Source organism: Trachypithecus francoisi, unplaced genomic scaffold (genome assembly GCF_009764315.1).
Source record: "Trachypithecus francoisi isolate TF-2019V2 unplaced genomic scaffold, Tfra_2.0 Lachesis_group0, whole genome shotgun sequence".
NCBI lineage: Eukaryota > Metazoa > Chordata > Mammalia > Primates > Cercopithecidae > Trachypithecus > Trachypithecus francoisi.
The window spans coordinates 167281878-167426056 of NW_022681453.1; the positions used below are offsets into that span (position 1 = coordinate 167281878).

The 144179-nt window shown below is 36.7% G+C and overlaps 1 long non-coding RNA gene across 1 annotated transcript; it reads left to right on the forward strand.

Annotated features, from left to right (window-relative positions):
- The first annotated feature begins 21432 nt into the window (after positions 1-21432).
- Positions 21433-121320, forward strand: LOC117084225. Its single transcript, XR_004437362.1, has 3 exons — positions 21433-21684; positions 115791-115895; positions 120446-121320. It is a non-coding gene; the product is annotated as an uncharacterized LOC117084225 (long non-coding RNA).
- Positions 121321-144179: the final 22859 nt, after the last annotated feature.

The window sequence follows — 144179 nt, forward strand, 5'->3', positions numbered from 1 at the left end:
CTCAGAACACCCAGACTGTGCTGCAAGCAGAGTGGAGCAGTTTGTGCTTCTGATTTCAGTGATTTCCTACCGTTGTGTGTGTATATGCCTGTGTGCACGCACACACACACACACACACTCACACATTGAGTTAGTCCACGATGTTACAGGAGCTCTGAGTTTTCTTATTTTAGCAGATTTTTGTGGGGTTGTGAGGGGGCTGTAGTTGTTGAGGAGAGGGAAGCAACAGCTGTCGGGGACCAGTGAGTACCGTGCTAGACATTTTATAAAAGGAGATGTATTACTCACATTCATTCATGAGAAAATTAAAGTTCTGAAATGTCAACCAAGGCTACAGTAAGTCTCTATGACTCCAAAGCTCATACTTTTTACTACCTGTGATTTCTTCTTATATAGAGAGATGCAGTTAGATTGTTGTGGAAGGAGAGTGATTAATATACGCAATCATTCTGAAAAACTCCTGTCAAACATAAATAAAATGTTACGCTTTTTACTCATTGAGGGCTTGAAGGAATAGGATACCTGAATCAGGGTTATTTCCATTAGAGTGTCCTAATATATGTAAAATAGTGTTTCTGGACAGAGGTTGATTTTATCCCCTTTCCCAAAGGTACATTTGGAAATGTGTGGAGACATCTCTGATTGTCACAGTTCTGGGGTGGGAGGTGTCTATTACTGGCATCTACTGGGTAGAGGCCAAGAATGCTGTTAAACATCCCACAATCTAGCCCCACAACAAAGAAGTATATGACCCAAAGTTAATAGTACCAACATTAAGAAACCCTGATCTAGAGGCACTGATAGCATTAAAGGAGGTGTTACAAAATAAGATGATGAATGGCAAATATGGGAATCCAGATATAATTTCTAAATTATTTGATTCATTTAGAATTTTCTTGAAAGTCCTCTGTAAAGATTCTTAGTGAGACAATGATACCCTGATTAGTAAGTCTCCTGAGAATGATGATTAAGCCCTATATAAAACACTTACATATACAAGACACATTTTCATAAATCATGTGGAGCAGAAGTTACTATTATTAGGGTTCCAGAAACACTGACCTCCAAACTTATATTTTATCTGTGCCATTCATAAGGTCTTCCTCACCTCATATGCCGAGGTGATACTTTTTGGTCATCAGATGCCAAGGTTCTTTCATTCCCTTGAAGATAACCTTCTTTAAGACTTCAAAAATACATACATTTATTTTAGGTTGATTAAATAACGCTTTTTATATATGGTAGGCAGAATAACGTCCTTTCTGTCCCCCAAAGATGTCTATACTCTAATCCTGAGAACTCTTAGTAAAAGGGACCTTGCAGCTGTGATTTAAGTTAAAGATTTTGAGAAGGGGAGATTATCCTGCATTAAACATGTGGGTCCAATGTAATCACAAGGGCCCTCAAAAGATGAAGAGGTCAGGCAGCAGCAGAAGTTAGAGTGACATGATGTGAGAAGGACTCAATGTCTTGTTGCTGGCTTTAAAGATGGAAGAAGGGATTGTAAGCCAAAGAATGCAGGTTGCCTTTCGAAGTTGAAAGAGACAAAGAAATGAATCTTACCCAGAGCCTACAGAAAGAAACACAGCTTCGATTTCAGTCTGGTGAGACCTGTGTCAGCCTTCTGACCTCAGAACTGTAAGACAGTAACTTCTTTTTGTTCGAGCTACTAAGTTAGTGGTCATTTATTAGAGCAGCTACAGAAAACTAATATAGTATTGCACTTCCACCAGGTCCGACAGGATGCTCTGCTTAAGCTTTAATGAGTTCTGAAGGTATTAAGAGGTTGGCAAGGGACCCACTCCCAGACATGTGTTTTAATTCCTTGATAAACATGGAGAAATAGATTCCTGCATGAAGTTGGAGCAGGAGGATGCTAGAACACCAGTATTTGGGACAGTGACAAAAGGAAGAGAAAAAAACTGAAAACATACATATTCAACCAGCCACCCCTAGGGTCTAGATCTGATATTCTAAAGTAAGAATGTCCAACGGAATGTTAATGCAAGCCACATGTGTAATTAAAAAGTGTTTAGTAGCCAACAAGAAACAGGTGAAATTAATTTTAATAATTTGTTTACCCCAATGTATCTAACATTATCATTTCAATAGATAATCAATATAAAAGTTATGGATGGGATATTTTACATAATTTTTCATGCTAAGCCTTTGAAATCTTGTGTGTATTTTACACTTACAATACATCTCAAAGTGGACTAGCCACATTTCAAGTGCTCAGTTGCCACATGTGGCAGCTACCATATTTGACAGTGTGTCTCTACAGGGATAAGAGATGCAGGCTACACTTGAAAAGATTATTTTGATGGAAAAACTTGGGAAATTCAAGGCATTTGGAATCCTACCTTAGCAGCCAGGTGACAAAGGTTCCATAAGTGGGGCAGAGAGTACCAGTCCCCATTTTTGTATAAATCATGGCGGCAGAATCTGGAAGGAATTATGAAGAGAATGATCTTGAGAAGATCACTACAGCAGCCACATGATCCAAAGCCCCCCTCTCCAACATGAACAAAAGACAATCTATTTCACTGGGCCTTCAGAGCAGAATAACCATTCCAGAGCTTTGTTTGGATGCATGCATTTCTTGTCTGTCATTTTAGCTCATAAGTTTTAACTGGAGAAGGTCCCTGAATGAGCTTCTAGAACATTTTTCTCATGGTAGGTGGTCTACAAGTGTTTCTTCAATGAATGAATCATTAAACAAATGATTTATTTAAGCCAACTAGGAGGATTTAATCATTTTCTTATCATAAAAACTAACAAACAGCCAGTCGAAGGAATGCTTTTGGAATTTTGTATTATATAACCTTATATCACCAATGCCTGGCACGTAGTAGGTGATATTGTTTTTAGAATGAAATACCTGGCTTCTATTTAGAGATCATCCTAGTGCTAAAACTAGCTAAGCAACTTATTCCATGTTTGGCTAATAGGATATCAGCACGGCATATTTTTTTGTTGTTAATGAGAAAGGCAGTGATTCTGTTATGCCCATGGAAAAACACACCAAAACAAAAATATCTAATACAACATAACTTTTTAGATTTTGTTCTATTAATAGCCCCAGTGAGTGCCGACAAATGCTTGTAGTTTACCACAATGCCCAAATCAAAACCCTCAAATGGTATGACCACAAAGGCTGTGAACTCTCAAGCCAGTAAGCTAATGGACAAGATGCTAAATATCAACTGACCATCAAGATATATTTTTAATTACAGTTGGCATTTTGCTTCTGCTTAATCCATTACATAGGAGCCAAGATCATGCCTTTTCTTCCAATTTCTGACTTCATCCATTGCTGGGGCTCAGCTTTGGTCAGTAACATTAGGTAGGAGGCCAACCACTAAGGAGGGGTGAGTGATTGACCTGATGACACATCTGTACCACAGAAACAACCAAATGAACCCAAAGAAGCATACAGACAATGTCCTTAGATAATCACTGCTAATGTTTTGCAGCATTTTATGGTTCTTAGGCAAGACGCTGTATTGAATTCCAGGTCAGGATAAGGCCTTTATTTTTGCTTTCATTTTTTTTCGTGATAAAGTGAGATAAAAAGCATTGTTATGGCAAGGTCCAGGCCTAGAAGACAAAAAACTTAGAGTTAAATCTTTGCGTTAGATGATAATAGATGAGGCACTTCACCTTTCAGAGTTTTAGTTGACTGATTTATAACATGAAGATAATAAATATCGTTTCTGTTTTCTTCAATTGTATTTTGTGAGAGTCAAATGACAAAAATTACTATACTTGAAAAGTATTATTTTTAGTAAAAGGAATATGATCAATATCATTTTCAGTTGATAACATCAGTTATCATGAGTTAGAATGGCACTTTGTTTATTTGATGATTTTCCTTTGTTTTGTTTTTCTGTACCCTCTTGTCAATCTCCCAACACTGGTCCCAGTCAGATTTTTTTTTTCCGTCAGATGTTTAAATTAATTCCTCCCGATATTTTCTTTCTATTTAGTGTTTGCTTAATTAAAACTAGAAACCAAAAGTGTAAATACAAAGTATTCAACTTATGCTCTTGAAAAATCCACTTGTCCCTTTTTCCTAACATCTTTTAAGAAGTAGTATCAGTTAGACCTTACTGTGTAACAGATGTTCACATAATCACAGCAGCATACACCAGAAGTGCACATTTCTCACATGTTTGTGGGTAAGCTGGGATTGATACACCCAGGCTGGGCTCTGGTAGGCGGGTCCTGCAATAGGTCTCGCTAGTTTGGTGCTTTGCTACGAGCTAGTCTTAGACCTTCTCTACATTGTATTTAGTCTACAACTGGAGCTAAAGAGGTGACACCTACCCTGTTGAATTTGTTTCATGAATATAAAATAAGCATAAGACGGCAAACACAATCAAACAAGGCACCACAGTAGATTTGGCCTCAAAGGATGTTCGGCAAAATACTCTGAAACTAAATCTAACCTATTAATTCTCTCCCCAAGTAAAATGTTTATTTCATCAAAATTTAATCTTGCATTGCCAGATGGAAGTTATGTTTGCTTTCAAAAGTCAATGCTTGTAGTGACCACAATTGCAACTTTTTACATGGTTGAAGACACCATGCTATTAAAACTTTTGTGTTTGTGCACACGTGAACATTAATTCTTTTGATTACTTGTTGTATCAGGTACATTTTCATCAAATGCTTTATTCTTAACTTTCAAAAGTTAGAACATTAAAATAATGTTTTAAAACACTTAAAATACTGATGCAATAGTATCTGTATATAGGAATAATTTTTCTCTGTATGTGTGCCAATGAGAATGAAAGTTTTGTGAAGGGAGAGTTGTACCTTCTTGAGTCATATTCAGATCGAAGTTTGCAGTGCAGTACTAATGGAATACTATCATCAGTTTGTTTTGATGATTAGCATTGTAATGAAATTAGCTTATTCTACTGAGAAGCTGTTTTAGCCATTTCATTTTAAAATACTCATTAGTTGAATTGCATGTTTTACTATTGTGGTACTATGTTTTGTACATGGGCCTAACAAAGATCCTAGGATAAAAACATGTTCAATTTTCATGACAGGGGAGTTCAAAATGATTTCTGATAAGATCCACTTAAAAGCTATCTTTTTTCTTTGATGAAATGTTCAGTTAGCATGACAAAACTTACTTAAAAAGTCAGTCAGTGAAGATAACACACACACACATGCGTGCATGCCCCTTATAAATGCCTACTTTGTAAATGCGACTTTTTGTTTTGACTATCTCCACATTAAATAAATAGCTGTGAACAGTTGATAAGTTTTAGGTGATTTATGTGAATCTTCACTAAAAAATGAAAACATTGCTTATAAGATAAAAGTAAGATTTTTGAGCATAGATGTTCAGTTTAAACATGTATCTAAGTGAATAGGGTTACTCTTCTTGGCTCTAGGGGGCTTCTCATGTCTGAAGAGTCAAAGGGCCCATCACTGGGCCGTATTTGAGATCGAATGCTTTCTCATGGTCACATTTCCATTGGCGAGTCTATTTGAAGTCTGCCTTGGAGCTGCCATCCAGGCTGCTCAAAATATAATCCCTGGAAGCATTTCCAAAACCAAACATTCTCACCCTCTCCCTCCCCTTCCCTTCTTTTCTCCCTCTCTCTCCTTGAGTAAGTATGATCACATGGTATAAAATCTTTTAAGAGGTACATAGTAACAAGTATCTCTCTCATCTGAATTTCCTATCCACCTTGTGCCATTTCCCAATATACCCATGTTTATTGGTTTTTAAAATAAAAATGCAGTGCAATGTTTTATTAAATTTTTATTTTGCATCACTTATCTTAAAATTACAAACATATGTGTGCATTACATATACATATGCATATACATCCAGATAATCTGTGTAGATTATTTGTTGCACAGTACAAACCACTTAAAGACACAGTAGCTTAAGCAAAAACAATATATTATTTTAACTATCCAGTAGGTTAGAAATTTGGCAGGATTGCTCTGGGCAGCACTTCTGCTACATGGTGCAGCTAGGGGCATTCATTTAGCTGCATTCAGCTATTGACAGGACTGAGCCAAAATTTCTTAGGTCTCATCCTTAAGCCTTAGGCTGAGACCTAAGAAACTTTCACTTATACATTGGGCACCACAGCATTTTCCCAGGTAGCTTCTCTTTTCCTAAGTGACTTGGGCTTCCTTGCAACATGGTGGATGGTCTAAGGGGCAGCTGGACTTCATATGTGGTGGCTAGCTTCCAAGGGGGAGTGTTCCAAGAGGTAAAGGTGAAAGCCTTAGGGTTCTAAATTCTTTTGAGACAGAGTTTTGCTCTTGTTGCCCAGGCTGGAGTGCAATGGTGCGATCTCGGCTCACTGCAACCTCTACCTCCCGGGTTCAAGCGATTCGTCTGCCTCAGCCTCCTGAGTAGCTGGGATTACAGGCATGTGTCACTACGCCCGGCTAAGTTTGTATTTTTTTAGCAGAGATGGGGTTTCTGTATGTTGGTCAGGCTAGTCTTGAACTCCTGACCACAGGTAATCCACCCGCCTTGGCCTCCCAAAGTGTTGGGATTACAGGCCCAGCCTCTAAATTCTTATGTGATAGTAATCAAATGACCCAGCAAATATCAAATGGCCATATTTGAGTTTTAATAATTTCTCATGATTCTCTTTTCATTGATGAGTCTATTTTAAGACTCTTAGAACTAACATCTTTTTTTTTTTTTCTTTTTTTTTGAGATGGAGTCTCGCTCTGTCCCCCAGGCTGGAGTGAAGTTGCAAGATCTCAGCTCACTGCAAGCTCCGCCTCCCAGGTTCACTCCGTTCTCCTGCCTCAGCCTCCTGAGTAGCTGGGACTACAGGCGCCCGCCACAGCGCCCGGCTTATTTTTTGTGTTTTTAGTAGAGACGGGGTTTCACCGTGTTAGCCAGGATGGTCTCGATCTCCTGACCTTGTGATCTGCCCACCTCAGCCTCCCAAAGTGCTGGGATTACAGGCATGAGCCACCGCACCCAGCCCAGGACTAACATCTTAAGGTTCAACCAGGAAAATTAATCAGAATCACTCCTAGTACATTTCCTTGGACAGAACAAGTCACAAAGCCATCCAAGAGTCAGAGAGAAGGAAGAAATTCTCCCTCTCAATGGAATGAGTGGCAAATAATTTTCAGCCATATTTAATTCCCGACAATATCTGTTTCATTTTATATGTTTTAAAACCCACAGACACCAGCCAATCACTGACTGAAAGATGTTTGCTAATATGCTATGGAAAATTTGATTCTGGTTCTGAAAAAATAATCAAGTTGCGCAAGAAATATTGAAGTAAGAAGTGGTGCTTTTAGAAATAAAAATAATTTTCTTTTTAAAAAACAATAAACTCTTTTTCAGGAACTCAGAGATTTGCTTTAAAGCCCAAATTTTTGTAACACAATGTGTTGTTTATAAAAAAAATGCAAAATAATAACTCCCCAAAGTATTTTTGATCACTTGGACAACCTAGATTGCCAATTTGTGGACAGGCTAGTTCTTGATGCATGCTTTGACATATACATTAAACCTTCTCTTACTATTCTCTTGATGAATCTAATTCCCATTAAACCTGCGACATAACCTATAACTATCACCAGCTTCTTTGTGGGAGTTTACGATCTTCATGATATACGCCTTCTGAAATATATGTCTGTAGGCTTATGGTAAAATTAATAAAACCGAAATTAAAACTGACAGCTCTGAAATGATATGCTACTCTTAGCATATGGAATAACTACCGTGAACACTTATGGGGTTTGTTGCAAGAGTATAGACAGTTACCCAATGGGGGATAACTTCTGAACTGTGTTGCTAAATCTCATTTGACAGGTTTTGGATTTGGTATAATTTTTCTATAGCATTTTAGTGTTGGGTGAGCAATATGTTAGCTATGATTCAGATGACATTTTATTTCTAAGCCCTTTAGTCTTTCCCCTCCAAGTCCTCCCTCACTTCCCTGTCACACCCTCCTTTTTCTCTCCTTTCCTTCCCTCTATATATACTCTATCTTATCTAAATATTTTAGCAGCTAGTTCATGACTAGAAGATTATGACATACAATAATAAAAATTTCTTTTGTCTGGCTGCAAATCTGAATGTGCACATCTGCAAATCTGAGAGTACATGTCAGAGTTTTACCTGTCTATGGATTTATTGTTTTTATTTCTTATATCCAAACATTTATACCGTTATTTCGTCTGATGGTAAAAATGTAAATCGCAAGGATTTAGTACCGTACATTGTGTTGCATGATCCAGGCTTTTATAAAATCTGTCTTGGCCCCACTTCATGCATGCACATGTGTGCGTGCACACAGATTGCTTTTTTTTTTTTTTAAATCTTTTTTTTCTGAGGAGTGAAGGGCTGCTAGCCAGAAGTTGACTTTGTAAAGAACAGCAGTATCCCTATAAAACAAAGACTTTTTCAGTTTGGAGGGAAAATACGTTAAGATTTGATTGTTATAATAACAAAGCAATACTCATATATTGTAATTATGCTGAAACTTCAGGATTCCATATACTGGAAACTATGTAGGATTATTCAAAAGATGAAAATAGTCAGAAAATAGGGCCAGAAGGAATTTGAGGTGCTTTTAGACATATCCTTTTCCTTCCCTTACCCTAGTTTTACCTTGAAAGCATAGAAATTCTACAAACATGCTCCAAACATGATACATAAAAATAAACATATATTAACAAGGGTATAGTGCTTTTGCGTAGGAATACGAGTCCCCAAATCATGGATGTGGGCCTTTCCAAAATTTGTTCTAAACAAGATAGACTTTTATTTCTGAGACAAGTTCACTTGTGGCTGCCTTTATCAACTTTTTAATAATTGCCCCTAAATGATTTTTATCCCTGCAGTCAGGATCATTCTTTGCTATGAAACTATTTTATAAATAAGAAGATGCTATACCAGTGCTAGAGACAGTCTTGGTTATCTACTCATAATTCAATTCACTGTTCTTTCTTTGTAACAAAGATGCAATGAGCCCTATTAAATGTTCATATTCTAAGCCTTTCTTTTAGCCAAGAGTGAATTTGGTTTTAAGCAATGAGTTTTGTGAGCAGAAATTCACAGGTAGTTTCTTGGGAAAAATGTTCTTCTTTACAAATGGGATGACACCACTCTTCTACCAGCTTTCCCTTCTTTCTTTCTTGAATAAGGATGTAATGGTCAGATTTGTAGCAGCCATATTGTGACCACATGGAGGAAGTTAATATATTTCAGAGTTCTTGACCCTGACAATGTACAGCTGCTGAATCTATGCTAGTAACTGTCTTCCTCTGTGACTTATTGTAAACTAAAAAAAAATTTCCTCCCCGTGTCAACTATCAAGTATTTTGCTACTGTTAGCTGATTCTAACTACCTTACATTGTAAATAGATATAAAAAGCTCATTTGTTTACATTAAATTTATAATTTTAGTGTTGTTTTCTATTGTTGCTATTGTTGTTGCTATTATTTTGCCCGTATTTTCTTCCTATTACATTCTTTTTGTTTGTTTGTTTGTTTTTTGAGACGGAGTGTCACTCTGTCATCAGACTGCAGTGCAGTGGCACAACCTTGGCTCATGGCAACCTCCACCTCCTAGGTTCAAGCGATTCTCCTACCTCAGCCTCCCGAGTAGCTGGGACTACAGGCGCGCATCACCATGCCCAGCTAAATTTTGTATTTTTAGTAGAGACGAGGTTTCACCATGTTGGCCAGGATGGTCTCAATCTCTTGACCTTGTGATCTGCCCACCTCGACCTCCCAAAGTGCTGGGATTACAGACATGAGCCACCGCACCTGGTCTTTTTTATTATTCTTAAAACAGGTCCTGTGCTCTTTGCTTTGATGCCTGTTTGCAATATACTTCTTGGGTTTTTCATCACAAGCTTATGTTAATTGAGGAGTTTGGAGTTGAAGGAGGTAGTCTCCCTCAGTTAAAAATAAATTCTCTGGATTGAGGGAGTCAAGAGAGGTCTGTGGGTCTAATGAACACTGAGGATCAATTGCTGTGAGGATGTGGCTTTGTAGAATATCAGAAGGCTACATTTAGCCCAGACACTCTGAATTTCACTAAGGTTTTCTGTCTCCGAAGCATAGTGCAGCAGCAGCAGCAGAGACAGGGCCTGTGCTAAGTTGAATCCCTCTAAATCAAGGTTTCAATCATCCTCCTTCCACTGAGCTAAAGTCCCCCATCTGACCTCACCCTGAGGCTTTTCTCCTTGTCCTTACATGTTTTCTTGATGTTCACTGTCTCTTGGAATGACATCGTGCCTCCATCTGGCTCTCCCCAATGACCAGAGGTGTCACAAGAGGCCTCTTCAAAGGGCTGCTCAGGCCTCTCCACCTAGGCAAATGATGCAAATGCCCTTTTTTATGCTTCTGATCTATGAAAGGAAGAAGACATTCTGATGAGATTTGATTTCACTTGGATGGTTAAAGCAGAAGTAAGACCCAAGGTCTTTCTACTCTCAGATCTACAAAATTATGATTCTATTGTCCCTCCTCTTTACAGATAACTCTGCAGTGGAGGAAGGGTTCATAAGTTAAGAGTCTTTGCTAGAAATATTGGCTCATTTTATATTATAAACCATAATCTTCATCAGTAACATATGGGAATTTGGACAATAAGATCTATAATATTCACCTCATATCAAATGCAGAATTATTCTATCAAAAGTTTCTTACAACTTACAGTGTATACTCGGCTTTTCAGAAGATGCAGTGGGGATTCTGGTGGAAATTTATTCTAAAAAATATTGTAAAACCAAAATATTTCAGAACTCCTCTACTTCTTAGCAAATGGTGCATTCTCCATTAGAATATTTGTTGGAGCATAGCAGGCAGTCAATAAATATTTGCCAAATGAAAGAATGAATGAATGACTATCAACTTGGGATGTTTTATACCCCAAGATCTAAAACATTAAGCACATGTTTTAATGATAGCAGTTCTCATTTGACCCTTACCATAAATCCCTGGTCTTTGCAAAAGACAAATGCAATCTTTCAAACATGTGAGCTTCTGCATCTGGGTGATTCAGAGTGGAAGGGGTTAATAAAGAATTGGATGCATCCATAGGATTTCTGTGAAGCACAAAAAGTACAGTGCCAGCAAAATCCCCTGAAGAGTAAACAAAACTTGGAACTGTTGCAAACAATAAATTGTCAATACCTTATAGAAGAAATGGATAATGAAAACTTATCATGCCTATAGTTAGTATCCTCTTTAAAAGAATTTACAGAGCCTGTGAAATTAAATTCTGTGCACAGTTCTCTTAATTTGTCCTTAATTAAACAATACTCCATAAATGGTGCATTCAGTGACCAAATGTTCAGAGACAGCAAAATGGTGGGTCCCAAGCCATTAGGAATGAAATAAAGGCAGTCCCTGGAGAGTCTGCAAGAATCTGGTCTCTCTAAGTGACAACTGATGGTTTAGGAAAGATAATTAACTTTGCAATTACAAACTGCAGCTTTCACGAGTGCTGTTTTTCCCCCAGCATAATCTTTTAAATGTTGGATTATTTCCTATAATATGAAATAGTTTGCTTAGAAAGGGGTAAAGCAAACAAATGCCCCACCTTAGGCTGCTGAGTTCATCAGGAATTAAGTCCTTATTGATTAATTTAATGGGTATTGTTTTTTATTTCTAATGTTAGATCAATATCCATTTAATGTGCGATGGCTATGCTGATTTTCAACACACTAATTTCATCAGGAAATTTATACAAATATCAAAACAATATATTGATTCTATACAAAATCAGAAAAATAGAACTTTTATTTTTTGTCAGAAAATAAATGTAAAATTCCTATTTAGTAAGTTAAGAGATAAAACTTTTAAAGAATCCTTATGCTGCTATAGATTTAGTAACCGTATGCCATTTTTTCCTGCTTAAGTGATTCTCTGAAAATCTCATTACTTTATTTATTATGGATTTTTAAATGACCTTAGTACCAGAATAATCCAGTTTTCTTTCTCCTCCCTCAAAGAATTCAGTCTACCCTAACTCTACCTGAACAACTTTTCTTAATGTCAACTGACACTATGCATTAGGCAAATGTTAATGACAAAGAATTGCTTTTTTTTTTTTTGAAAATCTGATCGCAGGAAGGCCACTTCATTGGGTCTATGCAGACAGAAATTGTAAACCGTATAAATATCCTGAACTAATTTTAGAACCAAAATACCCATCTTCTCCTCAATATTATCCAGTTCATCTGATGGCCATGTCTTTCTCTTCTTTGTCTGATTTTTCTGATTATTTCTATTTCTACCTAGATGTTCCTGTCTGTACTTGTTCAGAGTGGTCCTATCACTCACAGCAAATACACCAGAAAATAGACTTTGAAAGTTGACTCACTCATGCAAATGCACAAATTGCCTTTTGTTTACACTATATAATAAAGCTGAAGAATTAGGAAGCATCTGAAAGATAAACTGGTTTTTATTTGGTACCTCAAAAAGAGAAAATTTGTAAGATCATCCCTTTGCCACTAGGCTTTTACATAATGTACTTAGGTTTTATTAGAAACCCTCATGTTGTTAAGTAATCTTTATACGTTCTCTGAACTTGGGCAGGATCACCCTTTCTCTCTCTCTTCCTTCTTTTCTTTCTTCCTTCTTTTATTCGAGCATCAAATACTTACTGAACTCTTATTACATACTGGTACTAAGCCTGAAACTATGTCTACAGAGATCTACACAACACACTCAAGGAAGTGGCCATTAACTGAAAGTTGAAGTTCTTTTGCTAGCAGATCTCATACAGATACAGCCACTGGGGACTTAGATAAATATAGAGAAGTGGACTGCTTCTCTTCCTGGAGGCTAGCTTCTACACTGGGACAGAAAATCCAGGCAATTTTCCATGTCTAAGTCCATTTCCATGTCTGCTCAGCAAAATTCCCATCTCTTTCTAAGGAGAAGAGCAATGAATACAAATTATCTACCAGGCTCCTTGACAAAAGCCCATTTTCCTAAAAGATTGTGTTTGTTTCCACCTTAGTCAGCCTCCAAATTATAAGGATGCTCCTCCTTAATGCCTTTAATCTCTGATTCCTGCCATTTGTCCCTTCAAATTAACCTGGCTTTGGTCACTATGTTAAATTGTATCCTAAAAGCATCTGTGTATCTCCTGGGCTCCCCAAGACTATCTCCATTTGTCTAATCATTGACTTCTCATTTCTCTTCTCCTTATTTTCTTCACCACTTTTTTGTTTAGCATCACACCTCATCCTCCACTTGAGTCTTCCCTTTTAGCCCTCTTATGTTGTCACCTGGTTTAAATTCGCTCTCCCAGCTCTGACCTTCTGACACATGCCCTCATGTCTCAAGAACTGTTTAGAACTACTCGGGAGGCTGAGGTGGGAGGGTGGCTGGAGCTGGGAAGTCAAGGCTGCAGTGAGATGAAATCGCACCACTATACTCCAGCCTGGGTGACAGTGCAGGACCCTCTCTAAAAAAAAAAGAAAAGAAAAAGAAAAAATGTTTGGAAACGATAGCATCACCCTGCCTCCAGGTTCCATGGAGTTTCTCAGCTGGCCTGGGCCACATAATGAGTGTGGAAAGGGGATGAAGGAATGCATTATACATGCAACTGTGAACCCATAATCCAAAGCTTCACTGTCTTATTTTCAGACAAATATAGAAATTTCATAACTGTTTTCTCTGTATTTATTCTTCCCACACTCACATTTATTATCTGCCATTTCAAGATGAATATATCTATGGACTTATTTTGGAATACATTGTTTTCCAACTCTAAATCATGCTATAAACCTTGTGCTTTATTCACTATATAAAGTAAGAGGGCTACATCCCAGGTGATCAGGAATGTATCATATTGCTATATTTCCTTGACAGCTATTATAGGATGTTGGTAGAGTGCTTCTCAAACTTTATCCAACAGATGCTAATTCTGCTTGATATCACTGTGCATTTTGCATGGAAAATTTTCCAGCAGCAAATATGGGAATCATGGGCTAAACAAAACTAAATAGGTCCCTTTACTTCAGGACTCCCTGAATCTTAAATATGGTAATGTATTTACAGTACTCCAAGAGGAAGATAAAGGATATGGTACTTGACCATGAATGCTTTTTTTTTTCTAAAGTGTCTTGAACAGCTAGTGTTAGTCCTCTGTGGAGCATGCATTTAGTGAAATACCGTTCCACAAAATGAAATTTTAAGTATTTAGAGAGTAAATAAAAGTCTTTCATAATTTAGTCCTCATTTTCCTTTCTATCTTATCTCATTTAACTTCCATAAATTTCTTGTTAAGAACTTTATATTCTTATTTTTAAAAAGGCCATTTATTATTTCAACACAACCTATGCTTTGCTAAACACCTGCTTTGCTCCTCTTTTTTCCTACTCTTCCATCTAGTCTTCTCCAGTTAAAATTGTTGCCCCTACAAAATGTCTCCTTATCCACAAAGCCTTGGTTTATTACTTAACTACATGTGACTTTCCTGTATTCTCAAATTCTATAGTACCATTTTTTTTTATGGAATATATCACAATCTGTTGGATATTGTTGCTAATGGTGACCTCATTTCCATTATCAGTTTCCAATTTTTTTAAAAAAGAATGCTATTGTATGTTGAGTTATCACCATGAACTAGCCATTCTTTGAAGAATTTTATTCATTTATTAATTTAGTCATTAATTCATGTTAGGATGCGTTCAATCGGCCAAGCTAGATGGCTTCAATTTCAGCCAGCCATCATATTTGATGAGTATCAAGGCATGTTCTAGAGGTAAGAACATGTGTTTTCTGATACTGCTGTAAACAAGGTAGATAAAACACCTTCCCCCCATGAATTTTACATTTTAGTGCATGCAGATTATAAACATGTACACAAAGGAATAAATAAATGTTTTGGAGAGTGATGATATGTAGAAAATAAAACAGAATAAGAGTATAGAGAGCAACAACAGAGATGGGATGATTACGTTAAGTTAGAGTGGTCAGGACATTTTATCTATGTTAGCAAATTGAAGTTCCATATGAGGCAAGTTCCATAGATTGACCAAGATCATTTAGATCTTAAGTATTAGAGCAGGGCTAATGTATATGATTGCATAGGTCGTGCACTGTAAACTCTAAAGAACAACATTCTTATCATTGTCTATGTGAGTGATGGCTCTACCAGTCATTTTTTTTTTTTTTTTTTTTGAGTTGGAGTCTCACTCTGTCACCCAGGCTGGAGTGCAGTGGCGAGATCTCAGCTCACTGCAACCTCCACCTCCCGGGTTCAAGCAATTCTCTTATCTCAGCCTCCCCAGTAGGTGGGATTACAGGAGGACACCAGCACGTACAGCTAATTTTTGTATTTTTAGTAGAGATGGGGTTTTACCATGTTAGCCAGGCTGATCTCGAATTCCTGACCTCAAGTGATCTGCCCGCCTCAGCCTCCCAAAGTGCTGGGATTACAGGCATGAGCCAACATGTCTGGCCTCAGTCATGTTTTTATAGAGAAGCAGAACCACTAAGAGTGATGTGGAATAAGGAATTTATGATAGAGATTATGCCTTAAGTACGGAAGAGAGCTTATTAAGAGTTCTATGGAAAGTCGTTGCTTCTTTGGGTGTGGAATGGAAATCACTGTAGGTAATAAAGGACAATGGTGCCTAAGAAAAGATTACATAAAATGGGAGAAAATTAGGACAGATAGGAAGCCAAGAACAAAATGGATCCCATAAAGACAAATTAGAACTCATGTCTGTGTCTCACTGCCTCCAACCTGAATGGAGTGAATAGTGTGCTACAAAAAGACCTGGAGCTTTTCACCAGGTGTGTGTACAAGCACCTGGGCCAGGTCTTGGAGAAGTTGAAGGAAGAGATTCCATGGGAATCAGAAGAGCTGCAAACTGGCTGTTGAGTTTTCCTGTGAAGTGAGCCACAAGATGAGTGACACGTGAACAAGCTGCAACAGTTGCCCTACAGCAAAATTTGAGCATAATGGCTGCTGCTTCCACATCTTGCATGAATTTCTTCTGTGACTAACTCTAACCAGAATCAATGTCTTAGAGCAGAGATGGGCTTTAACTTCAACTTTGAGGCTTACAGAGTTACATGCTTTTGACAACACAGTATTGCCTCTTTCATGGAGGATATGTCTCATATTAATACATCTCATAAAACCTACTGCAGAAAGTAAGTGCTTACTAAATATTTATCGAATAAATAATTCCCTGACCTGAAAGTGACTCTAGAGAATAAAATTCTTAAATTTTCAGAGTGACTAGACTGTATTAAAGCACACAGGCTGGAAAAAATAGTCATTACCAGAGAAAAATAGAGTGATCTCTTTGTCACTGAAATACTTTGCTTCTAGGAGAGCAGGACTAAAGATCTCATTTCCAAACTTAAGCATTTGTTTGGTGACATTAATAGACCAGCATTACCTGGGGAAAGAAACTTCTGGGAATTTGTTAGAAATGAAAAATTTCCGGGTCTACTAAATCAGAAATTCTGGAGATAGGACCCAGAGATCTGCATTTGAATAACCCTTCAGGTAATTAGACATGCTCAAATTTGAGAATCACTAATCTAGAGATGCTACATTCCTGGGCAAGTGAATAAAAGGAGAAGTTGAAGTAGGCCCTGTCTGGTGAATCTGCAAGTTTAGTGGGTAAGAGGAATGATAAGAGGAACCACCAAGTTGCAACTTTAGACAATTCAGGAGAGTCAGGCAAAAGTGGATATGGTAGCAAGCAGCCATTTGGAGCAAGTGCATCATGAAGTTTCAAATAAGAAACAGTCATTCACTGGCAATGCTGGGGATTTCTCCAGTTGTATATGGCAGCTTCTTTTCTACACATGCTCATGGCAGGTGGGTTGCTAATTGCTTGTTACTTGGGCAATTTCTGGGTAAACCAATGAATCACATCATGGATTTCTACCCTTTTAATCACACAATTTATTATAAATGGTGACACAACCACACTGCCCTCTCCAGCTATGTGTGTTCATGTCTCTCCTTAGGAACTTCTCCCCAGATCAATGTATGATGGTAGGATAATATTTTGAAATGCTAATCACCATAAAGGTTATTTTTTAGCCTTTATTTCCTGCTTGCTCCTGTGTCGCTATGCTCAAAGTTGAAGACCTAATTCTCTGTGGCTTTTCTGTTCCATTATACTAAGACTTTAGGGCACCTTAGCAGATATGTTAAACAGTAGATAAAGATGACTGAGACATAGACAAGATATCTTAGTAAAAAACGCAAAAAGGAAAGAGATATTCCTGTGACTGAAGGTTGGAGATTTAAAAGGGAAGAAAGAGGGAAGACTGGGATAGAACTTTCATGTGGCTTCGATGGTGAAGAATAATCCAGAAAGAAATGGTTTGAGGCTATGGTTAGTTCTATAAGTGCAGGGAAAGCCTTGCAGAAGTATTCCAGGCCCCAAACCTGAAATAGAAAGAGCAGAGAGGTCAGGCCAGGTAGCTCATGTCTGTAATCCCAGTACTTTGGGAGGCTAATGTGGGGAATTGCTTCAGCTCAGGAATTCAAGACCAGCCTGGGCAACATAGTGAGACCCTTCTCTACAAAAAACGTAAAAATTAGCTGAGTGTGCTGGTGCATGCTTATAGTTCCAGTTACTTGGAAGGCTGAGTGGGAGGATGACTTGGGCCTAGGAATGCGAGGCAATAGTGAATTATGATCACACCACTGCACCCTGGCCAGGATGACAGAGCTAGACTATGTCTCAAAAGAGAGAGAGAGAGAAAAGAAAGAACAGAGAGCTTCTAGGACAGCAGAAGTGTGAACAGTAACTCTGTAGACAAGTGGCCCATAACTAGTTCCACAACACCCCCTTCAAATACCTTGCCACTGTGCAAAACTCTACAAGTAGAACTCAGAAAATGACTAAGTTTAATTTTTCCTCTAAGCCTATGAAATGCGTTGATTTATGGCAAAGGCAGTACAATTTCTTTCAGATATAAGTATGTGAACTGAAGCTAATACTTTCTAAGACTGGGACTCTTGTCACTAAGATTATGTCTTCTCCATTACTTTATTTTGATAAACAATGTGCTGTGTAGGGAAGACCCATTATCCCGAAATGAACTTAAAAATTGCTAGATCAGCTGCTCTTAGAGGTGAATTGCCAGAAACAGGGGAAAGAAGAAAGAGGGGAGGCAAATGTAATCAGATTTCAGACTTAGTGATGATAACTGGTATATAAATTCTTATTTGGAAGGGCTAGATATCACTGTTACTCGGTGGTGCTCCGGCAGTGGTTTCACTTGATATTTGTCTCCCCTTAACCTAGTAGGAGAGTCAGGCTGTGAATACCATTACTTGTACATAGTGCAATACAGTATGTTTGTTTAGATATTAAGTTTAATCCACTGGTAGGATAGAGAAGAAAGTGATTAAATTTGGGGACTGGAGGATGTATGAGTCAGGGTCCCAGTACAAAACAGATGGGTCATTTAAAAGAGTAGCTCTGAAACAAACAAAAAGATGGTTGTAAAGAAATACAGGGCAAAGAACCCACATCCATGGCTCAGTAGAACCTGAGCTATTACACCCAAGATCCAAACAGGAAAGAAAGGGACCAGAGAAAGGAAAGGGTCCAGGGCCTGAAGGGAAAAAGATGTAGAATCAGAGAACTCGAGAGGAACAGTATGCTTCATTTGAGAGACACAGCCAGAGATGAGTTCACAGGAAGGATACTGGGTATACATCCTTAGGCCTTACCCTCCTACCTATTTCAGTCTTCGCTTAGGAGTCCCCATATGCTGAACCCAGCCTGAAGTTAAAGGACTTAGGAGCCCAGTTGATGTAGCCCATGAAGTCAACCTTTTCAGGCTGAGGCCAGGCAGGGTTGAAAAAGTGGATCTGGAGGAACAAACAGAGGTTACATGAGTGAGAAATGGTGTCTCAGAGAAGGTGATGCCTGAACAATTTGAAGGAGCCATAGAAGTCTGCCAGGTATAGAACGGAAGGAATTACTTAGGTTTGCTTCCCAAGTTGGTTTTCTCTTACTACAATTCTGACATTTTCTAAACACATTTTCACTTATTAGAATAGGATGTAAGCAGTATGCTGGATTTTACCCAGCAACATTTAATTTCTTAAGTTAGTTCTTATATCAATATCTTGTCACCTGTTGTTATGGGTTGAATTGTGTCCTCCAAAATGATAGTGAAGTTCTAACCCCTAGTACCTGTCAATTTAACTCTACTTAGACATAGGATCTCTGTAGATGATCAAGTTAAGATGAGGTCAGTAGGGTGGATCCTAATCCAGTATGACCAGTATCCTTACAAAAAGGGGAAATTTGGGCAGAGACAGAAATGCACACAGGGAACACTAGATGAAGTTGAAGGCCTAGATTGGGGTGATATGTCTACAAGCAAAGCCAGAGATTGCTAGTAAACTACCAGAAGCTAAAGCAGGAGGCATGGAACAGATTCACCCTCACGGTCCCTCACAGCCTCAGAAGGAACCATCCCTGCTGACCCTTTGATCTTGCCTCCAGGCATCCAGAACTATGAGACAGTACATTTCTTTTGTTTAAACCACCTAGTTTGTGGTACTTTTTTATAACAGCACTAGCAAATTAACTCACCTGTCAGTAACATATCCTCTTATCCTCTATAATTCTTCTTCTCTGCTACAAAACACATATGTCAATGATGGAAAAACCGCTCCTCTTTATACAAAACAATATAAAGTATCAGAAGATATATTATATTTCACAAGGTTATATTTCCAACAGAGGTCAATTTATGATGAAACCAATAAAACTTAAGCCTTGAGACTCTCAATTATCTCAACCCATTCTGAGGCCCAGGATCTAATTTTTATATTCTTAATTTAAACTCTTTTTCTAAAAGAGGGTACCCTGGTTATTTGGACTCCACAGAACCCGTGTCTGCCCTTTATCTTAACCTCTGTTGTTGTGACCCCCAATCCCAGCTAGTAATGCAACATAGTTGTGTATGTGTTTGTATCCTAATTCAGTTCTATCATGCTTTCAAATTCATTGTTCTTGTAATCAACAACCATTAAAAATAAACTCAAAGGAAGGAGTAACAAACAAAAAAAACAAACAACTTTGAAAGTCCTTGAACACAGAGTGTCCTAGGCCCAGTGGGATTCCAAAATGAGGACAAGAATCCTTCTCTAGTCTGCACCAAATGGTGATTTATAGTTTTAATTTTTTTTTCTTTTCTTTTTTTTCTTTACCTGAGGGTTCTTGTTTCAGGTGAATTACCTCAGGGAGAAAGCCCATTTTTGATACTCCTAATCTCCCAGTATTTTTTCTAGGTTGTGAAACCTCAATTGCTTTGGAGAGAAGATGGATTAAAATTACAATTACATTCATTAGCATATCTAAATGGAAGCATCCTGCCTTACTGTATGTACTCATTAAGAGTAAGCATCAACAGCATTTCAGAATTTGCTGCATTAATTAGATGATGGAATCGTGCACATCCTTAGTACTTCTGCACAGGATGGAAGGAGCCTGAGGGTTATGACCTGACTTGGCCATGGCTCTAGGGGATTTTCTGTCTCTGTAATTTATATACCCCTTCACAATATAGGCCCTGCTCTGATCTGTCTTTAAAATAACCATCTTCAGGTTTCATAAGTATGTACTCAAACTTAAATCCTATTTTAGAAGAAGAAGAACAGATATCTCTCAAATAACTCCACATGGAGTTGAGCACATCGGCTGAGGTATTGGTGAGATCATCGCAGAAAAAGAAACCTCATTTATTTTTTTTCCTTTTGCTCTGGACAGCAACATCCTGGCACTTTTCCAAGCCGTGCTGACTAATGGGAAGTTGTAGAGTTCATGTACACCTTCTAATATTTGGCTTTGCAAATGTTCTGTGTGACTTCTGCTCAGCATTGTGGTGAACCACTTATTCCTCAGTCCTCATGCTTCCATATGAACAGCACGCTACTTGAGAAACCCTATAGTCCCCTTTCCACTCCCTTACTCCTTCCAAGTCTGGGGAGGAGAACTCATTTGATTGGTGTACTTGGGAGAAGGAACTGAGAAGTCTTGGAGCAGTGCCTTCCTTCCTCTCTGTTTGGAACCCACTCGTCTATAGAGGGTAATTGCTCTGTCTGTTCTCTGCTATGCAATCAGTATCCACAGGTTATAAAGACATGATGTTTTCAGCCATATCTATGACTACATGTATAAGTCTGTTTGGGATCATCCCCCAAAATAGGCTGCCAACAATTTCCTCCTCTTCCTGCACATGCTTGCCTATTTTTCCATCAAGAATTAAAATCTATTTCCCCACTTATTAAATTAAATCCGGGCTAGAATTCTGATTTATTTACACTAACAAAGTACCATGCTACTGATGCTTTATGAGTTCTAGGTCTAGACCTTAAAAGGCCTGACAGCTTCCATTTTTTCCCCTCAGGGAAAAAATGCCATGCTGTGCGGAAAAATTGCCATGTTGTGTGGAAATCCAGCCTGTCTTGCCAAAGACACAAGGAGTGTGAGAGGAAGTTCCACATGAAGGGACCATGTAGAGGACAACCAAAGCATCATGGCCAAATCCAGCCCTAAGGCTCCAGACATGTAAGGCAGCCCTCTTGGGCCACCCAGCCCAGCCTGTCTGCTACCTGAATGCAGACAATATGAATATCTCCATCAACACCACATGGAGTAGAACAGCCCAGTCAACCTATGGAGTCATCAGAAGTAACGAAACATTAACACTCTAAGCTTTCTAATTTGTTACATAGCAGTAGATAACTCATTGTTTTTGCAAATTCATGAAATTTTAGAGATGATAACTCAGCAAGCCCACTTGGGTACAAACTTAAATCATATTCTCCAAATAGCTTTATTAGTAATTAAGATGGTAGTTTAATGTCCATCTTCTACTCCTGGGTCTGCTCATCTATTGAGTCAGAACTCTGGAGAGGAGAACTGACTAAGACTCCTTAACTAGAAAATACTTATTTTTTTAAAATCTACCTAAAAACCTGTGTGTCCTCTAAGAGTCAGCCCAAATGTCACTTTGAAAATAACTTACTTGATGCAGATCCGTCCTCTCTGTATTTTCCCAGAGTGTGACTTCATCACAGCACATGTTTGCACTTTGTGTTTGACATTACTCAACACTCATTGAAGTCAGGGGATAGGTTTTATCTGAATTTACCTCACCACCCTCACAAACATGCCTAATCCAACGTTACATTTGATAAACACTTATTTTGTGTAATACCTGAGAACATTTGTCTGCTTTGCTTCAGTTAAGAGTATGAAGCTGCTGCACTCTCCCAATTCTTGTTTTTCTAAAAGGTTTTTTTTTCGATGTTTTGGTCTTTATACAAAACAATATAAATTACCAGAGTACATATTATACATATTTGTTGTACAGTTTGGTGATGTGGAAAGAGCACTAGCTTTTGGATGAAGTTAAGTTTCAAACTTATTTCTGGTAGTTTTTGCTTATGTGGAATTGAGTGACCACTTTCCATTTCTGAGCTCTAATCTCCTCATTGTAAGACAGGAATAATTATTGATAGACTTCCAGTAATAGAGTTTTTAAACAGTTTTATTGAGATATAGCTCACATACCATACAATTTACCCATTTAACATGTACAATCACCACAATCTCACAATCTGATTTTGAAATATTCCTGTGACCCCATACCCATTAGCAGCCACTCCCCATTTCCCCATTTCTCTTAACACTGAGCAACCACTAATCTACTTGTCTCTATACAATTGTCTATTCTGATAATTTATAAACATTCAATCCTACAATATATGATCTTTTGTGACCATATATATATATATATATATATTTTTTTTTTTGACACAGAGTGTCACTCTCTCTCCAGGCTGGAGTGCAGTGGCACAATCTCAGTTACTGCAACCTCTGACTCCTGGGTTCAAGTGATTCTCCTGCCTTAGCCTCCCAAGTAGCTGGGACTACAGGCATGTGCCACCATGCCCAGCTAATTTTAGTATTTTTAGTAGAGATGGAGTTTAACCATGTTGGTCAGGATGGTCTCGATCTCTTGACCTCGTGATTCGCCTGCCTCAGCCTCCCAAAGTGCTGGGATTACAGGCATGAGCCACCGCGCCCAACCCTGTGACCATGTTTTTTCACTTAACAGAATGCTTTCAAGTTTCGTCATGTTGTAGCATGTGTTAGTATTTCATTCAATTTTACTGCTGAATAATACATTGTTGTGTGGTTACAGGACATTCTTGTCGTCCATTTATCAGTTGATGGACATTTGGGTGGTTTCCACTATTTGACTGTTATAAGCTGTGCTTCCATGAACATTTGTGTATAACATTTTACGTGTACATATGTTTCATTTCTTGTAGATATATACGTAGGATTACATACATAGGAGTGGAATTGTAGTATATGAGTGTTCCTGTTTCTCCTCATCAACACTTATTATTGTCTGCATTTTGGCTCTAGTCATTCCAGTGGATGTGAAGTGGTAGGGGCATACCATCAAGATAGTATGGGTTCAGTCCCAGACCACCATGATAAAGTGAATATTGCAATAAACTAAGTCACACAATTTTCTTGGTTTCCTGGTGCATATAACATATATGTTTACACTATTCTGTAGTCCATGAAGTGTATAATAGCATTATAGCTACCCCTTTCACTTGAACACTAAGAGGCCATTGTAGGATTACTAATTGGCCTTATTTCAATATTGTGTCCCAGAGAAAGAGAGAAACGGAGAACAGCTTGTCAGTAGAGCAGTTGGCACACATACAACATTGTCAATAAAGTTTCCTGTCCTGTATGGGTGGTTCCTGGTGTCCCCAAACCATTACAATAGTAACATCAAACATGACTGATTACAGATCACCACAACAGATAGAATAATAATTTAAAAGTTCATAATATTGCAAGAAATACAAAAATATGATACAGAGATATAAAGTGAGCTTTTGGAAAAATAGTGTCAATAAACTTGCTGGATGAAGGCTTGCCACAAATCTTTGAAGAAACATAAAGCAAAACACAGTAAAATGAGTGAGGTATGCCCTTTATTTTATTGTGGTTTTGATTTGTGTTTCCATAATGAATAATTCTGTTGATTATCTTTTCATGTGCTTATTATCATTCACAGATTTTTTTCTGGAGAAACATCTATTTGTATCTGTTGCCTATTTTAAAAATTGGGTTATTTGCTTTTTTATTGTTGAGTTGTAAGATTTCTTAATTTATTCTAGATATAATTCTCCTATTAGATAAACAATTTGCAAACATTTCTTCACACTCCATAAGGTATCTTTGCACTTTCTTGATGGTATCCTTTGAGGCACAAAAGTTTTTAATTATGGCAAATTCTAATTTGTCTATTTTTTCTTTTGCCACTATTGTTTTGGTGTTGCATTTTGCCTAACTCATGTTCATAAAAATTTATTTCTCTGTTTTATTCTAAGAGTTGTATGGTTTTAGCTCTTAGAACCCATTCTGAGGTAATTTTTTGAGGAAAAGGTCCAACTTCATTCTTTTGCGTGTGACTATCCAGTTATCCAACACCATTTGTTGTAAAGATTATCATTTCCTCATTGAATTATCTTAGCACCCTTGCAAAAAAATCAATTGACAGTAAATATGAGGGTTTATTTCTGGACTTTCAATTATGTTCCATTACATGACTCTATTTTAGATTTATACTGACATTGTTCCAGTGAAATTCTTTTTTCTTTTTTGTGCTATGATTGTTATACATATTATGTCCATATATCTTTTAAGTACAATACATTGTTATGATAGTGTTTTCTAAATAAATTCCAAAGAGACATGAGAACAAGTATATATATTTTAGGAGATTGTTACATTCATCTTCTTATTTATCTTTTTCATCCCTTCATTTATTCCTGTGGATATTAGTTAAAACCTGGTATTCTTTTCTTACTCCAACATAACTATGTTCCTTCTCCTTACTCCAATATAACTGTGCTGGTATCATCAAGTATACTATATATGCTATAAGCCCAACAATACAATTATATACATATTGTTTTATGCTACATCATTTTCTTTACTACCATGCTTTCTCTTTTCATGTCTGAAGAACTTTCTTTAGACTTTCTTGTAAGACAGATTTGCTAGCAACAGATTCTCTCAGTTTTTGTTTATCTTGGAATGTATTGGTTTCACTTTCATTTTTTAAAGATAATTTTGTTAGAGATTCTTGGGGTTGAACATTGTTTAATTGTTAGTGATTCTTTTCTTTGCTGTGGAAGTTTTATTTGAGGTTCGGGGTGCATGTGCAGATTTGTTACATAGGTCAACTAATGTCATGGGGGTTTGCTGTACAGATTATTTCATCACCCATGTACTATGACTAGTATCCGATAATTAATTTTTCTGATCCTCTCCCTCCTCCTACCCTTCACCCTTACATAAAACTCAGTGTCTGTTGTTGCCCTCTTTCTGTCCATGAGTTCTCATCATTTAGCTTCTACTTACAAGTAAGAACATGTGGTATCTTGTTTTATGTTCCTATGTTAGTTTCCTATGGATAATGGCCTCCAGCTCCATCCATGTTCCCATGAAAGACATGATTTCACTCTTTTTTATGGCTGCATGGTATTCCATAGTGTAGACGTGCCACATTTTATTTATTCGATCTGCCATTGGTGGGCATTTGGGTTGATTTCATATCTTTGAACTTTTAGCATTTTAAATTGCCTTTTGACATCCATTGTTTCTAATGAAAAGTCAACTATTAATCTTTAGGTATCACTTTTACATGATGATCACTTTCATCTCTTCCTCTTTTCAAAATTTGCTCCATGTTTTTAATCTTTCAACATTTTAACTATGATGCATAGATATAGTTGTGGGTATATAGGTGTGTATTTCTTTACATTTGTCCTACTTAGAGTTTCTTGAACTTCGGGGTATGTGCAGATTAATGTTTTCCATCAAATTTAGGAAGATTTCAGCCTTTCTTACTTCAAATATTTTTATTTGTACTTTCCCTCTCCGCCCTCCTAGTGGTATTCCCATTAAACTTATGTTAGTGCACTTGAAAATGTCTCATATTTCTCTGGGACTCTGCTCATTTTTATTTATTCTTTTGTTCCTCTGTGTTCTTCAGATTGCATAATCTCTATTGATCTATCTTTAGGCTCTCTAGTTCTCTTTTCTGCCAGCTCCAATCTACTGTCAAGCCCCTCTAGTGATTTACAATTTTGCTTATTTACTCTCCAACTACACAATTACCATTTGACTCATTTAAAAAATATAATAATTTTATCTTTTTTTCTATTCTCTTTTTGAGAAGACATTATTACCTCATCAAGATATGAAGAGATATACCTTTCTTTTATGCTTTAAGCATAGTTTCCTTTAGTTCTTTAAACATGTTATAATGGCTACTTTTATGTCTTTTTAAAATCTGACATCTTGTTCCTTTCACAGGCAGCTTCCGTTCCCTGCTTTTTTTCTGTGTATGAGTCACGCTTTCCTATTTATTTGTATGTCTCATAATTTTTTACTGAAAACTAGACATTTTAGTTAATGTATTGTAGATACTTTGGTTATTGACTTTCCTGTTGCAGGAGTTGTTACTGTGTTTGCTTGACCGCTTGTTTATTTGTTTAGCAACTTAGATGAACTAAATCTGTGAAGTCTATTTCCATAGTGTGCCATCTTATTTACACGTTTCTCCTCAGAGGGTGCAGCCTTGGGGATGTGTACAATCATGATCCTGCCTGCCACACCCCCACACCTTCAGTGGTGATAGTGATTTTATCCTGGCTTTCGGATTGTCTTTTTGCCTGATTTTCCTGTTAAGCTTCTGGCTGGTCTGCCTGTATTGGTATCACACCCAGCTCTTAGTGTCAGTGAATTACTAGCTTATTGCTCTATTGTTTTCAACAATGCCTGGGGCATGAGTTGCTCCATTGTCCAATCCAATTAAACATGGGTTTGCACAGGTATTCTTTGTGGCCGGTCTTTGAGACTTTCTCAGATCACTAGAGTGTTCCTCTTAGTTTTAACTCTTTTCTTTTAATAAGACCAGCTTCTGGCTGGTCTCCATTTCACTTGTTGCTATCATGCAGCTACTAGACTTCTTTTAATTTCTCATCACTAAAATCTCCAATATTGACCGGGCGCGGTGGCTCAAGCCTGTAATCCCAGCACTTTGGGAGGCCGAGACGGGTGGATCACGAGGTCAGGAGATCGAGACCATCCTGGCTAACACAGTGAAACCCCGTCTCTACTAAAAAATACAAAAAACTAGCCGGGCGAGGTGGCGGGCGCCTGTAGTCCCAGCTACTCCGGAGGCTGAGGCAGGAGAATGGCGTCAACCCGGGAGGCGGAGCTTGCAGTGAGCTGAGATCCGGCCACTGCACTCCAGTCCGGGCGACAAAGCGAGCCTCCCTCTCAAAAAAAAAAAAAAAAAACAACTCCACTGTTTTCAACAATTACCTAAGGTTTGAACTTCCCTATGCTCTACTCCAAATAAAGCTGGTTACTTTATGGAGAGCTATGGACCTCTCTGCTCTTACAGCCTGCCCTCCCCGTGGACAGAACATCAGGATTATTGCTCTGGAGTTAAAAAAATGGAAAGTGGCCAGCTTCTTTAGGGGTGACATCCTTACTCTATTAGGGGGTCATTGGTTCTAGGAGGTGTCTCTATTGGTGAACTGACACAAGAGCAAATAGGTCTCAATACTCTTAAGTTGCACACATACTGGACAAAGCTCCACCACACAAGTGGGGACTGGTCAGAAGAAGGGAGCCCTAGACCTCCAGGCCACACTTGCCTTGAACACAGCTTCTGCCAGCTAAAGCTTGGAGAGAGGAAAAATGCTGGTGTCCTGATGCTCCAGGGAAGAAGTCATGGCCCTAGACCGAAAGCTAAGAGGAGGCATAGCCCTGTGATTTTATTTAAAGTCACCAGGAGTAGAGCTGCCACCACACTCAACTGGAGTCAGGTGGGGCTGGGGCAGGGAAGAGATCTGGTCATGGTTCAGTGTCACAGACTTCCTATTTTTACCAAGATTTGGTAATTTTTTCTTGAATAAAATGTTTCTCCATTTTCTGCATGCTCTTAGCATAACATTTCTAGAGACTTTAATTTTTTTCTTAAAAAAAACTTCGACCAGGTAGGTTGTTCCACTGAGGAGGGCATCTACACAGCTCCTCACATCGCCACTTCAATTCTGTAGTAAATTTATGTTTAGCTTAGTATAAGTTCAATATTTTTCCAAAGTCTTGCTGAGAATGGAAATTTTGTATTCATTTAAATCTTAATGCAAATGTGATGCATTCTTTTTGTTTCTATCTATACATTGTTAGAGTCAAGAATATGAAATCTTCAAAGATCATAAACAGATTGACCAATTAAAAATTGGGGGAATTTAGCCAGGTATGGTGGTACATGCATGTAGTCCCAACTACTCAGGGGGCTGAAGCAGGAGGATCACTTAAGCCAAAGAGTTTGAGGCTGTAGTGAGCTATGATGGTGCCACTGCATTCCAGTCTGAGCAAGAGAATGAGACCACATCTCTGAAAAAAAAAAAAAAAAAAAACTGGAAGGAAATATCCAGAGATATATAGAGGAAGAATATCATTATCCTCACAGAAATGATGTAATTATAATGCTAAAGTAAACTACATAAAACTGAATTAATCTAAGTTCCAGTCTAAAGCTGAGATACACTTTAAAAATTAATCCAACATTTAATTTGAAATGCAACTTAAATTGGAAATGTGGAAAGAGGATATCATTTGATATAATCATGTTTTTAAGTTCTTGTACCTTCATATCTATTTCTTTTATGTAAGTTAGGTTCTCAGGCTCTCTGGGACATTCTCTGAATGTCCTCCTTCTTACCTTTATTCCCTGCCCCCCCCCCCCCCCCCCCCACACACAACCCAGTCTGCATTGGCTTTTGTCTTCTCCTCTCTAGTTTTTTCCTATTTGTATCTGTTAATCTCCCTTCTGCCACTAACCCTCTGTTTTCAATTTTCAGTGACTTACTGTTCTCTCTCTCAATTCCTTTCATGATTCTCCACAGGAAACACTCAGAATCCAAGTTAGCAGGCACAGATTTCTTGTTAACAGTGTTGTGGGAAAAAGATATTTTGAATACTTAGATGTTAAGTTTTTGTTCTCTATTCACTAGAAGAAAAGATTGCCAATACTAAAATCCTTCTGTATTAGTAAAAATGGCAATCATAGAATAAAGAGCTGGTACCCTCACATGGAATACTGCCAACAAACATCTTTGTTTTAACTTTTCTTACTTATTCTGTTCTTAGCCATTTTCAAAAACTAAGATGTCTTACCAGACACTTCAATAGTATATGTTTCATAAAAATTAAATTAAATAACTAGCATATAAGTCACTTCTTTAGTAGCTGCTCAATAAATGTTAATTTTCTTTCTATTTTCTGCTTACTACTGGGCAATTGAGCCTGTGCATACAGAATAGGAAAGTGCCACACTCCCTTCTGTAGGCTTCTACTGGTTCCTTTTGATTTTCCTGAACATATGAAAATATGCCTAGAATGCTGGCAATGATTTTCTAGGATTAGCAGTTGAGAAAACAATCTTCTGACAGTGGCTTAGGGTTATTCACTAACATATTTACTGTACAGATGTACATTGGTAGATTTCAAGCAAGAACTGATGCAGTGTTCCACATTTGCATTAATTAACACAACACTGGCAAGTGGCACTGTTCATAATTTTAAAAATATTTTAACTCACTATTGTTTATATCGACCTCTTAAAAATATAAAATGGAAATATTTTCCTTACCAAGATGGTTTTTCCTCTGCATTATGAGCATTCTGTTTTTTTTCATTGGTGGTTTTCTTCTGTTTTGTCTCATAAAGTTAAAAATCAAATATAGAGAATGATAGATAATAGATAGTTAGCTTATAGGTAGATAGACAGATAGACAGACAAACTTATTTTGAAGTTCTGAAACACTATTTCTATATAAAATACTGGTATCTAAAGTCTAGTCTGGGCTGTAGAATTTCTGTTCCCCAAATGTACACAGAGTAGTATCTATGAAGAAAGTTGGCCTAGACTCCACAGAGGTATGAAAGCAACCTATTATATGTAGACCATCACCACTACCATTATCAATGCTACTGCCACTGCCATCACCACCACCACTAACTCGAACCCCTATCTCACACCAAGTAAGTCGCTGCATAAAGATGACTCAAGGGAAACTCTCTTGTCAAATGCATAGTCTGTATCTGTCTAGCTCAGCTAAAATGGAGAAACGCCAGTTATCTGGTTCAACTTGATCAGTGGAGGCAATCAAATATGTATTATATACATGTCTGAAGGATCGTGCTTGGCTTTGATAGCTGACATATCTCTACTTCAATACAATATAATGTGCCATGAAATTTTCCCCTACATTTCTTCCAAAATATTTTGAGAGAATATTGGAGAATTTATGAAAAAAATTTGGATTCAAATGGTATATTCTATCTATATGTAGCTGGAAGGTGAAGGAGCTATCAGGGAAGAAAATTAGAATCTAGGATAGAAGCAATAAAAAAGGAAGGTGCTGTGAAAATCTTAAAAGACTGAGAAAAGAAAGGATCATAACAGAGTGGAAATTCACAGACGAAAAGGATCTGGCAGGTCATAGAAATAATCTCATCCACTGAGTCAAGCAACACCTTCAAATTTGCATTTTACCTTAGAGTAGCAAAGAGGACCTGAAAGTGTGCAAGTGATCATGGAACAAAAATTCTTATTTTGTGATAACTTTGTGGGTTTGCACTGTCCTGTTTCATGTCGACATGCATAGATATCCTATGTTGTAAGGGAACTTTGAAAGAACTGTTTGGCCAAATACTAATTCTGCTGGACATATATATAGTTGTTTTACTAAAAGAGTGAAATCATCATAAAATTAGTGAAACCCTTAAACAAGTGTAATTTTACGCAGAAAGTCTCAGGGCCTTGTGATTAGTGAATTTTCAAAAAAAAAATTGGGAAGTAAGTATGTCAGGTATCTTTGACCAGGAACATTTTTTTCCTGAAACTTCTCATAGGATAAAAGAACATTGTCTAAGTGGCAAAGCCTGAACTGGGAGTGTTTATTGAGGTACAGTATTCTGATGTTTTAAATGAGCGAGAGGAGGATAGTACAGTAGGTTGCTCATCAGTAAGCAGGAGAAGTAAAAAGTGTACATCCTAAATATATACATATGTGTGTGTGTGTATATAGGTACATATATATATGTATATATATATAAAAGTGGATGATCTAAAACAAAGATACTGTATTACTCAGGGTTCTCTAGAGGGACAGAGCTAATAGGATAGATTTATATGTAAAGGGGAGTTTATTAAGGATATTAACTCACAGGATCACAAGGTGCCACAATAGGCTGTCTGGATGCTGAGGAACAAGGACGCCAGTTCGAGTCCAAAAGCTGAAAAGCTTGGAGTCTGATGTTCGAGGGCAGGAAGCATTCAGCACAGGAGAGAGATGTAGGCTGGGAGGCTAAGTCAGTCTAGTCTTTTCATATTCTTCTGCCTGCTTTTATTCTGGCCCTGCTGGCAGCTGATTAGATTGTGCCCACCCAGATTGAGGATGGGTCTGCCTTTCCCAGTCCACTGATTTAAATGTTAATCTTCTTTGCAATACCCTCACAGATACACTCAGGAACAAGATTTTGCATCCTTCAATCCAATCAAGTTGATTCTCAGTATTAAGCATCACAGATGCCTTAAACAGTTTCGCAGTGATACATCATTGCTAAAGGCAATATACATGTGGGACCTTTTCTTTCAGACTTCGTCCTTTGAAGAAATAGCCTCGTCTCACAGCAGGGGTAACTTTAAGAAATGATGGAATGCCTAAGGTATATTCTTTAGTGGACATTTTCCTCAGCCATTGTCACTCAGTCATTCATTCCTGCATTCAAAAATCTGTTAGGCATTTCCTTTGTGCCTGACAGTTAGTATATATATTTTCACAAAGTCAATCTACGAATTTAGGAATGACAGATACTTGTGATGCATGAAGCCACATCTATCTAGACACTTGATTTCAGAGTGGTTTGGACAATTACCAGCATCCCATTTACAACCTGAGTTCTAGTGATAGAACCCTGGTTGCTTATAGTGGGAACCATCCTATCAATGTACTTTGTTTTGTTTTGTTTTACTTTCTCCCTTTCCAGTCTCACTTTCTCAACTCCCTCACAGTGCTTCCTAAGATCACCTCTCAAATTAACTACTAGCAAGATGCACTTTTGAGTGAACAGAATTAAGGCACCATGCCATGACTGAAGACTTTTTCAATGACCCTGTTTCTAAATAAGGTCACATTCTGAGGTACTGGGGATTAGGACTTCAACATATATATTTTAGGGGATACACATCAACTCATAACAGTCCACCTTGTGGCCCCTCCAAATTCCTGTTCTTCTCACATGCAAAATACATCCACTCCATCCCATCATCCCACAGATTATTTTCCCATTCTAGGATCAACTCTAAGTCTAAAATCTCATCTAAATAACATCTACATCAGTTATAGAGGAGACTTGGGGTATGATTTATCCTGGGGCAAAATTCCCCCCCCATCTATGAACCTGTAAAACCAGGCAATATCTACTTCCAAAATTCAGTGTTGAGATAGACACAGAATTGCCATTTCTATTCTAAAAGGAAAAATCAGAAGGGAAGAAGAGGTCTTGGATCCCAAGACCAATGAAGCTTAGTAAGGTTCATTCCATTCAATTTTAAGATTTGAGAACAATCCTCTTTGGCTCAATGCTTTGTGATACAGGCCTATCAGAGTGGTGGCCCTGCCCCACTCAGTTCTAGGTGGTGGTCCTGCTTCTCATATTGACCCTGCCCTCTACAACTGAGAGTGACTCAGTCCTCTGAAACAGGAGGATCCAGCCCTTCAGCCACCTTTGGCATCATTATTTCTTCATTTTGTCCCATCTCTGTTTCCATTCCATCCAGGTTTCTGCTGGTAGGAAATTCTCAAAAACTTTGTTGGCCTCCTGTGCAATTCATGGGGGTCCAAGCCATCAGAAAAAAAAAAGAATCTTCCACAGATTATTCCTGGATAACTGCACCTTTATTTCTGGCTTCTGCTGAGATGGTTGATTGGATTCATGAGTCACACGCCTAATTTCTTTAGCAAACGGTTGTCTAGCCACATCTTTGGCATTCTCTCCAAAGCAAGCTTTCTCATTTCTGCAATATGGATAGTCTGAGAATTTTCCAAATCTTCAAGTACTGGTTTCTGTTTTCTTAACAATACCCTCTTCAATTTATCTCTGTCCTCTCCCATTTTACTATAAGCAACAAGAAGAAACCAGGCCAAACCTTGAACAGTTAGCATAGAAATTTCATCAGTTAATATCCAAGTTTATTATGTATAAGTTCTGCTTTCCACAAACATCAGAACACAATTCAGCCAAGTTCTCTGCAGCTTTGTAACAAGGATCTCTTTTCATCTGGTCCCCAATAGCAGGTCATTCATTTCCATCTGAGACCTTACAAGAAGTACCTTTAAGGTTCATATTTGTACCGACAGTCTAGAGCAGTCTAGGCTTAGTCTATCATGCATTTTTCTTCCAGCTTCTACTCTTTACTAAATCCCAAAGCCATTTCCACATCTGTAAGTACTTGTTACAGAAACTCCCATTTCTTAGTACAGAAATCTGTACTAGTTTGTTAGGGCTGCTGTATCAAAGTGCCACAAACTGGGTAGCTTAAACACCAGAAGTGTATTGTCTTATAGTGCTGGAGGCTAGATGTCCAAAAGCAAGTTGTTGGCAGGATTGGTTACTTCTGAGGGTTGTGAGAGATGAATCTGTTCCAGGCCTCTCTGCTTGGCCTCTAGATAGCTACCTTCATGTTCACTTGGCATTCTCCCAGTATATGTGCTTGTGTCCAAATTTTTCTCTTTTATAAGGATGGTGACACTACTCATATTGGATTAGAAGTCCATATATTCCTGTGTGACTCCATATTAACTAACTACATGTGCAATGATGTTATTTTCAAATAAGATCACATTCTGAGGTACTGGTGGTGAGAGCACCAGTATATGAATTTTTCATAAGACACAATTCCACTCATAATAATGTTGATGACTGAAACTGTTGTGAAAATCACCAAATAATTCTAGCTGTCCTTGTTCCTAGATACATGTCAGATTTATAATTCTAGCCCCCTTTTGAATGGATAGGACTGCAGGACTTGCTCCAGCCTGTGACTTTTGAGCAGAAGTGATTTTTGTCACTCTTGGGCTGAGCATATAATTGTCAGTACAAAATACTCAAGAACTCTCTTTTCCTTTGGGTAGAGCAGCCTACACGTTGCAGAGGATGGTTGCTTGGCTGCTTGGGTTCCTGGGTAACTATTATGACCAGAGCCTTTCTGTTCACATATGATTGATGTAGAGGGGGATTGGAAAATAGACCTTGTTAGTTGTAAACCGCTGATATTTCTCAGTTATGTGTTACTGCAACGTAACTTGGTCAATCCTGATTAATGCAAACTCTCTACATTCTATTAAGCTCTAGTAGAGTGTAGAGTAAGTGCTTACTTAAATCAACAAACTTTTAGTTTGGAGTGTGTATTAGTCAGCGTTCTCTAGAGGGACAGAAATAATAGGATATATATGTCCTATCATATATAGGATTATATATTACAATTTATGTATTATCATTATATTATAATTATATAATATAATTATGTATATATTAGAATTATATTATGTATTATAATATATAATACATAATAAATGATATGTTACATAATATGCATTATATATAATATGTTATATAATATACTTTATATATAATTTTATATAAAACATATAATTATATATTATAATATGAAATATATAATATAAAATATAAATTTTTATATAATATATAATATTTAATATAAATATATTTATATAATATATAATTCTATATAATACACATATAATATATTTTATATTTTATAGCTCTTTTTAAATTATATAAATACATAAATATATAAATATATTATATATTTTATATATAATATATCACATAAATATGTAAATATATATAAATATATTATATATAGGATTCATATATATAGATATATATATGAATTTATTAAGTATTAACTTACAGGATCACAAGGTCCTACAATAGGCTGTCTGCAAGCTGAAAAGCAAAGAGAGCCAGTTCAAGTTCCAAAACTGAAGTACTTGGAGTCCGATGTTTGAGGGCAGGAAACATACAGCACAGGAGAAAGATGTAGGCTGGAAGGTGAGGCCAGTCTCAGTTTTCACATTTTTCTGCCTGTTTAGATTCTAGCCATGCTGGCAGCTGATTAGATTGTGCTCACCCAGATTAAGGGTGGGTCTGCCTTCCCCAGCCCACTGACTCAAATGTTAATCTCCTTTGGCAACACCCTCACAGACACACCCAAGATCAATTATTTGTACCCTTCAATACAATCAAGTTGACACTCAGTATTAACCATCACAGAGTGCCTTCTATGGGTAAGGAGCTATTAAGCATTGATGATATAAAGACAAATAAGTACCGTGTTGACCCTCAGAGAACTCACAGAAAAATGAGAAACAGAGCAAAAGTGAGAGCAGGAGAGAAAGAGGACAGGCAAATAGAATATAGAGTAGCTGCTGTTCTGATAAAGGAACGCATAGAGTGTAGCAAGCAGAATGACGTAAGTCAGAAAATGTCATATATTGGTGGGTAGTGAAAACACTTCCAATACATCTAATGATAGGTTAGCTAGAAAGGAGGAGGAGGAACACTATGCAAAGTCAAAATAGTGTCAGGGGAGGTAAGTATCTGATATGGAACAGAGGATAGGGTTCCAGAAGGAGAGAGGTGGGAGATAAGGCTAAAGCCAGAGCATGAAGGGCCATGTGCTTGAACTTCATGTTAAAGACAATGGGAAATCACTTAAAGGTTTTAAATTGAAGAGGAATAGAATAAACTTCCAGTTTAGATAGATCACACTGGTCATGTAGCAGTTGTTTTGTGCCTTGTACCATATTCACTCCATCCACATGATTTTAGCGCAGCCAGGATACTAGTTCTGTGCATTTCTCTCAGCATAATACTTCAACTCCACACAAAAGTTTTTCTTCACTTTTCTGCTTCACAACGTTTTCTAAAGCCAAGGAATGCACAGATAGGCAGTACAAAGGAGTTAATACCCTAGGGTAATCTTCCACCTATAGAAGAGGGCAGTTGGCAGGGAAATGTCCCAGCCTCTCATCCTTTGGAGGGATAATTCTGAGGCATGTGTTCTACATGGTTCCTGAAAGGGTATCCCACCGGCATTGAGTCCCAGCGTCCACACTGGTAACCAGCTCAGTAACACACCCTTTATTGATTTTCCCTTCTTGCCTGTATTGTTTTCTCCACATCATTATTATGGGTTTCTGGGGTCACTTTCCAATAAATACTTGTGATCAAATTTGTGCTTCAGTCTTGAATTTCTGGGGAATATAAATTAAGATAAACTACAATGTCAAAGATAGATATGTTTAGGGTTTTATCTAAAGGTGAAACTATGACTCTCATATAAATATAAGATGAACACATGCCAACTATTTTATTTAACTTATTAATTAATGAGGAAACCACTAAGATGTTAAAATTTGTTGAAAGGATAATTCAAAAATAGATCGGTCAACAGTACTGAAATAAATTTACAAATATACTTGTCCCTCAGATGACTACTCCCCCATGAGAGACTGATGCCAGTACTCCCATGCGTACCAAAATCTATAAATGCTCAAGTATCTTGTATAAAATGGTTCGGTATTTGCATATAACCTATGTACATCTTCCTGGACACTTTAAATAATCTCTAAATTACTTATCATACATAATAATCTCTCTATATGTATATATATAGCAAATGGTTGTTATACTGTATTGTTTAGGGAATAAGAGCATGAAATAAATCTGTACATGTTCACTACAGATGCAACCATCCATTTTCATTCTGAATATTTTCTATCTGTAGTTGGTTGAATCTGGTTGGTTACAGGAACCCACAGATTGGGAAAGTTGACTTGTTTTTTTGTGGAGAAAGGAGAGGTCAATTGTTCCTTCACCAAGCAGAATTCATTTACATGTGTGTAGACTGTATCCATTTGTATTGCTACCAGCTAGCTACAATTTAGAGTTATAAATAGGTCAAAAACAACTGAAGGTGGAAATAATCTGGGTGGTACCAGATAGGACACACAGCAACTTATTTGTTTATTTGTTTGTATGGTGTACTTCAAAGTCCTTCACAACTTTTTCTTATAGATAAAAGTGGAAAAGATCATCAGAGAAACCTCATTAGGAACTAGTACAACACCCACATGACAAATTAGTACCTCAACTAATGGACAGAAGGAATAAACTAAAGTACTTCTGAAAGATAGAAAGAAAAGCACTTGTCAATTGACTGAATGTGGGAAATGTGAAATGAAGGATTGAAAGATTCAGTTCAATCTGACTCTTATAAACAACCTCATAAACCTGAGGATTATCAGGCTGGGTGTGATAGCTCACACCTGTAATCCTAGCACTTTGAGAAGCTGAAGCAGAAGAATCACTAGAGGTCAGGAGTTCAAGACTAGCCTGGGCAATACAGCAGGACCCTGTCTTAACAAAAAAATTAAAAAATTAACTGAGCATGGTGGCACATGCCTGTAGTCCCAGCTACATGGGAGCCTGAGACAGGAGATTGTGTGAGTCCAGGAGTTCAAGGCTGTAGTTAGCTATGATCACACTACTCCAGCCTAGGTGACAGAGCAAGATCCTGTCTCTAAAAGGAAAAACAAAAAGCAACATGAGATTTATGAGGGCAATTGATTGTTCCCATTTATTAAACTAAATTGAATAAATGGAAAATCATGGCAGTTAGAAAAATGTTGAAAGCATTGTAGGGGACACTGGTTGTCAGTTACCAAATTTGGTATTACAAACATCCTACTGCTTTCAAGCAGGTGAAGAGGTTATGAAGTGGGAGGCAGTGTAGCTTGATAGTTCAGAACATGGGCCTTGGAGTCAATCAAACAAGGGTTGAATCATGGTTTACCACTTCCTGGCTATGCAGTGTGAAATAGTTTTATTGCCATTTCAAGGTGCAGGGGCATTTTTTGTCAAAGACGATATGAGGATTAACTGACCTAGTGTTTGTAAAGATTTTACATTGCTGCCAAGCACATTTTATCTTTTAGTATATAATAGCCATTACTATTTAATCAGAATTGGAGGAGTATTTTGGGCTCTGCCTTTACACATCAAAGGTCTGGAAATGTACTACTGCAGGATTAATAATATTAAGCCCTTTACATGAATTTTCTATCTATCTAACTTAGCCACAGTTATAAACTGAACTACATTTGTCTTTGAATGTGTTTACCTTTCATTAGTTAAAGGGGATTTATATGAAGTTAACATTTACTTGAAAATAGGGAAAGGGCCCATCAACAAGATCCCTAGTTTAATGTGGATTATTCACTGTCACTAGCTCACAAGAAGTCACTAACACTTAAAAATCTAAGCTGAAACTTCAGTGGCCAGCTGACTCATACAGTCTTCCTGATATTTTCCTTCCCTCCATGTATCATGCTAGTTTACTGTTTTGTGTTGGAAGAAGATTAGATTTGGTGAAATCATGTGAAGTATTGCATAAAGGGAAGGGATTTATTGGTATCTAGATATGCATTGGACAAAAATGGATGCCTTTGAGGTTTAGAGTTTTGCATTGTTGGTCTGTGTGTCTCTTTATCTTCAAAAAGTGATACTGTTTGACTGTGTCTCCACCAAATTTCATCTTGAATTGTAGCTTCCATAATTCCCATGTGTCCTGGGAAGGACCCAGTAGGAGGTAACTGAATGATAGGGGCAGATCTTGCCCATGCTGTTCTTGTGGTGGTGAATAAGTCTCAAAAGAACTGGTGGTTTTAAAAAGGAGAGTTCCCCTGCAGAGGCCCTCCATGCCTGCTGCCATATAATACATGTTTTTGTTCTTCCTTCGCCTTCCACCATGATTGTGAGGCCACCCCAGCCATGTGGAACTGTGAGTCCATTAAACCTCTTTCCTTTATAAAGTACCCAGTCTCGGGTATGTCTTTATTAGGAGTGTGAGAACAGACTAATACATAAGGATAACAAAATCTTCCAAACTATTACAAGTCTGACTCATCTTTGTCTTCTTTTAACATTTGCCAAGTGTTGAGACTCTAGAAAAGAAGTTCTTGGTATTGGTAGCATAGGCAGTGATGATGATGATGATGGTGATGCTGCTGTGGATGGTGGTGTTATTTATGGCAGAAGATTATTATAACTTGTATATATGTATTACACTTTTCACTCACTCATTTCTAGGTGCTATTCTCTTTTTTATCAAGGTATGTGTGCATTCCTTTAGCATTTCATAAGGTCCTGAGTATTCTGAAGTGGATGGTAGGAGAAGCGTGGAGTTGAGGGCAAAAGTGAAGAGCAGAAAAAGAGAGAAAATTTCCCCAACCTGGCAAAAAGCTACAGAACGACAGGCTTCAACAGAAGGTGTGCCAGTTCATTACTCTGAATGGATACTCTGGTCTCAGGCTAAGTTGCATAGGTTCCAAGCATGGGAGCTCTCATTATCACCTAATGTCTATGACCTGAGTAAGACCCAGAAACAGGAGAGCCTTTGGACCATAAAGTATCCAAGAAGCTGAGACAACCATTAACAATTGGCCAGTAAAGACCTGGCATGGTGGCTCACGCCTGTAATCCCAGCACTTTGGGAGGCCGAGGTGGGTGGATCACCTGAGGTCAGGAGTTCGAGACCATTCTGGCCAATATGATGCAACCCCGTCTCTACTAAAAATATATATTTTAAAAAACTAGCCAGGAGTGCTGGTGGGCGCCTGTAATCCCAGCTACTCGGGAGGCTGAGGCAGGAGAATTGCTTGAACCCAGGAGACGGAGGTTGCAGTGAGTCGACACGATGCCACTGAACTCCAGCCTCGGTGACAGAGTGAGATTCCATCTCAAAGAAAAACAAAAACAAACAAACAAACAAACAAAAATTGGCCAGTAATGATAGAAGGATTTTTCCAAAGCTTTAGTGCTGGGAAGATTCAAAGTCCTTTAGGTACAGCTTTGGAAGTGTAGGGGGTGTGTGTGTGTGTGAGAATGTATGTGTGTGTACAGTGGAACCCTATTGTTTATTTAAATTGAGTTTATTTATCTTATCTTTTTGTTATTATTTTTATTTTTTTCTTTAGAGGCAGAATCTTGCTCTGTGGCTCAGACTGGAGTGCAGTGGTGTGATCCTAGCTCACTGCAGCCTTGAACTCCTGGGCTCAAGCAATCCTCCCCCCTCAGCCTTCCAAAGTATTGGGATTACAGGTATGAGCCACTGCACCTGACCAAATTGAGTTTATTTATATCAAGTGAACAAGTGTGACACTTCCTCCAGAATATATAACTGCCCAATGGGTTCACCTTGCCCACTAGCAAGACAGGGGAATTGCAACAGAGAAAGAGTAATTCACACAGAGCTAGCTATATGGGAGACCTGAGTTTTATTACTACTCAAATTAGACTCCCTAAAAATTTGAGGATCAGAGTTTTTAAGAATAATTTGGTGGGTAAGGGATCAGTGAGTCAGGAGTTCTGATTGGTCAGATGGGAGATGAAGTCATAGGAAGTTAAGGCTGCCATCTTGTGCTGAGTCAGTTCCTGGATGGGGGCCAGAAGACCAGATGAGCCAGTTTATTGATCTGGGTGATGCCAGCTGATCCACCGAGTGCAGGGTCTGCAAAATATCTCAAGCCCTGATATTAGATTTTGCAATAGTGATGTTATCCCCAGGAGCAATTTGGGGAGGTTTAGAATCTTGCAGCCTTCAGCTGCATGACTCCTAAACCATAGTGGCTAATTTGTTAGTCCTGCAAAGGCAGTACAGTCCCCAGGTAGGAAGGGGGCTTAGTTGAGGAAAGGGCTGTTATCATCTTTGTTTCAAAGCTAAACTATAAACTAAGTTCCTCCCAAAGTTAGTTCAGCCTACATCCAGGAATGAACAAGGGCAGCTTGGAGGTTAGAAGCAAGATGGAGTTGGTTAGGTCAGATCTCTTTCACTGTAATAATTTTCTCATTTTTTAAATGAGATTTTTTGCAAAGATGATTTTACCTTCAGGTTTGGACTAAGAAACAAATGGCTATACAATGATAATGATGGTGGTAACAAAAAATAAGAGGTGTGACTGGTTTCAGTGGCTGTTTATCCCAGGAAAAGGTCACATTCTTCCAGCAATCCCAAGATAGATATTACATAAGAATACCAGAAACTGGAGAAATTAAGTAAGTTGTGCAAGGAAAAGAAGCAAAGAAGTTACGCAGCCAGAACTAAAGCATGAGCCTATTTGACCCATAAGCTTATCTTCTAATGACTGTAGTAGAGACTTTCACATCTGATATCAAAGTTGGCTTTCTGGGGAAGACAAACCAGACAGCTGGCATTACAGTGGGCATTTGAGAGCTGAGAAAAGATATTCTTGAAGGAAAGTATTTCCCTCTGAAGCTTATAATTTTGGGTAACAAAGATATTTCTGAGGAAGGAGGGTGTTGCTTTCTTCTAATTAGCCACAATTCAACGGAGATGGACACCATTAGGGATAAAGACTAAGTTTCTACATCTAAACAGAAAGGTGGGCTGTGAGGATAAAGAGAACTAGGGTGGAGTGAGGGGGGAGTCCAAAACAGGGAGTTGTTCTGAGAAACTTTAGAGGCTGGATAGGTTACTGGAGTGAGGAATCCGAGGAAAAGCAGCACCCTGCCTACATAGAAAATGGAAATCAAGAATTGTATGTTTGCTTCATAGTTTTCAAAAAGCTGACTCTGTCCTATAACTGCCTTGAAATTTCCTGATGCCTCAGACAGCCTGACAGTCTACCAAACTAAAGTCTGGAAAAGGTGACAACATCCTGACAGAATATGATAGCTGGAAGGAATCTTAGGATCATTGTGTCTAGTGGTTTGCCAAGTTGTTATAGATGAGAAGCCTTTTCAGCTAACCAAATCCTATCTGGAAGTCAGGTGTGTAAAAGAGAGAAAAACAGCTCTTTTGGTTGAAGCTGGTTTGGGAAACTAGTCTCATGCTCATTCATTTTCCTCCCTTTCTCTTCTCTTTCTAAAGTGTGGGTCTCTTTTTGTTTACCTATATACTAGGTAGATTTTCTGTACATGTGTCTATCTCATGAATCTCTCAGAAATGACAAGTGGTCATGTAATGTCTCTCAGGTGCCAAGATATGGGGAGCAATATACCAACATTATTATAACCCCATAACCAAATTAAGGACTAAGTTTTATTCCTACATTATTGACAGGGAATCTGGAGCATGGATAAATTTACTAGCTGAAGATTACAAAAGAAGTCAGTTCAGGAGCCAGAATTTGAACACAATCTGTCTGACTCCAAAAATTGTTATTCTTCCCACTGTGCCTCACATAGATTTTCATGGAGAGTATTTCCTTTTGTGTTCCTAGTTTACCTTCCCCAAAGTGTGTCTGAATAAAGAGTACCCTATACCTCTGAAATTCAATTCATGTTTAAAAAAAAAAAATACAGGTGCACACACACACCCCTTCACCCCCAGTGATCATACAGTTCTATACAGTATATATTTAAAAAATCAATTGAACCATTTCAATTTCCTTAATTAAATTCACTAGACAAGCCTGTCAACGTAGTTCTACAGCCCCTTGAAACCACAGCTTCTGTACGTGACTGGATGGTGATCAAAATTCTAGTGGGAGGCAAAGGACAAGACAGAGGTAACAGTAGGGAAGACACCGCCTTGGAAAACATTGCAGTTCTGAGCTCAGAGCTTACTCCACAGGGGTGCCAAGCAAGATGAGAAACTGACCCTATATGTTCAGTGGGAAAATCAAAAAGTAGGCCAACTGCACATTAGTTAATATTAAAGTGAGAGTCTCTGGAATTGTTTCTGCAAATCCCTCACTCACTGGTCTAATTAGGGAAAATGGAGGATCCCAATATATCAGTAATTTCACACCAGTGGAAAGCACTGGAGTTACATAAATGTTTACCTCAATAATCCAGGCATGGGGCTATGGCTGCCTCTGAACAGTTTGTGAAGAGGAGGGCATATAAGCAACTGCCGGAGGCTAGTGGAGTTGACCCCAAAATAAGAAAATAAAATCTAGCCACTGGTCCTTGGTCACTCTCAGCATGGTATAAAAATGTGACTCCTACAAATTCCATTTTCCAGTTGCCACTTAGCAGGCTGCTTCTCTCCCACACAAAACCCACCCTCATATTGGGCAGAGGCATGGATGTAGAGCAGCCATCATCTATCATTTCTGGCTAGGCAGCTCCAAGATGGAAGAAATGAATGGTCCCCTCTGTCTCTTTTTCCTCTTGTTTATACTTAATTGTCTTAACATACTACTGGAAACACATGTGATCAATGAGGACAGGAAACAGCATCACTCATCATCCAAATGTTTTTCATTCTCAGCTTTGTGCAATAATAATACATATTTGCATAGCTCTTTACACAACTCATTCACCAGCATCAATTTTTTACATTCTCATATGAATACTGCTAGAAAAACCATGGTTTTTTAGCTGGAGATACAGAAACCAGCTCTCAGCTAAGTTCGGCAGCTTTCCTGAGATCACACAGCTAATGAGGTGAGAAGCCAGAGTTAGAACCTCAGGTCTTTTGACTTTGAATTCCGCCGTGTTTGCCTCCTCATTCTCTCTATTTTCTTTTGTCATGATAACATCAGCGTTGTCTGTCTTCCTATTAAATCGCATCTCTCCTCATTTATCTTTATCTCTTAGCCAATGAGAGTGTAGTGCATTTATTTTCAAATCTTACTGAGAGATTCCCCAATAATTTAAACATACTCATCAGCAAAACATTTCTACAAAGTTATTAAGTCCTTCACAAGCACGTTAGAGGGCCACTTTACCAGCAGCCAAAAAATGCATTAATACATTCTTGTGCGTGAAGTAGGCTAAAAATAATATGCACACCAGAGATAATGGAAACATGTTGACATTATTAAGGTTATAACACATTTGAAGCTACCTTAATTGTAATATTGAGCAAATTAAAGATTATCAAGTACAGTGTCCCTGAACATCCTGGAGCAGCGTCTTTCCCCATTTGACTAATTGCTGTGACACTTGAGATCTCAGTGTGATGTTTTCCTCCACACAAGTGCACAAGTGGAGGCCACCACAACTCTTTAAATAAACAGGCAGATGTGTTAAATAATAAATTAATTTATTGAGTAATGTCAGAGTCACAGCCTTGATTCTTTGGCTCTGCCACAAACATCCTCTACCAGCTGAACAAAAGGGAGGTAGCTGCAATTTTTGCTCCACTGAGCTCATGTGAAAGATGGAGGGTTTTCTTAATGCTTTATCCATAAGTGAGCTCTGGAGAGTGTGAGACCCCCAGTACTATGATGACAGAGTACAGGGGTCAGCAAATTTGCCCCCAGAGGCTTTGTGAAATTGGTGATCTCCACTGTGCTGAGCAGATGAGAAAGCAGCCAAAGACAACAGGTAAACAAGTGGGCGTGGCTATGTTCCCATTAAACTTTATTTTCAAACACCCGCAGTTGCTGGATTTGGCAGATGGAGGTGCTGTGGATTGTCTACTGTGAGGCAGGGGCTGGAACACCAGACGGGGTCAGGGGAAAGAGGTTCATTCATCTTTGAAGCAATCATGCTGTGTGGCCTCAGGCAATTCACTTGCAGTCTCTAGGCCTCTTTCTTCCCTAAAGTGATTTCTATTTCTCACAGTCTGAGGCTATGAAATTTACTCTTGAAGAGCAGTTAGCACGCAGAAGGTGGTCTGAATCAGGGATGACAGATTTAATTGGTTGCAAGTCCTGTCATAGTTTGAGTTCCCCTCAAACAGACCCTCAAGACAAGGATTTGGATGCAAGTAGCTTATTTTGGAGAGGATCCCAGGAAGCCTGAGAAGGAACAGGGAAGTGAGTCAGCAAAGTAGAGACAGTTAATAAAGTGGGTTAATGAAGGGGTTACCACAGTAGGCAACTGGGGCTCAATCCTGCTGAGAAATCTCTGAAAGACTACCTGGAAATACCTCAGAATTGTCTCGCTGAGATGTCAAGGAAGTAGGAGTCTTTATCCAACAACTCTCATTACTCATTGGTTGATGGTTACTAGGGAGGAGAAGGGTGACTCTCTGGCACCTCCAGCCTGGTCCACAGCTATGCCAAGTGCATTCCCGCAGGAAGAGGACAACCTCAGCAGAGCACACAGGAAGCCATCAGAACTGTCTGAGGATTAAGGGTAGGACTTTGAAAGCATCTGCTGTATGTAGGTCCCATTCAGGAAGCACGAATGAGTGGAAAAGGCCTGTCAAGGAGGCAACAGGGAGTGGTAAGATTTGTACCAAATTAGAGAGCACAAGTCCTATGCAAAGAGATTGTGGATTTGGAAGATATTGGCAGATGTTTCGAGAGCAGTTAGAAATCCAGATTTTTATGTAATACACTTGTCTTTTTAAATGTTAGCAACTAATTTAAAATTTTAAGCACACAGTGCTGGCTAAAGAAAAAAAAAAAACTATGTCAGGACTAGCAGGACTATCACGATGAGAAGATCCGTCTTACATCAATAGAAAAACAAAACACCAAACTTCCAAAGTGAATAAATGAATGAATATCGGTTTGGCTTTTTCACAAATTTACTTTCTCTGTGCTTTGTCTGCAAACCTTCTGGCCCTTACTTATTTGGATTATTAGCACAGACCCTCACCCACCCACTTACTAAAGCCAGAAGAGAGAGATTCTAGATTTTTTCCTAATCCTGGTCTCATTGCCAATGACTTTTTTGTTTACAAAACAAAACTTCTGGGTGCCCTTGAATTCTTTTCTAACATTTCTATTTCCAGTGCCTCAGTGACCTTAATTCAAGATCTACTCACTTTTTTTTTTCTATTTTATGACCTTATCACTTTTATTACTGGCATAGACTGTGAGCACATCACCCTGCAGCTAGTATTGTTGTCTCTAACCTATGTTTCAAACTGCAAGTAAATTACTTTCTGTAAAAGACTGATCCAATCATATGACTTCCCGATTTAAAACCCATGGGGAAAATCTCCATTTTCTAATTATTAAGGAAAGTGTAAATTCTTGGCATGGTTTATAATGTGCATGATTATATCTGGTTCTATTTGCTATTCCTCTGCCATGACAAAAGACCACACTAAGCTGTTTGCTGTTCTCCAAGACCTTTCGCCCACTGGTCTGCAATCTTTCCATAGAACCAGGATTCCCTCATCCTCACGCCACCCAAATTCACATACACGCACTGTCTCCATCTCTTCAGGTAGTCCCGAACTACCTAGGGTTTTCTTGATGCTAGAGAAGAGAAAGACTAGTTTTCCATGTAGAATTTGAAGAAATATGATGTCTACCTTTCCCATAGTTTAGGGAATAGAATTTTCCAAGCCAATTTCAAAGGAGTAGTTTCCTAGATGCTTATGTATGCCAGGCATATTTTCCACATTCCACTGTCTCTGTCTCTGTGTTCCTCCTAACTTAACCCATTCTCATCACTATGACAATCTACTTTTCATCATAAACAAGTAGGACAGAGACACCCTGAATCTTTTTCTTTAGGATTCCCTGGAAGTGGTTATTTCTTGAAGCTTGGAAGGTCTTTGTACTTGCAATGTACAACACCTGACAATTAGCTCTGTAACAGTCCCCAGATGCACCCAGGTGCTCAGACACTAAGGCACCAAGAGTATCACTTTAATCTATGCATGTCCTCCCCCATGTCCAGCATCCACACATCAAATTAAGAGGAGCATTACAGTTACATAAATCGGATATAATAAATGTAGACAGAGAGAAAGATCTCTCTATCTACTATATTCTAATCACAAAGGAGACTGACTATTTAAACAAACCAAGGCAAAGGAAATGCAGAATGCTATCAGATATTCAGCTACCAAACTTAAGTCCTCTTCAGCTTATAAGACAACTGTAATCCATTATAAAGGTCCTAACTAGGTGGGGGAGGCAAAGGTTCAAAATGCAATCTAAACAGGCTAGGCAGCTTTACAGCATCTATCACCCCTAAAGAAATATATATATATAGCATGTGAGAGAGAATGTAAGTAAATAAACCTGAAAATAGAGAAACAAGGAGGAAGTCAAAGTGGGCCTGAAGTCCTTTGCTCCTGAAGTTGGGACCCACTAGAGTTCCCCTAGTTCCATTTGAGTGTTCCATTTATTTAGAGACTGCAATGCTGTATCGTATACCTAGAATGCCCCTTTCCATTCTCCACGTGAGTTGTTATTAAAGACTTATCTCTGGAATTTTAATAATCTACCTGAGATGACATAGGGGAGTTCTCTCTGATGTTTCCACAGTTTGTTTCTTTCCTCTTTGGTCTTTTTGAGTCTTGCTGGGAACTTTATAATCCTCACCACACTACTGTTATGCTTACATTTGTCTCTCCACTAGATTTTTGAACCCTTCCAGAGGAAGGACTTGACTTTTATCTATTTATGAGTTTCTAGTCTTATAAATAACTGACCAACAATAAAAGTCTGTGGAGTAAATGAGAAAACGAGTCAATAGGTGAAAGGCTAGTGTCCCCTCAGGGCTAAATTACCTGGGAAGAAAATAATTGCGTGCTTAGGATACCAGCAAAGCGGAAGCACCAAAAAAATTGGAAAAATATTTTGAAAGATTTTATTGTATGATCTTATTAAAAAGTACCATGAGAGAAATCTCATGTTATTAGGTTTTCTTACTCTTGTTTTACGGTTCAGAATTGCTTTTATATTATTTTGAATTATATAGGGAGGCCCATCATCTTTTCAAAGCCTAGGGTCTTAAAATCTAAATTCATCCCTGAGTCTCTCTCTTTTTGTTTTAATCTTTCCACAGTTTAACCCATCCACAAGGTATCAAGCAACTACTGTGTGCCAGGCCTTATGCTAAGTGCTGGAAATTTAAAGAAGAAAAAAATGCTCACCACTTTCATTTACATCTGCTTCAATATTGTACTTCAGGTTATATTTTTTTCCTCTCCAATATTTCTAAGAAGACCCCCAAACTGTTTCATTTGGAGTACCAATCTTTCAAGGGTAGGTTCCAACTCTGAAATTTTGCCTTGTAAAGCAGCCAGCCCCTAACCAAACAGGCATTGCAAGTTTTTTTAATGTATATGATGGTGATCACAACCTTTCCCAAGATATGGGAAACAACTGTCATAAGAAAAGCACTTAGAAACTCAGTTTGGCTCTCTGAAATATTTATAGCAACAAACCTAAACTTGTCCAATTTTTTTTCTGCTTCTAATTTTGCTTCTCAAGAAGCATAACCATTTGCTATTATTGCTGAGGAGAAAGACTATGATGCAGAGATACCAACAGAAGGGATTTGTTTCCTTAGGTGCCTGCAGCAATGAAAGGAAGATCTGAGATAGTAATCTATGACCACAATGCTCTTCAGCAAGCATGTGAAGAATGTTAACATTTTTGTTAACTTCAGTTGATTAATGGACCTACCTCTTTTGGTTGATACAATTTCTTAAAAATGTGCAGGTGTTTCTGTATGGGAAAGTGTTGTGTTTTGGTGCACAAGAGAGTTCCTTCAGAGGAGGTTTCTTTGATCCCTAACAACGTGCCCAAAGGCACATGCAAGAAAAGAGTACCCAGCCCTATTCTTTCTTCACAATAAAGGGACCTGGAGTGTGAAGCTGAAGTATCAGTCATAGTTCCCAAGTTGTTGACCGCAGTCTGAAAGTCTGAGTTTCCTTTGTAGATGTGTCCCTTACTAGCTCAGTTCAATTTCAGTTGGTTCATTTCTAAGTCTTGATTATCAGGGCAGAAAGTATACATGCCCAAGCTATCCACAGTTGAGGACAATGAGACCTAAATCATAGTTTAATGCCTTTTTAAAATAAAACCCTATTACCAACACTGGATTAATGAAACATGTCCTACTAATATGGAAAAAAAAATGTAGAACAGAATTTTAATTCATTGTACTTACGGTAAAAGCTGGTAGTTCCTTTAGAATGGCCATCATTCAGCTCATATATTCATTAGATTTATTTATCTCAAGATATAGATAAAGACAATAAGACAATAGTCTTATTATCCTATGTGGTCCACTCCTCTAACATCCAGAGGAAGCTGTAACTGGGGATAATGCTAATAGTAGTCATGGATAAAAAGAGAAGAAAAGAAACATTTTAAAATGCTTACTATGCGTCAACCCCTGTCCTTTCCATAGTTTCTAAACAACCATACAGTAAAATTAACCCTATTTTATTGATGGGGAATTGATATTGACAGAGATTAAATAACTTGACCAAAGGCTGAGAGTAAACTGCCAAGTAAGAATTCAGATCCAAGGATAGTGTTTTCCCTGAGTCTACACCTCTTCTGAGCCACAAGGCTGATAGTCATGTTTATGATATTTAACTGAAACAAAACAAACAGAAAACTAGCATTCAACTGAGCTCTTATAGCTTGAGTTTTTTTTCCTGTCTCTCTTTCCTCTTGACTTTTTATATTTAAAGTATATCATTCCTGTTATAAATGTCAATAATACACCAAAAATCTTGACTCCATTCTCTCATAAAAGACAAAATAACTTTTTCCAGATGCATTAAGTTAGAGGCTTGGCAGTCAGGAAAAGTGACATAAGATTACATAAGCTAAGAAGAATTGCAGTGTATCATTGGTATCTATATTATATTATATTTTTGGGGGGAATGGGGCTACCTACCAGCAACTCATTTTTAGAATGATGTTGGCATCCTATCATATCTTCTCCAAAAACTTAAGGTTTCTATTCTGACATGCTTGGCAGGAAGGGCAATTTTACATGCCAGTAGTAACAATGAGTTATTCAAGGTCACATAGCTTGCATGTGGCAGAGCCAAAGACTGAAATTGAGGTCTGCCTTATTCCAAAGACATGCTCCTAATGTATTTCGCCATGTTGATGATGAATCTGGCATTAACCGCTTATAACACATACCACACATACTTATACATATGCACATGCACATGTATTTTTCCCTTTGAAAAACGTCAAGCAGTACACTTTTCTTTCTTCTTTCTTTCCCCTGGGAGTATCTCTAGATCTATGCTGTCCAATACAGTAGTTACGAACTGCATGTTACTATTTAAATTACTAAAATTTAAAAAATTAAGATATACTTCTTCAGTCACATTAGCTGTATTCCAAGTTTTTAGTAGTCCGAAGTGGCTAGTGGCCACTATAATGGACAGCACAGAAATAGAACTTTCTCATTATTGCAGAAACTTATATTGGACAGTGCTGCTCTAATTCTTTAGCCTGATAGTCTATGTAAATAAAACTGGTAGTAAAAGTTTACATAATATATTTGCATTTGATGCCACTATGTAAATACAGCACCTTTCTCTATCAGCATGCAGCTGCTTCAGCTGAAAAAACATTTTAATTCATTCACATACATATGTATTCAAGTAACATTTTTCTTGAGTATCTATTATTTGCTTGGTACTGTGCAGAATCAAGAGAATACAAATGTAATACCTCTTCTATGAGTAACTCACAGGCAAATGCTGAAAACAGATATAGAAAAAATGTAATTTCTGTATAATCTGGAGAGTTTTGGAACAGAAGTGAATGCTGTGGGAGCAGGACTATGGTTAATACCACTGTCACTGAGATTGTTGTCAGTAGGGCTACCCTCCTGTTCTTTGAACAATCCAGCAGGACTCTCCTTCAACAAATAACCCCATGAGAACTGCATAAATCTACCCTGCCAGTCAGTGATTTAGCTGCTGTCCTCTGACTTGACTCTCTTTCTTTTCGTTGTGGCTGAAAATGGTACCAGGAAGCTGCATAAAACACCAGTGAGCTCTATCCCAACAGCAGGTGGGTTTTTCTCTATTTCCTATCCCTGCTTTACAACATAAGATATCTTCTCAAAATCACCCCTGAGACACGGGGAAGCCAAATACAAACAGACTTAGATCAGATGGGCCTCCTGCTTGTCCTCAATAAATCATTTGAAATTAAGAGCACTTCCATTTGGAGCCAAGCAACACAGGAATGCTACAGGGCAAATGCCAGGCTACATGGGAGGATGTAAGAGCTGGCCAACAGGCAAGGTTGAGGCTCCACACAGCTCTGCATTAAGATGCCACTTTTATTATAAGGGAAAGTAAGCAATCTTTATCCAGAATCTGTGTGTGTTGGTTTGTGGCTTTAAATAAATAATTCCTAGCTCAATGTTTCAGTCTCCCTTGTCTAGTTAGAGTTGCAAAGGGGAAAATTAAATGGCAAAGTTGTATCACTGGATTACTCCAAGGAATGATCTTAATATTTGACTTGCAAACTGTGATTAATACTGCATAGGTAATGCTTTTTATGGAAGGATGGGATAGTGATCCACATGTTGTTTGGTGAAAGTCAAAAGCCAATTACACTTAAAAGGAATCTGAAGAGTTCATCCTTTGGATCAAAGGGTCAGGGGATATCTGAGCATTCTAGAATTCTTCCCCTGAGAAAAAGTAGCCAAGGGCAGCAAGGAGAAGAGAATGATCCCATTGTTTAGGGAGGGTGCTCAGGTGGGAGTATTTCCTCCGACAGATCATGGCGTCTGCTTCATATTTTAGTTGCCACCAATTCTGAGGTTCATTTGCATATAAAGCATCTGGAATAAGCAAAACTAATTTGAATCTTCTTTGATAAAATGTTAGCTGGATTAAAGGATCAGGTAGCTGGTTCCTTTACAAGATTCACTGGAGGGAAGTCAGACAGAGAATGAGATAAAATCATTAGGCCAGTACCACACTGGCAACTGTTCCTCTGAAAACTCAGTCTCTGAAAATGGTATATTGATCTGGCAGCTCCCTTTCCTCCCCTCCCGACTTCATAGTGATCTACAGCACAGAATTGTTTCACCATAGATACACCTGTGGCATTCTTATCTGCCCCCAATTTTTTAGTTCCTTTGATAGTCAGCTTTACCACAGGGCTGGGAGGACACCCAATAAAGTGTCCTACTTTGAACACCTGGGTAGGTCATTGCTACAGTTTCTATCAGAACCTTTTTAGGTGGCTTCATCCCCATCCCCCACCCTTTTGGCTAAGATAACATCTGGCGAAAACAGCAATGACACCATTCCTGTATCTAAATGAGAAGTCATTTTTAAGTGTATCTTTTAGAATTCATAACAAAACGCAGACTTGTAGCTGGAAGCGATCTTAAGACCTCACAATTAATTCCAATTACTTAATTTAATAGAAAAGGAAGCTGAAACCCAATGAAACAGAAGTTTACAAGATCATATAACTAGTTAATGACTGAGTCAGGCTTAAAATTCCAGACTTCTTATTTCTAGTTTGTGGTCTCTTCCGTCTAATGCCAGTTTATTCAATTTTATTCAACAAGTAGTTATCAAGAAATACCTAGGAGAAAACATCTCTCTTGTCTAGGCTCTGGGGAGAAACAAAGATGGTGAATATGCAATTATGTTCTCAAGGAGCTTACAGTTGAATAGAAGGACAAAGTTATTGATATAAATAAAGAAAAGTGGCCTAAGAAAGAGAAATAAAAATACTATTCAAAAGAAGGGGGAGATGGAGTTCTGGAGCTACAGGGAATTTTCTAAATGAGGGTAGGCAATCGATTATGATATTGGGTAACTTTCGTTATTGTTTCAACCCGTAAGACCAGGCCTTTCACATTTTGAATTAATCTATTGGCCCACTGTGGTGTGAGAGTGAGGATGTGCCTTAGGACAAGGCTGTGGCCTATATGTCTACATGCTGATAAGGAGTGATGCAGGCCAGCTTAGTGATGCCTGCCTTTCCTGCATGCCTCTTTTTTTTTTTTTTTTTTTTTGGTCATGCTTCATGCATCTGGATTTTCATTATCATCTCTCTGGGACCATTCAAGAAAGAAAGTACCTTGAGGAAGATCTCTTCTATTTTGTTTGCTGAGCATTTTTTATCATGAATAGGTGTTGGAGTTTGTTAATTAACTTTTTTTCTGCATCTATTGAGATGATCTGATTAAATGCTTTTTCTTTTTTTAGTTTGTTAATGTGGTGAGTTACATTGATCAATTTTAGTTCACAGTTCATTTACAGAAAATGAATGTTTTTCTTCTTCTCTCCCTTTTTTTCTCCCTCCCTCCCTCCTTCGTTCCCCCTTCTTTCCTTCCTCTCTTTCTTCTTCCCCTTCCTTCTTCTTCTTCTTCCACTTTCCTTCTCTCCTTTCATTTTTCCTTCCCTCCTCTCTTCTTTCCTTCCTCCTTTTCTTTATATTATTTTTGTATATGGAAAGCCAAAACATGCATTTTAAAATAAGTCCCTATTGTTGGTGCTCAGAAACAGACACTGCAAAATATGGCACTTTGACATGATGGACTGAAGAGGCACTCAGGGTCTCTCTGACCTTCCCAGCCCTCACTCCTGTCTCTCAGTCCTCTTTCTCTCCTGATGCACAGGATGAAGTTGTCCTGTGAAGTTTTCTTATCTACCTGAAGTCCAGATTCACCCAAGAAAAAGACAAATCATCTCTGTTCCCTTCCTGAGTTTTCATTAACTCACATCACAGGAAGAGTGAAATCGGTCAGCATATGTGGACAGACTTTTGTTACAAACTAGTATCTGCTCTTTGGGCCCAGTAGACTTTGTCCCAGGCCATTGTATGTTCTCCAAGTCCATTTACTGTCTTCTGAAAATCATTTGCTGTCACCCAAATTGCCACCCATTTTCCCATCTCTGTTCCTTTTGTAGGAACAGGGCTCCTACTGGGTTATTGGGGAATCATTCCCCTGCACTTCCCCCAAGCCATGCATGTTAAAATAAAATATTGTATGCATTTTCTCCTATTAACCTCCCTTTCATAAGTTGATTTTTAGCAAACCTTCAGAAGGCAAAGAGAAAGTTTTCCCTTCTCCGCTATACTATCCTTAAACAATTTAAAACAATATGTGAACATTGCTAAGTAGAACAGAAGGCCTTGTGTTGAAAAGGTAGGTTTTTCTACTTTACACTCTAAGAGGTGAAGTTTTTTTTTTTTTTTTTTTGCATTTTCTGAGTTTGTTGATTTCCCTTATAATATTTAATAATAGCATTCTACTGTTCTTTTTGATTTGTTAAACTTACATGACTATTGACTCTTCTTTCCAAGTGAGCCCCTGAAAACAGAGTGTTTCTAATATCAAAGTTTAATGGCATCTTTCCTTAGACTGGGCTCTCTAGAAGAAAATTCTGAGAAAAAAATTTGTATTCAAGAAGTTTACTGGGGAGTGCTCTCAGACTCCGAACTATGAAGAAAAAGGATTGAACAGATAGGTTTACTTTTGTCCTTTCCTTTCTTTTTCTTTCTTTCTTTCCTTCCTTCCTTCCCTTTCTTTCCTTCTTCCCTGCCCTTCCTTCCTTCCTTCCACTTTCCTTCCTTCCCTCCTTCCCTCCTTCCTTCCTTCCTCCCTCCCTCCCTCCCTTCCTTCTCTCTCTCTCTCTTTCTTTCTTTCTTTTCTTGACAGACTCTCACTCTGTTCCCAGACTGGAGTGCAGTGGCACGATCTCGGCTCACTGCAACCTCCACCTCCTGGGTTCAAGCCATTCTCCTGCCTCAGCCTCCAGAGTGCTTGGGACTACAGGCGCCCACCACCGTGTGCAGCTAATTTTTGCATTTTTAGTAGAGACAGGGTTTCACCGTGTTGGCCAGGATGGTCTCCATCTCCTGACCTTGTGATCTGCCTGTCTCGGCCTCCCAAAGTGTTGGGATCAGAGGTGTGAGCCACCGCACCCGGCCACTTCTGTACTTTTCTAAACAAGTGCAAGAGACAAGTGTAAGGTGACTTTTTTTTCCATTATTAAATGAAATACAAAAGCATTTTTGCCAACTCACAGTGGGCATTCAAAAATATTTTTTGGTCATGTGACCATCACATTCACATTTTCTATAAATTTTTCCTTTTTTTTTTTTGTATTACTCGTTTCTCTGTATTTTTCTTTTAAGTAATGATAAAATATGTCAAATAGATTAGGAAAATCACTTTGTAGCTATAGATTATTCTCCCTCTTGGCTTTGGCTACTTTTTCCTAATTTCTAAGAAAATTTGGAGCTTGAACTATAGTGTTTCCACTTGTATCTAAGGGTATGGTCATCAGTAGATTTTAGAGAGAAAACAAATATACTGGATGCCTAAACCAGACCTGGGCATTACCTTCTGGATACGATGGCCTTTCACACTAGTTTATATTTGACATTTCTCTAACTACCACAAGGTGGCAAAACATGTAATTGACTTGGATCATTAAGGTCTCACGAGATTTGGCTATTGATAAACAAGGGCAAGTATTCTAAAGAAAATGAAACTTGACCTGTTTTTTACTTCAAGGTATATCTTACATGCTTGGATCTCTTCTCTTTTATGGAAAAACAATAGTATGTATAATTAAAATTTATCATTCTTAACTAACCATTGGAGCCATGAAAAATAGCTAGTTGTTCACTGTGAGCAATACTGCAGAAATCAGATCTGCTGATTAACAAGTAAACTTACAAACTATTCCTAAAAGATTTTCTCATAAACCTTCTAAGAATTCATTTAGCCTCAGAAATCCCTCCAGATCTGGAAGTTACTCTGAGGCCTCTAATATAATCCCCTTGAACACACTCTTAAGATCCTTCAGCTTGCATCGGTACTTATCAAATATATTTAAATATTTGGCAATAAAATTAAAATATGAAAACTAATATAGCAATTTCCCCCAAACACACAGTTTTCCAAGGAGATTTTGATGATTTAGAAAGAAATCTGTGGAGGATTTTTGGTATTTAAATAAAAGGGCTGCATTCTCACAGTGCTTTTTATAAAAATAAATTGGTCCAAGAATATGATAAAAAATAATCTGTATAAACTAGCTAAACTTTCGAAAGACAGGGAATAGGGAGAGCAGAGTTACCTGCAGGGCTGTCTTCTATTAAGTAAAGCTGATGTATAAAATTCATATTTATAAGTCAAGCATTTTATGGAGCATAATTGTACTTTGTAAGCACATTTAAAATATGATTCAATTATTTCAACTTTTTAGGAATGTAGATATTGTATGCAACTAAATATGCATCATTATTTTGAACAGTAATTTTTAATCAAACAAGCTACATTCACATATATCTAGGTATGCATGTATAGAAATGTGACAATGACAATATTTGTGTCGTCATTTCACCAAATAACCTTTGAGATCTTTAACTACTTTCTGTGAATATAACTAACATGGTTAGTTATGGTTGCAGAACAAATAACCTCTTTTACTTTTTAAAAATTGAAGAAAGTACTTTCAATTGTAAAAGTGCCACTCAACTACATGTTAAATAATTAAATAATACAGATAGAATCATGTCACTCGTAGTCATCACTTCTATCCCTGTATTTTTTGTAACAACAGTAAGAATCTTTTCTTCACTAAATCAGTTCAGTGTCAGCATTTCCTCTATGCATTTACACACAGTACCTTCAGTTGCATGCAATTTTACCTTGTGTGAGGTTTTTTTTAAATGGTATAATATCATATATATTCTTCTTTAGCTTGTTTTTGCAATTCAACAAGCTAAAGAAGAATATATATGGTATTATGCCATTTTAAAAATCCTGGCAGTCTATTTATATCATTTACATAAATTGACCACACTCAGTCCAAATTACACACAGGATGCCATTGTATGAGTGTATCTATTTTCCTTCTCATTTGGATGAACACTTTAACTCTTAAGTTATTTCCTAACACAACAATGCTGCAGTAGACATCATTGCATGTGACTTTTTGTGTATTTGGATATGTGTGTTTCGTTTTTATTACTTTTAATAGCTTGAAGATATATTCTGATTTCCAGTTCTTTTCAGTTGCAAACAATGAAAAAAATTATCCCAATAAGCACTTATAAATTTTTTAGATTTTGGTGTTTTGTATCATTTGTCTTACTGACATTTTCTTCAAATATAAAATATATGGCATTTTCAATGTATATCTTGCTTAAGAATACCTATCTATTTCAAACATTTTGCCCAAATTCTTTTAAAGTAAATTTAGAGTTTAAATCCACTTGGCATTTTGTTTTATTTAGGAAATAGTAAATAGATATCTAAGGTTATTGTTGTTTTCCTAAAATAGCAGCCAATTGTCATAACACTATCCTTTTTTCATCACATGTGTAATATACAACATTTCCATGTATATTTAGATTTGCGTCTGAGAGCCCTACAATCTTCTACTACTGATGAATACTTTTTATGTATCAGCATTATTCTCCTTAAATTACAACTTCATAATATAGTATAGTATTGCAACACTCAATATTCCCTATTTTCTAAGAGATTTTGGTTATATTTATATACATTCTCTTGCATTTAAATTTTTATTCTTAAGAGACATGAAAGATTATAATGACATTTTGGTGGAAATGAGATTACATTTATCATTATGTTGAGGATAATTGGCATTTTTCATTGTTGAATCTTCCCACTAACTTGATACATCTCCTCCTTATTGGGGGCAGTGCTTTATTAACTTTTAGATTTATTTTTGTTATGTTTGTGGTTTAGTGATTCAGATTTTCTTCATCTTCTTGAGCAAGTTTACATTTTCCCACTATATTTTCTGTTTTATCTAGGTTTTCAAATTTATTACCATAACATTTACCTCTGGAGGTACACTGGCGCCCCTAACGTTGTTGTCCTGTGCAACCACATTTCCTTTTGAAGCAGACATGGCAAATATGTGTTTATCAGTCTCTTCAGAGAATAAGTTTTTGTTTTATTGGTTAATAATTATGGGTTTTTAATTTTTTTTCTGTTTTGGTCGTTGTTGTTTTTTCTATTTCTCTAATTGCTGCATTTATATTTTATTCTTACTCCTACTTTTTGGAACTTGTTTGTACTTTTCTAGTTTATTTCATTGTTATTTAGCTCATTTATGTGAATATTTTTTATATGCCCCTGAAGTTATAAATTTCTCTTAGGCACTTCTTCAATAACATACCCATTGTCATTTATCATTTTCTTTTGTCTATAACTTTGTTTTTATGTAATTTGAAACTTTCACAAAAATAACAAAATAGTGCAAATAACTCATTATGCTTTTTATCCAGATTTGCCAATTGTTAACATTTTGCCTCATTTTCTTTTTATTCACTATCTAGATGTATCCATATGCAAACATGTATATGTCTTTGTGTACACATACATATATATGTGTGTGTATATATACATATATATTAAATACACACATTTTTCTGAAAAATTTGAGAGTAAATTACAGACATTTTTGTTTCTGTACTCCCTAAGTATTTCTTACATAATCACAACTGAATTTTCAAATCTCTAAATATAACATTGATACAATGATATTGGCTAATCTAATATCCATAATAAGTTACACTAATTGTTCAAATAGTTTTCTTTTTCATGATACAAAACAAATACCACCTATTTCAGTCAGTTGTTACATCTCTTAAAAATCCTTTAATCTGGAAATTTTTTCTCAGTTTTTCTTTTTCTTTCATGATCTTGATTTTTTGAAAGGTAAGGATCGTGAACAAATCATGAACTTTAGTAGATTTGTTTCTCATAGAAACATAGATTAGAAGTTCTGAAATCAGTTTTAAGCTTGAGGACCTGAGTAAATACATTGAGGATAAACAGAATTAGATTTCTCACTGATAGAGAAGGGAGTTACACATGTGAAAAAGCAGACTAGAATGAATTCTGTCCTGTGGAATGTGCCTAGAAGCAATGGTACTCCTAGAGTAAGGAGCCTAGCTAAGCTTGCGATGTAAATAGTGTTTCTCGTTAAAAGGAACCAGAACTCCTGAAGAAATAGCTGGCTCCAGAGCTAGAACAGGAGAAGTATAAAATAAGCCAGTAATACCTTAGCTCAGAGAGTAATATTCAAAAAGTGATGGAGTCATGTAAAAAAGACAAAAGAGCCTTTTTGAAAGGGCTCTCATTAGCCAAATTTGAAACAATTTTGAGATCAAAATACACAATGATTATAATAGATTATATTCTATTGAATAAAAGAGTTCATGAGTCCACAGAGCTATAGATAAATTCGATCAATCGATAGATAGATAAGGGGATGGAAAATTCTTCTACTAGAATGTCACTCATAATTATTTATAATTTGGATCTTATTTTTTCTTTACTTCAGGATTACTTAGAAGTTGTGATTTTTAAATTGAATAAATTTGGATGGTAAGGTGTGTTCATGGTGGTAATGGTGGGGGATTCTTGCTTGTTGTGGTTAGTCTCTGTATTCAATTACAATCAATAAATGTGGCCCAATGAATTTTTGCTTTTTTGATTATGTTGAGATAGCCTCTGTAGAAAAATGCATAATCAATTTTTGGGAACATTCTGTCCATGTTAAATATAATTAGCTCATTTAAGTTGCTATGCTCTCATTTAATGTATAAAATTATATGCAACTATACATATAATACTCTCTGTACATACAATTATACTTAAAACCAAGAAAGAGAATTACTTTTCTCACAGTATAGGAGATCTAGGGCAAGCAGACACAACTCATGCAGTAGTTTCACAATTTCCTAAAAGTCCCAGGCTCCATCTATCAGTCTGCTATTCCATTTTCAGCAGGTAGTTTTCTTCCTAATGGCTACCTCTTGTTCACAATCTAGTCTTTTTACCCCCACTTATCATCTTCTATACAAGAAGAAAAAAGCATGGTGCTTTGACACTTATATCAGAAAGGCTGGGTACACTAAGAAATCCCTAGTAGCCACCTGCATGTATCTCATTAGTCAGCAGCATGGTGAGTGGCCACCCCCTACATATTGGTGTGAAGCTTAGGAGTGAGATTGCACATAGAGAACTGTTTGGGCAGTCATCAACATATGGATGTTACTTGCAGCTTTGTGGTGGATGAAATAAGATTTCCCAAGGACAGTGTGCAGAGATCAAATGACTTAGGGCCTAGGATCAACATCAATTAAGAAAAGAGCAGAGGAAAAGCCTGCAAAGGCAGAGGAGAAGAGCCAGTCAAGGAGACTGGAAATAAACCAGGCGACTTTGAATCATAACAAAGCAATTTATTTCAAGAAGGTCCAGGAATCAAATGTCAAGAATCAAACATCAAGAGTTACAGAAGGCTGGGCGCGGTGACTCACGCCTGTAATGCCAGTACTTTGGGAGGCTGAGGCGGGCGGATCACGAGGTCAAGAGATTGAGACCATCCTAGCTAACACAATGAAACCCCATCTATACTAAAAATACAAAAAAATTAGCCGGGTGGGGTAGCAGGCACCTATAGTCCCAGCTACTCTGGAGGCTGAGGCAGGAGAATTGCTTGAACCAGGGAGGCGGAGATTGCAGTGAGCCGAGATCGCACCACTGCACTCCATCCTGGGCAAAAGAGCAAGACTCTGTCTCAAAAAAAAAAAAAAAAAAAAAAATCGCAGAAAGATAAGGACAGAAAAATTATATATTTTGTCTACAATTGCCTGATTTTTCCCTTCTCTTATTTTTCTTCCTGCTGCAACAAGGCATAGACAAGAAATCACCTTTCCAAACCCCTGCTTACATGCTCCCTAACACACGATAGGTCCTCACTCAGTTGTCATTAGCCCTCATTCTTTTCATTTACATAATTTCCTCAAGAAACTTAATGAAGACGTCATAATAGAATTTTTAAAAGAAGATATCTAAACAGTGGCTCCTCAGGGCCAGGCAGAGGGCACCATCCCTTTGCTATTTTCTGTTCTCTTCCTATCACACTCAGTTCAACAAAAACAACAGCAAAAAAAAAAAAAGAAGAAGAAGGAAAAAAAAGAGGGGGAAAAAGGGAAAAAAAAAAAAAAAAGCCCTTATCTGCACAGTTGTGATGAATAGACTTGATTGGGCTCTCACACAGCAGGCAGGTGATGGCCATTGCCTGTCTATTTCAGGACTAAACTTTAGACTGGCCACAGGTGTTTTTCCTTTTTTGGCTCTGCGGCCCTGCCATCATTAAGTTTGCCTGAGGCAGCAGACAGCTTCTGGGAGACCAAAAGATGGGGGGAGGCAGGGTGCAGAGACAATCCAGCTGACATTTTAAGCAGGAAATGCAACCATCTGAATGTAAAGAAGATAAACCCTGTCTCTACACAGACTGTTCACTCAGGGGAATTGAGGTAAAATATAACAGGATTTAGAGAAGGGAAATTCTAGAGAATGTGCCTTTGAGATAACCCTTGCTCTTGCTATCTGATTACTAGTAGTCCCTTCCCATTAGCTAGAAAAAAAAAATGAAAAAAAGGAAAATGAAATTCAGAGTTATGACTGGAAATCTATAATTTGGTGGGAATGCTCTTCCTGTATCAAATTTAATAATTAGTTTAAATTATGTACTCAATCTAACAACACAAATATAAAACAAATGTATGTATAAAATGAACTTCGTCGGGTTTCTTCTTAGCTCAGATAGATTGTTACTTTTTATGAAGTATGATTTCTAGGATACTGAAGAAGTCTTCTTGCCCCTGCTTCTCAACTCTTACCCCTAGGAATTTTTTATCTACCGACTGGTGGTGCTCTAAATTTCTTTAACAGGGTGCAAATGTTTCAAATTTGAGTTTAGGTTTGACATCTAAGGTCCGTAGAGGAAAACGAATGCTATCTTAAATTTACCTTAGACTATAAATGAATGATATCGTAGCCTGGCATTAGGTTTTCATAAGGAGGCTGTCACTAGAGGTAGAAAGGACAAGATGAAATGCGGAAGTGACAATTGTGAAGGCAGTATCCCTAAGACTTTTACATCAGACTGGATTTTTTTTTTTTTTTTTTTACCCTGATGAGTTTATAAACTTTACCTTGGAGTGTATATGAGTAAATATATGCAAAATGCAGATTGCATTTCTGCATATGAAGACTTTTACACCAGAAAAGGAAAAATTATGTGAAGTAAAATGAACACCATTGCTTACATAATTTCTAAACATAGCTTAAAAGTACAGATTCATAGATTTTTAAAATATAGGGATCATGGGGAAAGTTAAGAGTTTTGTTTGCTTGTTTTTCTTTCTGCCTTTTAAACAGAGTAGATGGATTCTTTCCCAGTTGTTAAAAATCTGATTTCTGGGGAACATGGAAACACATTTCTAAAAGATTATAAAACCTTTTATTTAAGATGATCTTAAAATTTCATGAAAGCCCAAATCACTTATTTTGTAATTGAAATGTATTATTAAGAAAATTATAAAAACATTATCCAGACATTTTCCACTGTGACATTCTTGTACTTTTAGGAAGGAAAATGATGCCCTATAACAGAAAACATACTTTTCAAAGATCAGCCCAGCAAATCGGCAGCATTGCCAAAGTTAGAGCTGTGAGATTTGTCTTCCAGGTCCCGGTTCTGATCTGCTGGATGGTCTTCTCTTTTAGTTATCACGTAAAACCATCCATGTAGCTCCAGAGAAAGGATAATTTTTCCATCAAGTGAGCCAGAGACATTCTGGCAACCATTTTCTAAATTACTACCAAGACTCTGTTATTGCTAGGTTTCCCACCTCCATCCCATCCCCAGTAGTTAATTGATTTAAAAAACACATTTATTGCTGTTATAAAAGGAGTAGGTGATATTTACATGACTTTGTGTATTTGCATGTTGTGTTTCTTTTACAGAGGTAATGCTCACAGGGGACGTCATAAATGTAGACTATTTAGTCTACTCACATGCTGCTCAAGGACCTTCACATTTGGAATCTGGGATGTTTCCTCAAGCTGGAATAACTTAAGGGTGCTCTTGGGGAAATCTGGCTGCTGATGGGCTGGAGAAGCTGTAGTGAACAATATCTGGACTTACATGTACATCATTGCTTGGAGGAACTAATGATGATAAACAGTCACTGACTTTGAGCCTCATCCCAGAATATGTGTGCTGGGCTAATGGATAATGGGAAAGCATTAGACAGTTCAAGTATGCATTCCAATGGGCACACAGATAGGCTTAGTCTATTGGGAGACAACGCTGTGTACTTTGTGTTTGTCACTATATTTCCAAGGATACACAAGACAGTCATATTTCTTGGTGTTTTAAATACCCATACGTATTTGTAAACCATAGAGTTGTAAAATCCAGTCCCTTTGGATGAATTGAGTAAAACTGAAGTGAAAGAAGTAATGGTTGTAAGTCAATGTTTTTCTTTGTTGTTGTTAGCATAATAAAAGGGCTACAGAAGAAATATCTCTTGCAGGTGGGGCCTTGGGAGGTAATTAGGCCATGAGAGTTCTTCAGTAATACTTTTGCAAAATTATAATCTTCATTATGGTGAGGTTCTGTAGCATTAATAGAAGAAAGCCTCAAAATGATGGAAAAATAATCATGTTTATTAAACAAGCCTGGTTGCCGCTTATGCCACTCAAGGTACAGCACTAAATTCTAAGGAAGACACAGAGTGAGAGAAGTAATGGCTCTGCCTGCCCTTGAGGAGCTTAGAGTTTATCAGGGAAGATAAGGAACACAGATATAAACAATGATAGTATAGGATAAAGATCAGAAAGTTTTATAGAAAAAGTTCAGGAGAAAACTGTGGGAGTGGTGAGGAAATAGGCTCTACTCAAAGCTACTGGCAATCAGAGAAGGTGTCCTTGTGGCAGTGAGATAAGATTAGAGCTTTAAAAGATAGGTGGAATTTGAGTATTTAGAGATGAGAGAGGAAGGAATTCTAGGAAGAAAAACCAATGCAATCAAAAACTTGAGGAGCTATATAGAAAGACAGACGGTCAAGTTCTGAAAACAAGAAAGTTAAGATTGACTGGATTTTTATTAATTAGTTCACTTTTGGATTTGCTTAGAGTGCCTAGAAAGATGAACCTAGTTTTAAGAATATTTTTCACCTATTTGACATACCTTGGTGAGAGAAAGCTAGTGGTTACAGAAAAGACCATATGGAAAGAATGAATTTAGTTAGCTACAGAGACTCATTAAGAAACAGGAGAGTTAGCATTTGCTTGAGTGGAGCATCTCAAGGAAACCCTACTTGGAAGAGAGCAAGTTTGTTAAGTAGGTGGAATATTCCATTGCCTAGCATTTGTTGGATACAATTTTTTGGTCCTCAATTTTACTGTTAACATTAATTTCAGGAAGACATGTCGAGTTTTAGTTGGCTTTCTGTCATATCCCATGGGTCATTTTCAGACTAATTTGTGTTTTTCAAGATTCAGCAACCAAAGCTATCTTCGCCTGTCTGCTCCATTTTACATCCATCCTCCACCCAAGAAAGTGTTCTCAAATAACAGTATTGATTGGAAGAGAGAAAATGAGAAAAAAGAATAAAGGAATATATTTTAAAATTGATGTAGAGTTTGCTATCTTACTCTGAGCCATTTGTGAATGTATTAGTTCTATTTCCCTTCTTATGAATAAGTGTTGGTGTGACTGGCTAATTCTTCTGAAGGAAATAGATACCTGCAGAGTCCATGTCATCTGCAATCTCACCTACCACTTGGAGCTTTCATATCAGTGTACTGAGTGTATGACCCGACCCTAATTCTTCACACAGCAAGGGCCAAACAAAAGTAACTATCTACTTACAAGACTTGGAATTTTGGTGTGTGTGGAGGGGGAGGGGCGTACTCAGTGCCCCAGAAATCCTGATTTCAACAGTAGCGTGTTCATTATTTTAGAAACGTTTCTGAGATTACTAAAGATAATTTTGATTTACTCTCTTTCTAATTCACTTCCTCCTCCTTTCTTTCTTCCCATTTGGTTTTTGTGATTCTTGGTCTGTTCTTGACTTCAATAATGCTGACAATCTACAATTTCCTCCTCTATTTTTTGAGTATCTTTTTTTTATAGTAGCCTATAAACTACCTCGTTAATCAGATAGTGTAAAATCCAATTAGAGACATTAGAATCCAGAAATACAAGTGTTAAGGAATGTATTTCTTGATTGACAAGGAAGCCAAATAGACCCATCTATTTAGAATCTTAGCAACAATTAGCTGCCTTAGTTTCATTTATTGTGACATAAAAAATCTGGTTTATTGAGAGCTCTATTGAAGAAGATTTCTATGATATGCACCATGAGAAAATATCTTCAAACTAAAATGATTGTTTTGCTGTAATAAATTGAACCATATGTACACTATGTTATTCAATCTTTTTTCTTCAAGGCATAAATTGATATTAAAGAACATTTAAGTCATAACACATGGTTATCCAGGCATGAACGAGGCAATAACCCATATAAGTTGTCAAGGTGAAGCCAAAGCATTTATTAAAGGTTTGTGTTGTTTTTGAAAAGTGCATGGTTGGATAAACATGGATTAGTGCTATTATGCTGCTACGATGACTCAAGTGTGTTTTTACAGTGTCAGTAATTTTTATGTTTAAAAATCACTGGTGCAGTATATTAGCTATAATTTATGTTTATCATCTTGTGTACTCTAATAGGTTTCAACAAACCATTTAACACTTCAGCTTGTGCATATACATTACTTAATAGGTATTTATCTTAAAAAAGAGATACTTAACGGGACTTTCAAAGCTTGCAACTGCATGCTAAGAGAGAATACTGCAGTGTGTCACATTACCTTTCTTTTTCCTGTTTGCAGTTAACTTTGAACATTCTGGCCACTTACTTCTTTGTTCAATGTGCCTCAGAATGGCACAAGAAGAATATAGTCTGTTAACGTCCTTGTCAGCAGGAATGACATCAAGTTCTCCCTGCATCGAGTGTCCGTCACACTTGCTAAGTAGGGTGGCTGCAAGATACATCCAGCACAGCTGAAAATATGACAAAGGCCCAGAAATCAGTTTGCCTTATTGGGGTGCCCTTTCAGAAAGTACTGGTTTGCTTCTGACTGTAGTTGTATCTGTGAAGCAATTTTTGATTTATGTGACCTAGCCACTTATTTTAGAAGAGTCTCAGAGAGAACCCTAGGGGCTGACTGTATGGGAGTGGGGGTTGGTGGGGAGTCAGTTGCAACTTCCCAGTCACAGGAGGTTTGTTGCAGCAATACAAGAGGGGCACTTCATTTATCATGACACTATTGATTCTTCCAAATAGTGCTATGCTTATTGTTTTTGCTGCAATGATGACCTATTTCTCTTTTGGTTATTCTCGGCAGATGAATTACCAGAGTTTAGTTTTTTCATAAAGGAGATTGATTCACTTTTAAACTATATCCAGAGTTGGTGATGTGGAATGAGGTGTTTGTCTTAAAAAAAAAATTAGTTTAGTTTAACTACATTTTGACTTACTGAAAGACATGACAGAGATGGATTTGGAGGGGAAATACTCATGAAACTCTAGTTACCACTCAAATAAATAATGACACTTTATTTCTGAGATGGCTGGATAAGATTTTGTTAGGGATCCTGAAATTATAAATATACTGATCCACTCAGTAATAAATGTTTAGAAAGAGACGATAAATTCTCTAGGGCCAACGAACCACATCAGTTGGCTGAGTTAGCAAACAGGGAGGATTTATTACTCATCAGAGACAAGTTGACCAAGATGAACTGTTTGGTATTGTGAACAACCTTTTCTCTTGTAAAACTTGTGATGTCACTTTGACACCATATCAGAGATAGCCATTATATCTTGATCTTTTCAGAATCAGCAATCTCTGGTAACTGTACCAAAATAGTTTCTTAAACATTTCATACTTTACTATTTTCATAATACCATTAAAGTTATATGCAAAACATCATGGACAGTTTACATAAAAATGCATGTAGATTGTGTTTTCCATGAAAATAATTAGAGGGAAAAACTCATTAGCATCTAGCATGAATAGTTATAGTTTCAAAAGGAACAATAAGGATAATGATTTAGCCCAAAACTTCCAATAGAACTTTCTAGAATGATGTAGAACTTTTGGAAATGATGCACCTTCCAGAATGCATCACGTCTGAGCTATCTAATACAGTAGCCAAGAGCCATGTATGGCTATTGAGTACTTGCAATGTGGCTAGTGCAACTGAAGAACTGAATTTTTCATATATTGAATTTTAATTGTAGTATAAATAACTACATGTAGTTAGTGGTTACCATGTTGTATAGTGCAAAGAGATCAGTCTATGTAAGAGAAAGCTTGCAGAACTAGTTACCTGTGAGAGTAGCACTGGGTTACAGAAATAGAACTGATGATGGCGACAGGGAGATATTTCAAGTGCCCTCTTTTAAAAGTCAGTTTAGGGCAAATCAGAAAATACAGGAAAGATGATAGGAGCCATAAGATATCAAAACCTGAACAGCAAGAGAGCTTACTCTAAGAGTGCAACTGTCCACACACGAAGCTTAATATCAGTACAAGTAGACAAATATGGAACTAAATTTTATGAAACATGAAACAGATAAAATATTTTAAAGAGTTTATATTTAGAAAACAAAGCATACTTAGTAATGGAAAATACTTAGGTATCATTATTAATATTCTTATTTCCTTAACAAAGTACTTGAGGGAATATGAACTGGAATACCTATACTAATTTAATAGTTCTCATCTCAGCAAATGACAATGCCATTCCTGAGTAGTTAAGTGAGAATCCTAGGACTTACTCCCAATTGCTGTCTTTCATCTCATCCTCAATTAATAATCTATCACCGATTCTGTCCTTATTACCTTTTACAGAGAATGTGTCTTGATTCTCTCCTCTTCATCCTCTCAAGTGCCATTTTTGCTCAGGCCATTTCTCATTCAGGCTTTTAGATATATATCATAGTTGTCTTCTGGCTTACAGTTTCCTCTGTCCCTCTAGCCACCCCTTCCCACAAGTACCAAGGTCATGTTGGTCACCTACTTAAAACCCTTCAAGGGTTCTGTGGACTGAATTCTGGACTAAATGTTTATATCCACGCAAATGTATATGTCAAAATGCTAGTCCTCAGTCTACTTGCAGGTGGGGCCTTGGGAGGTAATTATGCCATGAGAGTAGAGCCCTCATGAATGGGATTAGTGCCCTTATAAGAAGAGCTATGAGAAAGCTTGCATCTCCTCTCTTTTTGCTCTCCTTTAGATGAGGGTAGAATGAGAAGATGGCCATCTGCAAACCAGGAAATGAGAAAAAGGGCCCTCACCAGGCACCGCATCTACCAGTACCTTGATCTTGAACTTCCCGACCTCTACAACTGTGCCAAATAGATGTCTGTTGTTTAAGTCTCTCCGTCTATGGTATTCTGTTTTGGCAGAGCGAACTGACTAATACAAAGGGTTTCTCATCACCTGCAAGTTATTGCTCAAGACCTTTAGCACACCATACATGTCACTTCTTCATCTTTCCCTTCCTGTCTTTCAAGCCCTGACCCCTGACACTGACTGACTTACACCTTCTATTCTAACCCTTACTGAGTCATAGCTTCCCCTTTTGCTGGCTCTTAATCTTTGTACATATTGTCCCTATATTTCCTCCCCCTTTTACTCATCCTTCAAGACTCACCTCAAATACCTCCTCTGTGAATCTTTCTCCTGCACGTCTCCCCCAAAAAGGAATTAGTAATGTGGTATTCTTATTCTACATCCCTATTAAGTGTAGTTATGGCATTGAATTCTGATTCTCTATTTGCCTGTCTTCCTCCATTGACTGGGGGACCTCGGGGCAAGAAAACATACTTTATTCATCATTACATTTCCAATACCTGGTGCCATGACTGACTCCCAGTAGAAACTTCATGAATGTCTGGTGAATGAATGGACACTTACACGGTCACGTCTCTTACCCAGCAATGTCTGAGGTATGCCTGGCTGCTGAGGCTCTGTTATGACTTGGATATGCCTGGCTGAAACTACCAGAGGTGAAGTCTTTACAACTTGGAAAAATTAAATACTTATCTCGATAGATAGATAGATAGATAGATATACAACTTTCTTTTTAAATACATTTTAACATGTTATATTATCAAAGGGGACTCTATTAAGACCACTAATAATCCCAAATAACTAACTTAATGAACAGAGTTGTCAGACAGTTAATCTATACAAATATTGTCACTTTTTCACATTTTGTGATATTTGTAGTATTTTTGGCATTTAAAAATATTGTATCATTTGTGATGATTTTCTTACTCCAAAAAATATTCATGTATATACCAAATATTGTGTGCATACTTTTGGGTTCTTTTTCTTAAAAAGAACCTGCAAAATTGTATAAGCTTCATGTCTTTAAAAGGGAGGCCAAAGTATTAACCTTCTCTAAGTATAAAATGTAGAATCAGAATTGAATTTTTTTGAAAAAAGACCAAAAAATTTAAGCATTGGTATGAATTTGAACAAGTCAGTTAACCTCATTGTATCTCCATATCCTTGCTATAAAATGAAAGAGTGGGAAGAAAGAGGAAAGCCCCTCCAGCTCTAAATTTTATTATTTCCTTAAGTCTAACAATAATTTAAAATTGTGTGATAAAGTAGTTTGTTCATACCCGTGGCATACCTGCTGCTTCTCTGAGAGTCCTATGGTTGTAACATTCAGCAAATATCTAATTTCCACCTTCAGATTACCTAATCATAGTCATAGGAAGGTAAGCAGGCAGGACATTAGATGACTGGTGGTTGGGGATATTGGCAAATTTGGTTGAAAAAAATTAACTTTGGTCAGCATAACAGGTATGTTAGCGAAGCTTAAGTAAACAGTTTATTTTTTTCCTTCATTCACCAACTACTTATTTATCCCTTTATAACTCAGGAACTGTGTTAGTAAATGAGAATACAAAAATTAATAAAACGCAATGCCCTCCCCCAACAACTATACAGGGTAAATGGCTAAGACAGATAAAGGAGCCCAGAATGGCCCATTTGGAAATATTAAGAGAAGGCAATGAATATTAACGAATGTGACTAATGTAGCCAGGCAGAAAAAATTATGTAGAGGCAGGTAGTGGGATTGGGATTGGATAAGATATGAGGCAAATTTCAGGTGGAGTCTTCAGTATGTACAGAGGTATGAACATGGGAAATAATTTATTGCATATTACGATCTAAGAAGAAATACGACTTCAGAGTTGTAATTTGCAATAGCTACAATCTTCCAGGGAGCAGAGTAAGTGAGAGTAACACAATAGAGATTGATAGGGGGCTGTTCTCAGCTGGAGGGCACAGACTCTCTCTAAGGGAGAACATCAGTACTCAGCCCCAGTGGACTCCTATCTTGGAGAAGACAGAGCTGCTGTTACTATAAGACTTTTACCACATCTGTTGAAAAAGTGATCACTTGGTCATGTGAGAAAGGCTGTAATACATGACAGACATGTTTAAATCATTGCTTAAAGGAAGCAAAACATGGTTTCAAGGCTGTATGTGTTAAAGGCCTTGTGGAATATATTGTTTTACATTAATTACAATCAATATTATTACTGCATTAAATGTAAGAAGTTTTCCTTTCTTATAATATCAAAATCTCTCAATAGGAATCAACAGTATTTTTAAAACTTTTCAATTGTAAAAAATTTTAAACATACGCAAAATTAGAGAGAATAACATAATCTAGGTACCTGTTACCCAGCTCCAACAATTATCAACATTTTACCATTCTTGTTTAATCAATGTATTCACTCTTTAAATCCCAAACATTTCATTCCTTCATCCATAAAAACTACTATTTCTCCAAAAGATAAGAATTTTCAAAACATTATCACACTGAAAAATATTGCAATGATTTGTTATTATTACCTAATACCCAGTTTATGTTCAACCTGTCCTGATTATTTCATTAAATGTCTCTTTTTCTTTCAGTTTGTTTAAATCAGGATCCAGACAAGATTTTAAGTCCATTTGCACAGCACTTCTCAAAAATGATTTTGCAACAGACAAAGCTATTTACTTTAAAGAAACTGTGTTGCCCTTAACAATAAACATATAAAAAGTGGGCCATGATTAATGCTCTTGGTAACACTTTTACTCTTCTGGGCTCTGTTAATTATTGCTGTGTGACCTTGATTTTAATCTTTTGCTTAAATTCCTTCATCTGTAGAATAGGGATTTTAAAAAATCTATCTCATTGAGTCCTTAGTAGGATTAAATTAAATAAACCAGTATTGGGGGATTTAGAGTAGTGCCTAGTACAAGGCAAGCCTTATGTAAGGGTTTGTTAAATAAATTTTTTAAAAGTAATTCCCTTCCCTCCCCTCCCCTCCCCTCCTTTTTCCACCCTTTCCCTCCCCTCCTCTTCCCTTCACCATATTGGCCAGGATGGTCTCAAACTCCTGGCTTCAAGAGATCTGCTCACCTTGGCCTCCCAAAGTGCTGGGATTACAGGCCTGAGCCACCATGTCCAGTTATTACGACCCCTCTTATCAGATATTAAAAAATAATAATAATAAAACTATATATATATATATATTTCTTTTAGACTGGAAGATCCCTGCCCTCATTTTCAAGTGACTTGTGTGATGTTCTCTATTTTGTGCAGTGAGGTAGTCTGTCATTTTAAAATAAAGCTCTTAATGTTTAAAAAGAAAAATACAAAATAAGATAGTCCTTTTTTCATTGTCAGAAAGGCAAGTGTCAACAACATCACAGGGAAAGTTGTGGAATCTCCCCTGTTTGTGCATTGAATGAATTATAATAACATTGATAACATCTTAAATACCAGAAGGCTTACAATTCTTTTATTTATATATGTGGAAAAACTTGGGAAATTTGGCTACAGTTTTCTTGTTGTTCTATTATAAGAAGAAAGGGGTTTCTTGTGGCATTACTGCATTTAATATGCAGATAAACTTCTGCCTTGGATGACACATAAAGTGATACTCAAATTCTAAGATCCTTTTTTATCATCCCAGAGAGAATCAGTTTGTACAAACTTGATAAATAGCCATAGTCTCTATTTTTTGTTTTTAAAGTCAAAGGAAACCAGTAAGCTGAAGAAATCATGGGAAGAGTTGAGTCAAGCAATTCCAGACAAAGCATTCTAGACTGCTTCCAACTTCAGAAAAGTTTTCTGACCGTCTTCTTAGACTTTCCTTATCTATGATGTCATACTAAAAGAACACTTTGACTATGTAACAACAGATTGTAAATACGTAACCTACAATTTGTATTTTTGCCTCTCAATCCAAGATACCAAAAATTATATTTTAAAAAATTAGATGAGTCCTAAACTTCATATTTATAGGATTCAAACAAGTTTAGTAACTATATCCTCACATTCTTCTTTAGTGTGTGTGTTTTTTTTTGTATAAAGTTTAGAAACACTGCTTAATAAATACAAAAAATGCTACTAGTGTTTTACTATTTTAATTTGAACTTGATATATCTCTTAAACTATAAGTATCCTTAGCAAATTGTTGGCAGTCATAGAAATTATCATCTTTACATTTAATCCCTCCCTCCCTCCCTCCCTTTCTTTCTCTTTCTTTCTTTCTTTCTTTCTTTCCTTCTTTCTTTCTTCTTTCTTTCTTTCTTTCTTTCTTTCTTTCTTTCTTTCTTTCTTTTCTTTCTTTCTTTCTTTCTCCTTCCTTCCTCCCTCCCTCCCTTCCTTCCTTCCTTCCCTCTTTCTTTCTGTTTCTTTCTGTCTGTCTTTCTTTCTCTCCTCTCCTTCTTTCTCTTTTTCCTTCATGCCTTCCTGCCTGCCTGCCATTATCAATCACTTGAAACTCAGCATATATAACACTTGTAAAGTCCTGAGAATGTAAAAGCAGATAAGACATGCTAGCTGCCCTCACGATGCTCGCAGTCTTGTGGGGAAGACAGATTGTGTAAACAGTCAGCATTGTCATGACTTAGAGGTGCCATGATTGAAACTTCATGGTGAGAACATGCAGAGCCATGGAGATATAAATATAAATTTTCCCCTCTTGGCAAAGGTAAGGCCTACATAACAGCTAAGTTACAGAGTGGATCTGAGGTAGGGAATGCTGAGAGGGAACAGGTTTGGATGAGGAAATTTTAAGTGCCTGTAATATATCTAGATGGCAATGCCAGGTAGGTTGTTAAAAATGCAGGTTTGGAGTTTAGAAGAAAACACCAACCTGAACACTGGTGAGCCAACAGCATTCAGGCAGCAGTTAAAGCCAATGATGTGGGATAGCGTTCTACAGGAGCACAAAAGACAATCGCCTCAACATCCCCAAGGGAAACTTCATTCTATTAGAGACAGAATGAAAAGGAATCTATGTTTTCTAAATGTATTTTAAATCCTTGCCTGAGAGCCAGTTTTGAAAAAACATCTTGGCTATAAGGAAGCAAGAGAAAGTATAATGGAGGGGAGAGAAGAGGAGAGGGGGACTAAAACTGGTTTGAATTGTTCATGTTCTCTAAGTAAGAAAGACAGCAGATATTCAAACCTAGAATTCAAAGCCCGTTCTGTTTCCTTATGAAAGCCATGGGTCAAGGACTCAGGGACAATTTCTGGATACAGCATATTCTCAGCTGCGAGAGGCAGAATAAGGGGTTTTGTGAATTTAAAGATGGGTTTGAGACTCATCTTGGAGAGTGATTTGTAAATATATAGATTAAGTTTCTCTGTAAAGTTAGGTTGGGAACCAAGGATGAAAGCGTTTACTAAGAATGCTGATGCAAAATGTCTTGGAAAGGAAAAGAGTGTTATTTAAGCACATAACTTAATGCCTCCAGGTTTATCTCCTCGCGTTATTATAGGTAGTTGTTAAAGAAGGTGTGTAACAGGTAATCAAGCATCTTGAGAACAGTAGCTTTGATGAGTCGTCTCTGAGCATGAATCCCCTGATCTCATCTCCTGTGGGTCTCTGCTGTTGGCCACTCTAAAACCTTGCAGCAAGGCCCAGTGGACAGGGAGTGTGGGCTAGGATGTAAGCTTCATGAGGAAACCTGTGTGAGTCTCCACATATCTTTCCATGTTGACATACCACCTCTGTTACCTTGGGCCAGTTCTGTAGCATGTCTGAGCTTCAATTCTCAGATCTGTAAAATAAAGACAAAAGTTCTTACCTCCTGAAGACTCAACATGAGAATCTAAGCATCATCAAAATGGGGGGTTATTCTTGTTCTAGATCAATTCCTACCTCGTAGAATAATAATCATTTCATAAATATTGGTTGAATGAGTAAATGTACGTAAAGAATGTAAGTGTGTCTGGCATAAAATAGGTGCTTAAGAATTATTTACTTCTTCCGGAAGTTAGTATGGGCACTCACTCTTCCCATCTCCCAAGTTTAGGTAAATACACGTCTATCTCATCTGCCTATACATATTACAGATGTGCTCAATTTCTTAAGGAAACACCATTGATGTACTTCCTTAGCCTTAGACTTCACCTGAAAATCAGCAGTGAAAGTATCACAGGATGAAATATAGTTGCAAAGCAATATTTCACAATGTTCCAAGTGATTTCCAAAGACTGTTAATGGGAGCTATGTGGGAGTAAAAACATATCAAATGTCAAGTCCAAAAATGTTGAGGAATCACTGCCTTAAACAGGTTTCTTCGTTCTTGGACTTTTCAGAGCCTTTATTATTTGAATGTAAATTGTGATTCTCCAAGAGGTGACTAAAATATACAACTTCCCAACCCTATTTGATCAGAGAACCCTTTTGTCATAGAGAATATTTCATTTTCCTGAGATAACTCTTTGGGAAATGTGGATCTAATCATTAGCTAGAAGAGTAGACACAAGGCAAAAGAATTTATTTTTATGGGGTAGTAAAACACTTTTTTAGGTCAGGGAAGGCTTGTTTAGGATTGAGGTGTGGAGTACTCACAACCCAAGACAGTCATCGAGGAAATTTCCTTCCAATGAAGCAGTTAGGTGAGTGAAAACAAATGAACATAAAATAAGTATATAATAACACCTTGGGAAAATTAAACATCTCTCCATTTAACATCTGTCACATAGATAATTGTAGTAACTAGATTGATTATGAGAGAGGAATCTGGAAGTTCAAAAGGGAAGCAGCTGAGTTTGCTTATATCACCTGCAAAGGGACTACTTTCTTTGGCAGATTGATATTGCACAAAGGTTTGAAGTTTCATTAAAGACACATGGCTGTACAGTATGTTACAGAATGTGTGTGTAATCAGACAATATGTTGCATTAGACTATCAGAAAATATAATAGTATTATACATGCATCCTGGACTGTGCTATGCTGTACATGACATCTTTATACAAGGAAACTATATAACATCATGTCATATCTGTATAACAATAAAAATATAATCAACATATTAATTATAAAATGGCAGGTCAGTTCCTCTGAATCATGATTTAGTGTCAAATGGGAATTTTTTCCCTTGTGCAATTTTATAATACTTCAGTGTCTATTATAATTTTGAAAAGCATAGATGTTTGCATTTTCTGAAAGTCCTGGTTATGTAAAATGGAAGAATTCAAAAACAAAAACAAAACATGAACAAGGACAAATAGCACAACAGAATTCTTAGGTTAACCATGTCAAGGGGGACATTCACACCTGCAGATAATACTCTCTTCTTTACATGTAAACTTCCTGCTGAAAGCAGGTCAGAGTTAACAGCTGAATCAACTTGGAGAGTTTTTTCTAAAAAAATTAGTTTTATGTTCCTTTAAATAATTGCTTCATTATATTTTGTACATCTGTGCAGGGGTCTGATGATGACATTTGGTAAATTTCCAAATAGCTATAAAACCAGGGGAATACCAGTTAAGCAATAGTATAATCCACCTGTAGGTTAGAAAGAGGCCTTATATAATAGCTAAAACAAAAAAATTCCTTAAACAAAAGAATTGATTCTGCTCTGTGATGAAATAATTCTGTTTCAGGTGATGATATCAGATATCATATTTTTTAAATAAAATTGTCAGTAGTTCAGAAGAGAGCAACAAAAATGATAAAAGGTTTGGAAAACAAGACCTGTGAGAAACAGTTAAGAGAATAGGAATATTCATTCAAGTCAAAGGAGGCTGAGGGGAGATATAACTGTCTACCTAAAAGTTAAATGATGTTACAAGCAAAAGAGGCATTTTTAGTGATAGTAGAAGAGGGTAGTTAGAAGAAAAGAGCTGCACCCATTTTATTTAATATTAGGAACAATTTTTGTAGCCAAAAATCATTCATAGGATGGAGTTAATGACCATTACTATTGCTACAGTAATTTGTTATGATGAGAAAGGAAATGTACATCAAAGCATTCATGGATCCATAAATCAACCTATAATAAGTGAATGAGCATCACAATTCACAAGAAAAATATTCTTAAATATTTAAATCACAAATGGCTGATGCTTTTAGTAAAGAAGCACAATTAGCAAATACAAAAATTTTACATTTGTTCTTTGAACTACCTGATAATACATTTTTTATAAAATTATAATTATCAAAGAATGGAACTATCATATGAACTGACAGAAAGTTGAATAAACAGAATATGAAACCTAGAAATGCAATCATAGAGTAATATACATTCTTACATTATTATATAGAGAATTAATATATGACAAGAAAGTAGGAAAATAAATTACATTTTTAAATTTGTCAAGAAGAAAGGGGAAAAGAAAATTTTATTTCATAGATTAGGCAAAACAGTTGATTAATGATGTAGAAAAAATTAAGGTAATAGTCACATGTTACACCAAAAGGAAGTCTTGCTGGATTAAAACAATGATTTTCAACAGCTGGTAATGGGGGATGATGGGGGGTATATATGACAATCTTTTCAAGGTTTTGTGAACTACAAATGTTTTCACCACTCAGAGAGTCTGCTATACTTTCTGGCAGTTACAACCCTGTCCTTGGTGAGAAAATTGAAATTAAAGGGATATAGTGATTTGCCTAGGAATTAATTGAACAAATATTTATTTAGGATCTGCTATTCACCAGGTATTATGCTAGGCACTAGAAATAGATAGATGAAAGGGTAAGATCCCTGTTCTAGTGAACTTCGGTGTACACCTGCTGTTTTAGTCCGTTGAGACTGTCTATAGGCTGAATGCTTAAACAAGAAACATTTATTTCTCACAATTCTAGAGACTGAGAAGTCCAAGATCAAGGTGTCACCAGATCCTGTGAGAGCCTGATTCCTGGTTTGCAGATGTCATCTTCTCATTGTATCCTCACACAGTGTAGAGAAAGAGAGCAAGCTCCTCTGTGTCTCTTCTAATCCTGGTCATGGGGGCTTCACCCTCATGACCCTACTACCTCCCAAAGCATTCCTCACACCATAGTATTGGGGATTGGGGGAATTTGGGGGTAGATACAAACATTCACTCCATAGTACCTGCTGTTCTCATCTGCCAAACATCCACACACTCATCTTCTGATAGCAGCACCCTGATTTTCCTTTGGGAAACCACAGTACTTCCAACCTCAAATGATGGGGTTTAGATAGAGTTTCTTCCACCCCCAACCCCAGATAGGAATATGGAATTTTGCTTGGCTAATGAGTGTGCATTACACCCCTGGCCACAGTGATTGGTTCAGGAATAAACATTGAAAACTTGTCTTGGCTCTAATGTTGGGACTATTGGTTACATGAGAGCTTCCTTGCTTTGGTATTTCTAGGCTAGTAGAAAGTAGCCCAGAGTTACTATAGGTCATTTTGCCACTAAGTAGAAAAAATTTGCCTTAGGATGAACTGAAGAAGTAAAGCAGAAAAGCAAAGAAAGAATCATATTCTTATTGTATTATTTGAATTGCTGGATACAGCCTTGCCTGCAGGTGACTATTCCTGAACTTTTAAATTGTGTAAACTAATAATTTCCTTTTTGCGGTTGTTTTAGCATTCGGTTTTTTTTTGGGGGGGAAGGAGGGGGAAGAGACAGGCAAGCATATTTAAACAGTTAATCATATCAAATGGTGGAAGGTGATAAGGTTATGGAGAGAAGACTGAAATAGAGCAGGGCATGATGTGTATGTATGTGTAGAGGGGAGCACAATTTGAAAAAATGAGTGGCCAAACTAGGACCTTCTGAGAAGGTGACATCTGCACAAAGACTTGAAAAGTTGGAGGGATATCTGGAGGAAGAGTATTCAGAAAGTCTATATCCTAAGACAGGTGATTAATAAAGAAATCTAACTTCTACAAAAGAATCTCTGCCCTACCTTCCTCTCTGTGATGGAATCCTATTAATTTCTTTTCAACTGCAGTATTTCAATTGATCTTGGACTGTTATTTATTAATAAGGCAAACAAATACTACTCAAGAATTTCTAGATTTTAGAAGCTGAAATAAAGAGAAAACTGTCTAAAATTGGCTGTCTATATATTATCATATGTATATAATTACATATGTGTATATGTATGTGTATAAACTTTTTTTTTTCAAAATTCTACTTACAGATAAAGTTTTCAAATATAAGCTATTTGTCCTTTCTTTTACGTTTGAAAAGTAAATTTAATAAGCTAATATTTAAGCCTGTGTACAATGATTCCACAGTCAGAGTTTAGAATATTTTCTAAACAAACACTTAGAACAAACTATACTAAGTAAGGTACTATCAGCCTTAACAGAAGCAATACTAGCAAACAATTATTTTCATTGCAGCACTGACAATTATGTAAATGTGTCTGGATCAGCAATGGGCACCTAATTATGACATCTAATTATGCCAATTTATTTATATACCTCCTTGAACATCATTTTATTTATAACTCCCTCACTTATTCAAAGACAAGATAAAGTAAAGAGACATTAACCATAGACAATTGCTTCATCTTTTCAATATGAATACAAGCTAATCTATTGGAATCTCAGTAATCTGGTATATGTCCTCTTCATGTGAGTTTGCTTTTCACTCAATCTCTTTTGAATTTCATAAGGTGAGCAGAAGTAAATGTGCTCTGGATGAAGAATTGATAGCATTCATTTTCCTTCCTAGCAGAGTGAGCTATCCTATTTCACATTACTTGAGCAAAAAAATCAACATCGATTGCTCCTTCTAAGCATGAGAAAATTATTCTACCCTCAACCACAAACACAATAACTCAAGAAATACATATTATCACCATATCAGCATTATTTCCTCTAATTTAGATATTTTCATTTAGGGTCTTTTTTTCTTCTTTCTCTCATTCACTCTCCTTTAAATTCTTTCTTTAAAAAACAATGGAATTTCTTGGAATTCGATAACGTCTCTTGACGTCTAGAGAGAAGTGTTATAAGCTTTCTCAGATATGTTCTCTAGAAGCAGAGCCTAAGATGAGGATCACTGTGCTAGGTGATGTACTGGCAGACTGCTCTCAGATAGGGGGAGTAAATGAAGCACAGTATGGCAGGGCAGGGAATAGGCAAGGAAGTAGGTTCAACTGGAAATTAACTCCAGACTGAGCCTGAAGGGAGCTCTGGAACAAGAGTTGTGCTAGAGTGTTGAGCCCACCTTGAGGCAGAGAGCTGGTTTTCATATCACAGGATGATTTAGTCATTCACCTATTATGTTATACCTGTACCCATAAAAGTCAGAAAATATTTCATTCATTTGCATGTGATTCATGCCAGAGACCTGCCAGAGAGCGTAGATATGTTGTCTCTCAGTTCTAAGCCTTTTGATTCTAAATAACATTTGAAGTACTTTTTGTTTTCTTCTCAGAACAAAATGTACTCACTCTTGTTCCAAAACATTACATTTTCCCTCCATATTAGTTCACAGACCCTGACTGGCATAAAGGGCTGAAGAGTTACATCTAGATGCTTGGTAAAGTGTGGTCTGCAGGCCAGCAACAACTCTAGTAACCTGGAAGTTTACTAGAAATGCAGGCCCCAACAACTCCAACCCATAAAATCAAAATCTATTTAACAAAGATCCACAGGACTGGTAGTTAAGAACTGAGCTTATTAAAATCTCCAGAAACAACTAGAATTGAACCATTTTCTGACCAGGGAGAAACAATTAAGACAGACTTGAACTGGTCTGCCTAAATCACCCAATTAAAAAAAAAAAAAAGACAGAAATAATCCAGTATTTTTTCATCTCAATGTTCAAATGTGAAAAAATCTGTGTAAATGTTTGTAACCTGTCATATATCTCTTCTGGTTCTGTTCTACCAAGTCATCTGAAGGTACTGTAGGAAACTCTCCAGCAGTTTCTACTGAAACCTTAGAAAATCTTACTTTCATGGGTTATAGAAAGCAGGAAACCAAATTAAGTTTTGACTGCCAAGAAGGGAAAGAGTGAATGATTTTCATTTGATGGTTGCCAAATCATCAATCATTCTAAATTAATTCTCATTCCCTCTGACACTTGAGAAACACCAAAATGCACTTGAGAAAATGTCCTGAAGAAAATCTGAGATGTAGGAGCTGTGGTTCTTTGTATTTGTAAGGGCTATCACCTTAAGAATTTAGTATTCCACACCCATGATGGAGCTTAGGATTGCCAATTGAGTTGGAGTTCCTTAGTGTGTAATATTTGGCAAGATTCATTGGAACTCTATAGGCCTGAGGGCACCCATATATTCCACACAATTCTTTTCAAAATATTATCAACTTTTTAAAAGATGCAAATATGTGTGAGAGCTATAAATTCTCCTATTTTAAATATCATGCTGTCCCTTTGCGAGAATCTCATGGGCATAGATAATTACTTCTATATGAGGAATAATGAATCACAGCATTTTTTGATTCATATCTACACTCTTCTGGCAGGTCGCTGGCATGAATCACATGCAAATGAATGAAATGTTTTCTGAATTTTACTAGCACAGATATACTATACCTCATACTCTAAAATATATGTAAGATAGGATAAAATAGAATATTTCTGTCCCAACCATTCTTCTCTCAAAAGGATGATTAGAATGAACCAATCTCCCATTTCACCTGAAAAAGCTGTCAAAGAACAGGGTCTTCCACTGTTCAGCAGCCTAGGACAAGATCTCTCAGGGATGGAAGTAGAAAATTAGGATTTTAAAATATTTCTATAGTCTCTTTGAGGTTTTAGATAAAAGCGTTGGTTTACAACATAATGTAACATGTGGCTTTTATTCAATAAATAATCATTTATTGTGCCTCTATTAAATGCCTAGCCCTTGACTAACTTTCTGGTGATCCCCCCCCTCAAACAAAAGACCTTGTGTGTGCTCTTAATAACATTACAGTTTAATGGGAGAGACAAACACTCAAACCAATCAGGCAAATCTCTCTAAAATATATGAACAAAGTACTATTGGTAAATAGAGAAGGTATAACCATCTGCCAAGTCACAGCTCACTACCCAAAAAGAATGGTCTTTTTTTTTTTTTTTTTTTTTTTTTTTGAAGTGGAATCTTTCTCTGCCACCCAGGTTGGAGTGCAGTGTTATGATCTTGGCTCACTGTAACCTCCGCCTCCTGGGTTCAAGCAATTCTCCTGCCTCAGCCTTCCGAGTAGCTGGGACTACAGGCACATATCACCATGCCTGGCTAATTTTTTGTATTTTTGGTAGAGATGGGGTTTCACTGTGTTAGCCAGGATGGTCTCGATCTCATGACCTCGTGATCTGCCTGCCCTGGCCTCCCAAAGTGCTGGGATTACAGGCTTGAGAACCGTGCCTAGCCAGAGTGTTCTTTAAGAATCAAATTTCTCCAGGAGGATGAGGGGAAAAAACTTCCTAGACTAAAAACAATACTTGGCATGTAATCACAACAATAATAACTAACTAATATTTATTGCAAACTTGCCACGTGCCAGAAACTGTTCCAAGCACTTTACATGTATCAGCTTATTTTAATCCTCCCATCCATATAAGGCATTCAAAATCATTAGATGTATTTAATAAATAAGTAAATTGGAATTTGTAGAGATTAAGTTCTAAAAAAAATTGCATTCATAGTGATTGGCATATGAGGAAGTCACATTTTCAAGCACACATCATGTCAAGTATGGTGGAAGCAATTTCAGTGTTATCTTAGTGAGCTTAGGCTGACTAGGTGACTTGAACAACTGTCATTTATTTCTCATGATTCTGGAGACTGTGAAGTCCAAGATCACGGCTCTGGCAGATTTGGTGTCTGGTAAGGACCTGCTTCTTGATACCCAGATGGCTATCTTCTCTCTGTGTCCTCACATTGCAGAGTGCAGAGAGAGCTTTAGTCTTGTCATCTCTTTATAAGAACACTAATCGCATGTGGGCTCCATTTTCATGACCTCATTTAAACCTGATTATTTCCAAAAGCCCAACTCCAAATGCTATCACATTGGGAATTAGAGCTCTAGCATTTGAATTTTAGGGGGATGCAAGAATTGAGTCCATAATAAGTATGGAGGTGTGTTGGGAGACAAGAATGTAAGAGCTACCGTGAGCAAGATCATGAGGGACCTTGTCATCATGTTAACTAGTTTGGACTTTATACTGCCAGAAATTGGAAGGTCATGATGTTTTGAAGCAGGAAAATGATATATAAGATTAGTTTTCAGGGAGAAACAAAATGCTAGTGACTGTGTGGAGAATACACTGGGAGAGTGTTAGATTCGCTGCATCTACTAGGGGACAATAGGCATACCTAGACAGGAGAAATAATACAGGTCAGAACTAAACGTAATGAAATTGAGAAGGAGGATGCATTGCTGAAGCAGTATGCAGAAGTCTTGAGGGCTCGTTGACTGGAGGGTTCTTTGATATAGACAAAGGGGTTCAAGATTACTTTTACATTCTGAGTCTGGGTCTCCGAGTTAGGGAGATTTCTAGATGGCATAACTATGTTTCCCTAACAGATATGATACTAAAAAGAAGGCAGTTTTGGGGAGACTATGTATGTTTTTGTAACTTTGTAGTTGTTATAACTGGAATTACTTTGGGATATCCAGTTGAAGATTTCTAGTAGGTAGTTGGCAATAAATGTGTGGTGTGTACTTGGGTATGCACACACACCTATACAAATAGATTTGGGAGTTGAAAGTTCTATCACTTATTTAGTCAGTTATTCTGTTGCAAAATCTGAATGCTTTACGTATTGAGTACCCTAAACAAATCAACAAGCATTTGTTGAATGACTGATTCAAAAAGTTCTACACAATTGATGTAGGCTTTAACCTATATCACCACAGTTCTCCTTAATATTTCAAGAAAAAATTATGGTTGCCCTCTTTCCTAAATCTGAAATGCAGCATTGGTAAGTGGTAAAAATTGCTGCTCTTCCCTTCATTCCATTTTATGTTTTGCAAATACATAAAATGTAAATAAAAGGCAAGGCAAATAAAAGAAATGTATTTTCATCGACTAGCTTAAAAAAGAGTATTCACAGGGTGGAGAAATTAAATCTACACTTGATCTAAGTTTCATATAAACATTTAAACTAATGCCTATGTTAGAAAATCTGTTGTATTGCTTATGATTATTTTAAAATTCCTTGAGCTACCTTTGTTTTATTAGAATAGTCACAGCCATATCCCAGAGCTTCCCATTTCTTCCTGAATCAAGGATGGAATGTCATTATAGATCAAATTTTAACATGCGACAAATATTTGTTTTATAAAAGATCTTGCAGAGAAGTATCTCTGCAAATTTTAAGGGCTGATTAGCTCTTTGGATCCTAAAGATGGTGAATATCACGCTAAAAGTTATGACATTTTAAAAAACCCATTCACTTACACTAAATATAGTGTAGCATGGGGACAAGGCTTGTTTATATGATGCATTTCACTATTATCAAATATTAATTGAATATCATGCACATAGAGAAGGCAGAACAGAAATTAAAACCCAATCTTTCAATGCAACATTTTCTTCTCCCCTTTTGTTATTCCTCCAACTCAGTGCCTGATAATAGATAGTAAATCAAATTACTGAGAGACATAGTTCTCCAGCTTGATTGCTATAAGAGAGTATGAGAGCAAGGCCCAGGAGAAATTGAAAGGAAAAAGAAAAGGAAGAAAATGGGGTAGGGAAGAAACTGATTCAAATCAATGCCAGCATCAAAAAATAAAAAAAACCACAACAACAACAACAAAAAGTAAATGAGAGAAAAAAAAAAAGTTTCCAGAAAAAACGAATGTCTATATGCTTAAAACAAGGCAGAGAGACGTCTATTAAAACAAATGGCACATTGCAACATTCATATAAATGGATATAAAAGGACAAAGAAGAGAGAGCATGCTTCAGTTGGATATTTAAGGGAATGCTACTCCCTTCTGAAATGGTGAGAAGAAAAAGAATGTACTCTCTTCAGGAAGAAAATTTAGTATTCTTATAAGGGATATGCTTACTGAGTTGTCTGCTGAATCCAGTTTAGCATTATTTTTGTCAGACTTCGTTTCTTAGCAGGAACTACATGAAGAAGGATTTGCTTTTTAGATTTTCATCTTAAGGAAAGAACAAAGGTTTTGAATGAGAGTATGTAGGATCAGCATCCGAAGTCTACCACTTGATATGTGTGTAATCTTGGATAAATACCCCTGACTCTTTAAGTCTCAATTTTCTCATCAGACCAGTGAAGAAAGTAAAGCTCATAGGCTTCTTAATGAATCTTAAATGAGAAAATGAAAGAGGCCATGGCCAGGAGAAGGTGCACTTTGTCTCATCGAGTTCAGTTTTGAAAATGTTATCTCAAGAGCCCACTTAGACAACTTTTGAGCTTCAGAATCTGAGAAGCTGCCTAAGGAATTTTTCCAACAAGCAGTTTACAGACGGGTAGGCTAGGAATACTGTAGGAGTACCTGAAGAGGAAAGAAAGCATGCGGGAGCCTGCTCCTTGTTCCTTCTGTTTCAGATAAACTGCTGAATATGTTAAGCTAGACTAGAAATTGATGAAACAAGAGTTTTTCTTTGGGTCATCTACAACACAGCTTTTCACTCTGAAAGGTAACAAGATAGAATGTGCATGAGAGCACTTGGAAAACGATAGCTCTATTTAAATAAAAGGCATTGTTATTATTTCTAAAGCCTCTGGAGCAAGGTATGCATGTACCGTGTTATGTCGACTTTGGGCAGTGTGCGTCTCTTAAATGGAGGTCAGGTGCCTGAACCCCTACTTAACTTGAACTACTGAAGCTTCCATTATCCTCTTCATTGATCCGGAGAGGCAAGCACAAATAAAACCCGAATGACTGTCTCCAACAACGAGGAATCTTTAAATGTGCATCATTTGGCAGTGGCATTATCTTAAGATGATTATCCAGTGTATAAATGTTTATTGCCTTGCTTTAAGATGCACAATGTAAGATTAACAATCATGGTGTTTTTCGTATAAATGCAATATTTCTGCTATTGTGTTTGTGGAATTCAGCTAGATAATAATTGATTCCGTGACAGGGATTGGCTAATTTGCCAACAGTATAGTATAAAACACATTTATACAGTCAATTACACCCAAGTGCATGGCCTATTTGCTTTATAATTTCATAAACTTGCCAGCAATTTAAATAAAAAAGTTCCATTAAATTATCATATCATGTGATGGAATGATATTGCCAAGTATATTAAACCATGTGTGTTCAGCCAGAATTAATTAAATATTATTACTTTTTTCTTATTAACACATTGAACTTACCCTTCCTACTCTCTACTCGAAATAGAAGCCTATTAGTGAACAAAGTAAACTTAAGGGCAAAGTTTAAACATTTTCCTGAGGGTGTTTCATTAAGAACCCTGGTTCTTTTGTTTAAACATTTGCTCTTGGTAAATGTACTTGTATTGTGAAAATATTTTATGTTCTTAGATATGAATACTGGAAAGTTTAAAGAATACTTTTACTTAATTATTTGGGTATTCAAGAAGGAAACATTTATGTCTTCAGGTTAGAGAAAGTCACGATATAAACTATTTCCCTATTATTCCAATATTATTTGTTTATGATTATATTATTTGTGGCACTATTAATCTATCTAATCTTAGTAAGGGAAAGATGCAAGTCTGGATAATTTAGCAATTCAAAAATGAATAAAATACAATATTTTCTAACAGAGAAGATACCTGTTTCATATGAAATAAATTAACCAGGCCTCCCCAAGGGACTCATACTTCAATAATTCTGCAGTGAACAATAAGAATTAAACTCTTAATATTGCCCTTGTTTTATTTTATTAAAAGCAAAATACAGAGGTGAACTTCTCCCTGACATATACTAATTATTCTAATTAGGTGCTCAGGGTAACAAACACACTTGACCTTTATTCTCATTCTTGTTCTTTGTCCATATCATAATTTACCAGGTTGCCCCACACTTTATCAATTTGGAATTACAAGGTATTTTTTGGCTTCTTCCTCTTGCTCTGTGTGTGTGTGTGTGTGTGTGTGTGTGTGTGGGTGTGTGTGGGTGTGTGTGTGTTTTGATTTTTATTTCTAAATACAGTATTTCTTTCATTTCATAAATAGAAACAGTTTCTTTTCTCTTGATAAAGTAAACCATATATATCAGTTAGAAGCAGACTACGGCCATTAAAAGCCAAAGGGAGATTAATTAGAAGCATAGAATGGGCTCATGGACTTGGCAGGTGGCTGAAGGAGAAGATTTAGCAAAGGACACAAATCAGGAATATTTCAAAAGCTAGGCATGCAGCAGGATCCACAGCAAGACCACTCCATGGGAATGGTTGGATTTCATGCTACCTCTATTCCTACATTGAATCTTACAGCAAGTTCCTCCCATACCTTGAGTTCTCTGTTTAGCATCAAAATCCTGTGGGGGAAAGGAGGCCACGAGTGTGTCTTGCAGCTCTAGGTGAAAGGAGAGAAGACCTGGTTTCTTCAACATCTTTTGTGGGAGGTGGGTACTGTCCTCAGCCAAGCTGCACACAGCAGGAACATTCTCAAAGGGAAGAGTAAGGTGAAAGAAAACAAATGAGTGTGATTGTTACAACTCATCCCCCCAAAAATAAATAAATCAAATAGAAAATTGTTGACCAAATAGCAAAGTAAATTAAAGTTCAAAGTGCAAATGCCTTTATAGACTACCATAGATTAACAATATTAATAGCTTAATTAGACCTTTTGAATCTTGTATATTTACATATGAAAATACATCTTATTATATCATACCATGTATATTATTCTGTAACTCTATGTAAACTTTAAATATTAGATAACTGTTAACCTTTTTTATTTTAATACATAGAGATTTACCCAATCAAATTTTATGGTTTTCTAGTATTCCATTATATGGATTTTCATAATTTATTTAGCCAAATTTCTATTGATAGGTATTAAGACTGTTTTTCATTTTCTCACTATTATGAACATCTTTACAATTTATCTTTGCCTTCTTCAATTATTTCCTTAAGAACAATTTTCAGAAGTGGAACTTAGAGGTCAAAGGTAATCCTCATTTGAAAAATATTGCCAAATTGCCCTCTAGAAAGACAGTGACAATTTATATCCCCACAAACAGTATATGTGATGAAATCATTAACATCATCAACTTCTTCATCATTTTTCCTTCTTAATCACCAGAAAGGTGAAAAAACCCTTACGCTTAAACATAAAGATTTATAATTACTAGCACTTACCTTAATAAGACAGTGCTTACAATTGGATAAGCATAGTTTTCACAAGAGTCTACTCAGACTCAGCAGATATTTAATTATTATAGTCAAAAGAATTTACCTTGAATAATGGTGTAGACAGGAGTCTAACAGACTGTATATTTTACTTGCTTCCTGTGTACTTTGTTACACATAGTGTTATTTATTCCGTGTAGGTGACTTCAAATTTATGTAATTGTACACATCAGATCGATGAGTCAAGCAAAATTCTATTTATTTGTAGTGCTATAATGAGGATAAAGAGACTTTGCCCAAAGAATTCAGGTTTTGATAGTCATCCTTTTCCCTTTACAATGGTAACTGAAAATCCACCTTATTTTACTAATCACATAGAAAAATTCTCACATTTAGGGAATCCTTGTCCTTGAAGCTTTATTTACACTGATCTTGAAAATATACAGTATTTCCAAAGCACTTCAAAAATCAGGGAAACTATTTTGACAAGAGGAGACTGTGTTAATGCCAAACTTGAAAATGTGAAGATTTTGCTTATTCAAGTGAGTAGTGTTTTTGAATAAGACAAAATCTATAATCTTAGTAAATATTACACACTATTATTAAAGAAGCAGAAAAGAATTGTGCTAGAGTTAATTAAGGCTTTAAGAAATGCCTGCTTTTATTGGCAAAAAAAAATTTGTTGCAACGAGAAAACTAAAAATTAAGAGGATGGTTGGCAGCAATATTGATATGCTAATGGATAAACATGCTAATTTAGAAAAAAACTAATCAGCAAAGACATTACTAATGGAAATGTACAGGAAATGGCTAATGCTGTATGCAAACCTGGTATCTACAAAATTAAGAAGAAACCAGTTTTGTTTTCATAATTTTAACTTGAGAGTCAGAATCTTCTCTAAGCTTTGCTACAGGAAGATAGTGACAAATTTGCTGGGTGCTAGCGGAGTTAATTCATACACATACACACACATACATCTATATATGTATATATTTACATTACAGCCACTTATATACAATAGGACACTAAGGCCTCTATTATCCCAGTCTCATAGGTACTAGGTGGCAACTTCCATGTGAGAAAAGCAGACAATGACTTTTCAGGTAAAATGATCTCAATTTGATGGGCATGAAGTGGTAATTTTATTGATAATATTAACCTGGTGAATATAATTCTTCAAATGTACATATATTCTGAGCAGTTCCTTTCCTTTGCTTTGTTTTCTAAACTCAAAGATAGGCACTTAAATACCTATAGGACTCAGGATAGCAATTTAAATGAGTAACGATGTAATACACTACGTGTAATTTACTAGGGAGTAGTAGAGATTGAGGCAGACTGAAGAACTAACTTTACAGGGGGCAGATAATACTCAGTCTGGCGGGTGAAATGTCAGGCCAGAATGAGTCCCTGATGTCACCAGATCTAATTTTTCAAGAGAAGCTGGAAATAGAAACTTTTAAATAAAATCTCTTCAAACTGTAAAATGTTGAATCAGCCAATTTAGGCTTAAATTGACTTAATAATACATTTTTCTCCTCCTGCCATCATCATCCTTGATTGACATGCTTTCACCTTATATACCCTTGCTGTTATGTACAATTGCATTTAGTCCTCAGCATGGTCAGCCTCCACATTGCCATCTGAGAATGAAAATGAGAATAAAGCACCCATTTTTAAAGAGAACCTTCAAACATTTAATTAACTTTGCTTTATTTCTGACTGTTCTTTCTCCTCTGGCTGAAATGTAGAACCATTATTTGGGCCAGTGGCAACAACTTATTCTCACTGAACATAATGTCCTTTTTTATCTAAGGGTTAGGTCAAGGTTTTGGAAACTGATGCTCAAAAGATATAGGCTCTGGCCCTTCAAAAGAACTGTTTTCCTTCAAAACTGTTGTGTGTTTGCCTTGGTATTACATCCATTTAGAATCTCAGGAGCTTAACATCGCCAATTTCTGTTTTCATTTTTGCAGTAGGAACCATTGTTCAAGGACAATGTGGGTCAATGTTTTGAAAGCCATTTTGGGAGAGGATATTAATTGATACATGAAAACATCTCAATTCGTTAGCTATCATTATAATGATTTTATTTTACCTTAGAAATTCAAACATCTTATTGGTAATTGATAGATACTTGTGAATCTTATGGAGGAAAGGCAATTTGTTTAAAAAAATACGTATCATTGGAGTTGAGAACAAAAATGTAGACAAGAACCCAATTAGTAAATATAAAATTGTTCCTGTGTGATTTATGTATATTAGCTTTCACTCCATTCTATAAACATACCATATCTACAAAATATCTTCCTGTGGAATATGGAATTATTTAAGGATATACCCTAAAACTGCTAATATAATTAAAAATATCCTCATTCTGATGACATTCTGAGAATTACGCTTAATATATCATCTTCAGCTTTCAGAAGAATGAACAATTCTAAACAAAGCAATTACTAACTTTTGTCATTGGTGAATCAGTAAAGTTCTTAGGGCCATCAGCCAATAATTGAAAGTATTTTAGTTGCCATATTGGCTGGCTGGAGAGAGATTCTTACTGTTCAGGATTAAATATGTTTCTTTTACGTCAGAATTTTTGTCTGGGAGCTCTGTAACAGCTAGAGGTAGCTTTTGGGTTTTCAGAACTAAAAGGGATTTACCACTCAGAAACACAGAGGGAAAGGAATGAAGTAATGCAGAGGGAACTGAGGCCCAGTTAACAGGCAGAACAAATATGAGGAAGAAATTCAAAGTTGCCATTGCTTAGGTAAAGATCAACAATATCCAGCCAAGATGTCAGGTGTTGGGAAGATATTGGAGCCAAAGAAAGTAGTGGACAGTAAGAAGGAGGAGAAAAAGAGAGGACCTAAACAACTACCTTGAACTCTGTCTTAGTTTGGGTTCTCTCGAAAGCAGAAGCCAAAAGAGTTGGATACAGGTTATTTATTTGGGAATTGATCCCAGGAAGCAGGGAGTAGGGAACAGGGAGGGTAAGATGGGCAACTAGCAAAGGTAATAAACTACACTAGTGAGCTGGTTATTGTTGTGAGCAATTAGTGCTCAGTCCAGTTGGGGAAATGTGGGGAACTCTGCAGAAAGTGCATCCAAATTATTTCTCTAAGAACCAGAGGTCTGGGGAAATATCCACCAACACCCATCCCGCGTTGGCTGAGGGATTTCTCTGAGAGTGTTAACTCCTCTCACTCACAGGGATCATCTACCTGCCTTCTGAGAGCAATCTTTTGGCTTCATGTAAAACCCTAGGAAAGAAAAGCAGAGTGATGCTGAGCTGGCCGATTGAAGCGGGATAATATCAGCATGTACAAAACTGTCCACTACAGCTGCACATAATATGAGCTGGGCTGAGGGGATGTGACGCAGAGCACAAAAACAATTTGATGCAAGCACCACATAGTGCTTGGGTTTTAGCCTTATGGAATGGCAGATTTGTGGAGTGTGGGCAAAGTGGCCTAATTGACAAAGAAATGGATCTGAAGAAATCCTCCAAACCCACTGGCATCCTGAGCCAATATCTTTTTATTTCTGTATTTCTTCTTTAAAAAAATGGGATACATGTGCAGAACGTGCAGGTTTGTTACATAGGTATATGTGTGCAGTGGTGGTTTGCTGCACCTATTGACCTGTCCTCTAATTTCCATCTCCTCAGCCCTTACCCCCCAACAGGCCCTGGTGTGTGATGTTCCCCTCTCAGTGTCCATGTGTTCTCAATGTTCAACTCACACTTATGAGTGAGAACATGTGGTGTTTGGTTTTCTGTTCCTGTGTTAGTTTGCTGAGGATGATGGCTCCAGCTTTATCCATGTCCCTGCAAAGGACATGATCTCATTTCTTTTTATGGCTGCATAGTATTCCATGGTGTATACGTACCACATTTCCTTTATCCAGTCTGTCATTGATGGGCATTTGGGTTGCTTCCATGTCTTTACTATTGTAAATAGTGCTGCAATAAATATATCTGTGCATGTATCTTTATAGTAGAATGATTTATATTCATTTGGGTATATATCCAGTGGTGAGATTGCTGGGTCAAATGCTATTTCTGCTTCTAGATCCTTGAGGAATCGCCACACTCTCTTCCACAGTGCTTGAACTAACTTACGCTCCCACCGACAGCGTAAAAGCATTCCTATTTCTCTACAGCCTCGCCATCATCTATTGTTTCCTGACTTTTTAATAATCTCCATTCTGACTGGCATGAGATGATATCTCATTGTGGTTTTGATTTGCATTTCTCTGATGATCAGTGATGTTGATGATCAGTTTTCATATGTTTGTTGACTGTATAAATGTCTTCTTTTGAGAAGTGTCTGTTCATATCCTTTGCCCACTTTTTGATGGGATTTTTTTTTATTGTAAATATGTTTGAGTTCCTTGTAAATTCTGAATATTAGCCTTTTGTCAGATGGGTAGATTACAAAAATTTCCTCCCATTCTGTAGGTTGCTTGTTCACTCTGATGACAGTGTCTTTCACGGGGTAGAAGTTCTTTAGTTTAATTTGATCCCATTTGTCAATTTTGACTTTTGTTGCAATTGCTTTTGACATTTTGTCATGAAGTCTTTGCCCATGCCTATGTGCTGAGTGGTACTGCCTAAGTTTTTTTCTAGGGTTTAGAGCTTTGGGTCTTACATTTAAGCCTTTAATCCGTCTTGAGTTAATTTTTGTATAAGGTGTATGGAAGGGGTCCAGTTTCAGTTTTCTCCATATGGCTAGCCAGTTTCCTGTTTTTAATGCTATGCTTTCAAGTGGCTTCATATTCAGGTGACACAATTGCCTCCCCTCCATTATGATTTTTCCTGTTACTGTATCACATCAGATGATGAAAGTCTTCCATGATCCCCTAACTCAAACAAGAATTTAGGATCACTTCTCAAAATCCAGTCAGTCTCCAAACCATGATCTACTGGCCTGCATATATCAAAAAACACTTTTTTTGCTTTTTTTCCCCACAGCCTTCACACCATGTATGCCTGCACTTATCTATCTACCTTTATCACGTGTCCTTTCTCACCAATCATGTCTTGGCTGTCTAGTTCACTTCCGCAGCATGGAGCACAGAGCCTGACCCACAGTGGCACCCACTAGATAAATGCCAGAGGTTTTTGTCTCTGCCTCTTGTGTTATCTTGTTTGTCTCTCTCCACGAGATGCTAATTATCTCAATGTGAGCAGTTCCTCTCTCCAGCAAGTTGTGTGTAGCAATATGTGATCTCCCCCTGTTCTCCCGTATTTTTTATCATGTTTAGTGCAATACCATAACCTTTGAATAACACTATGGGACCCACACACGAAGTGCAACTAGTGATACTCGAAGTGCTCCCAAGAAGCAGAGAAAAATCATGACATTACAAGAAAAAGTTGAATTGCTTGATAAGCACCATAGACTGAGCTCTGCAGTTGCGGTAGCTCATCATTTCAAACAGATGATATGAATTTACAGTATTGATAAATACAGTACAGTACTGTAAATGTATTTTCTTTTCCTTTTGATTTTCTTAATAACACTTTCTTTTCTCTTCCTTACTTTATTATGAATACAGTACAGAATACATGTAACTTACAAAATATGTATTAATCAACAGTTTATGTTATTGACAAAGCTTCTCGTCAACAGTAGGTTATTAGTAGTTAAGTTTTGGGGGAATTAAAAGTTATACATAGATTTTCAGCTGCGTGAGGAGTGGGTGCCCCATCCCCTGTGCTGTTCAGGGTTCAAGTACATATCCACGAAGTGTAAGAAAAGCAAAAGAGGAAACCAGTTCTGAGGGGAAATGAAAGAAATGATTAAACTGGGCATAAAGATCAATACAGTTCTAATGAAGGATCAAATTTAGCTAAACTCTCTAGCATCTGTGCATAAAGAAAATATGATGCTTGGTCTATCCTATATATTAGCTGAAAGAAGAAGGCATATTAATTCTTCAGGGGAAATATAGGTTTTCCTGGCTAAGTTCTAATAAATATATAGAATGTAACACAGGTCAGAGAGGTACATGATAAATAATGTCCTGACAATCTCTCTATAGGGAAAGCAGACAACTCTTTCTTGTGATTACTTTGGTAGAAGCTGAGGATTTAGCATTAAATTAGTATGAAGGAACAAATAATGAATACTCTGATTTCAAATACTTTTCCCTCGGTTTAAGTTCATCTGCATATAGAATTTAGAAAAATGTCAAAAGTGTTGTGTAACACACACTTTTATTTGTACTATTTTTAAAGCAAATGGTACATGTTCATTTAAAAAATAAAAATTATTAAAATTTAAATTGCATTCCTACTGACATGTCCCCATACCACCATTTAAATTTGTTATGTATCCATTCCTTCAGATTGTCTTCAATGTTTTTCTCAACCCCTTACACATGTATGAATATAGAGCTTTATTTTTATAAATATCATACTATACACATATTCTTTAATTTGCATTATTCCCGCAATATATTATTTCTCTCTTATATTCTAATTCCCAATGGCACTTTTTTTCCTGGCAAAGCTTTTGATAGAATCTAGAGGGGAAAACATAAAGATAAACTATTTTGACAAGTGGATAAAAACAGGGGCTTTAGAATCTGACCTGCTGGCAGTTACGGCTTCCATGATCAATAATTGGACAAATAAGTGCTTTAAGACTCAATTTCCTCATCTGCGAAATAGGGGTGATAGTAATATATAAGCTCTCTACAGGATATTCAATAAGAGTAAATAAAATACATACAAAGTATTAAAAACAGCACCTGCACATAGAAAGAACCCATTTTAAGGCCTTTCAATGGTGACCTTCTAGATTATTGACTGAGGGGAGCATTAACCTTTAGAAACCTAACTAGCTGATGGTAGGTATGATGAGGTATGGTGTTCTTTTGAGAAACGTGAGAAGGGCACTCCACCCCTACACAGGTTCCTTAAATAAAGCTCCATTTTATCCTGAAGGGAGACTTGGATTTTCTCCAGAATCTTTATAAAAACTTTACAAAAAGACTCATCACCCTAAACCACCAAATATGGTACCAATAGCTCTGAAGTGAACAATTTTCAGAGATGCTCGGCCCCAGTCTGCCACAAAGTGCAAATGCAGTGGGGGTAGTCCTCTCACTGGCCTCAGAGGACCTCTGGTCCAGCCCAGGTGGCTCAGAAGGGCCAGTGAGCAACGGGCCTGAGAAGCCCCCCACCTGCCCACCCAATGGCAGCTCAGCTGGGCTGGGTCTGGGGTCCCTGGATCACCACATGGCCCCCTCCCACAGGGCCTTACAGACGACCTCTGCATCTCTGGCAGTTTCTGTTAGAGCAACACGGGTCCCTCCATGTGGGGCTGGATGCGACCTCCAGTGTATTCCCTTCCCTAAGAGTGGAGCCTCCCCAGGAGCTGACTCTGCACCTCCTCCTTAGCCCTCATGGGTCCCCAAGGCATCTGAGCATGTTGGGTCTAAGTGTGAAATAAAGAAATCCTCCCAGGAAAAAAAAAATGTATATATCGGCCTCAGAAAAGAAAATCTCAAAATGACCCCATGGGATTACTAGTCACCGTTGGTTAAGATTTTATACAGAGATGATCTCATTTGACCCCTATGAAGTCTCTGTAAGGTGAAAATCATTTTACAACAGAATTTTAGCATCTCTCATGCCCTTTATGTGAGTTTGACTTATTGAAACTTTTGGACTCTAAGGACATGGAAGTAATAAGACATCCAATGGACTGTCAGGACTCTGAGCTCACTTGAATCCTGCTATGCTCAATCTGGGAAGCTCATACTGGTGTACAATGCAGCGGCTTACAAAGCAATCCCAGTGGGGTTGTGTACTAGCTGCTTACTTGTTTGCAAGTGCAATTCCAGATGTTGATTTTTCATCTAGTCATCCCTTGCTAGTTTGGTGTCGTGTTGCCTTAGAGACAGTTTTCTCTATGTGTTATCCCTTGACAATTGATGTCAACCAGAGTCTTCCTTATCATCATGTGGAGATGGAAGACAGAACCAACAAGGAGTTAGACATTTTCTCAGCTCATCCTGCTTTGAATTTCCTTCTCCAGAAGCTTCCTCAGGCCATGTTTTAACTCATGGTAAAATATGCCTCGTGTCGATTTAAAAAAAGAAAACTCAGACATCCAGAGTAGAAGGGGTATCTGATAACCTTTCCTCCTTACTTTCTTCCTTTTTCCCTTCTCCCTCTCCTCCACTCTTCTCTTCACTTACCCTCCCCTCTTCAGTCCATTCCATTTCATTCTAGTTTAATCCAGTCTAGTCGAGTCTATCCTCCCTCACTCCTCCCTTTCCCATCTCGCCATCTTACACATGTGTAACACCTACACACACACAGACACACACACACTTAACTTTTCCTCAGACATCTCAGAGAAAACTCGTTGGAAATGCTTAAGGCTAAATCAAAAGTGAATAAATGTTTCCTTTACCAGGAACTTTAACTTTTTCTTTGAAGTTTAATTTAGTTCCTGAATGTTAAAGATGATATATTTGATATCTGTAAATCTGTCTGTACTCGTCTGTGCATGTGAATATATATATATGAGCAAAAATGAAAAAAAAGAAAATAAAATCCCCCCAACTTCTGCTTTGACTGCAAGATTAGAGGTTCTAACTTCTTGATTATTCCTTAACAAGAACATTTTAGAGAAATCAGTATCTTTTGTCCTCATTCCATATAGATTACTGCAGTTTGCAGACAGCCCTTTTTGCATATTATGTAAATAGAAAGTTACATTAACAACACTGTAGGTAATGTAGGAACATTTTTTTTAATTTCTCTTTTTTTCTTATAGAAAGAGCTTCTGATTAAGAGCTGTGAATGCTGTTCATATTTAATTCCTTGCTGACTCCCCAAGTACTGTCTAGGATGCCTCAAATACTTTTTGTAAAACCATTAGTATTTGGCACTACTCATCCCAAAATGATCACAAGTTAGCCCAATGGACAATGTAGAATTTTGAATACATCCTGCTCTGAGTTACCCAGGCAAGAGTTAAAGTGTGTGTGCTGGCAGGAGGGTTATCAAAATAAATCTAACATCCATAGGTAGCATTTTTACATAAGTGTTGGGAATATGAGAAGTGGTGGGAGGAAGCAGAATCTCAGAGCACTTCAGAGCTGGATAAATAAGCTCTAACTTCAACAGAGAACAGGAGGGAGTGGGAGAGGGAAAGAGAGCCTCGATGCTCTTTACAGGGTGTGTCAAGTTATACAGACGCAAATAGAGTCAGCGTTTTGGTGATGCATGCTATGAATTTTGCAAAATATTAGAATAGTGACATGCTGCTCGGTAGCTAATTACAACATATAATAGGTTCACAAAGAGATGCATAAACCTATCCTAAAATTTACCCCAAGGACAATGCAACAATAGTTTAAAAAAATCTTCACTTCAGAGTGACCTTAGTTGTTACTGGAAACAAAACATTCAGCCTGCAAAGTACATTCGTGGCCCTGGCCCCTGACTCAACAGAAATTCTAGAGACAATGTCCTGCCCCACCACTGACTTCCTCAGGTCCCTAAAATCTATGGAAGTGAATAATCTACCAGCTTCCCTACAAATATGACTTCCTCCTTAACACAGAGAAGAAAATTGCTCTGTTGAATTCAGAAGAAGTATCTGATTATAATTCATAAAGCTACAAAAAATTATATGGTTTCATCAGTTTATGAGACTGTCTCACCTTAAGAAGTCAGTAAAATTTCTCTCCTTGAGCAAATAGAGTTTATAATGTTTCTATACAAGCAGTGTTGAATGGATTCCTCCATGCTCTTTTTGGAAATGTTTGTTGTGATAGCATGTGACACAATTTACTTATTATTGTGGCAGTAGGAGTTTAATGTGATTGAAAGCCATCAAAAGGCATAGCATCTGAATGTCAAACATGACTTGTATCTATAATTCCAGACAACGATTTGGATGCCTGTTGATTCTCTTCCTCATTCACAATGATTTTTCCCCCCTTTCCACTAAGTGGCACTGTGTTATTTGCATTTTTCTGTTCAGGTCAAAATATCCAAACATTTGGAATGCTGGTATGAAAACCAGTTTAAAGCTTTGTTGTAAATTTCTACTAAATAGATTGGGATAGGAAAAAAGCAGCAATTAAATTTTTAAATTTTTATAAGAAAAAATCCTCTATGAAGCTTTCTCTTTTCTGTATTTAACTCTTTCCCACTTTTTCTTTCCAACTTCATTAGCCTCCAAATAAGCACACCATATTATATATGTCGAAGGAAGTTTTATTTAGACTTATAAGGGCTGATCTATTCCCATACTGTTTAAATTAATGTTCAAAAAAGAATTCAAACCACATTCTAACATTTGGACTATGTAAGAAGGAAACAGATTTTTTGGGGAAAAAAAGATGTTGTTTTAGCTAGGCAGAATGGGCTGTAGGAACATAGACACGTGCAGACTGAATTTCTAAATGTGTGTATTATCTGATAAGATCTGGGCTCTCATGTGTCAGTTCAGAAAGTAAATGAATACATGAGCAGATTTTTTTTCTTTCTTCTTTTTTTCTCTCTATTCCTTGCTTTTTTCCTTCCTTTTTATTTTATTTTATTTTTTCACTTTTCCCCTTCTCCTCCTTTCTTTCTTCTAATAGTATAGGATTTACTTTTATCTCAGCCACCTGCAGCCTAAAGCTTGGAAACACTCTGGTTCTTCACTAGCTGGTGACATTTCAGGCCAAATTAGCCCCAGAAATGCAAGGTGACTTTAGAAAAATAAACTAGAGCTTTGAAATAGAGTGGCCTGGATTTGCATCAGGTGTTACATTTTGAGAATTCGGTTCTCCTTATCCTCTCCAAATACAACACACCATTGACAGGCAGAATGCTCTGTCAGGTTGGCATCTATACAATCAGACTATATTTTAAAAATCATGAACAAACACAAAGTTACTGACTTTGTGTGTGGGTGACCACCTTTAGTTTTTGGTAGAACAGATTTTTCCAGTTTCTGCAGTGCAGCAAAATCATTGCCAGATAAAGAAGCACAGATATAACCTTAGAAAGAACTGTGAGGCCAAAATTCTGTGCATGTATGTGATTGCGTGTGTGTGTGTGTGTGTGTGTGTGTGTGTGTTGGGGAGCGTTTTTTTTGAAACAAATATATTACATTCCAATTAGCCAGCTTTTAGCAGTTACTTTCTTTGGTGTTCTGGCTTCTATTTGTAGCATGTATGGTAATATATTATTTCTCATAAATGAAGTGTGTTTTTTAATTAGAAAAATAAAAGAAATTAGTGAGCCAGAAAAATGTCAGTCTACCTTTTTAAAAAATACATTACCTTTTAGAGAATAGAACCACTCTGTCTTCTGTATAGAAGATATTATAGCATTTTCCTTTAAAACTAGCTAACATTCAAAAGCAGATGAATTTGTAGACTTCCTCAGACAAATGGATTGCAGAGAACCTGGAACAGCATTGAAACCAGCACCATGCCATGAGCTAGTGTTACTGGGGAGGGGGAACTGTCCCAATGTAGTCACGTGAATACAAAGGCTGGTGAAGTGGTGGCAAGTTGGCATGCTTTCCTTAGCATATATTAGTCTTTTGGAATAATCTTTAAACCAAAAGAACTGTATCAGGGACATTTTTGTTTATTTACAATAGACTTGTGAAGAGTCACAGCCATTATTGGATTCAAACCAGTCCAAGTAACCTATTTAGTTTTCTTCAAGTTAGCTTCTCCCAAACTTGTTTGGCCTTGCATCCCTTTTTGTTAACCACATGTATTGCACCCCCAATGGACTAGTTCGACAGTCAAGGTAGACTATATTATATTGAGGTAACGAAGAGCCTCCCAGATGTCAATGGTTTATTTCAATAAAGATTTGTCTATTTCTTACATCATGATCCACGTTCAGCATGTCCTTAGGGATCAGCAGGAGTGCTGTGCTCATGGACCAAAACTGAAGAAAGAGCCATCGTAAGAAGCAGGCCAGTTGCTGTGCTAGGGGGAAAACAGAAAGCTCAAGAATATTCCACCCAAACACCAACCTCTAGGTGCCCTGAATCCGAGTGACTCGCAGCACTTCTGATTACAATTAATTGTGCAGGACTAGTCATATGGTTTCATCCAAACACAAGAGGACAGGAAATGTAATCCCAACATATGCCCAAAAGGCAGAGATCCTAAAATAATTTGGGAACAGTACTAATGACTACCATACATAGTATTTTTCAGAATGTATTTTAAGACTTCCTGGACAACTTATTATGTCTCTTACATGCTCCAAATCTCATTGTTGTGCATTTTTCCTAGATCAAGTAGAGTTTACCTAAGAGAAAGAGGAGAGATGGCAATCCAACACATTGAAAATACTCCAATTACATGTGAAAAATACATTTTTACATTTGAACTTCATAAAAACCCTATTATATGTGTTGGGCAAAGATTATGATAAGCAATTTTTTTCATGAGAAATTGAGAGGTGAGTGAAATGACCCTTCTGAGTTGACATAGTATTCAAGCGGGTTTTTGTAAATCAGAAGGAAACACTGGGAGATGGGAAATGTCAGCAGGTTCAAACCCCAAGACAGTTGAGCTAGCAAGAAGTGTCACTGCAGTTCGGTGTTATTCTGAATTCAACCAGATACATCCAGGACTGGTACCAGGGTTGGAGAGATTATTGAACAAAAATATAGTGAGAAATAAAGCTCACTGACAAAAACGTTAAAAAAGCAAAGTTTTGGTGAGGTGCCAAGAGGTGACAACCTGCTTCATAAATACCTTGAGAGCTTCTGGCCACTCAAAGCAACGAGCACTGAATCATTAAAGAAAAAATTCATGAAGTGACACCAAAAAGAAGATGTTAACCTGTCATTTCAACCTCAAAAAGGACAGTTAAAAGTCAAATAAAAAATAAATTCTGCATTTGTAATGTGCTGTTGGACTCCTGTTGAGGAAGATAAATTCTGATTTATTGTTGTCTGCCTCAGAAAGAAGATGGAAGCACAGAATGACATTTTATAGCTTTGTTTTGGTTTGTTAGTGTAGGTGGGGCTACCAGGCTGTAGGAGAGGGTATGCCATGACAGCCACTAGCAAGCCACAAGCCACATCTCATTACCCATTTCACGTCCTGCCTCACCTCCATCTCCCCCAACCCCTAAATCTACCATAATTAGTCTTGCGATGCTTACATTGCACCAGCCACACGCCTGAGGCATTATCTCCTATCTGTGGTATTATGTGCTGCAATCCCACAGCTAAATGTGGTAACCCAAATTTCACAGAGACGCTGTAGCAGGCTTGCTGAGATAACCCATCTTCATATGTGGAGTGCCAGGTCACACGGAGCCTGTAGTCTTGGAGTGCTATGGATGCTTTGTGTAGCTTCTTCCTACGCACCCTATAGCTTACCCATCCTTCCAGAGATCACAGGAACCCTAAATAGCAAATATGGCATCCTAACTAGAACACCACCTGTTTTGTGCAAGTGTACATGGGCTTCTGCCACCCGGCTGCTTCTCTCTCCCTCGCTCTCGCTCTCTCTCTCTTTTGGTGGAGAAGAGGCAAAGTTTAGGGTCCATCTCTGTTGTCTGGCTGACTAAATATACATAAAACTGCTAGATATTGGCTCATTGTCTATCCTCAGGCCAATAGTACCTGTGCCACCTACACAAACACAGTGACCTACATATATCTCTCACATATGTTCCTTTGAACATTTTACATATGCTTGCAGGTGCTGGGATCCTGGGCAATAAAGATCGTTGCTTGACAAGTCTCTTTGTTCCACATTTCAGAATATCTGTGGCTTTTTGTTGTCAAAAGAGATATATTCTTTTGTCTCTCTCTCTCTTTCTCTCTCTCTCTCTCTCTCTCTGTCTCTCCCTCTCTCTCTCTCTCTCTCTGTGGTGTGGGATTGCTTAGAAGCATGCAGGTTTTGACATATGCTTTTACCCGAAAATGTATCTGCTCCTGCTGCTTTATTGGACCCCCTAATTACTTGTAAAAAAAAATAATAATAAATTGGGCAGGTGTTTGCTCTTCTGGATGATTAATTGACAATGATTTCACTACAATTGACGGCAGAAAGCTAGGAAGCTGTGAGTTGGGGTTCATCAGCTTGAGAGGACAATTTACAAAAGGCTAAAATTGCCTGAAAACTATATGTTTTTCATTTCAGGCTTGGAAATGTCTCAGTCCCAGTATTGAGCCCTGTCACATATATAATTCTCTGTTTTATATACATGAAACTCTGGAGCTGATAAAATGAGCTTAGAAATATTTTTTGCCCTAAGTGAAAAAGATCACCCAGATCAGTCACTATTATGTGTTGAAAGAAGTGCATTACATCAGGAACAGTTAAGTCCGATGTAAACTTGACCATGCTTTTTCACTATGTCGTTGGTGTTTTGCTTTTCAATTTCCCAGTATCAGCAGCAGTGGCAGCCAGTCTCAGGTGGTCTCTGAGGACCATACTTCCCAGAATATGAGCATAGTGAGGTTGAGGGGATTCCATATTAATTTTTTTATAGCTTCAAAGAAAAATACAAGATATTTTCATACTGGTGAGTGAATATAAATGCACTGAAAAATAAAGAGATCTAAATTTCAGAAACAGACCAAACCAAGCACGCTCATATTTGATTGATACTATAACTTGCCAGGTCTTTTGGGGGTCCTAGTAACATACAGAATACATGAAATATTGAGATTTTATTATTTTAATTAAGACTCCTGGGCATAAAGCTTAATTTCAGATTACCAGGTTTTCAGGACAGGAATAGATTGGCTAACAGAATTTTCCATGAAAAAGAAAGTGGTGAACTATGTAAAATAAGTTAGATTCAAGGTTTGGCTGGAGTTCAGGCCATATTTTTATGTTGATCCTTAGAACTCATTCATTCACTCTATTTTTATTTTACAGCTGAGCTTGTAAGCATGAATAATGTAGATACACAAATAGCCTAGAAAGTGACTGTAGCCAGGAGGTAGTGAGAGAGAGAAAAGAGTCCATATTTCCTGAAAACAACTCCAAATAGGAAAGACATTTTCATGCTTTTTAAAAGACAGTAACAAATAAAGAAGGCTTATCAGTAATGCTTATCAACTCAATGCATCCATTGAAATTTTTTTTTTCTAAACATAGCTATTAGAAGCCAACTTACAAAGAATTAATTTGACCTTTGCATGGTATTTTTTAACTAATCAAATTTATAAGAGAAAAATAATGATATTCTAGAATCACATTAGTGAAAGCACAAAATTGATGACCTCTCCTTATCTTTAAAGAACCCCTCAACATACGATTGCAATTCCAAATATTTTAAAGAAACATTTCAACAAGCCTAGCAGGTTATTTAGTAAAAAATGAGTATAAGAACTCTCTCTTAAATGTTTACATAGAGAAATTGTATTATCCTTGACTATAATGAAAAGATACAAAGTGGAGATCTTTAAATATTGTGTATTTTTAGCAAATGGCTTTGGGCACTGTATCTATTATTTGAGATAGCTATTCTTGGCTCTAAAATTTCCTCATGTTATTTTGATATTCTGATTTGCCAAGTAGGTACAAGGTCCAATTCTAACTTGTCCTTTCATAAGAAAGAATAAAAAATACACAGAAGTACTTGATCGAAAAATTTTTTTATGGAGAGAGCATGACTTTCCTTCCCTTGCTCTAGAAAGAAAATATATATATATATATGTGTGTGTGTGTGTGTGTGTGTGTGTGTGTGTATGCACACATTAACCTTACTGAAGCATTTGCATGGTAAGTTTCTTTTCAACTTTAAAAATTCAGATTGAAATGCCTCTCTCTAATAACTTTATAAACCACCTCTCTGCTGTTATAACATTGGTTAAGTAAAGCAGACGTTTGCCGTAAGCCTGAATGATCTGCGGGCGTTAGGCTTCTGTGCACTAGTCCAGTGTGTTCGTAAAATTAAGACTTCCCTAAGGAAATAGCAACAATCCCCAAACTCTAGCAGTAAATTATAATACTAACTCTGTACTAATGTATTTTACACAGGTGAATTAATCTGTCTCAAACACACACACATACACACACACAATGACCACTGGCACAGCTTTCCAAAGGTGGCACAAATCAAATTAACTTTTAAAAAGCATGGAGAGGATGGCAATTGAGAACTTATTAAAGAAAACATAGGCCTGTTTTTTATAAAATTCTCCATTTCCCAAGTTCTACCTAAGCACCTTGATTGCTTTATGTATTAAACTGTGTGTACTCAACTCCTGCTCTGGATAGGCTGTGAGTCGGGAAAGACACAAAGCAGACGGGCATATCCCAGCTGTAAAATTGCACACTCTACCATAAGTGAGCAATCTAGACTACCTACTTCATCTCCTTCTACCAAAATATTGCATTTTCTCTTTCAATAAAGATGTTTTATAATGGCAATGAGGTGCTGTAACTCATGAAGTTTCTGCTGCTTACTTGCTCTCTGTGTCCTCTAACTCCCACTCTATCATGAGAGCATATGTTGTATCTCTGTCATGAATTATTATTTGACGATTCCATGTTGAAATTTGCACTTGGAAGGCAGTTTCCCCACCCTCACTGCAAAGATTTCTGCTTATTCTTAGAAGGTCCATATTGTCTAATGGCTTCCATGTTGTAAAACAATTCCTCAGGTGCTGCATCCAGGGGCTTGGTCTCCTAAATTCTCAATTAGCAAAACCATCCTGAACTTATATGGGTTCCTAAGGTGCTGTGCCTCTTTGTTTTGAAATAACCATTTGTGTACACTATATTCAAAAATGAGATTTGCTCTTCCATGGGCAAACTCAATTGCAAAACATTTCAGTTGGCAATGATAAAAATCTCACTGGCATGAAGTGGGGGAAGAGGCATCTATTTTTTCATGCACTGCCTTCTACCTTTCTCCCTAATAATAAATTGAGCGGATGGAGAGTAATAATACGCATTTGGTTGTAGTCTTTGTGATTCTGACTTTCATTAAGAGGATTCCGAACTATTCCCTGGTGGGTAGATTTTTCTTTCAAGTTAATATTTGGTGGTTCTCTCTTAACAGTGGTGTATCAGAGCTGGCTCATACTGGTTCATGAGAACCAAACGGGCACACTACTTATCCATTGTACTTTTGGTAGACAGCTAGTTAGCTTGAAATAAGCTATTGTGAGAGAATTTACACCACAGAAATCAATAAATGCCATAAATCAGGGCTTTCTTGGGAGACGACTGGGGTTAATTGCTAAACAGTTACCAGCACACGAACACCGCCTACCTAGTAAATAAGGTATTCTAAAGGTGCCGAAAGTACCATAAATAGCAGTCCTAGAATGAAAGTGGCTAACCTCTAGTCGTAAAGGTAACACATAAAATAAGGTAAAGCTAGTGGCCGGGCGCGGTGGCTCAAGCCTGTAATCCCAGCACTTTGGGAGGCCGAGAAGGGTGGATCACGAGGTCAGGAGATCGAGACCATCCTGGCTAACACAGTGAAACCCCGTCTCTACTAAAAAATACAAAAAACTAGCCGGGCGAGGTGGCGGGCGCCTGTAGTCCCAGCTACTCGGGAGGCTGAGGCAGGAGAATGGCGTAAACCCGGGAGGCGGAGCTTGCAGTGAGCTGAGATCCGGCCACTGCACTCCAGCCTGGGCGACAGAGCAAGACTCCGTCTCAAAAAAAAAAAAAAAAATAAGGTAAAACTAGTTTAGGTCATTAGCAGAAAAGAGGTTAGGTTGGCAATGTAACTTATTAGCTAAGGACTCAGGCTTGATTCAATTTGTATTGGTCCCCTTGCTAGTTGAATACCCATCAGCAGCTCACTCACTTCTCTGAACCTCAGTTTAGTTTGCTGTAAAATGGAAATAAAAGTTAGTTTCCTCATGTGGTGGTTTCGAGGATTAATTGAGATGATGAATGTATGTACTGGTTGCTTGGCACATACTGAGGACTCAATACATTTTGGCCATTATTATTAAAGACAAGTAGTTGAAAAATTGTCAGTTTCATCTTCGTTGCAGTTGCTTATCTACCTAATTGTGATTATACATGCCTTCTTTATTGTCGTCAGGTGTACCAAGTTTGTTCTGGCCTCTGAGCCTTTGCATTTGTTGTTCCTTCTGACTGAAAATCTCTCCTGTGGAATTTTGCCTGATTAGCTAATTATCATTATTCTGGTATCAATTCAGATGTTAACTATTCAAAGAGGACTTCCTTATTCACTCTTCCCTGGCCACGCATTCTAACTCTCACCCACTTGGTCATCATGTCCCAGATTTTCTTCTTCCATACTTCTATAGAAGTTATCATGATGAGAAGTTTCTGCTTTATTTGGTTGTTTTTAACTATCTCTCTTAATGAATCAAAGACCCACAAAAGCAGCAACCTCATTCGTTTTTTCCTTTGTGTAATCTCAAGCACCAGGAATAAGGCCTGGCATGTGGTAGGCATGCAATAAACATCAGTGAATGAATGAATAAATAAATGGTGACTTTGGAGCCAAAATAGTGACTTCACTACTTAGGTGGGGGGCTGATCTACAATTCTATTTTTAGTCCAATTAAGGGTTGTTTTTGATAACAAAATAGCAATATTTATGGATCCACAGGAGGTAAAGAAAAGTTCATTAATGTTCTGGATAAATAAAGGAGTGAGCAGTAGAAAATCTATTGACATATTTAATCAGGAAACTGAAAACAACTAGACATAGCTGATTTTGTGAGGCATAGAAAGATTGGATTCAGAATAACTTGATTGGGTAGATTTTTAAAAATATTATATACACACTGCTAAAAGGTTTTTTCTGTGATCTTAGCATAATGATTGGAAATAAGAAAGTGGTATTTAAATTCTCAATCATTAAGTATTCTGATTATTATAGTTTTGAATGGGAGGAAAGATATAATGTGAACTAGACTTCTTGGTAAGCAAGAGTTTCCATACACTTCTGTGCAGGTGTGTGAGTGAGACTTTTCCCCCTCATGATATTTGTCTGAGCATACAAAGAGGGGGTGAGGAGTGCTGAAGAAAGAAAGACAGAATAAACCAGTTAGCATAAATATTTTTAAGGCTTGTGGTATCAAATAATGAAGTAAGCGTTTCTATGGGAAGCGATATTTTTTAAGGATCATGAGAGGTTTGAAGAGCTTTTAAAAATACCATTCTAAAAGTGAAGGACTTTAATTAATAGAAAAAAGATTTGCTATATATTACACTTATACAGTAGGATTAGGAAAAGTGTGAAGAAGTAAGAAATAGAATTTTAGCATAGGCATGTATTTCTTGCCTTATTGAGGAAGAGACGTTTTATAAGTGGACGCCACACTATAAATGCAAGGTATGTGGATGTAGAGCTCTTTATCTTATATCTGGATTAAATGCTCAAGGTCCAATATTTTTCTTTATTTTTTAGATTAGCTAGCATAGAGCAGGAGGTGACTTGCATAATGTTGATAGCATTTTCAATTACATTGTGGATATACAGTAAGATTGAACATTTGAAAGAATTACAGAAACTCCCAGGTATCAGTTGTAGGAGATTTAAAAGACAGTTATTTAATGCTTTTATGTACGTGTGTGTGTGTGCGTTTATATACGTATATACACACATAATAGTCATTATCATCATTCTGAGGCAAATAATTCAGATAGCTACACAGCTACACATGATTGTTTGGACCTATTTTATTATATACATGTAGAATTTTAAGAATTAGTTTCAGATTCTTAAAATATAAAAGCTCTGGATTTCCTCTGCCAAGTATTTCACAATTGCACTTACATGGCCTAAAATGCAACAAATTTAGGAGAATGATATTTTGTATAAAAATAAACAGACACATAACTACTACACATGTAATCTATTGTTTATCAAAACATGCAAGCCCATACCTCATACAAATTCTGGTACCCACACTTGTACAAAGGCTACTTCTTATCGTTGTTAATGTATGACACTATGTAGCCAGAGATTGATCCTAAATTAGAGTACACTATGGAGAAACAGCATCTGGTAACAACTTGCCATATGCTAGAAATTTTTAGGTGCTATGTATATTTTATTTCATTTAATCCTCATAACAATTTATATATATAATATATACGTATATTATATTTTTGTTTTTTCTCTCTCTTATCTCCTTATCATGTACATAATATATATTTACTTTATTATCATAGTTTTTAAGTTATAAGATGTCAAGTAGAAGAGTAAACATTATTCAAGGACATTGTATCTTCTTCTGGGGAAAGAATTAGTGCATCTTCAGCTGTGGTTGTAAGCAAAATAGTTGCATCATGTTAGGTGGAAGTATGACCTTGTTATTTTCCTTATTTGGAGATTAAGTATGGTTTTAGGACATGTATATGGTTGCCAAGTTCACAAGGGGTAAACTCGTGATGGTTAATTGTATCTGTCAATGTTACTGAGCCATGGTGCCCAGATATGTGGTCAGACATTCTGAATATTCCTGCTAGGGTGTTTTTGGATGAGATTGACATTTAAATAAGTTGACTTTGAGTGAAGCAGATTGCCCTTCATAATGTTGGTGGGCTTCATCCAATCAGTTGGAGGTCATAATTGAACTAAATACAGACCTCCCCCAAGCAAGAGACAATTCTGTGGCAGACTGCCTTCAGACTTAAACTGCAGCATGGGTTCTTCTGTGGGCCTCCAGCCTGCCAGCCTAACCTGCCTAATTTAGACTTCGAACTCATGTGCCTCTATACTCACATGAGCCAATTTATTAAAATAAATCTCATCACACGAAAGCACAAACACACACATCACACATCTTATTGGTTCTGTTTCTCTGGAGAGACTGGAAAAATAAACAATCCAGTGATGAAGCACATAGAGGTTTACTTGTCCAACATCATAAAACCAGCAAACAGTGGAATTAGAGTTCAAAGCCACATATTCTGATGTGAAAGCCAACATTGTTTTGCATCTTTCCCATGATTCTCAAAAGAGGCTTCTAATAATCAACATTTCAACAACTTATTTGTTATTGAGTATGTTACTAATTATGATGATTTATTAAACTATAAACACTGAAAAGACAAGAAATATGCCTTAAACATCTTGTTTTTTAAGTTTAGCACAATTTATAATGCAGGAACTACCAGAAAACACACACACACACACATGCATACAGGCACATACCCCCACCATACACATACACAGGCATATCACATACCCCTGACATTTATCATATCACACACATGTATACACTTCCTACAGTATAAATTATTTAATTCAAGAGAGTCTACAATTTACATAAACTTAGGCAATAGCTTATTCCTTTTCTTCCGTGTTTGATTCCATGAGTACTATTGAACAAGAGAAGACATTTTAATGCCTCTATGTTTCCATTTCTTTATTTATTAAACCTAAATTTGGTCTGCAACAGGGTTACCTGACTCAGATTTTAGACATTTGCAAATCACCTTCCTGTTACTTGCCTTATTCACAAACCACTAAAAGTGTAATATGCTGCCAAAAAATGCAGAGATGGAGTGAAGACACTACTTATGTTAGTTTCAACCTAAGGAGTAACTTGTTTTCTGAATATTTATTAAGATAAATTTTTAAAAATTATAAAATTTAATGCCTGCAAACTAAAATCACTCAGTATTAGCAATGAAATGAGGACCACATTTGGGAAAATAGGTCTAAATTAGAGCTTAAACTCTTGTTTAGTTCTCTTTCTCTGTTTATAAGTTGGCTACTGAATGAACATTAGATAATTCTAAAACTTATCCCAGATGTAATCTTCCTAATTCTACAAAATCTAAAATAATCTAAATGTGATTTTAAAAATGTTCTTGGTCTGTCAGCTGCAGTGGCTCACACCTGTAATCCTAGCACTTTGGGAGGCTGAGGCAGGCAAATTACCTGAAGCCAGGAGTTCAAGACTAGCCTGACCAACATGGTGAAACCCTGTCTCTACTAAAGATATAAAAATTAGCCAGGTGTGGTGTTACATGTCTGTAGTCCCAGCTACTCAGGAGGCTGAGGCCTGAGAATCACTTAAACCTGGGAGGCAGAGGTTGCAGTGAGCCGAGATTGTGCCACTGCATACCAACTTGGGCAATAGAGTGAGACTCTGTCTAAAAAAAAAAAGAGAGAAAAGAAAAGAAATGTTCTTGGTCATCAATGCAGATGCTCCTTAACACACATCAATTTAACTTAATGATTTTTCAACTTCATAATGATATGAAACTTTCACAATCTCAACATAATGTACAGTATTCAATAAATTACATGAGATATTCAACACTTACTATAAAACAGGCTTTGTGTTAGATGATTTTTCCCAACTGTAAAGTAAGGTTAACACAAGTGTTCTGAGTATGTTCAGGTAGGCTAGGCTAAACTATAATGTTCAGTAGATTAAGTATATTAAATGCATTTTTGAATCATAATATTTTCAACATATGATGGATTTATTGGGACGTAATTCCATCATAAGTTGGGGAGCATCTACATTTTTACTTTCTCACTCTCTGCTTATACAATCCTGAAGGAAACAGAGGCCCTGTAAAGTTTTCATAGATACGAGAATATGTACATTTAAAACTTCAAGAGTTCTTGTGTAGGCTTTAAATTTTTCTCTTACTATAACTCACATTATGAAATATGTTTTTACTGTAACCTATTATGGACATGTATATGCAGTATAATTGAAGTAAAATTTTAATGAAAGCTGCTGACACTTCATTCTATTCTGTTCTATTCTATTCTATTCTATTCTATTCATCTATTCTATTTCATTCTTTAAGTTGCAGACCACCAGTTATCAAATTTATTTTGTAACACATTATATTAATTATCTATTCCCATGTAACAATATTGCAACAACCTTAGAAGCTTAAAACAGCACTCATCTATTTTCTCAGTTTCTGTGGGTCAGAAGTTCTTGCTTGGCTTAGCTGTATTCTTTCTCTGCAAGGCTAAACTCGAAGCATCAGCCAAGGCTGTGGTTTCATCTGACATTCAACTAAAAACAGACTCATTTCCTTGCTTACTTGGGTTTTGGCAGCATCCAGTTTTTTGTGAGCTGCACTGGATGGACAGCCCTGTTTCTTGCTGGCTGTTAGATGGAGACTGCCCTTAGTATCTTGCTATATGACCCATTTCACAGAGAAGCTCACAACACAGCAACTTGCTTCTTTAACGCCAGCAAGGAGAGACTCTACTTACAAAGCAGGTACTGAAATCTCATGGAATGTGATCAAGTACAAGTAATCATGTATGCCCTATACTTTGTCACATTGTAGAATACATCACAAGTCCTGTGTACACTCCAGTAGAAGCAATTATGAAAGGAGTGAACATCAGGAGGAGGGGACCTGTCTGCCACAAAAATTAATGTATCAATTTCTGAAATTTGAAAACCACTGGTCTTCTTCTCTAGTTAACTCTCTTCATATGATAATAATTTTGAGTATCTGTTGCCCAACAAGGCAAGAATTCTCATTCATACTTTTTCCAGCTCATTAATGAAACCACAAGAGCTAAAGGGCTTGCTGAAGATCATATAATTCTTTAGTGGCAGAAGCAAAACTAGATACACTTTTTTTTTTACCTCCAGTCTCAAGATGTTTTCATTATATCCAGCATATAGCAGAATGTCTAGCAGGTAGTAGTCATTCAATATATGTGTTTTGAATACATGAATACATAAGTAAATGACTATAAATCATAGTATCTTTCATGAAATTCTTGAAACTAGTCAATTAGAAGTGCTACTAAATATAGAATATTATCTTGGCTTCTTAAGAGATCATTTAAAGTCTTATTGATTTTCTCTCTGGTCTTTGACATTCTATATAATCTTATTATATGATGTATATACTTTTCTTTAAAAAAGTTAACACCAATCTAGAATACATCTACTTCTCTATATGTTCAAACGCAAATGTTCTCACAATCTAGAAAGATGGACTTGACATAAATTCTAGGCAATGATAGTTAAAGAAAACTTGTAAGTAATTTAAGTACATATTATATTATTCCATATGCTTACGCATAGGCCAATGATGGCCCAATAATTTTGGTTGCATCATAGTTGTGAAAGTGTTAAGAAATGAAAAATAGCTATCAATTTAAGTATAATTATTTTGTCATTCTACATTTTCAAGCAATCTTACTATTTAGAACAATGTTTATTATCCATCACTACTGCCCCAAATAGGGCCAGCTCTGAAATGAGAGTTTGAAGAGCTTTTAATTTGTAAATTAAGAATCATAACAAGTAACAGCTTCTCTCTTTGTCTCACTTTTCCAGATAATGGTCATTTGAACTGTCTTTGAGTCTGGAGGTTGCTGTTAACAAACTGAATTGTATTGCTGCTGGGCTAGTTAACATTCATATTAGACTTTCAAAACAGTGTGGAGAAAACAGTCAGCTCTTTGATGGCATTTATGATGGACACACAGCTGGGCTAATGAAGACAATATGTCAAGGCTTGAACAGCAATGATTTTACAGATTTTTGAGACATCTATTTGGGTTTATAGAGCTGATTTCCTCTTTGGAGGCTGCATTCTGAATGAGTGATAACCACCTTTATAGAGAAAAGATTGAATATGAAAGGTTCAAGGAATTTAGGCTACAGATGTAATTCTAGGACTAGTCAGACAAAGAGAAATACTGTCTGAAATGACTCTGAATTTAAATTAAAAATTGGGTGTGGCATTTGGGGTGAGAGTGGGAAAGGTTAGGAAGGGACAATGAGTCACTAATAAGAAATAAACAAATACCACACAGCATGCATCTTTATGAAGATCCTTATTACTCATATGCAACATGTGTGAGAGCTTCCACTTTGAGAGAAGACAAACTAAGTAACAGCCATTTCTTCAGCCAGTATTTTGTCATTTCTTGTTAAAGATCTTTTAAACTAGCCACTTTTTCCTTAAACTCCAATAAGTCCTGCTCCCCAGAATTTATTTTCTTTTAACTTCTAAGTTCTCAAGATTATGCTTGCTTATTTTTGTGTCTAAGAAACAACTTTATTTCTGTAAGAATAGTATTTTTAGAGAGGGGGTGAATTGCTAGAGTGAAATTGATTTGAAAATTACCTAATTTAAAAAGTTTACAGTCCCACAGAGCTAGGTAGTCACTGCCTGCCTCCTAATAAACTACTTCTGTATTGTGGGTATACTCTACTTCCCAAGAAGACAAAAGACAATTTATATAGTTATTCAATTTCCTGATCATAATTTTGTAGGTCCCTTTGTGGTAGAGCCCTAAAGCTTTGTCAAGTTACTTTACTGGCAAAAGAGTGCCCCGTTTATGATCCTAGCAAAGTCTATGTGAGCACCACTCAGCTTTAGGCCCAAATTGTTAACCAAAACCTACTCAAAATTTGAAAATCATCAAAGTTTGCAGTTAGCTCCCTGGCATTTTCCCTTTGTGAGCTCATTTTTACTATGTGCCTTGTTGCTTTACATTATCTTTTTCACAGTCATAATTACTATAATAGCTAGCATTTATTGAGGATTTACTATAAGCTAGGCACGGTGCTGAATATTAGATGCAGATTGTCTCATTCATACAACAAGCATAGGAGGTAAATATTATGATCGTCATCTCCAATTCATAGCTAAGAAAACCTAGGGTTAGAAAAGCTAAAAAACTTTCCATAAATCACAAAGCTATAAAATCAGAGTCCTAAGATATCAATCAGGCAAAAATTCCAGGCAATTTGGTCTGTTCAGAGAACGGTCTTGAAGGCAAGTACTTTCTAGATTTGAGCAAGTACACTTCTGTTAGTATTTTTTGAAGACTTCCATAAGAATTCCAATTTGGAAGAAAGACTTAGGAAATTAAAGTATTTGTGTACATTTGAAATTACTACACAAAAGAAAAATTCTTTTTTAATTGAGAAAGCTTTGGCGATTATCATTAATAAAAAAATCAAACTTCAAAATTTGCAGTTATATGAAATTTCAGGTCTCCATATGAGCCACTGCAAATAGAGCAATGAAATAAAACTCCAGTTTTGACTAACGCTTCTGTGTGTCATCTCTGCAATTAAAGTTCTCCTGCCCTCCTTTGAAAACAATGTTAAAATACTATGTTCTCCTTTAATTTTCTTTATAAATTAAAAATAATTATTGTTCTTCTATTTCTGGCCAAAATAGAGTAACAGGGACAAAATTTACCTGTCTACCTTGTTCACTGTCTTAAAAACCACTGTTTCAAGTATTTTGTCTCATGTTTATTTTTTCAGGTACAACTCTTCTGAAAGATAGTTTGGAATTTTTTAAATTCAATATATACCTACCACAGAGTTCAGTCATTTCGATCCTATTTATTTACCCAAAAATAATGAAAGCATATATATCCACACAAAGACTAATCAGCTCTGAGCTATTCATACATGCAGCAACCTGGATGAATCTAAAAATAATTATGCATAATGAAAGAAACCAGACACAAAGAGTACATACTGTCTAATTCCACTTATATATAAAACTAGAAAATACAAATTCACTTGTAGAGATGGGAAGCAGATAAGTGGTTGTCTGAGATCAGGGTGAGGTGTGAAGACCCTATTGGGGATGATGGATATGATATGTTCACTGTCTTGCTTTTGGTGATAGTTTCACAGATACAAATCTGTGTGTAAAGACAGGTCAAAGTTACTATATTGTACATCTTAAATATGTGTATTTTATTGTTTACTATTTTTCTAACAAAGCTTTTAAACTTTTTGTAAGTAATTATTGACTAAAACTTAATCGAAGCCATGGGACAGAGCACTGTGTTCCTTTCCAAGTACTCTTACCTTTAAATTATGATACACAGCCTTCCAGGACCACTCCCTCCCTGCCATCCTATCCAAATCCCTCATAAAACATCAGATTGCAAAAGATAGGAAAGGGTAGCATCAGCAGAAGTCTGACTCTCAAGAGACAGTTTTAATTCTCTCTGTCATTTAGCTCTTTTAAAAATGATGGACAGTTGCCGCCTTGAAAACAAAATCCGTTTTCTTTTCCACAGGTAAGTATTTTTAGAGGAAATTTTACTATCAATATCTGATTGAGCATATTTCTATTCCCCCTAGATTTAATGTTTTCCATCTGCAATATAAAAGGAAGATAATGCACAATTATGCTAGTAAGACTCTCTTTTCCAATAATGTTTGCACTTCTCAATACTACATTTAAAAAGGAAATCGTAGCACTTGAAAAGTTAAGTAGGAAGATGAACAAAATTGAACAGAGGAAAAATAACTGTCTGAAGACATGTTGAAAATACATTTAAGGACAGTCTGTCTGAGATAGGAACTGAGCTGGCCAATCCATCTTTTAAATAATTGAACGTCATTCAGGTGTCAAGTATTTGACCTGGAGACCGGAAGGGCAGGAGAGAGACCAAAAAAAAAAAGTCAAAATATAAAGAAAAAAAAGTAAAAGTAAACGATTTGTTCTAGGAATCAGGCAACCAAGGTCTAAACTTCTACCCTCTGCCTGGGTAAATTGTTGCTGCTTCTTCCTGTGAATCTTAAAAGACGTACAATATACCTCATTTAATGACTTTGATTGATTCATGAAAACTCTATCCCCGTGGGAAAAGCTGTTAAATGAAAGAAGATTTCTTTTAAGTAGAAAAATTATGAAATGATTCCTTCCAACCCCCATACCCAAAATATATCAAATAAATTATATATATATCAATTGTCAATATACATCAAAATATACCAATTAAAAATATCAGTTGAACAATACATCAATTGAACTATAAAAGCAAGCTTAGTTAAGTAGCAAAGAATAACATGAAGGTTAGTAAGTGTATAGCTTGTACTTAAAATACAATGAATTGAAAGCTCATGGCACTTAACAGAGTAGGAAGAAGAAACTTTATAGAAAGTGGTAGTTGGGGAAGAAGGACTGCAAGGAAATTATTTGGACAATTCATTTTTTATTTCTGCATCATTTTTTTCACAAATTGTTCTTAATCTTTTGTGAATTTGTGGATTTCTTGAACTCAAACCAGACTTAAAAATACAGTTATAGCACAGAAAAAATCTTTAACGGCAAAGTAAAAGCTAAGCAAGAGAGTCTTTCAAAACACATGAAAATAGCACACACATACAAAAAAAAAAAAAGAATAAAGAGATGTACAAGTGACACCTCCTCAACCTTCTCACTTGGTGTACATATGCACAGTAAATTATTTTGGGCTCAGCCAAGCATGGGAGCAATTCAAATAGATCCATATGATATTCTCTGATTAGAAACTCTTGTGGAGTAAGTTGGTGAGTGTATCTTTGCCTGAAACAGTCATGTCAAAATATAGCTTCCTATAGCATATTTATTTAGTATAATTTTGGTGAAAAAGTGGTTATACAGAATAGAAAAGAGTTGTCCAAAAATAAGTGGTTGACCTTTCCAGAGCCATTACCTGCAGAATTGTTATGTAAGTCTGTTCCATACTCATAAAGGAATACTCAGCTGACCCAACTGATTTTCTCTTGTTTTTTCAGGTTAGTAGAAGTCTATATGTTGTGGTGGAAAACAACTTCAGCCCTATAGTCCAACATTGGCCTATCAAAACTTGACCTATGTTTTACAGAACTAGAACCTCACTGGTAAGTCACATTCTTAGAGTTTCCCCCACCCCTAACCCCAGTCATGGAAAATAAATCAAATCATTGTCACTCTTTCTTAACAAAGAGTATACATTTAAAACTTGAGTAAAATTACAGGAACTGTCTGTGGACTTCAAGGGGGAACTTGAAGTCTCAACACTGCAGTTGTCTAATCAGAGGATCCAAGATGCATATACTCAAGGACTTTATACTTGGCATCCTCTGGAGACAGTACATAACCACCAGCTTGGTTTAAATGGAGATTCATTTGGGTTAGGAGAAATTATGTAGGCAATGTACTTAATCAATGGAGGCCTTATGCCTGAAGACTTATAATAATCTGAATTTGTATGTTACTTTTCCTCTAATGGAGTGGAATTCCAGATGAAAAAAATCAAACAGCATGTGCATAAACATTAGATATAATACCCAAATTTACAAAGCCTTTATAGATATGCAATGTTATTGTGTCTGTCCCTAGCTTCTGTACAGAATTTAATGGGTAGCTGCTACTATTTTATTGTTGTATAAAAATGAGGAAACTGATAAGTTGTCTAAAGGTGCACAATCAAAACACATCAAAGCCATTGTGAAATACAGGTCCCCGGATTTCAAAAACAGGTCTTCTGCTTATAAATTCAGACTTTTTCATATAGCCATAAACTCCAGAATGGGAAAACAAAGTTACTATCAGAAAAACTTCTTTTAGCTGGGCGTGGTGGCTCATCGCAGCACTTTGGGAGGCCGAGACAGGCGGATCACTTGAGGTCTGGAGTTTGAGACCAGCCTGGCCAACATGGTGATCTCTACTAAAAATACGTGAAAATTAACTGGGCGTGGTGGCAGACACCTGTAATTCCAGCTACTTGGGAGGCTGAGACAGAAGAATCGCTTGAGCTCAGTGATCCAAGATGACACCACTGCACTCCAGCATGGGTGACAGAGTGAGATTCCATCTAAAAAGAAAAAAGAAAGCTTATTTTTCCCCTAATCACCATAATATTCACTATTAAGTAATGGAAATAGAAATAATTTACTTAGCAAATGCATTCTGGTTCAAATAATTTGTATACAGGCTATGCAAACATAATAAGGAGAGATTCTTTTTAGTCATCTTGCTTTATATCACTAATTACACTTTTATTTAACGACATTTTAAAGAAAAATGTGTTTATTTTCAAGTAAAAAAGTCATATATGTCCACCAAGGAAAGCCATAACAAATATAAACTACATAAAAAAGATAACAGCTAAATTTCTGAAGCATTCCAAAAAAAAAAGACAAATAGAAGGGTGTCAGATTAGGAAAGTATGTCTTGTAAGGTGTAATGGACAGACTGATTAGCTTAGAGATGTGGATCTCAAAGTGGTTCTCAGACCAACAGCATCAGGGTTACCTGGGAACATGTTAGCAATGCAGAGTCTCGGGTACCGTACCACACTTAATGAATCAGAAGCTCAGAGTAGAGACTAGCAATTTGTTTTAACAAATCCTTCAGGGATTCTGATACAGCTGATGTTTGAGAAACACTAGCTTTGAGTAAACTTAAGAGGGTCACGTTAGTATTTTTAAATCATTGGAAATTGGTTTGTTTTGTTTTTTCTTAAGTGGGACTCATTTGTACTTCAATACACAGAATGGATATTTAGAGGAAGTAGTTTTTGACCTAACACAGATGAGCACTTCCAATTGAATAGTGCTTTCTGAGAATGATGCTGCCCCCTACAAGTGAATAACTGGGTTTCTATAGGCTGGAGCTGCAGACAGGTCACTATGTGCATAGAGGATTGTATTAATATGATCGTGGCTCTTTATAGCTCTGCATTACTAATATTCTGTTTTAAAGCCTTCCTCAATACCCAATGTCTCTGTGTTCATTGATGGTAAGGACTGGGTAACATCTGTTGTTGACAACAGATGATAAGAGAAAGCCCAGCTTTATACTCTCTATAATCTTACATCAATGCCTCATTCCTCATCTAATTTTTTTTACGTATTAACACATGGCCTTGGCATTACTAAATAAGAAGTCCCTCACTTAGAACCCAATGCAGTGTGATAAAAATTATTTTGAGAACAATCAGGAGCTCTAGTTTTCAATTCTGCTTCTCTTCTGAAGGAGTTCTGTGCCTTCGTTTCTTCTTTGTAAATGTAAATGGTTGGAGTAGAGGACCTGTTAAGTGTAATTCAAGCTGAAATTGTATGTACCCCACCCTGAGTTTCTCTCCTATACCCCAACCCATTCAACAATCACACCACCAGTTTTCAGGACTCACACTAGGATAGCCATCTACCATTTGTTAGTTGGAATGTTCTTTCATTCAAACAAGAAACTTATGCTTTTTGCAGTTTTTTATTCTAGCCAGGTTCTAGGTGCTGGCCTGGAACTATAAAACAAACATTTCACAAAAAGTAATGACAATATACAAAGGAAAGACAATTTCTTTGAACATCTGTAATCTCAATATGGAGTCTGGCTGTGGATGGCCAAGAGATAGTTTCCTTAACTGGAAAAAGTTTTTAAATGAGGCTGGGTGGACGATATATCTTTGCATCATTACAAAGAAGAAAAAAGAGAAATCTCACAACTGAAGAAAGTGAAATCCACTTTACTTAATGCGGACCTCTGTCTCTGGTGTGCAGGTCCTCTGTGTCCAAAGATAATTAGCACTTTATAATGCTAATTATTATAATTATGTCTGAGAAAAAAATCATTAGGGGGTAGGTCCGTTCACTGATTTTCAATTGCCCCCTCTATTTAAAAATAAGGTCATTTTTCTATGAAATAGCTTTAGGAGCTCAAAGCAGAAAGAGAGTTATAGAAAATCCTGTGTAGGTATAAGCCTGAGTTTTTAATATTCTTATAATTCTGTGATGTGTCTGGGAACTGAACCTGGAGGAAAACAGTGAACCTATTTAGTCTGGGAGACTAGAAATCAGGACTCAGAAGAGTAAACATTCCTGTAATAGTTAGTCCTCAAATAGTCATTCATTGACCATGCACTGGGTGCCTGGCAATGTGCTAAGCTGTTTCTAGATGCTACCTCGTATAGTAACCATCACAGTTGCACAAGGCAAGTACTAGTACTCCATTTTCATAGAAGAAGAAGCAAAATCTTAGAAATTAGCTGCCCAATGTCGTGTACATAGGAAAGGAAAGCTGGATTCTGATTCATATTTGCTTGCTCCAAAGCACTTGTTGTAAACACTTCACTATCCTGTGCTTACATGTAAATGTGCCATTTCTGTTAGGGGTCTTGAAATACCGAACTAAAGAATGGTGTAGGGGATGGGCAGTTTAGAAATACTTGGAAATTTGCTTGTTTGAAGGAAGCCCACTCTCAGATGGTAGGAGATCAAGCTAACAGAATAGCTGAGAATATTTTCTGAGAGCCCCAGAAGTATAAAAACAGTCCAGGGGGAAGAATTTAGGACGCAGAGTGAAAATAGCCTGCCTCTGAAGACCAGCTTCATTTCTTCCCTTCTGGGTGTTAATGAAAGAGCGCTTTAACTTCCCCAGGCCTCAGTTACTAATTTCTAAAACAACTCCTACTACTATTACTAGGATCTTACTGCTACTATTACCACCATCACCACCACATCAATTACTGAGAACTGAACTAGATGTCAAGCAAAAATGCTAAACACTTCATATACGTTATCTTTTTAAATACAAAATGTACTGTTAATCCAGTTTTACATATAAGAAAACTGAGGTTCAAAGAGGCTAAGTAATTTGTATGTGAACATGCTTTACACTATGTAAAACATCTTATTAGTAGATATCACTATTATTAAGAACCTATCAGCTGAAGAGGAAGAATTGACCTTTTATCTTTCTAAGATGAACAGTTGTCTTTCTGTTTAATGGTTTTTTAAAAATCCCCCTGTGACAAGCTCCAGAGGACAAATAATTTATTTCTTGTGTATGGCTCTCTAAATGAATTAATTGATAGGCATCCCATTGTCAGTCTCAGGGATGTGGAGATAAAACAGGCATGAGATGTTCTTTACCAAAATAATTTGTGCTTTAAACACATAAATTACATATATATATATACACACACACACATATATACACGTGTGTGTATCTATATATTTGAAGTAAATGTGTATTTACCATCTCTCCTGCTCCACTTTGAATTCAAGAACCCGTGTCTTTGTTGTGTCATTGCACTGTCAATTGAGAAGTTTTGTTTTGTTTCTTTGAGTATTAGTAAGTGGAATTAAATAGTAAATATTGCTGGGGGAAAGAAAGGAGAAAACAGCTCTTCCAATCCATCCCTGTTTCCATTCAATTAAAGGAGGGTAGAAAAAATACTTATGATAATTGTAATAAGTATAATAGAATAGCAGGACCCACTCTTTTCCTTTCAGTAGGCCATTAGGTCAAAACTATTTTCGTAGTAATACTAAGATGATATTTGCCTTTTCACTGTGTTGGCACTTGTACTGATAATGCAAAAGCAGTGGAGTCTTAGCAAAAATTAAGACTATGAAAACAAACTGCACTAGGAGTAATTATATTCTTCATTACTATTTACTTGCAGGAGGAAAAACCATTTTCGTTTAAGAAAGTCCTTGGTGAAGTAGTAAAAAATATTAATTTTATTAAATCTCAACCTTGAGTACAAGTCTTAAACATTCTGAGTGATGAAAGAGAAGAATATTTGAAGTGCTTCTGCTGCATACCAAAGTATGACAATTGTCTCAAAAAAAAGCACTTGTGTGATTGTTTGAGATGCCAGCTGCACTAGTCCCTTTTGTTTGAGAGCCACCATTTTTACCTGAAAGAATGTACAGACAAACATGGGCATTCAAAGTTGAATATTTTGCAGACATTTTCTTGCAAATAGATAAAGATGGCCTGTGGCTTCAGGAAAAACAACTGACAGTATTTTCAGCCAATTATAAAATTAAATCTTTCAAGAGACCATGCCTTGACAGCTCCCCAATACTTCCAAGAAATGGAAGGTAGCATTAATAAATACATTTTTTAATGTTATATAACAGAATGTTTTAAAGATTATAATATCTGTATAACCATGAAGAAGAGTATTTTTCAAATGACCAACACATGGTGTTACATAATCATGAGTGGGTAAAAATGCAAGATAGAAGAATGGATTTTAATGCAACAGAGTAGAAAACATTCACTTCCCATTTCATACTGCAACTAACCTTTAAGAAACTACAACTTGTTGAGTTCTGGGTTTTATCAAAGAATGTCTACAATTTACATGAAGAGTCTATTAAAATACTTCTCTATTTTTCAACTCCATGTCTGTATGAGTCAAGACTTTCTTCATGTATGTCAACCAAAAGCACATTGAATTATAGAGGTAGATATGAGAATCCAGTTGTCTTCTGTTTAGCCAGATATGAAGGAGATTTGTAAAATGAAAAACAAAGCTACTCCTTTCAGTACATGTCTTTTGGTGTGGAATATATAATTATTTTTCATAATGTGTTATTTTTATTAACATATAGTGTTTATTACTGTTATTTAAAAATCAATATATACACATTTATAATATTCTCAGCTTTAATTTCTAAAATGATAAATATCAAAAATATCCATTTCACCAAAACTCTTTGGGGACTTCAACTATTCTGAGCATACAAGAGTCTGAGACTAGAATGTTTGATAACTGCTGGTATAACTGCCCTTGGTTTTGTAAATTGATTGCAGCATTTCCACAGAGCAACTTGTAAAACTGTCAAAACTATTAAAATTTGGCTAACTTTTGACCAACAATTTCTACCTTTAATAGTTCATCCTTAAAAAATGTGAATTTCTGCAGACATTTATTTATCAGAATTTCATAATACTTTCTATAATGTGAAATAGCACTTGTAAATATACAGGGGTTTGTTTAAATACATTTTGATGTCTCCTTAAAATAGAATATCACATAACCATTAAAAATATGTTGTAAAAGACTAATTGACGGCACATTTGTTAATAATATATTAAATTCAAATAATATAAAATCATAGCTGTAAGACTTATTTTGAGAACTAAAATGAAAATGCTTTCTCCTCTCCCTATATATTAAAAGTTTTGTTTCTATATTTATCTATGTATCTGGAAGTTTAAATAAACAATGAGTAATTTATTTTTCAGGGATGATGAATGATGGGTTATTAGTGCTTTTATAAGTCTTTTGTGTTTTTCTAACTTCTACAGAATGTGCATTTTTATTCAGAAAAACAGTTGACAAAAATGTGGTAGATGAATCACAACTTTCAGAATGACAGTCTTTTATTTCTGAGCTTCAGTAGAAAAGAGTATATTTAATATGTGAATGTAATTAGGAAAAAGCAGAGCAGGGAATTACTGGGGCACTGGGTGAATAGTTGGATAAAGAGCAGTTTAAGACAATTGACTTTTATTGATGACCTATTCTGGCTCATGTATTATGTTGGGGCAGAATTGAAAATATGAAATTGCCATTTTTATAGGTCAAAAATGTTGAAAATCAGCATTTATATGTTATTCAAACTATCTTATTTAATATAATAGATATTATTATTACACCCATTACACAGTTGAGGAAATGAAGCTAAGAAGTTAAGTAACTTACTTGGGATAACAAGTTGTTTCTAAGCATTTTTTCCTTTCTTCAAAGTTCTGCTCTGGATCAACTTGACGGTAAGATCTTTTAAGTAGACAAATGGGATATCTTCATTAAATTACATGCAATTGAACTCTAGAAAACCTATTTCTACATATGTATGATGTCATTAGGTCCCCTACTAAGTATTCTGCCCTTGGATGTACAAGGTTATTAAAACTGTTTGGTATGCCTTTAATGTGAATAAATGTGTTATAAATAAAGGACAGATGAGTTATTAAGAGCTCCTCACCTGTCTTCTTCTAAAAATAATTTTGGAACTCTGCTGAGAGAGAAAAGTAGTATGATAATCTCTGAAGCTCACCATCTACTGTCCTCCAAAACAGCTAAAATAAAGCGTAAGTAAAAATGTCTACTGCGGTTGGGTAACAAAACCAAACAGAAGCCCCATTTACACTAAAGTGAAGAAAATACTGAAGGCAAAAAAGAGCTGAAAGCAAATACTAAATAGAAAACAAAAAGGGGTGGGAGATTAGTTCAAAAACATCTCAGAAAAGGTTGAAGCCTTCCACAAAAGTTCTAAAACACAAAAACAAGAATACACAGTTCCTACTTTAATATGAAAAGTTATAATGCAGAAAATAAAGTTGAAAATAGCAGAAACAGACTCTAAGTGTTAAGTTGAAGAAGGCCCAGAGTAAAGGTGACCTTGAGAAGGAAGAAGTCTAAAGAACTTGGATAAAGCTGCCCCAGTACCACCTGGATAATATATTCTTGGATGTAACTTATCCTAAAAATAACAGGAGAAGCAAGAGCTGGAAAGAAACCAGTATGGATATAGATGGATGGAAGTGGGGTGAAGGAAGCATACGTATTTGGATCCATCCAAGCATTCGACCGAGATTTGCCCTGTCAATGTGAAATGTTAGAAGAGACACCCTTTGTTTTGGATATGGCAGATTTGACATAATTAAACAATTACACCGGAATTCTTAAAGGAGGCACTCTCAGGGGATTTACTATTCTGGTAAGTTGTGTTGATTCACCATGCTCCTCAGTGGAAGTTTTTTTCTGCTTGAAGAATAGCATCTCATCAAATAAGTATTTTGTGGAACTGATCTGGTCCCCAAACATCATATATATACACATTCTTTCTTAGAGATGGGCTCGCACTCTGCTGTGCAGGCTGGAATGCAGTGGGGGGAATGCAGCTCACTGCAGCCTCCCACTCCTGGGCTCAAGTGATCCTCTTGTCTCAGCTTCCCAAGTAGCTGGGATTACAGGCTCATGCCACTGCACCCAGCTCCCAAACATCATTTTATGTATATGTAAATTCAAATTCAAAGAGTGAAGAGACTTCCCCAAAGAATGTGAACGTTTCCAAATTAAAGATCAACCCAGGTCTCTTGTATGCCACTTCACTGTTTACATGTTTTAATTGGGTGAGATATAAGTAAACCTTTCCTAAACAAGTGCTTTTCTAAACGTTTTCATTCTACTTGTCTTAGTGGTATGAGTGAAGAGTGGAGAAAGAAGTACTAGTAGTGAGCATTGGTGTGGACAGCTTGTGTGATTCTATTTGGGGAAGGTGGAAGTTGTGTGGGAGTGAATAATTTATTAGAGGGGATGAGAGAAGACTTAGATAGTCCATAGAAATGCAGACTCCAGGTGGAACGCCAATCAGTAGATAAATATCGTTTAGGACTCTGCTCAGATAGTATCTACGGAAAAATGTAGAATATAACATTGACAATGCTGGGAGTAACTTACCCCAGTTAAGTAAGGATAATGGGAGCCCCTTATCCTTTGGACATCAGTTGAACTTAGCTTGAACCTTCAATTTTACAGCTGTGGAATCTACTACTTTCCCCAAGATAGCTGCAAATTTTCAAAATTACTGCCTCATAACTTCCCAGATTTCCTTTTTCCACTGCCATCTTGGAATGATTTCATTCCAACTAGTATAATTACTTTATCCATTCACTCTTTTCCATAAGAAATTCAATCACACATATGATTTCATTCCATTAGTAACTTTAATGAACACATAAGATCTTGGGAAGAAATCACATTGGGCACCATACAGCCTCCTACAACTTCCTAGCTCCCCTCCTCACATTATCTTCTACCTTCCCAAAGCCTGGCCTCCAATCAATAAAGTGAACAAATAATTTGTGTTGCCCAAATATGGACATTCTAAAGTTGAAATAGGGTGTTATTAATGACTACATTGCAACCACTAGTTTAAATGAGGACTATATGGAAGAAAGCTATATAATATCCTACCAATATATTAATATGACCAGTCTCCACTGTAAGAAACTCTATGGAAATGTAGCTTCATCTCCTCATCTCTGAGGGCTTCTTTGATTGGGGCAGTAGACTTTCCTTAGGACCCCAGGGTATTTTGAATAATAAGTTTTTCTCTAATCCATTATAATTGTTTGGTTGTTTAAGTTATCATCAATGGCTTAGCCCTTCCTTTGCGTTGTTTATGCTCCTCATAAAATTTTTTTAAAGCAAAACATAGTTTACCTCAAAATAATCATTTATGTACACATCTATTTTTTCTGCTAAACAGTAAATTCCTCTGGGGCAAAGACCATATCAAGTTCATTGTAGCAAAATGTTCTAGTTGTTCCTCACTATGCTGTCTCCTTTTTCTATCATGAGAATGTTGTTTTAGCTTTAAAAAAAGGTCACTCAGAATAAAAACACATTTCTCAGCCCCCTTTGTATCTAGGAGTGAACAAGTGATACAGATTTATACAATAGAATAGGAGTACTAGTTATGTATATCCTTTCTGGACATGCCCTCTTTTTGCCAATTCATTATTCCTGCTAGAAGGCATATGCATATAAATATGTTAGTGTGGCAAAGACATTGTGTCTAGAGTAGAAAGATAACCATTTTGCGCCATGCAGTCAATGTCAACACCTTAGAGAGGAGAAAGTCACAATATCAAAAATTCCTGGGTTCCAGACATTATGGAGATAACATCTGACCTCTGAAATATTTCCTCTTGAGCTTTATGTGAGAAACAAACGCCTATTTTGTTTAAGCTACCACCAATTTGGGTCAACTTCACAGCAGCCTAATCCATTCTCGATAATAAACCTATCTTTGCATTTCTCAGGGTGTCTTATAAGGTATCTCACCCATCAGAGACGCTCAATTAAACATTTGGGGAATTGAAATAATATAGATAAGGGGACCCTGTGAGAGCGTAAGGGATGTTTAGTCAAAAGTAAATTCAGTAGAAGCCCGAAGAAGAAGAAAAGCTATTTTAAAAGGTTTGAACTTCTGGACAAACTTTCCTGGCATTTCCTAGCATACCAATTGGGAAACAGAGTCCCAAACCAGAGGCAGCACTGTGTCAGCCTATGGGTCTAATCAAACTCACAGATGGGTTTTGTTTGGCTTGCATCACACTTTTTAAAAAAAATGTGAGTTAGTTGCCAACATTCACAAACAGGAAGACTTCACATGAAAATCCAGATTTCTGGCTTCTTTTGAAAAATCAAAAGACCTGGCAACTTAGGCCACATATTACCATATGGTGACAAATTGGCTAGGACTATGGCATGCCCCTGTAGTTGGGACATGAGTTAATCAGCCCATGATGACAATGACATTGTCTCTCTGACATTGAAACTGTATGTCAATTGCCATCTATATCACAGTACTTGCTTTCTCGCTTGTAAAAACTTGGCCTGCTTCTGTAAGTGACCCAACAAATAATTGAGATTGGAGCCTTACCAAGATGATTATGAGACCCCTGTTTATACATTGTTTTGTGGGGAAAGTCCTAGAGTGCAGGAGCCGAGTAGCAAGAATTAAAGAAATTGAGAGATACCAATAGAGCAGTATGAGCAACAGGGAAATCTCAGGCAACACGAATTTTAATGGCAGAAGGCATTTATTTGAGCAGGCATGATGACAAGCCAGTGATCTCAATAGGCATATGACCATGATATTCTCTGCTGTTCTTTTAGCCCCACCAAAAGATGAAGTGGCCCCCAGGCCCTAGGTCTAATGTAAGAACCATATGCTATTTTGCTCTTTCGAGCTCCCAGATCTTGACAGAAGTCTTGACAACTTGAATGGTGATTGGTGCTTCTCCAAAGACTTGAAAGACTGAGAGGCAAATAGATAGTCCGTAAGTCTCCCCCCACTTATTGTGGTTTCAATAAGAAATGTGAAGATGGAAGATGAAATACAAGCAGAGACAAAATGAGGTGGTAAATCAAATCCTGTTTTGCTTCCCTTGCTCAGAAAAGTGTGTTGAGGGCTTCAGAGAGAAAGATAAAGCTCACAATGTGAGGGGGGAGGGAGGAGACTTGCATTGAGACAAAAGGAAAAGTTGTATTTTTGTGTTTCAGTTAATCTCTTGATGGAGGTGGGTGTAGAGCCCCAGATGTTAGAGCTAATGCAATATGCATTGGTCCATCACATTGGGAAATCTCTAGTCTCTGCAACAAGGAATTAATAAATCTAGTAATTGTGTCATGTCTGTAATACAGGCTAGGAAAAAAATGTGTAAACCATTTGATAAATGTGCATGCCCAGATAGCATGTGTTTCTGAGGCCCTCCACAGGGATTCACCCAAAAGGTTGCCCAGGCATTCTTTTCTTCCACTGTGTCCTCTGTAGGAGGAGCTGGCACAAAACAGAATGGTTGTTTATTTAGTGTGGCATTGGCATCTAATTAATAGCATCCAAAATCGATTCTTTATGCTTTGTTTCTTATCAACACCCCTCCCCAGAACACGAGTTCTCTAAGGCAATTAGAAATAATCATGGGCTTGCCAAAATGCTCTTTTCGATTTTCTAAACATTATAACTAGAATATGCTTCAGTTTTAGCTCTTAAGAGGCTCTTTTTTATTTAAATAAAATGAACAACTAAGCAGTTGTCTGAAGCATCAGGACACTATATATGTATCCAGAATGACATATGCAATATGCTTTGTAAAACATTTCTGAATTTCCCTTTTAATTTTTCTGCAGCATGTTGAAGGATATGAATTTAAAAATAATTGTGATCACATCATCATCATTGATTCTTGTACCTCTTCAGTGTGCTAAATTCAACACAGAGGTATGGACGTGGGAGAAGTAAAAGAAAACTGAGAAGTAAAAATTTGCAAAGGATGTCTCTTGAGGACAGACTCATATTTACCATGATTACATCCATCTCTTTGCTGCTAGAAGATTTCCGTGCCATTTATGATGACAAGATATATAAGCTTGAGTAAATCAATGAATAATAGGAAGCTATGTTCCCTTGTGTACCCAAGGTGATTAATCTCTTAAGCCTGAGGACAAAATAATTTGAAAGTGTCACATGTCACAATTAACACAAGTGATTATTGACCACATTTACTTGGATGGACCCTTTGGTAGGACTGTCTCATGCCAATCAGAAAACCACTACACTCACATCACTATAAGTATGCCTTGTGCCATCAATATGTTTTGGAGGCAAAATCTACCACCCACAAACTTTTGTAAATAAATTATTAACATTAGCTTTATTTCACCTCTTTCTGGACCCAAGAAGATTGGGTTATGGGTTACCAAGAAGATTACGAACTCAAGAAGGCAAAGATTTTATTTTGTGTGTCCACCTTGATAGATCTACTGGTTGCAGCTACTAGGGCACTGTGTTGAAGCTACTTGCAGCTGCAATGCCCTGATTGATTAGTCTTATCTTCCACAGGTAAGGAAAGCATTGTCTGAATATTTGCCAGCCTTGTTCTAAATCTTCATATTTTACTTTCTTCATATTTTACTTTCTAGAGAATCTGCAATTGACTCTTGGCTATTTTTCTCAAGATTCCCTTTGGTGTGCAACATCTCTTTGTAATTCAACAACACATTCTCCTACAGTAAGGTGGAGCTTAGAATTGTATCAGAAAGACTGACTCTGCTGGATCAGAACCTTAATATTTCTGGATAATTATTGTGCTTTATTCAAACAGCAAAAGATCAGCTGCTATAATAATGTGAAATGTTATACTTTCTAAGAAAACTAAAAATGAATGAACGGACACTCTGAGTCTAGAAAATAATTTTATCACTACTGTTCAAGCCTAGTTAGAGCTAGAAAAAAAATGGCAGAAAAGTAGAGAAGCCAAGAAAGTGAGAAGGGAGTTGGCTGGACTTCACATGTGAAGTGACAAGGAAGCCAATAAGAGATTTGATTGTAAGAGTGAAGAGAAATCTTCCAATCGCAGCGACGTATTAGAGGAATAAACTAGATGCTGGAAAGGGTAGGATAGATACAATATGAGATGTTAAAGAAATGAAGTGATCAACATCCTAGCATAAGATATACAACTGTGATGGTTTTCAAACATGTCTGCAAATGTTTTGACACTTCCATTAAAAAGCAGAATAATGTTTCACCGCTGAATAAAAACGGATCATAGCTTAGAGACTTGCTTTCAGAGGCTAGCTCTTGAAAGGTGATTCAGCTAATGCTAGCTCTCTCTCTCTTTCTTTTTCAGCATGTGCCTTTGGAGTCCTGAGCCACAAAGTAAGAAATCCAGCTACCCTGATGTTGCCATGTTGAAGAGACTATCTGGAAAAGCCACAAAAAGATAGAGAAAGATGCTAAAGGGGCCTCAGATGCTAAAGGGGGCTGTTCTTGCCCCCACCTAATTGAGCCATCAGAAAGCATCAACCATCAGATATATGAATGAACAAGCCTTCAGATGATTCCAGTCCCACCTACAATCTGATTCAGCCATATAGAGACTCTAAATGAGAACCGCCTAGCTGAACCCAAACAACTCCAGGACCATGAGAGATAATAATGATAATAATAATAACAAGCATTATTGTTGTTTTAAGCCACTAAATTTTGGGATCATTTGCTACACAGTTATAGATAACCATAACTATTCCTTCTTCTCTTCGTCAGGGATAGAAGTAGGACCTTTAAATGTTTTTACAATTCTAAAATATAGTAATAACCTAAGTTGAAGTTGAGGCTGATGCAGCTGGATAAGATTTGAGATATCTTTAGAGTTACATTATCCTCACGTTATGCCTCTTTCCCTTCCTCCTCCTGAAAGCACAGATTTCTTTGGCATTGTCTCAGGAGGGGAGGAATACTGCAGGACTAAAACCAGAAGATGTCTTGGCTTTGTTTCCCCAACCTAAGCCTTTAGAAAATCACATGCATTTTGTAGAGGTGGAAGAAAGGAAGCAAGGTAACATGCAAGAAGAAGCAGAGTAGCTTAGAAAAAAAAGTATAAGACAGGAGCAGGGAAACTCCCAGCCCTCTCAACTAGAAGAATATTTTTATGAGCTGAGGTTGGAGTGGGAAGCAAGAACGGAAAGATCTGAGCGTCGTGCAAACAGAGAGGGCTGTGTGCATCTCCCTGGCAGCAGCCTAAGGAAGCAGTAAGTTTCCAGAGAAGAATGGTATGTCTGGAGAGTGGGATTGAGGGAGGTCTTGAGATAGTGTCCTGTGTCCCAAACACAGCATGACATTGTCGACTGAGATTTTTTTTTTCCCTCTCATATGAGTAAAATAACTTTGCTGCAGAAAAAAACTGGGAGTCAGCACCACTGATGGGTCAATGGGGCACAAGCTGCGGTGACAAGAGGAGGTCCTGCTTTGTGAGGCTTATGGGGCTATGGACCTCAACAAGAGGGAGAGGCAGGGAAGAAAAACTTGAAGAGGTTTAAGTGTTCATATGAAACTTTCCCAAGGATGTTCAGAAATATTTAGATGAGATTTTTGAGGGACTGGAGTTTTTAAGTAATACACACTGAGAAAGGTATCAGGGATGTCTTCTATTTACTGTGAAAGTGAACTGTATTATCTTTAGAATGAGAAAGTCTGAGAAAACTCAGGTTCCAAATCAGTTCTTTGGACTCCAGAATAAGCATTCTAAAGTGATTCTGTGATCTAATTGGCAATAACTAAACCTCTGATAGACCACTGTGCAAATCTAATTCTATGATTCTTGGTAATTGTAAAATTAAGTTTAGTCAGAAAGCTTCATTTCCTTCTATTTCTTAAACAATAATCTAAATAAATACTGCCTTTTAAGAGTAATCTCTTTTTCCCTCGTGTGCCTATAGAAGTGTATTGTTTCTCTGTAGTAGCAATTATCTTGTTCCAATTTGGGTTATTCTGTTATTTGTAGCAGTCTCCCCAGGAGAATGTGAGCTCCTGAAGGACAGTAACTTTGTCCTGTTCATTAAGGGACTCCCACAATTTCTCTTAAAAAACTCTACATGTAATATTTCATTTATTGAAAACATATTTATAGATCATCCGTGTTGTGCCCAGGACTGTGTTAAATAAATGGTTCAAGGAATTGAAACTAAAAAGCTTCTCGTGATGTGGTAACAAAGCTATTAACACAGCTAAGAAATGCCTTCAACAATATATTTGAAAGAAAAAAGTAGTTATAAACGTCCATCTGCTTTGTAAATATTTTATTTTGGAGTTTTCCTCTATATCTGTAAGAGATATAGCCCCACAGTTTTCAGTATTTGTGCCAACTTTGGTATTTGTATGAAGGTTATAAGAGCTTTGTACATTATATTGAAATCATTGCATATGTTTCTATGATCTGCAATAATCTTTATACCACTGGAATCTGTTCTTTTAAGTTTAGTAGAATTTATCTATAAAACTGTCTGGGTTCAACATGTAAGAGTTTGAAAGCCACCACTCCCATCTTTGCAAAAATAAAAATAAAATTGAGCAAACTGAATATCAAGAACTCCTCTTAAATCCGTCAGAAAATTGAGGTCACAGGACAAATCACTGCCTTAAAAACTGGAGAGACAGGTAGGCACATGCCGAAATCACAGTGTACTAGGAGTAGAAGATGCTGAAGCCAGCAACTGGTAGAAGCACATAAATGGAAACTGACTAATTGTGAGAGAAAAACTCAAACTCCAGATAAATTTCTACACACCAACATAACTCACTGCCACATCAACAAGGCTCCTTTATAATAACAGAAAATTACAGCTGAGAGAACTGCAAGCCTCCAACTCTATTTAAGAAGGAGTCTCTAGAGAAAGCTGAAGACAACATGAGAGATGAAAACAAGAAAACAGAGAAAATTTTAATCTCTGACACCTACAGCAAACAGTAAACAGAACCTAACCTCACACTAAATACCTATTTACCTCCGTTTCTTTTACTTAACACATCATATTCAGATTTTAGGAAAAAATGGAAAGGCATGATAAAAGGCAAAAAGCACCGTTTAAAGAGACAAAGCAAGATCAGGGTCATACTTTTAGATATGGCAGAGATTTTGGAATTATCAAACTGGAAATTTAAAATAACTATTACTACTATGCTCAGGGCTCCAGTGGAAAATACTCTCTGGTGGACAGCATACAAATCAGATGGGTAATAAGCAGAGAGATGAAAACTGTAAAAATTAATTCTCCCTAAGAAAGAAAACGCTAAAAACTTCATGCCTATAATCCAGCACTTTGGGAGGCTGAGGCAGGCAGATCACGAGGTCAAGAGATCAAGATAATCCTGGCCACCAATGGAGAAACCACGTCTCTACTAAAAATACAAAAATTAGCTGGGCATGGTGGCGCACACCTGTAATCCCAGCTACTTGGGAGGCTGAGGCAGGAGAATCACTTGAACCCGGGAGGCAGAGGTTGCAGTGAGCCGAGATCACACCATTACACTCCAGCCTGGCGACGGAGTGAGACACCACCTCAAAAAAAAAAAAAAAAAAAAAAAAAAAAAAAAGCTAAAACTTAAAAATACTATAATAAAAATAAAGAATGTCTTTGATAGGCTCATATGGACTCTGGACATGGCTGAGGAAAGAATCAATGAGCTTGAAGATATGTTAATGGAAATGTCCTAAACTAAAAAACAAAGAGAAAAAAAAATAAATGAAACAGAATATCCAAGAGCTGTGGGACAATTTAGCCAGTTTTAAGACATATGCAATACAAATATCAGAAGAAAAAGAAAGAAACAAAATTCCTACACATAAGAATATCATATTCAAACTGCAGACAATCAAAGAAATAGAGAATATTGTGAAAAATGCCAGAGAGGAAAAAAAGCTTTACATACAGAGAAACAAGAATAAGAATTATATTAGACTTGCTTCCCAGAAACCACATAGGCAGGAAGAGGGTGGAGTGAAATATTTCAAATGTTGAAAGAAAAAAACACCAACATAAAATTCTATATCCAATGAAATTATCCCTTAAAAATAAAGCAAAAGTAAAAGATTTTCTCAAACAAAAATTGAGATAATTTACCATCAATCAACTTTGAAAGAAGTTATTTGAAGAGATGATAAATGGCATAGGTCAGAAACTTCTATCTACATTAAGAAACGGAAAACATTACAGAAGGAATAAATAAAATCAAAAAACTTTTTAATATTTTCTTATTCTAAATTAGTTATACAGACAACTGTTCAAAATAATAATACCCACAATATCTGAATGATTATAGATTTTAAGTAAATGAAATGAATAACAGCAATATTATGAAGGATGGGAGGGAAGAACTGGGAATACTCAGTTTTAAGGTACCTACACTAGTTGTGAAATAGTATAGGGTTATTCAAAGGTGAACTTAGATTAGTTGTAGATGTATATTGTAAAGTCTAGGGCAACCACCAAAATTTTTTAAAGGATGTATAATTGATCTAAGTGAGGAAAAAAATAAAGTCATACAAGATGCTCAACTAAAATAAGAGAAGGCAGAAAAAGATTAAAAGACAAAAAAATGAGCAGAGGACAAGGTCAATGAATAAAAACAGTTGCAAATATGGCAGATATTAATTCAACTGTATGAGTAATCACTTTTAATGTGAATGGTCTAAATATAACAATTAAAAGGCAGAGACTGTCAGATTAAAAAAAAAATCCACCTATAGGTTGTCTACAGGAAACCCACTTTAAATATAAAATCATAGATAGATTAAAAGTAAAGGGAAGGGCCTGGCACCATGGCTCATGCCTGTAATCCCAGCACTTTGGGAGGCCGAGGTGGGTGGATCACCTGAGGTCAGGAGTTTGAAAGTAGCCTGCCAGGAGAATCACTTGAACCTGGGAGGTAGAGGTTGCGGTGAACTGAGATCGTGACACTGCACTCCAACCTGGGCAAAAGAGTGAGACTCCGTCTCAAAAACAAAAACAAAAAACAAACAAACAAGAAAAGAAAACCAAAGATATAGGTTTTGAAAGTAGCCTGTCAACATGGCGAAATCCAGTCTCTACTAAAAGTACAAAAAAAAAAATTAGCTGGGCTTAGTGGCGCACACCTGTAGTCCCAGCTACTCAAGAGACTGAGGCACGAGAATGTCGTCAGCCCAGGTGGCGGAGGCTGCAGTGAGCCAAGATCGCACCACTGCACTCTAGCCTGGGCGACAGAATGAGACTTCGTCTCGGTAAAAGCAATACAAAACAAACAAACAAACAAAAAGCAGTAAAGGGAGGAAAAAAGATAAATTACGCTGATATTAATCAAAGAAAGTTGACTTGGTTATATCAACTTCAGACAAAGCAGACTTCAGAGCAAGGAAAGATTTCAAGAGTAAAGAGAGATATTACGTAATGATAAAGAAACTATCTTAGAAGATACAACATTTCTTTATGTGTATGCACTTAAAACAGAATGTCAAAATATATGAAGCAAAAACTGATAAAATTGCAAGAAAAAATAGTTGGAGACTACTATAGTTGAAGACTTCAACACCTCTCTATTAGTAATTGACATCAGGTAGAAAACAAGGATATATTAGAACATTACAGGACCATCAATCAACTGAAACTAATTGACATTTACAGAATATTTTATTCAACAACAGCAGAATGCACATTCTTATAATTCTTACATAGAACACTTGCCAAAAAGACCATATTCAAAGCCATTAAGGAATCACACAGAAATATAAAAACGAACATTACAAGGTATGCTCTCATACTAAAATGGATTAAAGTAGAAATCAGTGACATAAAAATAGCTGAAAAATTCCAAAATACTTGGGATTACACAATATACTTTAAAATAGCATGTGAATCTAAGAAGTCACAAGAAAAATTAAGAAATATTTTGAAATAACTAAAAATGAAAATACAACTTATTAAAACTTGTGGGGTGCAGTTAAAGCAATGCTTAGAGGAAATTTATATTTTTGAAAACATACAATAAAGAGAAGAAAGATCTAAAATCAATAATCTAAGCTTCTACCTTAGGGAAGCTAAAATAAAAAGACTAAATTAGATTCAAAGTACACAAAAGAAAAGAAATAATAAAAATTAGAGCAGAAATTAATAACATTGAAAACAGAAAATCAATGTAGAAAATCATCAAAACCAAAATCTTCTTATTTGAACAGATAAATAAAATTGATAAATGTCTAACCAGACCAACCCAAAAGAGAGAGAGATAATACAACATTACTAATATCAGAAATAAAAGGAGGGGCACTACTACTGATCTCATGGATACTAAAGGATAATAAAAGAACATTATGAACATCTCTATGCCCACAAATTCAATAACTTGGGTGAAACAGGCAAGTTCCTTAAAAGGTACTACCTACCAAAATTCACACAAAGAGAATAGAAAATATGAATAGGCCTATATCAACAAAAGAAATTAAACCAATAATATTTCCAAAATGAAAAGCACAAGGCTCAGGTGGTTTCATGGTAAATTCTACCAAATATATGTACTTTTAAATGACACCAAGACTCTACAAACTCTTTCAGAAAATAGAAGCAGAAGGAATATTTTCCAACACATTTATGTGGCCAGCATTACGCTAATATCAAAACCCAACAAATACATTACAGAAAAGGAAAACCATAGACCAATATCTCACATAAACATGGATGTAAAAATATTCAACAGAATATTAACAAATTGAATCAACAGTGAATGAAAGGTTCAGCATTTGAAAATCAATTAATGGGCTGGGTGTGGTGGCTTATGCCTGTAATCCCAGCACTTTGGGAGGCTGAGGTGGGTGGATCACCTGAGGTCAAGAGCTTGAGGCCAGCTTAGCCAACATGGTGAAACCCCTTTTCTATTAAAAATAAAACAATTTAGTTGGACGTGGTGGTGCACGCCTGTAGTCCCAGCTACTCTGGGGACTAAGACAGGAGAATCGCTTGAACCCGGGAGGCGGAGTCTGCAGTGAGCCGAGATCCCACCACTGCACTCCAGCCTGGGCGACAAGAGCAAAACTCTGTCTAAAAAAAAAAAAAAGAAAAAAAAAATCAACTAATGTATCCATTATATTCACAGGCCACAGAAGAAAAGTCATGCGATTATATCAATAGATGCAGACAATCAATGTTTGACACAATCGAACATCCATTCATGATAAAAACTCTCAAAAAACTAGGAATAGAAGGGAACTTCATTAACTTGATAAAGCATATCTATAATAAACCTACAGCTAATACCATAATTCATGGCAAGAAACTAACTGCTTTTATCCTAAGATTAGAAACAAGAGAAAGATGGCCCCTCTCACCACTCTTATTCAATATTATACAAATCCTAGCTAATGCTGTAAGACACGAAAAGGAAGTAAAAGGTATATATATATGAAGAAAAAAATTGGTTTTGTTCACAGATAACATGATTACCTTACGTAGAAAACCCCAAAGAGTCAACAACAATAAACTGGAACTAATAAGCAATTATAGCAAAGGTGCAGGATACAATGGTAATATCCAAAAGTCAACTGTTTTCCACATATCAGCAACAAAAAACTGAAATTTGAAAGTAAAACATAGCACCATTTATATTTTTACCAAAAGAAATGAATATAACACTTAGGTATAAAGGTAACAAAATATGTACAAGATTAATTTGAGGAAAACTACAAGCCTCTGATGAAAGAAATCAAAGACAATCTAAATAAATGGAGAGATATTCCATGTTTATGACTAGACTCAATATTATTTGTTTTTTGTTTGTTTGTTTTTTGTTGTTTTTGTTTGTTTGTTTGTTTGAGACGGAGTCTTGCTCTGTCACCCAGGCTAGAGTGTAGTGGCACGATCTCAGCTCACTGCAAGCTCCGCCTCCTGGGTTCATGCCATTCTCCTGCCTCAGCCTCCCAAGTAGCTGGGAATACAGGCGCCTGCCACCATGCCTAGCTAGTTTTTTGTATTTTTGGTAGAGACGAGATTTCACCGTGCTAGCCAGGATGGTCTCGACCTCCTGACCTCTTGATCCACCTGCTTCAGCCTCCCAAAGTGCTGGGATTACAGGCGTGAGCCATCGCGCCCGGCCATTTTTCTTTTTTTTATTATTATACTTTAGGTTCTAGGGCACATGTGCACAACGTGCAGGTTTGTTACGTATGTATACATATGCCATGTTGGTTTGCTGCACCCATTAACTTATCATTTACATTAGGTATTTCTCCTAATGCTATCCCTCCCCCATTCCCCTACCCCACAACAGACCCCAGTGTGTGATGTTCCCCAGCCTGTGTCCAGCTGTTCTCATTGCTCCATTCCCACCTATGAGTGAGAACATGCAGTGTTTGGGTTTCTGTCCTTGCAATAGTTTGCTCAGAATGATGGTTTCCAACTTCATCTATGTCACTACAAAGGACATGAACTCTTCCTTTTGATGGCTGCATAGTATTCCATGGTGTATATGTGCCACATTTTCTTAATCCAGTCTCTCATTGATGGACATCTGGGTTAGTTCCAAGTCTTTGCTATTGTGAATAGTGCAGCAGTAAACATACATGTGCATGTGTCTTTATATTAGCATGATTTACAATTCTTTGGGTATATGCCCAGTAATGGGATCACTGAGTCAAATGGTATTTCTAGTTCTAGATTCTTGAGGAATTGCCACACTGTCTTCCACAATGGTTGAATTAGTTTACACTCCCACCAACAGTGTGAAAGCATTCCTATTTCTCCACATCCTCTCCAGCACCTGTTGTTTCCTGACTTTTTAATGATCACCTTTTTAACTGGTGTGAGACAGTATCTCAATGTGGCTTTGATTTGCATTTCTCTGATGACCAGTGATGATGGGCATCTCTTCATGTGTCTGTTGGCTGCATAAATGTCTTCTTTTGAGAAGTGTCTATTCATATCCCTTGTCCACTTTTTGATGGGGTGGTTTGATTTTTTCTTGTAAATTTGTTTAAGTTCTTTGTAGATTCTGGCCCTTTTTCAGATTGGTACATTGCAAAAATTTTCTCCCATTCTATAGGTTGTGTGTTCACTCTGATGCTAGTTTCTTTTGCTGTGCAGAAGCTCTTCAGTTTAATTAGATCCCATTTGTCTATTTTGGCTTTTGTTGCCATTGCTTTTGGTGTCTTAGTCATGAAGTCCTTGCCCATGCCTATGTCCTGAATGGTATTGCCTAGGTTTCTTTCTAGGGTTTTTATGGTTTTAGGTCTAACATTTAAGTATTTAATCTATCTTGAATTAATTTTTGTATAAGGTGTAAGGAAGGGATACAGTTTCAGCTTTCTACATATGGCTAGCCAGTATTCACAGCACCATTTATTTCCCCATTTCTTGTTTTTGTCAGGTTTGTCAAAGATCAGATAGTTGTAGATGTGTGGTGTTATTTCTGAGGCCTCTGTTCTGTTCCATTGGTCTATATCTCTGTTTTGGTACCAGTACCATGCTGTTTTGGTTACTGCAGCCTTGTAGTATAGTTTGAAGTCAGCTAGCATCATGCCTCCAGCTTTGTTCTTTTTGCTTAGGATTGTCTTGGCAATGTGGGCTCTTTTCTGGTTCCATATGAACTTTAAAGTAGTTTTTTCCAGTTCTGTGAAGAAAGTCATTGGTAGCTTAATGGGGATGACATTGAATCTATAAATTATCTTGGGTCGTATGGCCATTTTCACAATAGTGATTTCTCCTATCCATGAGCATAGAATGTTCTTCCATTTTTTTGTGTCCTCTTTTATTTCGTTGAGCAGTGGTTTGTAGTTCTCCTTGAGGAGGTCCTTCACATCTCTTGTAAGTTGGATTCCTAGGTATTTTATTATCTTTGTAGCAATTATGAATGGGAGTTCACTCATGATTTGGCTTTCTGTTTGTCTGTTATTGGTGTATAAGAATGCTTGTGATTTTTGCACATTGATGTTTGTATCCTGAGACTTTTCTGATGTTGCTTATCAGCTTAAGGAGATTTTGGGCTGAGATGATGGGGTTTTCTCAATATACCATCATGTTATCTGCAAACAGGGAAAATTTGACTTCCTCTTTTCCTAATTGAATACCCTTTATTTCTTTCTCTTACCTGATTGCCCTTGCCAGAACTTCCAACACTACGTTGAATAGGAGTGGTGAGAGAGGGCATCCCTGTCTTGTGCCAGTTTTCAAAAAGAAAGCTTCCCAGTTTTTGCCTATTCTGTGTGATATTGGCTGTGGGTTTTTCATAAATAGCTCTTATTATTTTGAGATACGTTCCATCAATACCTATTTCATTGAGAGTTTTTACCATGAAAGGCTGTTGAACTTTGTCAAAGGCTTTTTCTGCATCTATTGAGATAATCATGTGGTTTTTGTCTTTGGTTCTATTTATGTGATTATTACATTTATTGATTTGCATGTGTTGAACCAGCCTTGCATCCCAGGGATGAAGCCAACTTGATTGTGGTGGATAAGCTTTTTGATATGCTGCTGGATTCAGTTTGCCAGTATTTTGTTGAAGATTTTTGCATCGATGTTCATCAGGGATATTGGTCTAAAATTCTCTTTTTTGTTTGTTGTGTCTCTGCCAGGCTTTGGTATCAGGATGATGTTGGCCTCATAAAATGAGTTAGGGAGGATTCCTTCTTTTTCTATTGATTGAAATAGTTTCAGAAGGAATGGTACCAGCTCCTCCTTGTACCTCTGGTAGAATCCGTCTGGTGTTGGGCTTTTTTTTTTTTTGGTAGGCTATTAATTGTGCCTCAATTTCAGAGTCTGTTACTGGTCTATTCAGAGATTCATCTTCTTCCTGGGTTAGTTTTGGGAGGTTGTATGTGTCCAGGAATTTATCCATTTCTTCTAGATTCTCTAGTTTACTTGAGTAGAGGTGTTTATTATAGTATTCTCTGATGTTAGTTTGTATTTTTGTGGGATCGGTGGTGATATCCCCTTTATCATTTTTTATTGTATCTGTTTGATTCTTCTCTCTTTTCTTCTATATTAATATTGCTAGTAGTCTATCAATTTTGTTGATCTTTTCAAAAAACCAGCTCCTGGATTCATTGATTTTTTGAAGGGTTTTTTGGGTCTCTATCTCCTTCAGTTTGGCTCTGATCTTAGTTATTTCTTGTCTTCTGTTAGCTTTTGAACTTGCTTGCTCTTGCTTCTCTAGTTCTTTTAATTGTAATGTTAGGGTGTCTATTTTAGATCTTTCCTGCTTTCTCCTGTGGGCATTTAGCGCTATAAAGTTCCCTCTACACACTGCTTTAAATATGTCCCAGAGGTTCTGTTACGTTGTTAGACTCAATATTCTTAAGATATCAGTTCTTCCCAATATGATCTATATATTGAATGCAATCCTCCCAAAAATCACAAGTTATTTTGTGTTTATCTATGAATCGATTTGAATGCTCTTACGGAAAATCAAGTCAGAAGAGACAGTGCAATATTAAACAACAATGTCAACAGACTAACACTACATGATTTCAAAACTTACAATAAAGCTAAAATAATTAAGTCAGTATTAGTATTGGCAGAAAAAAAGAAGACAGATATTTCAATGAAACTGAATAGAGCCAGATATAGGCCCACACAAATACAGGCAAGTGATCTTTGACAAAGAACAAAAGCAATTCAATGGAGAAAGAATAGTCTTTTCAACAAATATTATTGGAACAAATAGATATCCACAACCCTCTCCTCATCCTAAAATAAATCTAGAAACAGATTTTACATCTTACACTTTCCCTAAAAATTAAGTGAAAATGAATCATAGACTTAAATATAAAATACAAATCTATGAAACTTCTAATAACAGAAAATAAGAGGAGAAAACCTAGATGACCTTGGTTTTGGCAATGACATTTTAGATACAATACCAAAAGCATAAGCCATGAAAGAAATATATGCAAAGTTGAACTTCATTAAAAATAGAAACTTCTACTCTGAGAACTACCCTGTTAAGACAGAAAGACAAGCCACAGACCGGGAAAAAAATATTTGCAAAACACATATCTGATAAAGAATTTATATCCAAATATACAAAGAATCCTTAAAAGTCAACAATAAAAAACAATGACTCCATTAAAAAAATGGGAAAAAGAACTGAACAGACACCTCACCAAAGAAGATATATAGATGTCAAATAAACATACAAAAGGATGCTTAACATCATGTCATTAGTGAATTGCAAATTAAAACAACAATGAGATACTACTACACACCTATTAGGATGGTGACAATCTAAAACACTGACATCAAATTCTTGTAAGGATTTGGATTAAAGGAACATTCACGGAAATGCAAGGTAGTACAGTCAGTTTGAAAGACAGTCTGGCAGTTTCTTATAAAGCTAAACAGAGGTTTACAATGTAATTCAGTAATTGCTCTCTTAGATAATTACCCAAATTATTTGAAAGCATGCCTACACAATAGCTGGCATGAAAATATTTTTAGCAGCTTTAATCATAATTGCCAAAAACTAGAAGCAACTAAGATGTCCTTTAATAGGTGAATAGATAAACAAACTGTGGTACACTCATACAATGGAATAGTATTCAGCAATAAAAGAAATGAGCTATAAAGCCACAAAAAGACATGAAGAAACCTTAAAAGCATATTGCCAAGTGAAGGAAGCCAGTCTGAAAAGATAACTTACTGTATGATTCAGAATTATAAAACATTCTGAAAAACGGAAAAGTATAGAGATAGTAAAATAGTCAGTGGCCGTTAGGGGTTTAAGCAGAGGGACAAATGAATAGGTGGAGTTCAGGAGGATTTTAGAGTGATGCAAATATTCTGTATGACACTGTAACAGTAGATTATTTATTTGTTAAAACCAACAGAACTGTACAACACAAAGTGAGAACCCTAATGTTAATTATGTATATTTTGTCAATAATGATGTATCAGTGTTGATTCTTCTATTGTAGCAAATGTAACACAGTAATGCAAGGTGGTATTACGAAAAACTGTGTGCAGGAGAAAGGAAGCATAGGGAAGCTCTACTTTCTGCTCAATTTTTCTGTAAGCCTAAAACTGTTATAAAGTATTAATTTTATAAAATCTTACCAGTATTAATGTCTTTAGAAAGGGTGATAGTTTTAAAAATGGTGATAGTTGACTGTTTTTAAAATGTTATGATTTTCAGTCTATTCATATCAACATGAGGAACATCAAACTCTATTTCAACCCTGTGAAAGAGAAATTTATAACAGAGTCTTCAAAAAGGAAATGTCAAAAATAGCTGGATGTTTCAAAACAGGTAAAGTGTGTGCCTCTCTGTATCATATCATTTGCAAGTAATAATAACTGGTTTCTTTGTAACTAAAGGCATCTATATCTTAATAGAGAAATTTATCACATTTACATTTATTGTAATGTTGGAATTAATCCTGTCACTATATTAAATATTTTCTATTCATTACACCATCTTTCTTTCTTTCTCATTTGTTGAATGGATTAAAGGTTACCTTTGAGCCATTTTTGCTCTCTTCTTTTTACTTGGAAGCAATAAATTTAAATATTATTATTTTCCGCTTCTATTTATTTTGTATTTGTATTTTTTCAAGTTCACACCTGCACTAGTAACAAATCAAGTAGGTCAAAAGGATTTCTGAGAAAATAAAGTAACGTCTTTTATCTGTATTTCTTGATTCATAAATTTCAGATAAACATACACATTAAAAAAGGTGGCATGTGCCTGCAGTCCCAGTTGCTCAGGAGGCTGAGGCAGGAGAATCGCTTGAACCCAGGAAGCAGAGGTTGCAGTGAGCCAAGATCATGCCACTGCACTCCAGACTGGTGACAGAGTGAGATTCTGTCTCAAAAAAAAAAAAAAAAAAAATCACATTGAAACATTCCCTTTATTACTTTACACAGTAAATATTAGGCTTTTGGAAAGGATAATATGACAAAAGTAATATAGGTTTCTTAGATAGGTATTAAATAACTTAATGTATATTAGTTATAATTTACATTAATTACATTTATAATTTACATTTACAATGTATAATTTACATTATACATTACAATATAATTTTAGTTCACTCACTATCGACTGTTTTATGGACTCATATGTTCCCCCTTCTTAGTTTATTTGACCATTTTAATGAACATTTCTAGTACAGAAATACAGGTCTTTTTCTTATGTCATTCTTCAGCACTAGAAAATTCTTCCCTAGGTGGGACGCGGTGACTCAAGCCTGCATTCCCAGCACTTTGGGAGGCTGAGGTGGGTGGATCACCTGAGGCCAGGAGTTTGAGATCAACCTGGCCAACAGGGCAAAACCCTGTCTCCATTAAAATACAAAAATTAGCCAGGCATGGTGGTGCACATCTGTAGTCCCAACTACTCGGGAGGTTGAGGCAGGAGAAACGCTTGAACCTGGGAGGCAGAAGTTTCAGTGAGCTGAGATCGCACCACTACTCTCCAGCCTGGGCAACAGAACAAGACTCCATATCTAAAAAACAAAAAAGAAAAGAAAAAGAAAATTATCCCCTATTATTGCTTCAGTAATTCCTTCCATAATATCTTCTCAGTTCTCTTGTTTTGAGGTTCCCACTACTTGCATGTTAGATCTGTAGAATAGGTTTTTCTGTGTCCTATATCTTCTCTCAGATTTTCCTTTTTTTCTCCCCCATTCGTTCTTGGAGACTTTTGTCTCTATCATATTGTTCTAGACTCCTAACCTCTACCACATTACATGTTAAGATCATCTAGGATTTTAGATTCTAATAGTTATTCTATTTCCAGATTCTATACAAATATTATTTAGAAGTAACTAAATACTTTATGAGTTTCTTTGGATGACAATTTTGCTTTTGTTTTACTTGTTTTTTGTATGTCATGGATTTTGCCATATGCATGTATTTATTTATTTATGAAAGTCATTTTTAACCATTTTTTACAGAAAGTCTACGTATGGTAAATATTTTGAGACTTTTTTATTCTAAAATGTTTTTGTAAGGCCTTTCAAGTTGAATACCACTTTCACTGTTCACTGGGTGTAGAATTTAAGTTCAAAATCACTTCAGAATAGTGAACATTTTCCTCCTGTGTTTTCTAATGTACATTTGAGGAAAAGTGTGATGTCAATTTATTTTCATATCTTTGTAGAAAATCTGCTTTTATTTTTCTGGAAACTTTTAATTTTTTCATTATCTTTAATTTTAAAAATTTTAATCCACAAAGTGTAATTATTGTATACATTCTGCTTGTCGCCAAGTATATTTTGAAAGCAAAATAATCATTTCTTTATTCAACTTTGGAATTACTCTCTACCTTTTTAAAAATATTTTTATCTCCTCCATTTTTTATTTTCTCTTCTACTAAAATTCAAAATTTAGACAGAACTTTTCTTGAAATGTTTAGATGTCTTGTCCATGACTAATATGACTTTTCTGAAGTATTCTACAATTCTTTGTTGAGAATAATTTTTGGAGAATTACTCTGCCAACTATCCTGCTTCCTAGGTATGAAGCAATTCTATGAGGATTGGGTAGAATGTGTTTCTGGTTACAGAGTTTCTGAAATTATTTTTCT